This window comes from Amphibalanus amphitrite, unplaced genomic scaffold (genome assembly GCF_019059575.1).
Source record: "Amphibalanus amphitrite isolate SeventyFive unplaced genomic scaffold, NRLGWU_Aamphi_draft 000812F_arrow, whole genome shotgun sequence".
Classification (NCBI taxonomy): Eukaryota; Metazoa; Arthropoda; class Thecostraca; order Balanomorpha; family Balanidae; genus Amphibalanus; species Amphibalanus amphitrite.
This window is the reverse complement of record NW_024882306.1, coordinates 84,705-220,000: the sequence shown is the minus strand read 5'-3', so window position 1 is coordinate 220,000 and position 135,296 is coordinate 84,705. Positions and strand designations below refer to the sequence as shown.

Here is a 135,296-nt window from a genome sequence, read left to right as displayed (position 1 = left end):
AGCGCACGTCCCTGGTCCCACGCATAAAACACCACATACACTGGTACTCCCGCACTTCACTGTCCAGTGCACCGAGTCAGCCACCCGATGTCAGTCTCACCGCGGCGCCTGTCCTGGGCGTGCAGATCAGACGGCGGCAGGCGCGCCCGGAAAGCCAGTCCCAGGCGAAGAGCGGTGACGGCATGGCGAGCCGCGTCGGTCCTTGCTGGCGGTCCCACAATGCGCAGGCCAGGCTATGGCTCGCGGAGCCACAGCTGAACAGTAGCCGGAGCAACGTGATATCCGGAACATCACTACAGTTAACTCGCAACGGCGGGCACTAGTTTGGGCGCAAATAACACAACGGTGAACACAGCACCCACCACAAAGCGTGTCGATACCCTACGACAACAGAAACAGAGGTTTGCCTGGTGCAGGTGCTCTTTATCAAATTATCTCTTCTAACCGGCCTGAGAGGACAGGGCAGTGGTGGCTAACGGAAGAAGGATAAGTGCGTTCTCAGAAGTCGCAAATCGGCAAGTCAATGGTGCTTTGCATTATCCCCGTTCACAGGGAACCAAGCGATGTCGTCGTGGCCACTCGGACAACACATGGGTGCTACACCAATACCAAACTCGACAACTTCCTTCTGTTTCTGCACAGTCCCAATAAGCCTTACAGCACACCAACTACGATTTCACAGACCAACTTACAACTCTTACAGCCACAACACAGCACAATTACATATCTCACAATCAACAATCTCTTTATCTAGCACATCACCCGGGAACAAAACGATCGACAGGCTTGGGAATCCGGGAGCTGTGGCGTGGCGCCGGCACCGGCGCTGAACCAGCGTTGCTGGCGGCCACCGGCTCTACGGCCTCGGTGACGTCTGCGACACCAATCGCCAACCCAGCAGCGACATCGGAAGGAACCGTCACAGCGGAGTCATCACCTGCAACTGCAATGCCTGTTGACCAGTCATCAGTGACATCCGTCACGCCAGCAGGCTCATCAGCGTCTGAAATGCCGAGAGGAGCCGGTGGGACATAATCATCTCCTGTGGGCCACACAGTCTGTGGGTGAGACAGACCAGCTGGCCAGGCGGCCAGCGGAGAGCCTGCAGTCCTCCCATCCGGCTGGAGGTCATCTCTGGAATCAATCGCCTCTCCGACCGCCACGTTCGGGTTAGCAGTCTCTGAAAAGGTAAGGTCACTATCTGGGACTGGAACCACTGAGCCGTCGGGTCTGGGCTTCAACCTGTTATGATGCACAATAACCGATTTTCTGCCACCCAGCATACGAACTCTGTAATTCAAATCCGACAGCTTCGCAGTCACAATAGCTGCCTTCCACGGCCTGACGAACTTGTAGTATTCACCACGTGGTACTACAGCTTTGAACAAATAAACAGGGTCACCAACCTCGAACTGATGCTGTGTCAGCTTCTTCTCGTAAAGCCTCTTGTTGCGCTGATGTCTGCTGTTGGAAGACTGGATAGCGATGTCGTGGGTCAGTTTCAACCGTTGCGTGAGCTTCTCCAGGTACTCTGACACAGTGGCTGTCATAGGTGGGCATCGTTCCCCAAAATTGTAACTTCGTTACTCGTTCCTCCGTTCCTTCAAAACGTGACTTTCGTTACTCGTTCCTCCGTGCCTCTGCATATAAAGTAACGGAAGTTCATTAGTCCGTTACTCCGTTACAGCAAAATAAAAAAAAACGTTAAAATGTTGTGTATTTCACACATTTTTTAGACCATTCTGACACAAACTAAACATACCGAGAAAGCGGAATGCCCACCAAATCTACCAAGACAGCGGGCACTGATTGGGCACTAAACCTTGGAAGTTGGAACGTCTGGTGGTACTGATGCGCATCACTTGTCCCCGGCCAGATGCCGGTTGCCCTTCACGAACACTAGACGTTCCGGGTTGGCATCTGAGAGCATAGGCGGTGGAACGGAGGGACACCGGTGCACCGTGCCTCCCTTTGATTTTGGCATTTTAACATTAGCCCTATGTGCGTTGCATGGAAAGAAATTGAAGATGTTCCGCTGCCACTTTTTGAGAGGGTAGCCCTTTTTGCACGTAGCACATCTTTTCCCATTGAAAACATGCGCTCTACTGAGGCGCTTGAAGGGACGCCCGTGTTGAACTTTGCGAACACAAACTGCAACGCCGGCTCATTTTGGAAGGCCAGTACACTGAGGCCATCTTCCTTCGTCAAGTCAGGGCTGCTCAATAATCCACTATTCCGCTGCTGCATTAATGTCTGTGGGTTACCTGAAAGATCAACCCGCTCGGACAACGAAAAGTAACGGAGGAACGAAGGAACGGACTAAACTGTAAAGTGTAACGGAGGAACGAACAACCAATGTAACGGAAGTTACTTGGTCCGTTACCCTTTTTAAAATGCAACGAGTCCGTTCCTCCGTTCCTAAAAATTGTAACGGCGTTCCGGAACGGAGGAACGGAGGAACGGATCGTGCCCACCTATGGTGGCTGTTTTGGCCTTCGTTGACGGCACCTGAAACTGAAGAGTGGCAGGCATCGTTGGGTTCCTGCCGAAAAGCATGAACTACGGCGAGTAGCCAAGCGACGAATGCACCTTTGCACGGTAGCCCAACATCAATAGCGGCAGATGGACATCCCAGTCATCATGGTTACCGTCCAGATACTTTGAAAGCATTCCCAGAATGGTCCTCATCATGCGCTCACATTTAGCGTTACCCTCCGGATGATAGGGGGAAATCTTAGTTTTCTCAACGCCTAGTAGGCGACAAACCTCTTCGATGAGAGCTCCTGTGAAATTGGCAGCGTTATCAGAATGAATTCGTCTCGGGCAGCCAAAACGAGAAATAAACTGATTCACCAGGACGTCTGCTACTGTTACTGCCTTCATGTCTGGCACTGGGTAAGCCTCACACCACCTGGTGAAATGGTCAACAACCACAAGCAAATGTCGATTGCCCTGTGAAGTAGTCGGCAAACCTGAAAGGAAATCGATTGAAATGGTCTCCAGAGGCTCCTCAGCGTAAAGCTCGCCCATCGACGCTCTCGGTCGGGGCACTGGGGCAGCTCTCGTGTTGCAGCGCTCGCATCGGCTGCAGAAATCCTTCACGGATTCGTCCATATTGGGCCACCAGAACTCGCGTCTGGCAGTCGCGACAAGGGCCTCAGCACTGTAGTGGCCTCCAGCTGGACCTGCGTGCAGAGATGTCAGCACGCCGGGAACAAGTTGCTGCGGTACGACCAGCTGCAACTGCTCCTCTCCACCTGCACGGGCACGATACACACGGAACAGCACACCATCCAGCAGCTTCAGTTGGTGCCACTGTCTCAGCAGCGTCACAGCGCTGGGGGTCACGTTCGTTGATCTCGGCCTCTTTCCTGTGGACATGTGTCTCGCAATGTCAGCTATCGCAGGGTCCTGGTCCTGCTCATGGCGAAGAAAGCCATTTGACCACGAGCCAGGAGATACTCTCATGACCGGGACACTCTCTGGTGCAGTTTGAGTCGCAGCATCCTGGGTCACCGGCGGACGTCGGCTCATCACATCAGCTGGTACGTTCTCAGACCCTGGACGAAAGATAATCTCGAAGTCATATTCGGACAGTATCTCCAGCCATCTCGCCAGCACTCCTGAGGGATTTTTGAAATTGAGAAGCCAGCGAAGGCTCGCATGGTCAGTCCTCAGCTCAAAACGCCTACCAAGCAGGTAGTGTCTGAAATGCTGGACGAAAATAACACAAGCCAGCAACTCCTTTCGTGTGGTGCTGTAGTTGCGTTGCGCCTTCGACAGCCTGTGAGACGCGAACGCGATCACCTTGTCCTCTCCATCCTGCTCCTGGAAGAGAGTAGCACCAATGCCTGTGTCAGAAGCATCGGTATCCAGCCGGAATCGACCAGCACCAGCTGAAAATCTGGGAAATGAGACCACTGGTGCACTCGTAAGCGCACACTTCAGCTGCTCAAACGCACTCTGCTGCATGTCACCCCATTGAAATTTTGCATCTTTGTGCGTCAGCTGAAACAGAGGAGCAGCTATTTCGGCGAAATTGCGCACAAACTTTCTGAAATATGACGCGAGTCCCAAAAAGCTCGACAGTTCCTTGACTGTACGAGGAACAGGCCAGTCTACTACCTTGGCTACTTTTTCGGGATCAGCTCTCACGCCACCCCCTGACACTACATGTCCCAAAAAGTTGACCTCTTTACAAAACAAAGAACATTTCTCCAGATTCAGTGTAAGCCCTGCGGCCTGCAACCTCTGCAGCACCTTATCAAGTTTGGCCAGCACATCCTCCACTCCATTCCCGTGAACCACAATGTCATCAAAATAATGAACACAGTCTTTCGGCGTGATATCTCCCAACACACGATCAAGCAGACGAGCACAGGTAGCAGGTCCTCCTGCCAAACCAAAAATCATCCTTCGAAAGCGGTACGAACCGAAGGGTGTAGTGATGGTGGTCTTATCTCTATCTTTCTCGGACACACCGATCTGAAAATACGCGCTGTTCATGTCAAGTTGGCAAAACGAATCAGAACCAGACAGCGCATCCAGCGTATCATCAATACGCGGGATCTGATACACAGGAATCTTACTGCAAGCATTCAAACGTCTCAAATCAGCAACCAAACGAAACTTTCCATTCTTCTTTCGAACCATAACGATTGGGGACGACCATGTGCCATTCGACTCCTCGAGAATCCCTTGGTCCACCAGCTCACTGATCTGCGCCTTGACCTCGGCTGCAAGGTGTGGGGGAACACGTCTGGGTGCCTGTCGAATGGGCGGGTGGTCGCCGGTGTCTATGTCGTGGGTGACCACATCAGTGAAGCCGATATGGCCGTCAAACATATCTGCATAGCGGGACAACAGCTCGTGGACTCTCTGACGCTGTTCGTCAGTGAGGAGAGACTGATCGAGTTTGGCCAGTTTCTTCACATCAACATCTGTCGACGCCGAGAGCTCCGGTGCCTGCTCTACAAATCCAACCTCGACCGAAGCCAAACTTCGTTTTTTGAAGAGCGTGATCGGCTCTGCTGTCACATTCCGAACGACCACGGGAACACAAGCACGATCAACATTGACAATAGCACGCACTACCTCAACACCAGAGTGGACATCATCTGGCTCAATCAGAGCTGGGCCGACGTAATCGCAATTTGGCACAAGACCTTGTAGGACCATTTCACTGCCAGGAGCAATCACACGGTCACAGCTCAGAGACACATTGCCCAAACTCACAGCCTGTGCAGAAACTGAGCGAACGGACACATTGGGAACCATGACAAGACGTCTCCGACTCAAATCTATCACACACGGACAGTGTTGAAGGAAATCCACTCCCAACAAACAAGGCACGTCAATTGCGTCAGACACAAACAGGGGAAGGGGGTAAGTGACATCACCGATCTGGAATGGCACTACGACCCGACCCAACAAAGGCAAGTCTTCTTTAGACGCAGTCTTGGCAGTTACACTGGTACGTTTCAGGATCACATTTGGAAGGGCATCAAACACTGAGCTATGCAAAATACTGATTGAACTGCCGGTGTCCAACAAACACTCACATTTGACACCAGACACGCTTCCCGTAATGCGCATCGCATCAGTGATTGGGATTGACTTTTCATCGTTACTTACTGGGTCCGACCGGCGACCCCGTGTGAACGACCGGACCCTTGGTCGTTTCCCTGCTGTCGTTCTGGGCACACTTTGGCGACGTGACCTTCACCGCCACACACAAAACATCGACAGCGATTCAGACGGCACCGGTTACGGACATGACCGGCACGGCCACAACAGTGACACGTCACTGAAGCAGCGGCGTCACCTCTCGGACGCTGGACACGGTTGGGACGGTTTGACACATTTGGGTTCATCTGGGCCTGGTGCGTCACTGCAGCCAGGCGGGCCTCAAGCTCAGAGACACGTTTGTTCAGAGCATCAACAACAGACTGTTCCGACTCAAGAACACGGACTGGTTTCACAGCGGACTGAGAGCCTGGAGCACGCTGGTCGGGAGACACAGCGGAAGCAAGCGGGGATGCTGCAGCACCGATTGTTACCCGTGAACATTGAATGTTGCGCACCTTTGTGACGGCAGAGTCAAAGGAAGAAATGCCGTCGGCAATTACGGCAGTGTAATACTCCTGCGGAAGCGTAGCGAGGAAGTGACTGAACAGGAGAGGAGTGAGGTCATCTACAGTAGGGAAGGCCAGCTTCATCAGTTTTTTTGAAACGAATGACAAATGCATCCAGGGGCTCCTCTGCACTGTAGCGCAAGTTCCGAAGCGCCAAATGGTGGTCAGTCACCGACGCCTTGGTAAAGGCCGACTGTAGCCCCTCAACCACACCAGAAAATGAACCAAGCTGGGACGCAGGCAGCCCATCATACGCATCGCGAGCAATGCCAGTCAAAGTCAGTGGCAAAACGTCAAGTTTGCGTCGCTCATCCCACCCCTGAATACGAGCATAGCAGTCATAATCCTCCAAATACCGGCGCAGAGATCCATCCCCATTAAAACGAGGCAAAGAAACAAAAGACGACATCGCAATGTCAACGGGGTCACGCACTGTGGGTCTAACAGCCATCTCAGAACCAGAGTCCAGATCAGGTGGCTTTACATCATCCGGCATCGTAATGAAATGCACAAACACACAGAAAAAAAATACGGAAAATGGGTACGACTGGGAAAGGATAGGATACAGGCAAATGATCGTTTCTCACATATGAAAGGACCAAGAAAAATAAAGGCACCTACACATGAAAGGATATTACACGGAAAGGATGTAACTTTTTAAGTTTTCTTGAGATAAAAAATAGCGTTATAACTTCTCTTCAATAAAAACGACGATCAACGATGAGCCACAGCGGTGAAGAAATCAGTGAAAGTTCAGTTCAGTGAGGCAGTGAACGAGGCCTCAGTCACTCGACGAATTTCACAGAAACTGCACGACTCACAGCCACTCTGCAGTCATTGTCCGGAGCCGAGACAGTTTTTACGAGCGACATTTGGAATATGCGCACACAGGTCATGGAGCAGCGTGTCACCAACCTCAATGGACGAGAGCTCGAAGTTGACCTGTCTCATGGCGCAGTCTCGCAGATGTTGCAGTGCAGACGGTGTTGTAGCTGGCCACCGCAGCTTTGGTAGTTTCATCTGGTTTCATCATAACCAGCAAGCAAGCTAGCTCAGTCTTCACTGTCTCGCCACGCATCAAGCGGGCGAAAAATGTCAGTGCAAAAGGCACAGAAAACAATCGGCTTTACTTATTCGCACTTTGTAGCGGTAACCGGACAAAAAGTCAAAAGGAATAAAGTCAAAAGACAAATAGTCAAAAGACAAAAAGTCAAATGCAAAAAGTCAAACGGGATAAAAGTCAAAGAGATAAAAGTCAAAACGGATAAAAGTCAAAAGACAAAAAGTCAAAAGCAAAAAGTCAAAATGTGCAAAAGTCAAAAACGCAAAAAGTCAAATGACAAAAAGTCAAAAATGCAAAAAGTCAAAAGCAAAAAGTCAAAACGTGTAAAAGTCAAAAGACAAAATGTCAAAAATGCAAAAAGTCAAAAGGATAAAAGTCAAAACGGAAAAAAGTTAAAAGACAAAAAGTCAAAAATGCAAAAAGTCAAAAGGATAAAAGTCAAAACGGAAAAAAGTCAAAAGACAAAAAGTCAAAACGTGTAAAAGTCAAAAGACAAAAAAGTCAAATGGAAAAAAGTCAAAAGACAAAAAGTCAAAAGCAAAAAGTCAAAACGGGTAAAAGTCAAAAGACAAAAAGTCAAAAAATGAAAAAAGTATAAAATAGAAAAGTCGAAGTCAAAGTCTGAAATAAAAAGTCAAAAGGATAAAAGTCGAAGCATCGATCTTTTCATCTTTTGAAAATATTATACAGCGCAACGTACCCTACCCACTGAAGTTGTAAGGAACATGTGAGCACGCGAGGGATTCTGACAGGTACCGGGGTCCGCAGCAGCGGGGCAGGGACGCTGGCTGCGGTGGTGGGACCCACGCTCAAATAATACGCGTTGAGCGCTTCCGGCGTGCACGCTGGCGCAGCAGCAGTGGCACTCTTCCCCGCCCCGATCACCGGCCGCAGCACTGTCCACATCCTCGCCGGTCCTGCCTCACGCAGCTGGTCAGCATAGTATGCCGCGTGGTCACGTCTGATGGCCGCTCGACACTGCCGGTTCACCACCGTATACTCGGCGCGCGGGCCGAGCAGTGCGCGCCGCCGCGCCAGCAGCGCTCGCGTGGCGTCCGTGGTGCGCGGAGCACCGGGCGGCGGCAGCCCCTCCCCCATGGGAGCGAGTGAAAAGCAGTGCCTCCTCTAAGCAGTTTTGACTGGGGGCCCGATCACGGGCAATGACTAAGGTAACCCCTACCAAAAACGTCTAAGACTAAAAAATGACTAAGGTACCCCTCAGTGACCAGTTTGGAGGATGACTGCGCCCTGCGGGGGCTGCAGCTCCCGCAGTTAACATGTTAGAGGAGGCATGGGTGTCGTTTTGTATAGGCATGGTACTTGGTAGGGCCCGAGCCCTACCAATAATTTTGGAAATTTAACATTATGCCTATGGCGTTGCGTGGAAAGAATCGCTTTGAATTGGCAAAAATTTACATTAGAGCCCTACCAATAATTTTTGGAAAGTGTCGCCCCTGAGAGGAGGCCCTGGTGAAAAGCCAAAACCTCAAAATAAAAAAAAATACCATGTGATTAACGCTTAAATGACGTCAATGGACTTAAAGTAAAAAATACAAAAGACGAGATAATTTCAAAATTTTGAGTTGCAATTTTTGTCCCCTCAACTTTCAACCTAGGTACCTCATCAACTTTTCAAACGTTCCCGGGTCACCACTGCCCCATCGTGCAATTCCAGTGCTATGGCAAAGTTTTATCTGACTAAAGTTTAAACGTGCCCGATAGACTGGACGCGGTCCCCTCCGTCCACTCACACTCTCTGGTCTCTGTACGGTCATCGCTGACTGGTCCAGCATCCAACGGGCTGGGTTTATAGAAATTTGGTTAAAAGAAATGAACATATTTTAATGAACGAATCCATTAAGTAATAAAATGAAAATGATTCACAGGTTATTATTACATGTGGGAGCACTGGCGCTGGAACTTTCTCAATGTTGGAGCCGGGCTCGAGGCAGTTTGAACTCATTTCTTTCCATGCAACGCCATAGGGTTAAAGGGACTATCCCACCTTTAACATGGGGTTTGAGTTGAGATAGCCAAGTTTGCGGCGAGGTTCAGAAACCACTATCTAGGTATCTAGGTTGCAACCCCCGCGGCCTCTTGGTGTTGAAGAAATTCGTTCCCTTCATTTGAAAATGGGCCTTGCGCAAGGCCCTATCTTCAACATGGAGCGACCGTTAGTGTGACGTCACCTCGTTTAGTCATTCTGATTTAAATGGGTTTGTTCGTTGAAAAATCGCTTAAAACTTGTTCTGAACTTTGTTGTGGTGCCTACAGAGTAAAAAGAATCAGCTTTATGACAGTAATGTGGCCTGGGGAAGGAGGTAATTTTGGGCTGTGACGTCACATATTTGAAAGTTTGTGTTTTGAATATGGGAAGCCTAAGATGTTTAATGAAAAATAAATGCCAGAACCGTGTTCCTGGTCATCCAATCTATAAAGTCGGGCACAATTTAACTGGTTTTAACAGCATTTTAGAAGGTGGGATAGTCCCTTTAATTACGAGCGAGCGGTGTCTTATGGTTTTTTAGATAGGTACCTATATGACTTTTTACTTTTGACTTTTTCTTATTTGACTTTTTCCATTTGATTTTTATTATTTTGACTTTTTGCCGTTTTTCACTTTTTGTCCTTTGACTTTTCGCGTTTTTTGACTTTTTGCCATTTGACTTTTTGCTTTTGACTTTTTGCGTTTTTGACTTTTCGCCATTTTGACTTTTTGCCATTTGACTTTTTTGCTTTTGACTTTTTTCGTTTTTGACTTTTCGCCATTTTGACTTTTTGCCATTTGACTTTTTGCTTTTGACTTTTTGCGTTTTTGACTTTTTGCCATTTTGACTTTTCGCCATTTGACTTTTTGCTTTTGACTTTTTGCGTTTTTGACTTTTCGCCATTTTGACTTTTTGCCATTTGACTTTTTGCATTTTTGACTTGTGGACGTTTTGACTTTTTGCCATTTGACTTTTTGTCTTTTGACTTTTATCCGTTTTGACTTTTATCCATTTGACTTTTTTCCATTTGACTTTTATCCATTTTGACTTTTTGCATTTGACTTTTTGTCTTTTGACATTTTGTCTTTTGACTTTTTGTCCTGGAATCCTTTGTAGCGGCGCTCAAAAGGCATGGTTTTGCGATTAACACGCACCGCTGCCACCAATGTAAACTGTGGTTGAGTCTAGGGTCCGAAAGCCGATATTTAAAATCACATGTTTGCTATATTGGGTAAACAATAATTCAAAACAGGCACAAGCCCGGCCGGCCCCTGCTCTGCCGACTCCCTCCTCCCTGGTCTCTGGTCAGCTGTCGCGGCCCAAGCGGGAAGCGGAGCGGCGTTGCCCTAGCAACAGTTGCTAGGAGACGGCCGACGGCCTCCTCCCGCGGACGGATGCGGGTGGCGAAACTCAGCCGTCTATATAATAAAAAGGTATATGATATAGTGAATTAATACTGTTAGTCAGTTTTTGTGTGAGTACCAATCATTTTTTCTTCAAAAAATAATGGTCACTTAACCTTCCAGGCGATGGGGGGGGGGGCATTTTCTTGCCCCCCTTTAGTTTTTTCGATATATCTCGAGAACCGCTGCGCCGATCGTCACCAAACCTTCAGTACCCTCCCGGGAGTAGCTAGCGCACATGGTGACCAAAAATGTTTCCAAAGGCTATGATAGATTGGCCGCTAGTGACGTCAGAGTGACGTCACTTTTGCCATTTTCGACCCATAAAAGGTTTCGCGGGAAGAGCTGTCAGGCCTACAGCTTTAGAGATACAGAAAAATGTTCCGACATAAAAGGTGTAGATTTTAAAGGGCTACAAAACTGCTATTTCGGTTTTTCATTTTTTTTTATTTTGACCCCAAAAATCAAAAAATAGATTTTTTGAATGTAATAGCCGAAAAATCAAAACGTTTTTGAATTTCGAAAAAAAAAAAAACGGAATATATGTGATAGTCCCTACCACCTTCTATCTACATACCAAATTTGAGATCAATACCTCTTTTTTGGCCCAGTTATAGCAAGTTATTTTATCTTTGACCTGACCTGTGACGTCATTGGTGACCCCGAGGTCAATGAAATTTGGTTTCCTTCGACAAATTTGACAGGGCTATCGAGCGCCGTTTGAATTTTCCGGATCCGTCCAGTAGTTTCGGAGATACGAGGGGGGGGGGGGCAAAAAAATGCCCCCCCCACCGCGCGGAAGGTGGCTGGGAGGCCCACCGCCTGCCGGGTTAATATCGTTTATTTGTTTAGCCACATTAGCCGTCTGCAGAATATCAGCTGAAACGCCCAATCGATGGTCTTAATTTTAAATACACTCAAACATAGATGCTATATACATTTGACTAACAGTGCTAAAAACGCCGGAAAAATAATTCATTTACGGATAAAGAAGACACAACGCACACACAGATTGACACTTAAAATGAGTCCACAACTTAACACTGAGTACACACAAAAGCAGTTGGCAATAGACACGCCTATGTAGATAATAGACAATGACATTGGTCGGCATGCAAAAGGCGCATTGTGGTGAGATCATTGACTGATAGAGCTGGCTAATGATACAAAAAAAAAATCACGCTGCATTGGAATGGTAATATAAGTTGCACATTATCTTACATTTAAATAAATATATCTTTTTGGTAGATCAATTGGTCAGTTTGTTCAAAAGTGAACTAAAGACCTCCTTCACCTTTCCCCATCTCTCTTGGCGCCTTTGCTTTTTCTCTTCCTCTTCCTTCTGCTCCTGAACTTCCTGTTCGTGCCTACTGATTGCCTCCCATAAGCCCACATTATTTTGTCCCTGCTCTGCTTCTATGCTGCTGGGCCGCTCTTCTTTGTGCTTTAACCACCACTTATTGGCTCTCACGGGCTTAGGTTCAAGCTCGCTTTGCGGACGTTCCAGTAAAAAATAGTGATGCCACCAGTCTTTAGGTTTTGGTTCCGATGTTTTGTCCGACTCGACGGCACTATTTCCATGGCCCTCGCTGTCAACCTTGGGCACTGACGTTTTCGCCTTCACAGCTTCAGGCGCTCTCGGTCCATTTACACGTTTAGCATTAATTTTTGGGACACTGTTAGAGCTGCTTCGAAGGTATGCTCTAAAGCTATCCCAAGGAAAGTCAACATCATCATCGACAGGCTTCTCGGTCACTGTTGGAAAACTGGGCGATGAAGACGGTTCGATGAGCGCTTCCACAGAACCAGCAGGGGGCGTAGTGGATTGAGCATGTGAAACAGGCGGGGTCTGTGTCGCAAGTGACGGATTCCGGATCCAAGGAAATGAAGGAAGGCTCGGAATGTGCTGTGAGGGCAATGACTGTGACCTAGTGGGCTCAGGTGGTGCCGGCGTCGAAGGCTCTGGTACTAATGGAAACAAGAAACTGGGAATCGCTGGCTGTGAACGAGTTGAGTTAATTGGCGCTGGGAAAGGAAATAGAAAAGGTCTTGCAAGTGTCCCAGGTTGTGCTTGGGGAGCCTGTGGCCTTAGAAAGGGTGGAAAGGTAGGAAGGATGTTTGGTTTCGGGGAAACTTGCACCGGTGGAGCTGGCTGTGCGCGTTGCTGTGTTGGTGGATTTAGTGGTAAATGTGTTTGATGAGGTGGAGTCTTTTTAAGTGCATTCAACTTAGCCGCATGTTGCAAAAATTGTTGGTACTGCTGATGCACTGCTGCTGCCGATGGCTGTGATTGGACTGAAAGCTGCGGCTTTTGTTTAAACACCCCAGCTGAACCTTGACCGTTTCCGGATATTTTCCTTAGAATTGAAAACGCATCGCCACTTGGAAGGCTCAAAGGAGGCGAGGCACGAGCTTCTTTCGGATGTTCCACAGGCTCCTCTTCTTCATCGGCGTCAGCCTCCTCCGTGTCGTCGTCCTCGTCACCTTCAGAGTCGGATGGGTCGGGAGACTCGACTTCTTCCGGCTCCTCGACGGTTTCCTCTGGTGGCACGGGAGGGGAAGCAGTGGACTGCTGCGGCTGTACTGAAGGCGAGGCCATCACTCTCTGAGGAGCGGCTGGTGTGGGGAATAGATGTGGCTGAAACTGGAACAGTCCATCCGCAGGAGGTCTGGGCCGAAACACTGTCGGTATTTGTACTGATGCTGTTTTCGGAGGCTGCGCACCATGTGTCTGCTGGGTCGCTACACTCGGCGTCGGTTGGCTGATTACATTCTGCGCTGGTTGGCTTGTCGCTCTCTGAGGGCTTATTGCTTTCTGTGTCTGTTGATTTAAGCTCCTTAGTTGTTGCGCACGCTGAGCAAGCAGGCTCTGTAGATAGAGTTGTCTGTACCGTGACAGCAGAGCCAGCGTTTTCTGCCGGCGCGGATAGTCCAGCTTTTGTATCAGCGACTGCAGAAGAGCTGACATGTTCTGCTGTGGTGCTGGAGGCGATGACGCTGCATTGCTGGATGGTGCCGAGTTCTGAACTACCGTCGGAACCGGTGTAACCGGCAGTGAGGGCGCGGGACGAATCGGAGGCGCTGGTGGCCACTGAGCTGGCCAAATGTTAGGCGGAACATTCTGGGGCAGACTTGCAGTCTGGGCCAGGCTCGCGTGACACACCAGGCAGCCAATGATCTGAAAACGGAAACAGGCATCGGTGAAAAACTAGCCAGACGCTTTTAAACGGACTCCTATCAGAACAGCTGTCCACAAAAGAGCCAGCAGCATTGGAGCTGGTAAATAAGAGCTAGAGTCTCATATAGCTAGTGCCTGAAAATAGCTATCGCATTCTGTGTAATGCAAAAAATATGTTATATGCTATGAAAATTTACCAATGAAGCTGATTGCAAGTCGTCAGCAATTTTCTTACATTTGCTCAAATTCTACATTTACGCAAGCGGTCATCAATCATTCCAGCTAAAGAAAAAAGCGGCCAGTGGGTTTAACACTAGTGACTAGATTGACAAGCATTTTCTGCTATTAAAAGCTCCATTCCACTTACCAGTAGGTGCATGATGGTGACAGACGTCTGCCCGATGTGAAACTAAAGCCGTCTCCCGGCTGGCACGTCGGTTATATGCCCTCACGTGCCTTCACGTGTCTGAAAGGGAACTCTGTGTGCACGCACGCGGTGGGGCGATCTTTTCCCCGATATGCAGGTCAGTATTCCCCAACCACTACCGTATGTTCCATCGCTCGGCATTGAAACTAACCGCTACTTTTCCGGGGGAACTTGTGTGCAGTGTCGTGTCGTTTAACCACAATCCACTTGCGGCTGTGCACGATTAGGGAAGCACGCCGCATGCCCTGCAAGTCATACGTGCATCAAATGATTCCACCCCCGCCGTGGCATGAGTAATGTTAAACGGATTGCCTCCTTTACGGAAAAAGACACAGCTGATTGAAATGCCAAAGGAAAGTGGAATGCAACGCACTTCACTTTCAAAAAGTCATAAAAAGCATTTATCTCAAGGTTTTTGTTGATCATCCTTGACAAGATGGATAAGCTAAATCGACGCATAAAAAATATTTTGAGAGATTTTAAATAGATATGTTTTGTATGCATTGATCGAGTAGAGTTTTAACCCTGGCGTTGTCCTACTAGCGAACGTATAGGGGAGGTGTTGGACCCCTCCCCCTCCCCGCCGCCATTCGACCCTTGATCGAGCTTGCAGCTCCGTGGAAAAAAAAACGACCATGCTACCTGTGACGAACTAAAGTCGACTACTCTTATACCCAAAAGCAAAGTCCTAGGTTATTGGTTGACCTTCCTGGTCATTTAGGTGTCACTTATAGGTGTCAACCACCACTGACAGCGTCGTAACATGTTACGTAGGCATCAAAACCACTTCGTAAATGTTTAAAGTAGGTGCTATGTGAATCTGAAATCAGCTCCAAAACTACCCTAAGCACATGTAAAACTAAAAAATTGAACCAAGACCACCTCTGGTCAATGACCTTAACCTGCTCTTCACGTCATTTTCACACCCCATAATGCATGAGACAAACATCATTTCACATTTGTATTTTGTATTTGTATTTATTCAGTTTATTGCCAACAGGACAGATTCCCAATGATAGGCAAAGTCGAGTAGATAAAACACAAACAATAAATAAATAAGTATGCGTCACAACATTACAGATGGTCACTTGTCTGGCACTTGGCTAGTCGTGCGATAATCGTCGCCTTGCCGTCGCAGAACATATCAACGGTAGGGCAGCGTGCAAGAAAAACATTGGTGAGTCTGGGTAATCTACAAAACATGCCGTTTTTAATAGTATTCACTCTGGCGACAGGCTCGAAAAAAGCAGCACGGTAGCGAGTGCTTCTGGATGGTACACGAATAGAGAAACGGCCCAAAAGATACATCGAGTCACATCTACCCTGGATAATGTTATGTAAAAAGACAATGTCATGTTGCTGTCGACGAGATGCAAGCGTCTGCAGTTTAAACAAGTCCAACAGCGCATCATACGACAAATCCCTCGCTTGTCGTCCGGTCGCTGTGCGATGTGCTAACCATAAAAGGAACTTGTGCTGGACACGTTCTATTCTATCTAGGTGTGTACTCGCTGCTCCGGCCCATATCTGCGATCCATATTCTAAGATAGAGCGCACGTTGGCAGTGTACGCGGCCATAATAGCCTTCTCATTCAGGAGTCCGTTCTGTCTGTGACACAGCTGAAATGATCGCATAAGAACGCCTAACGCACGGCGGGCCTTGGAAACAACACTGTCGACATGTGGGGTAAAAGTTAGCTTACTATCTAACATAACACCGAGATCACGCATCGTGTCCAGCTTTTCTAAGACAGTCCCTCTAACTGTGTATACATATTGCACAGGATTTCGCTTTAGAGTGAGTGACATGGTTTTGCACTTCGATGCATTCAGGGCCAATTTCCATGTTTCTGCCCAATCCGATACGTGGTTCAAATCTTTCTGTAGAAGAACGCTGTCATCTTCTGACCGTACACATCGAAACAGTTTCAAATCGTCCGCGTACATCAAAGAGTGCGACTCCGCGACAGAAGGCAGGTCATTGACGTACAAACAAACGAGCAGCGGCGATAAAATTCCGCCTTCCGGAGTTCCGGAGATGACAGGAGTCCATGCTGACGTTTTGCCATTTAGCACAACGCGCTGGGCCCTGCCATACATACATACATACATACATACATACATACATGCTGATGACACATGCTGATGAAACGTTGACAACAACAAAGACTGGACTAAACGCGCGGATGTTGGGTGCCGACTTACGCCGAATCGCGATTCCAGCCAAATATGGACTCGAGAAACAGGTCATAAGCCAAAGGTCATTTGGGTTAGGGTCATGACATTTTCAGGGTAGGTGTAAAATTGCTTCTCTCGAGGGTACTGAAGTTGAACGTTTCTTCGTGATCGGCTGCTTATGCAATGGTGAAAAATAACTGTCCTTGCACTGACTCTCGAGTTATAAGCGTCTGCTTTTAGGGCCGTTGCGGCCATGGCTAGAATTTATGTGTCCAGCCCATTTTTGTTTGTTTGCTTTGTTGGGTTAGGCCCTTTCGGTCTAACAAGACCATTTTAGAGCCGAAAGGATGATAGGAATTTGAACATCTGTCTGGGCGGGAAAGACATTTGTCCGGGCACGCATGCCCTGTGACCCGTCGGGGCTGAACCCATCACGAAGACACCGGCCACCCCGCCCCCTGGCAGTCATCGCACCCCGCGGCTACGGGCCTGCTCCTGGGGTGGAGCTACCCGCATGGGATAAAGTTACCCGTCCAGCCTGGAACAGGGGGTGGAGGCGTGGAGGAGGCGACCACGGCTTTGACTATCATGGAAACGACGCAACGGAGGTTTCAGTCCAGGTTTACAGAGTTCTATGTCCAGAACCAGAAGAAGTCAAATTTGATGTCAATACATACATGCATACATACATACATGCATACACACACACACATACATACATACATACATACATACATACATACATACATACATACATACATACATACATACATACATACATACATACATACATACATACATACATACATACATACATACATACATACATACATACATACATACATACATACATACATACATACATACATACCTGGCTACTAGGGCGAGTGTCCGCCCGACTGACTGCCCTCCCATCTATTGGCAATCAGAGCTGTTTCCGTGCATCGCCGCCAGGCTGTGCTAGCCTCGCAAGGTAGGTGCACGCACCAGAGGGTGAATCACTGCACTGGTTAGTGGACATTGCGCCACGAAAATGAAATATGACCAATCGCCACCGGGAAAAGGCCTGCCGTAGTGTCCAAGAACCTCTACGTCAGTGTCAGAGCCCCAAGGCCTAAGCATGGATCCTAGGTCTCAGGGTCCTAGGTCTGTGTCGCACACAGTTTTAGTCAAACGGCCTGATCGGATCCTAATAAATGTCTATCTAGTATCTAGGTACCAGCATAGGCTCGGTTCTTCGGAACAAATCTCAATATCTTGTGTCGAGGAACTTCATCAGACATGGATTCTGTAACTTCCCAGCTATGTATATTTTAACAAAAACTTTCTAGTTTGTTTAGGGTTATCGTGCAGGTTGAGGGGAGGGGTACTCAGCAGAATGTGTATGAAATCTGGTGAGATTTAAAAAAAAATGGTTAGGGCCCGCATACCAGCGAGTCCACTTTGAACGCTATGACCTCCCAACCCTGATATGAAATTATAACTTCGCCACTTCCTTGAACACGCATATGACTTTGGATGGTTTCCATTTATTTTCTATCAAAAGGGTGAAAAAGTTCACAACTCATACAGCCAACAATCATCCAATGATTTACATGATACTGCCCCTGCACTACACACGAAAACAACCATACACATGCTGCACATGCAAACCAAAATACACCCGCACCAGCACTGTCACAAAATAAATAAATAAATGAATGAAATTGCACTTCAATGAAAATAATTTCAATGAACGTGAGTTAAGCTCACTTAAATAGATCAGCTAAATCAAGCGCAAGGTAGGCTTTGAATTTAAATTATGAATGCATGAAGGGTATCTACATACACCACACCCCAGCACACGCGTGTGCTCAAATAAACACGTCGTTACCGATTGAAGTGAAGAAAAGTAACACTCAGACTCATTAAAATAAAAATGTTGCATTCATTCTCGTTTTGGGTCTTCTTTTCTTTGACCCGTTCTCTCCATGATTGAGATGGAGCACGGTGCTCCACCCCTGTCTCAGCCGAAGGACCACCGCGTGCTACTGGGCAGTTCCAAAAGTCGCCGGCACTCTCGGCCCGACGAAGGGCCTCGGCGCCAAAGCACGAGTCCAATAGCTTTGTCTTTTGGCCAATTCTTCCTGGTCCTCTGTATCCTGGTCGCTGATATGACTGTGTCGGGTCGCCTGTGGTTTCCGTACATTGGAGCTGGCTGTTGAATGATTCGGCCTTGGCGTAACTTGGTCATCACGGCCCTTGGACATCTGTCGGGTAACGTGATTGCCGCGACTAAGTGAATGCAAGTTGTTCAATGTATGGGTTCTACGTTCACGTTCATCTTTATCCGAGTCATCTTTTCGAAGCCAAAGGCTCCGGCGACCACTAGTATCAGCTGACCTCCAGCGGTTACGGCGAATATTGGTGTCTTCGGGGTCCCAGTGATCGGGGCGATCAGTGGTATCTTCGGGATCCCAGCGGTCACGGTGATCATTGCTATCTTCGGGATCCCAGCGGTCACGATCATTGCTATCTTTGGGATCCCAGCGGTCAGGGCGATCATTGCTATCGTCGGGATCCCAGCGGTCAAAACGGTCGTCAGAATCCTCCGGATCCCAGTGGTCAAAACGGTCGTCAGAATCCTCTGGATCCCAGCGATCGAAATAATCGTCGGAATCCTCCGGATCCCAGCGACTCGAGTGACGGTTTGAGTCTCCCTGGTTGCGGCTGATGTGGAAGTTCCCGTCCTGTCGCTCTCTCCCGCCAGTGCTGTGGGGACTGCCTGGGATAAAGGTGGCTCCGACCCCACCGCTTTGAACACCCCGACCAAAGTTCGTTGGTCTCGGCGGCACACGCCTATTATTCCCCTTCTCCCACCTATCGTCGTTATTTTGACTCACACCGACGCTAGAAGGACGGCCCGCGAAGTTACGCTGACCGAATTCATTCTGCTTCTGAGCTTGACGACTATCGTCCGAAGAGATGCCGTTCTGGAAGTGCCGAGGCTGTAAAGAAGAACCATGGGCGTGGAAGGTACGTGGTCTAGCGGGCAACGGCACTGGCAAAAATCCAAGTCCCGTTCGTTTGTTACCTGGCGTTACAGGTGCTGGTAAAAATCCAAGTCCCGGTCGTTTGTTACCTGGCGTTACAGGTGCTGGTAAAAAGCCAAGTCCCGGCCGCAGCGTTTCTCGCTGAGTCGGCACATCATCCTCGTCGAAGCCACTTTGCGGGGACGAGGCTGGCTGGAAGGTCTGCTGAGCAGTGCCAGGCGATGCTCCTCCCGCCTGCGCCGGGGCGGCAGCCGGCTGAGCCTGCGCCGCCATCCGCGCCTGAGCAGCGAGGTGGGCCTGCAGCAGCAGCAGAGCCCACAGCCTCAGCTGCGGCGAGAGGGCGGGCTGCGGCGGCTGCGACAGCTGCGGTGGCTGCTGCAGCTGTGGCGGGATGACGGGCTGCGACAGCTGCGGCGGCTGCGGCAGCTGCTGTGGCGGCGGCGGCGGCAGCTGCTGGGGCGGCGGCGGTGGGGGCGGAGACGCCCCTCGCTGCTGACCCAGCAGGCCCTGACCAAATAACGCCGGTGGGAGGACCGGCACGAAACTGGTAGTCGGCTGTGCCGGTCCGAACGGGCTTGGACGGGGCATCAGCGGCTGGCGCAGCTCCGGCTGGGGTAGCAGTACCTGCTGCAGCTGCGGCTGCTGCTGCTGTAGCTGCATCTGGGGCTGCGGCAGCTGCGGCTGCGGCTGCGGCTGTGGCTGGGGCTGCGGCGGTGGCTGGAACTGTGGTGGAAAGAGCGGGGCCCAGAGCAGCGGCGATACTCCGGGCATTACGTCCATGGCGAGGACGGGGTGCTGCAGACGCCATGGTCCGGCCCACAGCACTCCGAACAGAACCTGAAACAGAGGGCATACGCTCAACGATTGTTTTTTTTTTCTTTGTACTGTTTAACTTCCTCAGTTATAAGACTTGGCTATCGCATTTATTAGACTGGGCTTTGGTAACATACAATTATTAGATACAATTATACAATTATTATTAGACTAATTAAATCTCCTCTGAAAATGTTTTATCTTACAATATTGAGTATTTTCAGCCTTGTTTCATCTATTATATGACGAGCCTGCCATAAAATTTCAAGTGATTGTTACCAATATCCTTTTTTCCTATTTTCCTTGCACCAATTTCTCAATAATCAGGTCAGTCAAATGATTCAAGACTATTTGAAACCTGATGTTAATCAATTCCCTCATACGCTACGTAGACCCGTAAAAGAATCAACCGACATGAATATGCTTACATGCCGGTGACTAATTAGACCCCCGCTTTTCAATTTCTTGAAAGGTGTTTGAGCACTAAATATTGAACATTGCATGTTGAACACTCCGTTGTTTTGCTCACTAAATGTGAATTTCGGCAATTTCTTTTCAGAAACATGGTAAGAGACAAAAGAAATTGATTGTACTCACCAGAGAAGCCCGCATATCACCGTCTTCTAACACCTTTGCAAGAGAATTGCGCCTAATCGACCGGCGTCGGGCGCTTTTAAGTGGCACGGCGATTTCCTGAGTGGAGATTGGGGAACATGCAGAGCTCCATTTTCCGAGATGAACGCAGTTTTAGTTTAGAGCTTCCCACGATTCAAATGATATGTAATTATATTCTCATCTTTTCCTCCGACCGTCATTGCAACTGGCAAAATCATACTCTTGTGGAAGGAAGTAAACTTGACCTATTTAAATGAGATAATATTATGGATATCAACTTATCAATGGCGGCAAATGTTGCAGAGATAGATGCAGAAATCATGCGAGATGAAGGCTCGAATGTCAGATGGTAGAGCGTTGGACTTCCGGTGGTGCGAGTCCGGGCTCGAATTGCTCCGGCGCTCGATATGCGAGACGGCTCCTGACGGGAACGGTCCACTTCAGGTGATGTTGCTTGTTGGGACCAGCCAGGCCGCAGCCAGTTGAAGGCAGACGGATCTTGATCTCAGATCGTATACGATCATAGACCTTGCTGTTCAATTTTGTCACATTGATGCGCACTAAGTTTATGATACCTACTATAGAGCCAGAATATATTTTGTGCCTGGGATTCAAAAGGCCAAAAGATGGTTATAGGCAGTTTGCAGTTAAATTTAACACTCCCATATTAGTAATCAAGTGATGCATATTTATGGTACAAGACGCCATTGGAGAGTGATATGAGTTTTGAACGGCCCGACACAATTATCGGCATCATGAAGGGCTTCTGATAATAGTGTCACTGTCGGGCCGCTCAGAACTCATATGGCCCGACAAATGTCGCGTTAGTTGTGCTATTGTCGCCTACATATCTCCCGGTGCAGCGTTTTAAAGGGCCGTCAGACAGACTAGAGTTCAATAACCTGAGGCTAAAATTTCCGTTTTGGCAGCGAGCAATGACCCCTGAACACGTGCTCTCAGCACAATGCCGGCCGCAGGGCTGCGGCCGGCACTGCATGTTCGGCTCCGAAAATGACGCAGAGACGCTCCCCGCTCTGCAAGAACAGCTATGTGAGCCAATACACGAAATTTGGAAACAATATATTTGAATACTGTATGGGGTAGCGGGCAATAGTAAAAATTATTGCCCGATGTGACGTCACTGTAGCCCGAGGGTGAAGACCGAACATGCTTTATTGCCCGAGGCAAATTTAAGGTCTCCTTCCAAGGGTTTCAGTGGTGCCACAGAGGGCAATAATGCCGGTCCCGTAGCTTAGTTGGTAGAGCGTTGGACTCCCCGTGGTGAGAGCACGCGTTCCCGGTTACAACAGCCCGGGTTCGAAGCGCGACGGGCGCTTGACGTTTATGGGCCTCCTGACGGGTTGGTTGCGGTTGGTGGCAGGCCGTAGCCAGGCGAAGTCATTGAGGGGACCGGCCGTGCGCGGCTATGTGCGCACGTTAAACTTTGGACTCTAAATTCTGCCATAGAACCGGAATTGCGCGATCGGAGGGTAGAGGGCAGGGCTAACGCAACAAGCTTCGCTTAGCGGGTCCTTGTGAATCCTTTCAAACAAAAGGTTTCGACTAAATTTATAAAAGATAATGTTTTTATTAGTGCACTTACCCATACAGTATTCATTTTATTACATGGCCCACCCCAACCTGCCAATAATTATTATTAACCCTATTAGTGGCAGGCTCCTGGCTACCCCATATTAGTGGCAGGGGGGGCTGTTTACAACCCCCCCTTGATATCTCGAGATCTAACCGGCCGATTTTCAAAATTCAAACGGCATTCGATTTGGCTCAACGAGATCTACATTTCTAAAAAAAAATAAAATTAAAAAATGTCAATAGGGGGGTAGAGGGGGGTAAAAACGGGCAAATTGCAGATACATTTTAGACTGTTTATCACGGCCAGGTTTCTGAACCAATCTTAACGCAACTTTTGTCGATCGATAGAGAATGAACCAGAAATTCACATGGATCCTAAAAATATGCATTATCAAAAATCATAGGCGGATACAGATCATTGAGATTGGGGTACACAAAAAGTATAGTAAATAAGGTTTTTGTTGGTACTGTTTCTAAAAAGGGTGGCAATGGTCTTGTTATGTTACAATTTTCTTATGAGAGAACGACTAAAATTGTATTGGTCTTGCATAGGCGGTGTCAGGGCACCTATGTTGGGAGGTAAAAAATAACCCCCCTTTTTGGACGCCTGGATCCGCCTATTATAGCAAAAACGTGTCAAAAGAGGATGCACAATAACTTTTTATATGTTATCACATGATACCTTTCATTGACTGTTCGTAAAACTGGTGCAGCATCGTGATCTTCGCCCAAATGACTCGCTTCACGAATAGGACCCCCAATTCCCAGTGCTCTGGAGCCGCCCCTGGTAAGGTTATGAACTTGAAATTTTCAGGGAATGTGCCCAATTTAGTTTTAGGAAAAGTCGGAAAATTTCAGCATCGTAGCTTCAGCGGTTTCGGAGATATTCCCGAAAAACCTGAGGGGTGGATAAAAACAACCCCCCCTGCCACTAATAGGGTTAAGCATGTCTCAGTTGGGAAGTCAAATTGCTATTTTGATAGAGTTCTTTCAACAAATTTAGGTACTTATTTTAACACTAGCATTGACATGCGCCTTATCACTACACTGTAAACTCATTTTGACAAGGGGTTGTCGTACAACGACGAGCGTTTGTCAAAAATACTAATAAAGGTTATGTCGAACGACGAATATCTTGTCATAGTTGGTTGAATCAACAGGGCAAATATAAGTATCAGCCCCAACACCTAGTCGACCATTCATAAAATTGACGAGGATTATGGAGGCTATTGTGAAAACTACCAGGGTCTTATTCGTAATATGGAACATAGATTTGCTTATGATTTGTAATGTATATCCTTGTCGAAAGAACCAGCTACACCATTGCAAAAATACTGATACATACTTATGTAATCTATGTCCTTGTCGAAGGTATCAGCTACACCTTTGCAACACGGACTTAGTTACGCTAGTTAGACGTGTCAGTAGTAACATACACAAAGCTGTTACTTGTTATATAGGTGGCGCCAAAAACGTTTCCGGCCGTTTCAATTTGAAAATTTCAGTTGCGCACCAACCGCCGTGCAGTGATGTGGCCTCCTGCTCACTTCCGTGAAAATGGTAGGTGATAACAGTGTTCGGTCGTTTTTGTCATTTTTTAATGAAATGTTTGTCTTCCAACTGATAGTAATGCAGATTTAATCAGAGAAATTTGCTGAATAAGTGCGTGATGTATGGAAGTAAGCACAATGTGTTCTGCTCCAGGCCATATTGTTCTGCATATGCTATAATATAGCGATGCTTTCTTTCATGGCTTTCATCAGTCCGAGCAAAAGCTCCAGCTTGCAAGCAAGGGTCGCACACTGAAGACAGCAAACTGCAGAAACTCAAGAAGTCTAAAAATGAAAAAGCACCTGAATTCCAAGGAGCTAATGAATTTGAATGCCCCTTAGATTCGAATGGGTTTGCCCCTTAAAATTCGTGTTCCGCAGACTTAGAAATAACATATTTCCGAATCAAGGCATTCCTCGATGTTGCGAGTCCCCAAACCAGTTATTGCGAGGCAGGGAACCCAAGATGACTATCTTAACTCAAACCTAATGCATGTAAACGTGTGATTCTACAGTGTACTCGTAAGCAGGGGCCCGGGAACGATTTTCAAGTTGGGGGGGCGAGCCTAAAATACCTAACATGATGCATATGAAACAGTGGCGTGGCTAGGGGTCTAAGGGGACACGTACCCCCCCCCCCCATCGGTTTCAAAGGGACCCTCGGGTCCGAGAGGGCCTGCGGCGCCATTTGACCGCTGAGGGCTAACAATGGTCATATTTCGACTCAGAAGGGCCCCATGGGGCTCGTTAGGGCACCTCATGGGCCCTAAATAACCACACTAAGATAACCATAAGGGCCCCACGCCGGCTTCTGAGGGCCTCTTGCAGATTTTAAGGGCCCCTCGGTGGTCTCCAAAGGCCCGTTACTGGCCTCTGAGAGTTCTTACCGGCCTATGAGGGGCCAGTTCTAGGGGCATTTCCCGCCTGTGATGGTCACACACTTATTTTTCTGAGGGCCCCATAACGGCAACTGTGGGGCCCTCATCGGCGCCTATGAGGGCCCACACCGGTGTCTCTGAGCGTTTCACACCCCAAACGCTGAGTGTCTACACCAGTGCCTATTAAAGCCCTATGTCGGTGGCTCTGAGGACCCAACAGTCAACACCTGCGAATCTAAAGGCCACTCACTGGTGACTTTTGAGGGCCCCACACCGGTGACTCTGAGCCCTGAGGGTCCCACCGGCGTCTGACAGTACCATGCCGGTCTCTAAGGACTCCACAGGACTTCTTCTGTCGGCCTAAGGGCTCCTTGCCGGTCACTGAGAACCCCCTGCCGGCTTGTAGAGGGCTCGCGTCAGCAACTCTGCCTCTAAAGACCCCACACCCGTCTGTAACGGCTCCACACCAGCCTCTGTGAGGGCCCACAGCAACGCCTGTAAGACTAAGGACCCTCACCGGCGCCTCTGAGAGATCACACTAGCACCTCTGAGCGCCCACACCGGCAACTGCATGGCGGCCCCACACCAGTGCCTCTAAAGGCCCCTTACCGCCGGCTCTGAGGGCCCTACGCCGGTGATTCTGAGGGTGCTACCGATCACCGAAAGCACCACATAAGCCCTTAGTGTCACTGAGCTTTAATCCCATACCGGCCTTCCGAGGGCGCCACGTCAGTGTACCCATTGCCCCACACCCCTCCAGCTCACACCCGGAGCGGGTAAACTGTGTTATACCTATAGCAACGAGTTTACCACCGTTTTACGTTACCGTGTATTTCTCAAAGTTGACTCAAAATGGTCCAGTATAAAATCTGGCCTGCCAAACTTATGGCGAACGCCAGGCCCAAACCAAAGCGGGATGACAAAAGCAGATGTTGTCAAATCGATACTGTATCAGCAGAAACCATTCAGATGGCTAGGAAAATGCCGTGTGTTGATGTTTAGATGTATAAAGGAAACAAGAAGGAAAGAAGTCCGGAAAAGGGAGGAAAGATCCTTTCACGCTGCCTCAATGTTGAGGGGGCGCCGCCCCCTCGGCTCTGAAGTTGGGGGGGCAAGCGCCCCCGCTGCCCCCCCTGTTCCCGGGTCTATGCTCGTAAGTGATGACGCTCATTGCCTTTTCGCATGCGTTATTGCCCTTGCCCCTTGGGTCATGAGTGTCATCACCATTGTGTGTGTAATGTGTATGTACCATTTTAAATACATGACCTACTTTCAGTAATGCTGTTTTGCTGTAATAATGAGACTGCAGAGCGGCGACCTGCGATTTGTGGAGAAAACTGACGAATACAAGGGAGGTCTTTGTAAAACGTTACAAACCTGAGACTAGTAGATTGCTTACAAGTACAGGTTTGCTGCACGTAGACATTACTATGCTAACTAAGATTTGCATTGATTTGACTGAACAAGTACACGGCTCAGCCCTGTTAAATGCAAACATGCGCAGGTCTTTACCTAGTAGCCGCATGATTATAACTAGGAAAACAGTCGTTCACACAACAATGACAAAGCAAACTTTAGTAGCTAGTCTAACGAACTACATATGAGTGGGTTGTAAGAAAAACTACCATGACAAACAATAGGGTCGTTCGATGACATGGCAAAGGGTGCGGGGATTTGCGCTAAATAATTTTCCTTGTAAAAGTAACAAACGTTTGTTGAAATGAGTTTACAGTGTACAGTTACTGGTAGGAAAAATTATTCAAGGGCATAGTCACCAGCAAAACGCCTTTTGGGGCGACCAACGCAGCGAGCGAGAGGATGGACCTTGCACGTGCGAAATAGCGAGGGCGAGGTAGCGAATGAGCGAGGTACCTCCAACTAGCTTGTGCACTGCACCCTACTAACCGGTCCCTTGCGATGTGCCAAATTTGAGCGCAATCGGCCTAGCCGTTCTCGAGATCTGGAAGCGGCACCCTGCACGTGCGCACGTGCAGCAGTACCCCAACTGTGGCGCATGGATATGCATTGCCTAGTGGGTGCCTACCTACATGCCAACTTTCAGCGCAATCGGCCCAGTAGTTACCGAGATATTACAATTGTTACAAAACTGACACCTCTTCGTTTTGCACGTGGCACGTGCATAAGCCTAAGGGGTCACCTACATGCACCGGGGATAGTTCAATACTTGGCAGAAGGAATGAAGCTACCCTACAAAAATTATCACATGTAAATCGGTCAAATGTTTGCTGAGATATAAGCCTCGCAAAAGCGTCCGCGCGGTCGCTCGTGCTCAGAAATTTCCGATAATCTACAAAAGACTACGCTCGCTTCGCTCGCTCCGTTATTAGATTGCATCGACGACTTGCTATCGTTTATGTGCACCTAGCCATATGTGTGAACAACCAATCAGCGCCGTGGTATTGTTCCCGCCGAGGGAGAGGCTTTAGTCGCCAATGCCTCTGGCAAGATTCAACAGTTCTGGACGAGTTTAAAATGTTCTGAAGAGCAGCTTCACCTGCTTCGTAGAATTTTGCAGCCACCGGAATTTCATCAAATCTGATTCTCTGATTTCGTACTCCGTATGATGAGGTTTCGAAGCAAAAGACCATTCACCGATAAGAAAGGGGAGGTACGGAACTGATGTTGCAAATATACCACTGACATCTGGAAACAGTTCAATAAAAGTGTATCTTTACTACGGAAGATGTATCCTGTTCAATTTTTGTCTTATGTTAGATCCTATCTAACATTAAATTTTACATAGGAAAAAGTGCGAGCGGGAGCCGAAATGTAATAATAAAATTCATCCGATTCGAAGGAATCTCACTCAGCCCTATAAGTTACATATAGGTACCCCGTCATTTGCGGGTTAGCCGCGGAAGCCGACTAATGGCATCAGAACTTCTATCAAGGAATATATGTGATGAGCACGCCCCCCTCTCTCTCTCTCTCTCACTCTCTCTTTCTCTCTTTCTCTTTCTCTCTTTCTCTCTTTCTCTCTTTCTCTCTTTCTCTCTTTCTCTCTCTTTCTCTCTCTCTCTCTTTCTCTCTCCTCTCTCTCTCTCTCCCTCTCTCTCTCTCTCTCTCTCTCTCTCTCTCTCTCTCTCTCTCTCTCTCTCTCTCTCTCTCTCTCTCTCTCTCTCTCTCTCTCTGTGAATACCTTTCATTCCTGTTTTGATGGCTTTGGGAAGTTGTGTTCTTTTTAAGCCTTAGCTGATGACTTCATCCGTCAACTAAATAAAGTAAAACAGCACAGTCATCAATATATATTATTGTGAATATTCCGCTTTGTCATTGAACAAGGAACCCGGACATAGCCTTGTGTGCATGTCCTGTGAAAAAAAAAACAATTATCACATTACAATTACTGTTTGTGCCTTGTGGAGGAAAATGTGCCTCCAATGACTGCGTGCACGCATCCAGCGCCTTTCCTCGCCATCCGTTCCGCGTGCAACGACCAGGCAAGGTCTGCGTGTGCCTGGACAATGAACAATCGACTAATAGGAACAGCAGAACGTGTGAATGTCAGCCGACCGCTGGTAGTTGGAGTTCCCCGCGCCAGACGGCCGACCTGGAGAGCGGGCTGCAGAGTGCAGATAGTGCCTATCCGATCTCAGAAACGATACTTTTCAGCAAAAAGCTATTGTATGCGCGTTATTAGATGCATATCTCGTCGATAACATTATGCCATTACAATATCATTCACACCATAATCTCATTAGATACCATTAGGCAGAGTAATAACTCAGAGCTACATATATCAGCATCAGCTATCTGGCACATTTCCTTAATGAGGTGGGTGGGCGGAAACACGAAATGTGAGGCGGAGTGACAGTGCAGCTAAGGTTCAGACGAGTACTAGCCAGGCTCTTGAATGCGTAAAATAGAATACGGATATAATGCGTTTGATAAATAACATTCGCACAAGATAAACGAGTGGTCAGGACACTACCCGATACTATCTTGTTACCGATGAACGATACTATATAGTAACTAAGTAGTACGACTTGTCTGCATAATCTGTTATAATGCGGAGTCACTAGTGTATGTACGTGCTGGATTTGATAGATGGATATCAATTGGTCTGGTATAACAGTGACTGTGCATTCACGGCAGCTCAGTGCCGTGCGGTGCGGGCGTGTGTTATCGGTATTCCCGAGTAGTATTCATAGCGGGAGAATACCACGGACTCCTGAGCGGGGGAGAGAGAGGGAAGAAACCCTGGTGATACGTCATAATCGCACCACCGCCCCTTCACAACAGTCACCACAGCACGCGAGCATCAGCCGTTACGAATGCCATTGACAGAGAATCAGTGAACATTCACCGTCGCTGAGCGACAATCCACAGGAAAACCGGTCGGCGGACCGTCTCACACGCAGCTGCACCAAAATATCGGCCAATCACAGACACACACAATTACCGACGCTGCAAACGGACGTCACCCACAATGCCGCAGTTCATCGCCGAGGACATGATACAGGAAAACTTCGAAAGGGCGGACCGAGGAAGTGCCCATCGGAAAAAAAAATAAACCAAGAATCGGCATCGCGTGTCAGGAGTGCACACATATGTGGCATTGAAGCGACGGAGGCTATATAAACGGTGAGAGTGCACTGTGGTCACATTCGACAAACGGCAGCGGCGATGTTGCAGACCGTGGTGAGACGCTCTTCACCGGGCAGACAGGAGTCGGCCACTGTTAATTTAAAGTCGTAATTGTTTCTGCAAGCCAACACCTTAAGGCTGAAGCAGACTCTTTCCGCGTTCAGGAAATCGCATGCGAGAGCCTATTCAAATACATTGTAATTCTTCTCGCATCAATCGCTTGCGGGAGGTGCGTGCGATTGATGCGAGCGTGCTTCCATGTATTTGAATAGGCTCTCGCATGCGATTTCCTGACTGCGGAAAGAGTCTGTTTCAGGCTTTATAGGCTACTGATATTCAACATGTTTGTTGCATCTCTATCCACGTTTTTACATCCTTTGGCATTGTTTTTAATCAGCTATAACTGCTCTTATAGTAATTAGAGAATGACATCATTGTAATGCTTTGTCAATATGCACGTGATTGTAAATGCCAGAAGGTTAGTTCTTCATGTGTTGAATCTCGCCACTGTAGCACGCCTCTGACTCGTTCTAAGCCCCCACTGGCACTGTTTATTCAGGCGATTTCGTTGGCGGTGACGCTGGGCGTGGCGGTGGCGCCGGGGCTGTACCAAAGTCTACAGCGACTAGACGAAGCCATATCAGACCAGGAGGAGCGGGAGGACTCTGAGGAGCAGGAGGTCTCACCAAAACAGGAGTCCCAGGAGCTGGAGGACTTTGAGGATCTCCTGCTCGACTGCTGGGCGTTCCGAGCAGACTGATCGCCTGACGTGGAGCACTTCCAACAAAGCCAGAGGATGCGTCACAGCCCAGTGGCCAGTGGAGGCTCAGTCGCGGCGGGAGGATGCGTCACAGCCCAGTGAGTCAAAAAAGTCGGCCCAGCCATGGACGGGGCAGAGCAGCAGTGAGGACAGAGCCCGAAGGGATAGCAGTGTGCTCGCGCAGTACGGTGAAGTGAATGTGCAATGCGGTGCTTTGGAGTGTTCAGTGTAGATGGCTCCTGAATAGCTTCAGAGCACAACAGGTGTTACAGCCCAGACCCACAACCAGCTGTGAAAAGTGGCATTAGCAGTAGAACGAGTCTAGAGCGTGTAGATCGTAAGAAATCATCAGCATAAAACCATTGTTGATATTTGACAGTTCTGAAAGCATACCATAGAAAAACAGACGAATCTATCTTACCATCCTGTAAGTACAATGAAGATATCTTCCAACGATTACACATGCCATAAATCGATGCAAGTTTTGTCTATCATGAAATGCCGTCTGTTGGCTTCCATCTCTAAAAATGTGCGTTCTACTGCTCATGAGCGGTCCGGAGGTCCGATGCTTTACTGTTGGCTAGCAATGCAACAGTAAAGTCTTGGTATACGTCATTTGTATTCTGCAAAATGAAATCACTAGCTTTATGGCCATCCAATCCCGCTGGTGAGCACGGGAAAGGCGACACAGACGGTTCACAGACTAGTCAATTGGTAAGAGTGTTTGATTGTGTCGTGTGTTTTATAAAATACATGAATACACACAAGCAGGTCTCATTCAAGTCATTTCTGATATACCAGCAGGTGTATGCATTGACTGTAGCCACCTGCTGAGTCTTCATGCGTATTCATTCATCTACCCGAGTCTCCATGGCATTGTGCTATTGTTGTGTGCACTGTTACAGTCTCCACGTATTGGCGTTACTGTTGTATGCACTGTTGCAGTCTCCATATATCAGAGCTACTGTCATGTGCGCTGTTGCAGTCTCCAAGTATTGGTGCTACTGTTGTGTGCACTGATGCAGTTTCACCGTCTTGTTCCTATTGTTGTGTGCACTGATGCAGTCTCTATGCCGTGGTGATACTGTTGTGTGTGTACTGTTGCAGTCTCCATGCTGTGGTGATACTGTTGTGTGTGCACTGTTGCAGTCTCCATATATCAGTGCTGCTGCCATGTGCACTGTTGCAGTCTCCATATATCAGTGCTGCTGTCATGTGCACTGTTGCAGTCTCCAAGTCTTGGTGCCACTGCTGTGTGCACTGTTGCAGTCTCCACGTATTGTTCCTTATGTTGTGTACACTGTTTCAGTCTCCGCGTCTTGCTCCCATTTTTGTGTGCACTGTTGCAGTCTCCAATTCTTGTAGCTACTGTTGTGTGCACTGATGCAGTTTCACCGTCTTGTTCCTATTGTTGTATGCACTGTTGCAGTCTCCATGTCGTGTTGATACTGTTGTGTACCTACACTGTTGCAGTCTCCATGTCGTGGTGATACTGTTGTGTGCACTGATGCAGTCTCCATGTCGTGGTGATACTGTTGTGTGCACTGTTGCAGTCTCCATGTCGTGTTGATACTGTTGTGTACCTACACTGTTGCAGTCTCCATGTCGTGTTGATACTGTTGTGTACCTACACTGTTGCAGTCTCCATGTCGTGGTGATACTGTTGTGTGCACTGCTGCAGTCTCTATGTCGTGGTGATACTGTTGTGTGCACTGTTGCAATCTCCATGTATGGGCGTTACTGTTGTGTGCGCCAGGACAGTCTCCACCACCCGGCGCCAATGCTGTGTCCACTGCTGAGATCTCCGTATCTTGGTGCTTCTGTTAAAGTCTCAAGCCCCGGTGTTACCGCTAAGTGCGCAGATGCACTCTCCATCCCGTAATGCTAGTCGCGCTGTCGCAGTCTCGCAGCTCTCGTTTGCTGCTGCTGTGACTGTGGTTCCCGTGGTGAGTACCCGTGTGCGTATCAAAAGTGCAGAAATACACCTCCATCCGCCATCACCGCGGCATCTGTCACACTCACCCTACAGACAAGCATTAGGAGACGCATTCGAACAGGGCCATGTGCCAGCACAGAAGCGTTAATATCCAGGAAAGTAACCGCATGTGGTTCTCTGCAGATGGCTTTCAGCACGAAAAATTGTTTTGATGCCTCGCAGTTCCCAATGCCTTCGCCCAGGCAAGAGCCACACTGGCACTCGGCGCACCATTGGTTTCTGTCCACCAATGGTTTCTGTCAAGCATTGTTGCTCTCGCAAAATGAGCCCGTGATAAGGAATAGGGGTGGATGAATAGAAACCAAATATAACGCAATGTTCACTAGCGATGCAACCATTTACAAAGATACATAAACGTGTATTTACTCGTGAATCACATTCCATGTTTGGTCCATTATACATCAGCTCTTTCAAAAATAAACAAAGGAATCAATAAAGATCACTCCAGTTAACAACTGTGGAAATACCCTCGCACTTCAATCGAATATCCACAACAGTTGCTTACAAAGTCCATCCTAGCATGCTGATAGACTTGCTGAAGTATCGACAATGCACCCTTCGATGGCGGCAGCTGGTATCGAAATTCGAAGCTATATCCGTATTCCGTATACCGATCCGAATTCACGTCAATCGGGGAATATTCCGCGTCACATGGCACACAGCCGAGGGGAAGGCCGTCTGTGCGCCCCATTTATCATCCTTCGCTAGCCACCGGGAACGTTTGGACCACGGTTTGGCCCGCAGTGATCCTTGAAGGAATGTGAGCGTCCTCCGCCTGAAGCTAGATACTTCGTATGTCCTTCTGGATATTATTATGTTGGTCTGTAGGGTCTCCTGTCTGGCCACTTACCACTGGGAGCCAGTCAGAGCCCGCGAGCCGTACCGAATGACGAACACCAGACTGCGGCAGAACACAGGGTGGAGCAGCATTAGACGAAACACAGGGTGGAGCGGTATCAGACCGAGCACCCCGTGAAACCAGTCAGACAAAACACAGAATGGAACGAAACACAGGGTGGAGCGGTATCAGACGGAACACAGGGTGGAGCAGCATTAGACGAAACACATGGTGCAGCGGTATTATACGGAGCCTTAGATGGGCAAATTACAAGAAAGCCGCGCCGGAAAAAAATGATACAGTATGACATGAAATAAGATGGTTACCACTTTTTGAGTGAGCTCGTCGCATTGAATAAACACCACTCAATTCTTACGGGATATTGATAACTGACGGACAGTCCACCGCAGAATATAACGTGCGGTATCAGTCGTGGTTATGCTTTGCATCTGTACCTTAGGAACGATTTGCCAGACTATAATGAAACTTGGAATGAAGCATACATGTTTCGTCATCCTTGCAGCTGCAAGTTTATTTTTTGCTGTCTACTCCTGGATCACTTCGTATTTCAAATTCGTCAGTGAAAGCCATGTGTTTTGGTAAAACCGCACATTACTTTAGCAGTGGGCTGTACGCATTTCGCTTCAGAATCAAATGAGCTGACGGTTCCAATAAAATGAAACGCTTAAAGGGACTATCCCACCTTTAACATGGGGTTTGATGTGAGATAGCCAAGTTTGCGGCGAGGTTCAGAAACCACTATCTATCTAGGTTGCAACCCCCGCGGCCTCTTGGTGTTGAAGAAATTCGTTCCCTTCATTTGAAAATGGGCCTTGTACAAGGCCCTATCTTCAACATGGAGCGACCGTTAGTGTGACGTCACCTCGTTTAGTCATTCTGATTTAAATGGGTTTGTTCGTTGAAAAATCGCTTAAAACTTGGTCTGAACTTTGTTGTGGTGCCTACAGAGTAAAAAGAATCAGCTTTATGACAGTAATGTGGCCTGGTGAAGGAGGTAATTTTGGGCTGTGACGTCACATATTTGAAAGTTTGTGTTTGGAATACGGGAAGCCTAAGATGTTTAATGAAAAATAAATGCCAGAACCGTGTTCCTGGTCATCCAATCTATAAAGTCGGGCACAAATTAACTGGTTTTAACAACATTTTAGAAGGTGGGATAGTCCCTTTAAAGCCTACACGCAATTTGAACGAATAACCAACGTTCCAGCGACCGCAGGTTAGCGTTCTATCGGGACACTTCGTACCTGATGGCCGCCACGAGTCCGGCCGGCATCATCTTGCCGCTGCGTCTGAAGCGGGCTCCCATCACGGCCAGCAGCACAGAGCTGGCCAGCAGGGAGAGATGGTAGTTGGCAGGGTCGGCGGAGACCTGCTGGGCGCCCACCGCCAGCGCTGCGCCGAAACCCAGGCCGGCCACCAGCGACGGCACGCTGCCTATCAGGGACAGAGACCGTCGACTGTCAGCGACGGTACCGATACCGAACCCCAGGCCGGCCACCAGGGACAGCCCGCTGCCTGTTAGATAAACAATACCGAGTCAGTATACACCACCAGAGCAGCATACTAACTGTCACAGGGATAGTGACCGCCGACCGAGGCAATACAACGAATACAGTACACAGTACACCGCCAGCGCGACACCAACCCCTGGTCACCGTTGGCGAGAAGCTGATCACTGACTGATCACTGGTGGCGAGAAACCCCGTTCGAGTCGTTTCAGCAGTCGCCTTTTTCTCCCAATAGCAAGAGCCTACAGTTACAGAGGTCACATAACAGGCCGAATGAATTCCGTGAGTGGCAACTGGTGAACCATGTCCAGCTCCAGGAGCACGTCCGGCTCCAGCTTCAGGTTCAGCTCCAAATTCGGCAGCATTGACAAAACTTGAAAATTGAATGGTAAAAAATCAGGGCATGTATTGTGAGCAGCATGCCATGCTTAGGGTGAATCTATTGCAGAGAATCTATTACCGACTGAGCTAGCAGCATGCACAGCTGCCGGTCCCGTAGCTCAGTCGGTAGAGCGTTGGACTCCGCGTGTGAGAGCAGGCGTTCCCGGTTACAACAGTCCGGGTTCGAAGCGCGACGGGCGCTTGACGTTTATAGGCCTCCCGACAGGTATGGTGGCGGTTGGTGGCAGGCCGTAGCCAGGCGAAGTCAGTGAGGGGACCGGCCGTGCGTGGCTATGCGTGCACGTTAAACTTTGGACTACAAATTCTGCCATAGAACCGGAATTGCGCGATCGGATGGTAGATGGCAGGGTCAACGCAACAAGCTTCGCTTAGCGGGGGTTCTGTTCTTGTGAATCCTTCCATTCAAATGGTTCGGACTAAATTTATTTTAGAAAAAAATCTGAATATGAAGGAAATGTACCTATTCGAAGTTGGGCAAATAAAGCATGCACAGCTAGAATATATGGTGATTGGCCATGAGGACATATGAATACTGTTGCTGCCAAAAAGTTGCTGATCCCATATCTGTTATGGTGACTGGGTAAAGGAAGTGAAAATTTTATCTGAAATTCTGAGACACAAATTGGCTATTGCCTGTACCCACCAGCTTTGCTGAAGCCTATTATGCCTCCGGCTGCCACCAGAGCTGCATAGCAGTAGGCAGCAATGTCTGCAGGCATCTCTGATATCTGCCGGCACAAGACCAAGGCAAAATATGAGATAGGTTCAAGGTTGGTAGGTATGCATAACAATATATGTTTCAGAAACATCAATTTTATACCTTTTATGTTGTCACTTGCAATTGCCAATTTGAGTGTCATTCAAAATGTTATTCCAAGCTCCCAAAAATCATGGAGATTGTAATTTCAACTTTGAACTTTTTGAAGCTTGAACTATAACTGAAGCTGCTGCTGATCTGAATAATGCCAAATACCATTGTATGTTATAGGTTTGTAGGTTAGGTTGTAGGTTTGTAGGTTGTAGGTAAGGTTAGGTCAGGTCAGGTCAGGTCAGGTTAGGTTGTAGGTTTGTAGGCTGTAGGTTAGGTCAGGTCAGGTCAGGTTAGGTTGGTCTATTATATATCTCCAATGTCTCAATCAGCAATCTGGCATCTTCCTGGGGCTGGGATGGGACACCAGGCTTAGGTACTAATACTGATAGTTAACAAGCCTAAAAGAAAAATTATGTTTTGAATGCCAAGTGCAGGCTCCACTATTTGATTTTTACATGTGATTTTGCAATATTGGGATATCACATCGCAAAGAAGTTCAGAATTCTGTACATTTTTGTGGTAATGCGCGGGCAATGTTGCGTGACATTTCATGTGACAATGCGATGGCCGCAATGTGGCTATCAAATTGCGCGAGCTGATGTAATGTGATGACGTCACACTAATGATGTTTCATGTAATCTGTGAGATTTTTCATAGCTGCATTTGGAACAGAGTTGCTGTCTCGTTGAATGCGTTTCATACATTGGTTGATCGCACGTCCCTGAAGATGTTAGCAGCAATATTTGATGACATTAATCACACAGATTGATGACACCATGGTTAGTTGATGTTTCCATGGAAACCCATTAATTTGACACGTGTAATAGCAGCATGCTGCTATCACCGGTGAAACAAGGCCCATATGAACATTTTCTGGCATCACCGACAGTGAAAACTGACAACTGACACCCGAGGGTGAGGGGCGAGGGCATCCCATCGCATTCTCGCAAAATCTCGCATTGTCGCAAAATCGTACAGAAAACGGCGTAGTGGAGCCTGGGTTATTATTCACAGTTATACAACTTTTATTTACGGTATCTAGGTCCTAGGAAGCTTTGTAAATTTCAAAGAAATTAATTGATCTTCACGTATAACTGCGAGCCGGAGCGACCTTGGGGCGCCGCTTTTGTCACGCTTTTACGAACAGACAAATTGTTTGTTTATGAGAAATTGAGATCAATAATAATATATGACGTCATAGGACTAGTGCACTGGTGACTTATTTCTGTCAGCTTTAGCAAAAAAAAGTGTATCAGACTATAAAAGAAATGAAATGGTGGTTTTTAAGTAATTTGCCTGCTTTTATGCAAAATAAGCAGGAATTTTCAGTAAAATAAATAATTTATTAGCAAACACCACCATAACTAATGACGTCATTCAAAAATGATTGCGAAGAATTTGTATCACTTACCAATCGGCGACTTACGTAGGGGTGAGACTAAATGCTTACTTCGAAATCTAAGCTGCGTTGCGGCATTGGCGGTTATGTGCGGCGTGTATGCCGCATGATTAGTAAGCGGCGACCACTAAATTAAAAACTCTATAGCTTCGACCTGTTTTCAATGGAAAACACTGCATACCAAAAATGTCCATCGCTCTCGTCATAGGATATTTAGATTTAAATAACTAACTTATCTACATCATCGTTTTGAACCAAATTAATGCTTTCAACTTGACCCTCGCCCGTATTGGTGTTTTTCCAGCCGCGAACGTATAAAGTATAACCCCTTGCCGTTTCGCTCCTGATCAAGCTAGAGCTTCGCGGAAAAAACGAGCGTGTTGCCCGTGACGAGAGAAAGCCGATGATACCCAATTTTAAGGTCCCAGGTCATCGGTTGACCTTCCAGGTCAGGTCAATTACCCAAAAGGCGGGAAAATTGGGACCTGTTAGAACGTCGTAGTGTGGCTGCCATGGGGTTTTCCGGGGTGCTGATCACAAATATCGTGTTAGTTTTGATCGGAGATGATGTCTTTAAGCATTTAGACCAGCATCGGGTCAGGTCAGGTCAGGTCAACCGGTAGGGGTCGTGATGGGTATTCGTAATACGTGTCAACCGCTTCTGCAGCTTCGTAACATGTTACGAATGCACCAAAACTGCTTCGTAAATGTTCAAATGGTTGCTAAATTCGAAATCAGCTTTAAAAACTAGACTAAAATCATGTAAAACTCGAAAAAGTGAACCGAGGTCACCAAAGGTCAATGACCTGACCTGACCTTCAGGTGACCTTGACATCCACCCTTATGCATGGGAGCAACATCAAATTACATGTTTGAACGTTTGAAACCACGAAAAGCTTGCAAACGCGCGGCTAATGCGAGCCGACATACGCCGAATCGCGATTCCGGCCAAACATGGTCTCGGAAAGTAGGTCACAGGTCAAAGGTTATTTGGGTCAGGGTCATGAAATTTTCAGGGTGGGTGTTAAATTGATCAATGCGAGGGTACTGAAAGTTTCGTCGCGATCAGCCGCTTTTTAAGCGAGTTATTCGCGAAAAACCTTAGGGGGGTTGCATCAACCCCCCCCCCCCGGCCCCTGTGCGGGCGAGGTCATGTTTTGGTAGCAAGACTGAAACATACTTTTTTGGGTAGCCAGGAAATCGCATGCCAGACTGCCTATTCAAATTCTTATATCGGCCTTTATATGCACCAGTCGCATACAGGTACTGGATTTAGCATACGATTTCCAGACAATCGAAAGACTGTTTGGAGCCAACAAAGGAAGGAATGAGTGAGTTAAGTTGACAGTATTAATTTGGTTCAAAATGATGATGTAGATAACCTAGTTATTTAAAGCTAAATATCTTATGACGAGAGCGGTTGGCATTGTATGCAGTGTTATTCATTGAAAACCGGTCGGAGCCTTTGAGTCTTTAATTTAGTGGTCGCCGCTTACTAATCATGCGGCATACACGCCGCACATAACCGCCAATGCCGCAACGCAGCTTAGATTTCGAAGTAAGCATTTAGTCTCACCCCTTACGGGTGTAGGCATTTGCGGTGCGGCATAAGTTGGCGGCAGTTGGCGGATGGTCGGTGTTGGTCGGTGTGAGCGAGGATTGAGCGCTATTTTTTATCTTCATCGATGATTTTCTGGTGGTATTATTGCCAGAATTATTTCTCGGATGCCTTTTCTGCAATACTTGCATTCCAACTCTGTTTGCTTGCTGTAAGAGTTAAAGGGCAGGGGTAATGTACTGGTACCTACCTCATCCTATCACTATGTCAATTGTCATCACTGCCTTTGTTATGCCTACCTTAGGTACCAGTTACCACCACCACCACCAGTTGTGTGTTTTTATGTTGTGGCATCTTTAATTTACATTGCCATGCCACATACCACGGGGTTCGGTGGTGTTACACCTTGGTTACACCGTCCACGGCCCGCTTTCTTCTTTATTGGTGCGGCGTTTGAGATGAAGTTGGCTTGACGCTTCATTGTTGATTGTCCAATTTCCATAGAAACCCAACCTGCTGCATGTGAATTGCCAATGCATCACAGTGACGAAACGAAACGAAACAGTGCTAAGAAACACTAGGTCAGTTGGGCAAACTAGACTTTTAGAATCAAAATATGGAGGCATCAATAATTTGATTCTGGTGAGAGGAGCCATGACCAAATATGGGCATGGAATCAATTTTTTGATTCATTTGGGTACACTTTTGACTTCAAATGTATCGTTACGGTTGAAAAAAGGCCCATGACGGTGAGATTTTTCTTTAAAAAGGTAAGAAAATGTGGTAGGATTGCAAAAAATGTTACCTCAAAACTAAGAAATTGTCCCTTTGGCCTTGTGAATGGGAAAAAGACAGAGCCACTGTCCATCACGTAAAAGCTGTTTTGAGAAAATCACACTGTATGTTATTTTTGTATCATGAATCGCATAATAAACTGGAGATGATGAGAAGTGCAGTATTTGTGTAAAATGGCAAAATGAAATTTTCAAACCCTTAATTATCATTGTTGTAGTGCTTTTATATTTATTATATGGTTTTACCTGTTGCTTCAGTTTTTGTATTCTTGACATTTAAAAATTGTGAATTGTTATCAAATGTAGTGAAGGTAAAGTACAACAATGCTATAGGTATCTGTTGTGGTGCTGAGGATACCACTAAATGAGAACAATAGCAAGATAAATGCTGTATTCTTGCAAGTCATTGTTGCCTATCTGTTAACATTACCTGTGAATCAAAATAATGATTAGCCAGCTGATGGGGAATCAATATTATGATTATCTGTTTAAAGTGAATCAATTACTTGATTGCCTTTCACTACCTATAGAATTCAAATTGTTATGATAGGAGCAATATGATTTTGCATAGGAGATAGTTCCAGCATTTCTGTTCAAGATCAGGCATGCTCCTTCTTAAAACACTGTTATTTTTATGTGATTGGTAAGTTAGAAATGGTCTGCATTTATACCCAAATATGGTCATAAGGAATCAATATTTTGATGCCTCCATATTTTGATTCCAAAGGTCTAGTTTGCCCAACTGAGGTACCCCTCTATAATTTCAAAGCTGCTTGGCCTGAAAACTGAAAGATCCTAATCTGTGAATAATGAGTATGACGTCCATTGTGACAGACTTTGACTTATTTTGGTCAGGGGTCAGGAAAATGAGGTGCTTCCAGTGCTTATCCATACATTGGTACTGGTTGATGGTTGGTAAGGGGGCTGATGCCCAGGGTGTGTTGGGAGCACTGTGCACTGTGCATGTGCAATAATGCATGGATACCATATTGATTTTGTGATCTTGTTTAATTGTCGGAACGCCTCTTGGATGTAGGACATTGTTTCTACTTGAATATTTGTATGTTGGTGACCTTAAGCCCTAGTGTAAAGACAAAGAAACCAGACTGACCTCCAGATGATGTTGAAGACGATGCTGTGGTCGACGATGATGAGGAGAAGACGACGAACATACATCCCGCGAGAGGAACCGCTCAAGAACCACAAGACCAAAACTCAAACCACCGAACAAGAGCGCCATCGCAACCAGGACGCCGCGGTAACAGTAACGACCGACCCAATGTCCCACCACAAGACCGCCGAGAGACTGTCCCCTTCAGCATAATGCAATTCAACTGCAATGGCATTATGTCGAGGCTCACCGAACTGCGCAAGAGGATCGCTGACGAGAAGCCCCATGTGGTTCTCCTCCAAGAAACTCTGCTGAAACCGACCTCACCCAACCCAACCGTACCGGGCTACAATGTCGCCGCGAGGCAGGATTTCAAGCCGGATCAAGCACCGGACGCTAATGATGGCCCGCAGACCCAGCAGCAGAGCCACCAACGCACGACAGCGACTGGCCAGAATGAAACGGCGACCTGGACCTGTCGAAGAAGGCACAAGGACGCGCGTGATCAGTGGTGCGACAGCTGCAAGGCGAAGAGAGCGTGCCAACGGAGAGCGACCGCGCTGCGGGAAGCCGGCCGAGCGACTGCTGCTGGACCAGATGTCCCAGCCCCGGACGGAACTCGAGACGGCCCACCAAATCCTCAGTCACGGACCACATCATCGAAACAAGGCGGCGTCCTCACACTCGTGAGAGAAGACACGCCCTTCTCAGCTTTAACCGACCCGTACCAGCCAGCGACACCCGATGACAACAGCTACTGCGTGGGCACCATCGTCCACCCTCCCAAGTCTCCTCCAATCTCCATCATCAACGTGTATGCCCCTCCGGCAAGATGGACAGCGGGTCAAGGCACCCAGAGGCAGACGATTCAGCTCTCCGGCATAGCCACCGGCACACGGCATGTAGTGGCTGGAGACTTCAATGCACACGGCGGATCCTGGGACCAGTTCCAACCTGAGGACGAGCTCGGAAGAGAGCTCGAAGACTGGACCACCCAATCCGGCCTTGTCGTTATGAACGACTCCAGCTACACCCGAGTGAATCCGAGCACGGGAGGGAGGTCGGCACCGGATGTCACCCTAATCTCGGGAGACATGGCTAGCGCCGCCACCTGGTCTACTAGACCCAGTATGGGGTCCGATCACCTGCCGATCTGGATTACCATCGAGGTGAACCCACCACAGCACATCCCCAAGAGAGGACGCTTCAACTTCAAGAAGGCCGACTGGACGGGGTTCAGGTCCACGCTGGACAAGGCTATGAAGCTCTGGAGCACCGAAGATGACCTCAGCACACACAAATTGGACACCCGATTCACCCAGACAGTGATGAAAGCGGCAAAAGCAAACATCCCCTTCGGACAAGGAAACAGAAAGGCACACGCCTTCTGGAACGACAGATGTCAAGACGCAGCGAGAGACAGGGACGAAGCTCTGAAGAAGGCTACCGCTCCAGGCCACTCTAGGGAGGACGTAGAGAGGTACAAGCTGAAGAGAGCAGAAGCGGACCGCATCTTCGAGGAGGAGAGACGCAGCTACGCAAGAGAAGAGATCGCGAACATGGGCCCAAACGGCGACATGTGGGGCTTCCTCAAGAGGCTAGACGGGAGGCGAGCCCCCTCCAAACCTGCAGCTACTATCAAGAGGACAGCAGCCCCAGGACGTCTCGCCCCTCAACGCCCGGCTACGACTGACCGCGAAAAAGCAAACCTCTTCGTCCAGACCTACCAGACCGTCTCTAAAATCCCAAAAGACAAAACTGAAGACCGACACATCAAGATCGAAGCCCGGAGAGCCACAAATAACTGCACCTGCGACAACCAGAGGAGTGAGCTGTGCAGCCCATTCTCGGAAGGCGAACTATCGGCAGCGCTCGCAAAACTCAAGAAAGGGCGGGCCCCAGGCGTAGACGGCATCACCAACGACATGTTGCAGCAGCTGTCCGCCACCGCCAAGCGCCACCTCCTTGCGCTATGCAACAAGTGCTGGAAGTCAGCGGAGGTCCCGGCTGCCTGGCGCAGAGCCGAAATCATCGCCATCCCGAAGAAAGGCAAAGATCCAGCAGACCCGAACTCGTACCGGCCCATCTCGCTGCTCAGCTGCACCAGCAAGCTCTTCGAGAGAATGGTCCAGAACAGGCTGCAGTACTGGCTCGAGGACCGACAACTGATAAACACCAACCAAGCGGGATTCCGGCGCCTCCACTCGACCATGGACCAGATCATCAGAGTCACTCAGTCCGTCTTCGACGCCTTCGAGAAGCCGAAGCCGGAGCGTGCGGTCCTTGCCCTGCTAGACTTCCAGAAGGCCTACGATAGGGTGTGGAGAGACGCCCTTCTCGCCAAGCTGGGCCGCCTGGGAGTGCCTGCACACGCGGTCAAGTGGCTCCGCAACTTCTTGAGCGATCGGAGAGCCAGGGTCAGGTGGGGCAACAGCACATCAGACTGGAGGGTCTTTCCAGAGGGCCTACCGCAAGGCTCGGTGCTCGCGCCCATACTATGGCTGGTGTATATCAACGATGTCGACAAGAACGCCCCAAACGACTCTACCTGGTCTCTGTTCGCCGATGACGTCGCCATCCTGGCCACGGGACCGTCTCTGGAGTCATGTGCGGCGAAGATGCAACCAGCGCTGGACACAGTCGCGTCGTGGGCCCGGGACTGGAAGGTGCAGGCGAGCGCATCCAAGTGCTGCTTCACCACCTTCACCCTCGACCCAAAGGAGTGCGGAGGCAAGGTGGTACCGACGTTGAAGTTCTCAGGAGAACCTCTGAGGTACGACCCGAACCCGACCTTCCTGGGCATCACCTTCGACGACCAGCTAACCTTCAGCAGCCACATCTCCTCCCTCAAGGACAGGATGGCGAAGCGCAGACAGTGCCTGCAAGCACTCGCGGGGAAGACCTACGGAGCGCACCGCAGGACTCTCCGAACGGCCTACATCACCTACATCAGATCGGTCTTCGAGTACGGTGCGGCGGTGTACTTCACTCACGCCTCCCCCGCCCTGCGCGTCAAGATCGAAACTGAGCAGAACAGGTGTGCCCGCATAATCACCGGATGCATCCTCCCGACTAACAGAGCGGCTCTGCTGGCGGAGGCGGACCTCCCCGCCCTGACAGTACGGGCCAAGGAACTGGCAGCTACCGAAGCCAGCCGCATCGTCCGCCTGCCAGCGGAAGACCGAGCCAAGCAGCTGCTGGAACGAGACCCCCGACCTCGCCTCAAGTACCGCGCGCACGAGGCCTGGAAACGGGCCTGCGTTCAAGCTGCCGAGGAGGGACGACCGGAGCCAGCCCCGCCGGATGAAGACGCCCTGCTGCCCCACAAGCCATGCATACGCAGAGTGGGCCAGTGGACTCTGAAGGAGGCGGGAGTGTCGGGCTGCCCAGCGGAGCCGTTCCTGAGGGTGTCACCGGAGCCGCCGTGGTCGGCCCATCAGGGGTCAGTGACCTTCATCGTGGACCTACCAACCACCACGCGGCGGACAGACCCACCTGACAAGAGGAGAGAGGCGGCAGAGCGCGCCCTGGCCGCCCTGCCCGCGCCAGACTGCTCCATATGGAGTGACGGCTCGGCGGCCGGAGGCACGTCCAACGGAGGAGGAGGAGCGGCCATCATCCTACACCGGGAGAACGACCGCAGGATCGAGTGCCTGGCAGCTGCAGGCACCCACTGCAGCAGCACCAGGGCGGAGCTGGTGGCAGTCCGGGAGGCACTGAAGTCCCTGGCGAGCCTGCCGGCCGACTCCCTAGACGCCATCAAGGAGATCCGCCTTTGCACCGACTCCAGGGCGTGTCTACAGACGCTCCAGCGCGGGCAGGCAGCCCAACAGGAGGAGCTACCGGCGAGCATCTGGGCCTCTCTCCACGACCTCACGTGCTCCGGGAAGCACGTCACCCTCCAGTGGGTACCGGGGCATGCTGGCATCCCTGGTAATGAGGACGCCGACAGGCTAGCCAACCGAGCCGCGGCAGAGCTAAGCCAGGCAGCGGTCCCGCTGGACATGGCCGGCGCCCGAGCGGCGATACGCCACAGATCCGCCGAGTGGACCGCAGCCCGAGCCAAAGCTCATCCTCACCTACCACCCACGCCCGGACACGAGGACCTGACCAGGTGGGAGCAGGTGACACTGTCTCAACTGAGAGTGGGAAGATCAGTGCTCACAAGGAAGACTCTCCACGAGATCGGTCTTGCGACAAACCCCGACTGCCTGAACTGCGAGGAGGAAGACTCGGTAGCACACTTGCTGACCGAATGCCCAGCGTACGCCCACATGAGGTCCCGCCTGTGGGGCGGACCTCTGCCGAGCCTGGGGCATGTGCTGGGCGGATCAGCGACTCTCATCTTCGAGTACCTGCGGCGGGTGGGCCGTGTCGACCCCCCGGTCGACGCTGCCACGGCCGTGGCCGCCCCGGCGGACACGGCGTGACGTGTAGAAGAAGAAGAAGAAGAAGACGACGAAGAGAAGTGTGCACAAATTTTCGGCCCTAGGCCATCCTCAGGTGATGAGAGGGGAGGTAGAGGTAAGGAGGGGGAGGAAGACCACCTCCGACGGTCGCCGCGGCGAGGCACCAACTGACGCCCGACGGAGGTTTGAAAAGACACCAGTTGGCGCGCGAGGTGACCTGCAGCGCCACCTGTCTCGGTACGCCATCTGTCGGTCACCGTTCGGACTGGCAACTCCTTCAGCCGCCGGTTATAATATCGGCCATGATGTGGTTTGGGTGTTCAGCGATGGTCTGCGGTCTCGAATAAATAGCGATTCTGCGATTTTCCTGTTTGGGCCGTCTTTGCATACCGTCAAGATGTTGATGCGGAAGCAGTTGGTGATGTCTGTTTGTTCGTTTGGGTGGCAGGTAGTCATGTGGTCGCCGAGGGGAGTGTCCGGGTTTCTGTGCCGCGCGTCTCGGAGGTGCTCGTTAAATCTCAGTCGCACGCTTCGTCTTGTCTCTCCGATATAAATATTCCGCGTCTTTACCTTTTCACACAGCTCACAGGCTATCTCATAGACCACATTTTTTGTGTGACACCTGCCACCCAGACCGCTCATACAAGTCGCGCATTTGCGACCCCCTCCAGGGCAGGGGGGCGGTTCCAGAGCCTAGTGCGCTCCGCTCTGGAACCGCCCCCCTGCCCTGGAGGGGGTCGCAAATGCGCGACTTGTATGAGCGGTCTGGGTGGCAGGTGTCACACAAAAAATGTGGTCTATGAGATAGCCTGTGAGCTGTGTGAAAAGGTAAAGACGCGGAATATTTATATCGGAGAGACAAGACGAAGCGTGCGACTGAGATTTAACGAGCACCTCCGAGACGCGCGGCACAGAAACCCGGACACTCCCCTCGGCGACCACATGACTACCTGCCACCCAAACGAACAAACAGACATCACCAACTGCTTCCGCATCAACATCTTGACGGTATGCAAAGACGGCCCAAACAGGAAAATCGCAGAATCGCTATTTATTCGAGACCGCAGACCATCGCTGAACACCCAAACCACATCATGGCCGATATTATAACCGGCGGCTGAAGGAGTTGCCAGTCCGAACGGTGACCGACAGATGGCGTACCGAGACAGGTGGCGCTGCAGGTCACCTCGCGCGCCAACTGGTGTCTTTTCAAACCTCCTTCGGGCGTCAGTTGGTGCCTCGCCGCGGCGACCGTCGGAGGTGGTCTTCCTCCCCCTCCTTACCTCTACCTCCCCTCTCATCACCTGAGGATGGCCTAGGGCCGAAAATTTGTGCACACTTCTCTTCGTCGTCTTCTCCTCATCATCGTCGACCACAGCATCGTCTTCAACATCATCTGGAGGTCAGTCTGGTTTCCTTGTCTTTACACTAGGGCTTAAGGTCACCAACATACAGATACCATATTGAACCTAATGAAAACCAGGCCCATTTTTACTGTATTCTAAGAGGCATTAAAAGACACTCTCAAGTGGAACACCTCAATAAGGGTCTGAGTCTGAGTCTGAGTCAATTCAAAAGGTTCAGCCTTCAGACTGAATGTGTAAATAGGAAATGCTGATCTCTTGCTTCCAGACTGCTTAACCTTCGCCCCAGTGGGGGGGGGGGGCATATGTTACCACCCTGTCGCGTTTTTTGCGTATAAATGAAAAACCGCGGCGCGTAGCGCCGCGCCGCTTGGCATAGCTTTTTGTACATCAATTTTGGACAACGTGTGAAATTTTTGACTCCAGGTCATGTCAGGTCAGGTCACCAGGTCAAGTTGACTGACCAGGCCTAAAAAAATTGCAATCATGTCCAGCCTGCAGTGTTTGTTAGAAAGGTTTTAAACTTGGTGGATTGCATGATGTTATGGGCGCCTACAATTTGTATATCTCGGATTTTTTTATATCCGTGACCTAAGGTCAGGTCAGTGGCGTGACCTTACCATTATAAGTCAATGGAGAAAAATGAAAATGCCTCTAGATACGTGTGTACGCATGGGAACAGTCCAAATATTTCAGAATCACAATGATTTGGACCACCCGTGATGACCAAGGTGTCATTTTTGCTGATAGTCTCTACAAAGGTCATCCGAGGTCATTTGAGGCTACAAACAGATTTTTGCCAATAACTCGCGATTGGAAAGAGATAGAACGCTGGGGATGGCTTCATTGTGTTTGTCTTGTTGAGACGCATCGAATGATATGCAACATGACCTTTTCCGGTCAGGTCATGACCTTGACCTGAGGTCAAATTTTCAAGTTGACCTTTCAAGGTCAAATTATAGTTCATTCGACGCGTCTCGTCAAGAGGAACACGATTCTGGCAATAGAAATGTCGTGGCTTTTCCTAGTCAAAAGTTATTGCCGAAAAACACTTTGCGAAAAAAACAGCTATTTTTGGAGTTTTTGCCCTCTGGAGGCTAAACCGTTGACCTGAGGTCAATTTTGATGATGACCTAATCGAAAGAAGAGTTGAAAAGCTATCGATTGCTTTTCCATGCGTTTTTCTAGCTATCATAGTTCCTGAGATATAAGCATGTTTTCTGAAAAATATAATGACATTTGGCAAATTTTGACCTTTGATGACCTCCAGTGACCCCAATATTGCTCCAAGATGAAAAATGACCGAAATACTTTCAAACGTACGCATTGAGAGCTATCGACTGCTTTTTACCGCGTCTTTCTAGTCCTCTTAGTTTTTGAGTTAGAGGTGGGTGGTAACATATGCCCCCCCTCACTAGGGCGAAGTTGGCTGAGACCGCCACTGGGGCGCGGGTTAATTGAAGCAAGAAGAAGTAAAAACTAAGAACATAACTATGTGAGTTGGCTGGGAAAACACTCAATGACTATGCCTATGGCCTAAATTTACTAGCTTATTCAGTACCTTTTTTAACCCTATTCCTGGCAGGGGGCCTCAGGAGCCCCCCCCCCCCCTGAGGTTTTTTGGTTATTTCTCCAAAACGCGTTGAGCTAGGAAGCTCAAATTTTCTGACTTTTCCTAAAAGGCTTCTACGCAACATGTCTGAAAATTTTGAGTTGATCTGACCTCAGGTCAGGTCACCAGAGGCGGTTTGGTGACCCTACCTCAGAAAAGTTTGCAATCACGCCAGAGCTAGAGTTTTTGACCGATCAATTTCTTCTCTTCAGGCTTTAGTTAGGGTACCAGTATGTGCAATTTGTATATCTCGGAATTTTGATATCGGTGACCTAAGGTCAGGTCAGTTTCGCGACCTCCCCATTATAAGTCAATGGGGGAAAAATCAACTCCCTGTTTTTACCACTAAAACGGGTCGGAATGGCCCCATATAAAATACATGACTTCATATACGATCAACCTTCACTACCTTGAGGTCTGTTTTGCTGTTGGGTAACTGTGAGGTCATGTGATGTCATCAAAGGTCACCAAAGGTTTTTGGCCAATAACTCCGTACAGGAACAAGATACAGACGCGTGGATGGTCTCATTGTGTTCAGCTCGTCAAGACGCATCGAATGATATACATGATGACCTCGAGGTCACGTGACCTGAGGTCAACCTTTGACCTTGACCTTTCGAGGTCAACATATATATCATTCGATGCGGATTGACGAGAGGATCACGATGCTGCCCTTAGTTTGTTCCTATCTTGACTAATTCGAAAGTTATTCGAGAAAAACTCTCTCCATATCCAGCGCCGCCATTTTGACTTTTTCGACCCCTGTGACGTCATCTTTGACCTGACCTGAAAATGACCTTAGTAAAAATTGTAGATCTTGACCGTGCGTATCCGATGCCGTTTACCGCTTGTCGCTATCTTGCTTCGTTCTCGAGATCTCAGGGGGGGGGGGGCGAATCGGCCCCCCCCCCCCGCCAGTTTCTTGTCCCGGCGGAGCCCGCCAGGAATAGGGTTAAGTTGGAATAATTATTTCATGTTGGTGGCTTTCAGTCATTAGGTCTTCACCCTTGCTGGATCTATTGGTTTTCCACATGCAACCCAGATCAGTGCTGAGGGTTGTGGGGTGGTGGTAATGGAACCCCCATCACTGTCTTGCCCTGATTAAGCCAGAGATCTGAGCTAAAACGAAAAACGAGAGAGAGTTTGCGCCATTTTTGGACGCAACGCCTGGTTCCCAATTTTATGGTCAATCGGTGACCTCTGAGTTCAAATCAAATGCCTAAAGGTACAGGGCCACAGGCTCATATTTCTGTGAATAACCTCGCCAAAAATGAAGACGACATGCATGCATACAGAAGATGTCATGCCAGGTGAACATTGCTAACACTGTAATGAGTAATATGGGACCTTGCAAGGTGAAGGAGTGCATGAAATCTTATGTTTCGTATGTGGTGTCACATGATGTCCAGTTGTCTTTAACTTTACTGAAATAAGCTTATTTTTTACAGATACTTAGCTGATCATGCTTGCTGACCTTGAAAGCACGAGGAAGGAGCTGGAAAAGGAAGAGCTGAGTGTAAGTGAAGCGCCCTAAGAAATAACTAACATATTGTTATAACCTGAACCAATTTATTGGTGAATGGTCATTTTGCAAAGCAACATTTTGATTGATTGTGTTTCATTGTTTTCAATTCTTCTAAACCCAGGCAACGTCATTGGTGTTCATCCTTTGAAAGGAAAACTACTCATTCAAGGGAATTGGTGAGCTCCCATAAGTAAAGCTTACATATCCACACGGTATTATTTGATATTTACTTTGTTATGTTATGGAATAATTTTAAACCTTTTGAATTTGATGAGCTAGCTTTCAACTGAGATCACAAAGGCTTCTGCTGGTAACATCTGCGATGATTATGCTTGGTATCAGCGTAATATTAGAAATGATAGTACCGTAAAGTGGGGCTATTTTGAGACAGTGGGGCTATTAGAGACAGTATTTAAAATCGCCATAAAATGAAGATTGTTTTATTGTTGTCAGTTGTGTGATATTTTTGCTCAGGGAGGTGTGGAATCGAGCAGTAAATCGCCTGAACAAAAATTAAGCATAAATTTCAAATGATTTTTATTTCATAACAATTCTAAATACTGTCTCAAATAGCCCCACTGTCTCAAATAGCCCCACCTTACGGTATCTTGTTGATCAAAGTGATGAAGGATGATGTATTTAATAATAAAATAATAATTGAATGATTGTCTTTTCAGGCTCCAGATGGAGTGGCACCCTCAGAAGTGTATTCCAAATTGATGGCCTGCTATCTCCTAGAAAATGACCTGTAAGTACAGTCATGTTAATGCCAAAACAGTCATAACTCATACCATACATGTTTTGTACGGTTATGGCGAACCACCTCTGTTATCTGTAACTGCCCGTTACCTCGAATTTTTGTCGTAATCGTTTTTTTTTTGCGATAGTTTAAAAATTGTAGGCAAACTCAGTGATGTGGATATGGCTGACCATGTCCGAGCTGTTAGGAATTTTCCCCCCTTTTAAAATGAATTCAAAAGTTTAGGCCATACATGCACTATAATATGTCACACCTGTTAGGAATAACCCATTTCTTTTGTTTTTAATTAAGGAAATATGATGTCTAATTTAAATGCGATGTCTATTATTAAAGAATTATGACATCGCAATGATTACGCGAAAATGAATGATTGACATAAAAGAGATCGTTTTTACGGTTCCGCAAAAGGTGGATGTTGGGAAAACGTAAGTGCGGATTGCGGAAGCGTGAACCATTCCCAGATTTCTGCACATACTGAGTTGCAGCCTGTGTAGCCTGTGCTGCACTTCCTTGGTGCTACGACCAGCCCTGCTGATATCTTGTCTGCTCACTGCATGGTCACAATGTCGATGCCGCCTACAGATGCAGTGCCAAGTTTCTCTGGAAGCGGGCCCCGGCGTCAGCCAAAGAAACTGATGGCCCCCTGGGCCGACTCTGGTCGGTTGGACAGAAACTCTGGACCAAAGACTTCCCCGCCACGTATTCGGTATTGCGAGGAGAATGGCCGGACTATCTGCAGAAAGCTGTCAGCGAGCTGGAAGGTATGATAGGTACTAGTGATGTCAATTATAGAAAATATGAATACCAATTCCAAACCAAATACCAACATAAACCGTGAAGAAATACCGATACCGAACCAACTTCATAACATGAGGGAAATACCGACTTTTAACCAATTTCTCAGCCTCTTATACATAAGTGAGGGTTCATGATACCAACAAAATACCAAGTACATTAGGATTGAAATACCAAATACCAAGTTGGTATCGGTTTGGTATCGGTATACCAAAAAATTGGCATCCGATTGACATCTCTAATAGGTACCAGCTTTAGTTGGTTTTACGGTTACGCTTCAGATTTCTGTGGCTGTCATGTCCGATGACAATATCCGACTCTGTTTGTCCTACGTGGCGTGTTTTTTTTCTCGTGTCATTGTTAGGAAGCTGATAAGAAGCACAGACTACACAATACAACCTCGGCAACATGTTACTTATTTCTGGTCAAAGTGGTAACAAAAAAAAAACATCTCTTAGATGAGTTTGATCTTAATGTTAAATAACATAAGTGATTTACTTTGCTTCTAATTTGCTGAAGCCACTCGTCCTTATATCGTGTATGCAGGACGCAAACCGGAAAACAACTTGTACAGTATACACGCTGCTAATAAAGAACGTAACATATCGCGCCTTGCGTAATAATCACACGTCCATAAATTCACACTGAACTGACAGCCGTCTGTACCCGCTCTCCGCAGGTGTGATCCGCGAGCGGGTGCTGACGCTCGTCTCGCGAGCCTACACCTCCATCACACTGACTGACCTGGCAGCCTTCGCCGGCGTGTCCGCCGACCAGGTGGCAGCTCTGGCCCGCGAGCGCGGCTGGAGCGTGGACGGCGCGGTGGTCGGCCCGAAGCCGGCCCCGCCCGTCATCCACGGCGCCACCAACTGTGAGAAGACGCTCGCCGTTCTCACGCAGTATGTCTCCTTCTTGGAGAACTGATGGGTCGTGGACAAAAATGAACCTCGTGGTGTGTGTGAACGAGAGAGGAAAAGCCTGTGAAGTGGGAGATGTGTGTTGAGCGTCGTGGAACACAAGGACACGTGATAATGTTGTGTTACATATTTCGAATTGTCATGTGAACGGCGTGTAAGTATTTGGAAATATTTGGAATGTTTGCACTCTCGACTTTTTTATTCGTACTTGAGGTTCTCGCGTTGCTATGTGTCACGTTGCGTGTTTTGTATGAGTCGTAGACAGTGGTAGACTGCAGGCATACGCAGCAGACATCAGACAAGAGCACGTGGTAGACAACACGAACCATGGACGAGAACACTGCGGGGGCTTCAGTGACTGTGGTGTGGTATATGGCTCCAGACGCGCTTTTTTCATCACTTCGCAGGGAACTGTTCGAGACGCTATATTGGGTTTGTCGTTGAACAGCTCGGAGACGTTTGTCGTTTATGATCGCACTGATGTACCCTGCTCGCTTCTTATCGGTTTGTTGCGTCATAGATCTGGAATGTGAATTTGCATCCAAGAACGTCATTTGCGTGGAATGTTTTTTCATTTGTTTGATCCGATCTTGCTAAAACATCGAGTACGAGCCGCACTAAATGTGTTCCATTAATTGCTGCACACGTCATTCTGTTCTCGATTGCTCAGTTATGTCGGATTATTATTTTTTGTGGGGTGAACGCTCCCAGATAAGACGGTAAACGGTCAACAAATACATAATATGCTTCGGTGAAGCTGATTGAATCGGTTTTTGTCACTTGGCTGTAATAGAGTGTCAACTTCGGAATTCATAACGGGTTAGCACAAATTTTCAACAACTGTGGCCATGTTTTGAAAGATTAATTTTGTGAGCATGAAATGGTACTGTCCGTTCTCGAGACAGTGTGAACTGTGAACTAACAAATCGATGGAACACAATAGTTAGTGGTTATTTGTTGATAAGGCAGAAAGTCGTCAAATCACATCATTGCAAGGATAGGTAACTAAAAGAAAAGGTAAACTTTTGCCGATCATATATATTGCAGATCATTTCATTCAGGAAGACGCGATGTTCCTCAGACAGAAAAGACGTGTCCAGCGTTACGCCTGTCTTTTTCGGTGCGCTACTCGCAATAATATGACAAGAGGCTCCCGATACAAAGAGCTATTCGGTGTTACCCTGTGCTATTCATTTTCGTGACAAGTTGACTGTTGAGTGTTGACACATTGGAGCCCACATTGTTGTTGCTGCTGCCGCTCTACTTGTGGTAGTTCACGCCTGTCGCACTGCCGGGACGTCTCTCAGCCGTCCTGCGCGTTCTGGCCTGTGATGCGGGGGTCGCTTCTGAGTCGCCTCTCCAGGGTCCGGTGTTTGACCGGCGCCATCTGTTTGTGTCTCTGTTTGTGTCTCTGTTTGACCGGCGCCATCTGTTTGTGTCTCTCCAGCAGCAGCTCCAGCACGTGCAGCCGGAACATGGTGTCGTGGCAGAACCTCAGGTACTCCTGCTCCTCCTCCTCCGTCAGACCGACGTAGTTCTGCTGGTACCAGTGCTGGCGGTCCTGCAGCGCCTCAGTCTCCTCCTCGAACTGTTTCTGCAGACGGTTCGCCTTGTCGACCAGCCTCTGGCGGAACGCCTGCATGCACTCATCACGCAGCTTGAAACGCACCGGTGTGCTCATTTCAGACTCGGGTATGTTGAGCCTGGCCAAGAAGGGTCCCAGGGGATCCTTGTCCTTTTCAACGAGGCGTGTGGACTGGGCTGCGATGAAGGCCTCCAGATCTTTGCGGTCGCTGCGAATTTGCGGCACGAGGTCACTGTCAAAGAGCGCCTTCTCCAGGTCGAGCGCCGCCTCCTCCTGGGTGCGAGCGTTCAGCAGCTCGACAATCTCATCCTCGGCCTCGCGGACGGCGGCCACCGCGCGCTCCTCGTCGTCCATCTGCGCCTTCATCATGTAGTAGAGGTCGAGCATACGCGGCGGGAGCTCGTCGACGTCGGCGCTGTACCCGGAGGCGGCGGCCTCCTCGAGGATCGGTACCAGTCGCGCCTTGTCGTCCGGATGGGGTTTGGCGAACTCGCGTCGCTCCGCGGTCACTCGGCCCCTGCGCGCATGGAACACGACACTGATCTTGGCGTCCGCCAGGTCAAACGTTCTCTCGCTGACGCCGTCGTCGCCGTCGCCGCGGGGATTCCTGTGCATCCGCTCGGTGATGCTCACTAGCGGCTTCCGCGTGGTGCCGGCGGGGCCGAACTTCTTCTGGATGGCGCCGACTTCGGTGACACGCCGATACAGCTTGTCGTCGCGGTCTTGGAAGTCCTCCTCGATGAAGCCACCTTCACCGACGGTGCGTGCGATCAGGCAGTCTGTGCGTGTCTTCGGGAAGTAGCGCATCACTCGCCTGTCCTCCGGGTTGTGGCCCAACACCGCGTACTGATGCTCCTGAAGTGCATCGTCCCGGCCTCGCTGGAACTTGTCCTCTATCCAGCCAGTCGCCGGCGTGATTTTACGGCTGATAAGCCGATCAGCGCGGTGCAGATACGACTCCGTTATCGTTTCTACCGTATCGCAGCTGAAGTCGGAGTAGACGGTCAGCCGGCGAACGAGGCCGTCCTTCATCGTGTACGGCGAGAATTGCTCCAGCTTCGAACGGTAGAAGCGCATCACCTTTCTCCCACACGGAAAGCGTTCGTCATACCGCTCCTTGGAGACCTGCAGACGCTCCACCCAGGACAGCGGCATCTCCATGAGCCGGTCGGCGTCCAGCACGGCCTCCTCCAGGTCGGTCTCCAGCTCGTCAGGGTGCGGCGTGCGCAGAGCGTCGCGCAGCAGCAGGAACTCCCAGTGCGCCGGGTTGAATAGGTCGTACTCGAGGTCGCGCACACCGTTGATGCAGTACTGCAGGTTGATCCAGTAATTAGTCTGGTTCCAGAGCGACTCGATGCCCAGGTAGTCGCCACACCGTATTCCCTTCCCCATGCCTGTAGTGGACTCGATGAAGAACGGCTCAGTGACGTCCCGCTCACCAGGCAGCACCAGCACCCAGGCGTGCACGCGCATGCCGAACAGAGGATCGGGCGGCTCCTTCTCCCTCTCGTTTGTCTCCTCCAGTTCGCGCTGCAGCTTCTCCCTTTCCATTTTTCTCGCTGCCTCCCGCACTCGCTCCTCCATCATCTGCTCATACTTACTGGCCAGTTCTTTCTGCGGCTTCAGCTGGTACCTGTTCTCAGGTGCAGACTCTACAGTCGAGTCGTCTTCGTCCTTGTGCATCATGTCCGGGCAGACGACGCGAGTCGTATCGCGGAGACAGACTGCTCGCACTGCGTAGCCGGACACAACGTAGGCGCGGTACCCAGCGCCGACCAGCAGCGAGCATAGCACCGTGCTCATCTCGAAACAGTTGGCCGTCTGATAGCGCAGCGCGGTGGCCGGAGACATCATCCCCTCGGGCGTCTCTGTCGGCTGCTTCAGTGGCCGATAGTCGAGATGGTCGGCGACGAAACTTGCGCAGCCCTGCCAGTCGTAGCAGTCGAGGTACGGCAGCAGGGATGGTCGAATAAAAGTGCTCGCACACTTTGGCATTCGACAGTCGTTGAGCGGGTTGAGGAATGGCGGCTTGCGATCAGGATACAGATGAGTGTACTGCGCGAGAAATCGCTGAGTATGCTGAAAGAGTTTCGTCTCCTTCGGCGTATCTGAAGTGTAGCTCTCAGGGTAGTCATCTCTGGCAAGAATGTGAATGTCCGAAACGCTCGGCGGTTTTTTAATCAAAGCAGTCGAGTCCAACTCCGCCAGCTGCGTCTCTGACTGGTAATTCTCACTCCTCGCACGCTCACGACCCTCGCGTCTCAGGCGGTCTCTGATGCTCTCTTTCCTCGCCGAATCGCGCTCACCAGCAGCGGTTTCTTCCCCTTCGCTAAGCACATCGTCGTGCGACTCTTGGTCAGACTTGTCCGACAAGTTGCTTTGGACGTCCGGCACAACACCGTATTCATCTTCTCCAGCGGGATGTTCGCTATCTTCCTTTGGCCCCTCGCTCTCTGCTGGTCCATTGTGCTCGCCGTTTTCCTGCGGAGCCGGAGCTTCACCATCGGTTTGGTCGGCAGTGGCAGGTTCCTCGGACTCGCCGACAGTGTGTGCCTCCGCGCCACCATCGCTCATGTTCTTGTCCGGCTTCTTATTCAGCGACTATGATTTCCAGTGGTTTGCGAAATAAAACTTGTTCTCGTTACTCGTTAGTCCAGTTCACCCCAACAGCGACTTCTGAAAGTATCTTCCGTTTACGACACTGCGTACTGAAGGCTCTTCTTTGGGCTCTGGGCTGCGCCGGTTGCGCTGCTAAATCGATGCTGTTTTATTGATCAAACGGCACGTGGCGTCTCGCCAATGACCGCTGTTGTTCGGATGTTACGATAAGAGGTGGAATATTTGTTTGCTTATAAGTGTCATGCCAATAGCAATAGCAATGTTTATCTATGAGCTCTACAGACCACAATCCTAATTTTGCGAATTTGAGATAGCTTTCTTATCCAGTTCGTTTCGCATCGTTACGTCTAATATTTGCATCTCTAATTAGAAGAATCATTGAATAAAATACCGCTTAGACGGGACAGAGTGTTAGTACTTTGAGCAAAAACGGTCTGAATTGACATCATTGAGTCGGTTGTAAGGAGTTCTAAAAATTGTTTACCTAAACAAAATCAGACGACAATTTCACGAACAATGTATACGTGGTACAGAAGAACGCACGGAGTTCCACGCCGACCACACAATCAGGTTTCGACTTAGGTAGGGTACCGTAGGGCCCGGGAGGGGGGGAAGGGGCGGTGAACGTCTCCCTCAATCGATGGATAATAAGTGTTCAACATTTATCAGGATTATATTTTCTAAAAAACCTTGTTCTAGCAACAAACCGTCTCTGGCATTGAACTTCCAATGTAGGTACCTACCAAAGATCGACATAGCTCTGCGAACAATGTTAAAAAATTTTGAAGTTAAAAATAATAAAGGCTTGTTAGTTGTTTCACTACTCACCAATTTTGATTAACCCCTGTCCCCTGACGATTTTGGGGGCTGGGGCCAAAATATAACAAACTCAAAGGTACGAGTAGACGACGGCGTAGAGATCCAAAAGACTGCTCGAAGCTGATGTAAGCCCTTCAACAGACCTATACTTACCTCACCTGAAAATAGAGCAACTGGAGCTGGATTTCGAGAACAAGAGATTTCATCAACCAGCATACTTGCTTTCGGCGACATAACTGCACCCATGGTCTTTGAAGCCAAGATTACTATTTACTATATCGCTTGAGGTCTCCCCACTTACGATACCCGGTCATAATCCTTACGGCCTCCAAGTTCCTCGGCCGCTTCGTCGCGTCGCTCCGCCGAAATGCCGAGCGATCGTGCGGCACAGCATGCTGCAGGCGCCGCGTGTGAGAGCCATCTGTTGGTAGGAATTGAAACTACTGGGCCGCGAGTCGTGCGGCACAGCATGCTGCAGGCGCCGAGTGTGAGAGCCATCTTTTGAGAGGAATCGAAACTACTGAGCCGCTAGCCCTGCCCTGCGGTACAGCATGCTTCAGGCGCCGCGTCTGAAAGCCATCTGTTGAGAGGAACTGAAACTACTGAACTGTGCGCCATGCGGCACAGCATGGAGCAGGCGCCGCGCGTCAAGGCCATCTGTTGGTAAAGATGGGAACTACTTTGGGCCATGCGGCACAGCATGCCGCAGGCTCCGCGAGTGAAAGCCATCTGTTGGTAAGAGTGGCAACTACTTGGAGTCATGCGGCACAGCATGCCACAGGCGCCCCGCGTGAAAGCCATCTGTTGAGAAGAATCGAAACTACTGAGCCCTGCGGCACAGCATGCAACAGGCGCCGGCGCCGTATGTCCGATACACCTGTCGACACTCTCGACACCTGTCGATACTGTGTGAGTGTGTGACTGTCCTGCGGCACAGTATGCTGGTAATCTTGAGCACATTTGGGAGTGAGTGATCTGTCGAAAGGATTGATAACTACTGAAATGTGTGCCACTCCATTCCCGAGGCTCAATTACTTAGTCATTTGTCTGGGGCCATCCATAAAATTAATTAAGGTAATATAAAATCAACATATTTTTCTAACTAATGGAATGGTTAGGTCGTGGCTAGTGGCTACCCATCGATGTTTTCACTTTTTTTTGCCATGTGGTACCTATTGTGGTTCATTATACCAATGTCCAGCAGTAACGCAAACATTAAAAAAGTCACCTCATCCTTTGCAGGATTACGTACTGTGGGAGTTGCGTTTGGCAGATAATCATTACGTTGTTTATCGATAAAACGAAGTTCGTCGACCCGACAGCGCCTGCGAGCAGGGCGCGGCAGCCGCCCCTGTCATTCCGTCCAGCTGGCAGCGGTGGGGCCGGCAGTCAGCTGTGTTGCTATGACAACCATTGTACACAAACCAGGGCTTGGCGTTTGGCTTGGCGTTTGGCAGCGTTTGGGACTGGTTTGGGAATGCCTGCGGCAAAACGCCCGAGGCAAATCCAGTTATATGCATTGTGCACACCGATATTTATTTAGCGTGTATGAGAAAATGTGTCAATATTTTATATAGCAAATATGTGACAAGATCAAGAAGCTATATTTTTGAAGCATTTATTCGAGCAGATCCGTGGATAACCGATCATGGTAAGTGTCGACCCATCTTGTTAGTTTGGTTCTCATATTCAATGCACTTATTTGTAGCGAATGTTTACAAGCACCCATCAAAATTGTGTAATGTTTACTTGTTACAAGTAAAATCAGACATATCCAGGATTATTATCAATCCTCATTCCTCTTAGAGCCATTAATACCGATGTTCAGTGATCACCTTACCAATGCAGTACCTACTAGCATGCCTAATGCCTAGGCATTACCTATACCTACCTATTCCCATCTCTGCTACTGTGGTGGAATTGAGAAGGGGAGAAAGGGATCTAGTTTTTTTTTTCGTTACATGGGAATGGGGATATGGATGGGGATGAGGTAAAATTTTTGGTAGGTACTCCATAAACTCCACTTTGTTGAATCAAAGATTCGTAAATGATTGTACAAGAAAATGGCATGAAACGACGGGAAGATTATAAAAAGCGTTTTCCTAGGACTACAACAGAACTTGGCAGTGCTGTATTCTGCCTGGCGAAATCGCAGATCAATCGGGCGATTGAAAAGTAAATCAGAGAAAAAATGAAGGCAAAAAAGTCAGGTATGATACTGGCTGTCCCGCCAATTTATCGGCACCTATGTGTTTCAGGCACCGAAAAAGAAAGGCGGCAAGAAGAAGGGGAAGGGGTCGGCCAAGGGTCCGGCCATCATCGATGGCGTCGCCGTGGCCGACATGACGCGGGAACAGGTGGAGGCGCACCTGGAGCGACTCAGGGAGGAGCTCAACCGGGAGCGCGAGGAGCGCAACTACTTCCAGCTGGAGCGCGACAAGATCAACACCTTCTGGGAGATCGCCAGACAGCAGCTGGATGACGCCAGGGCAGAAATCAGGTCAGTGCAGCTCATGCCTCTACTGATACGGGATACGGATTCCCCGGGGGCGATCCGATTGAATTTCCGATATAAACACGCGATAGACGTTCCAAAAGTCAGTCGTGCGCAGCAATTCGATAGCTTACGACTGTTAGGCACTTTTTGTATCGTCCGCGATGTGATACTGTTTTCAGAAACAACGCCCGCGAGATAGAAGAGGCCGAAGTGGCCCACCGGACAGAGATCAGCATCTACAAGCAGAAGATCAAACACCTGTTGTACGAGCACCAGACGAACCTGACCGAGCTGAAGGCCGAGTACCACGAGGACCTCAAACAGGCGGAGGACGAGCACCTGGTCAGCGAGAACGAGCTCAACAAGGACAAACATAACCTGGACAAACTGATACGGGAGCGCACCATCGCCGAACAACAGCTCATCAGAGACCTGAAACTGGTGAGTAACAGTCCAATAAACTCGTTCCGAAAAATACAGCTTCATGATTTGTGGCCTGTCATCTCGGTTGAACGTCACTATATTGACTAAGACAAAAAACATGCCTTTCTACTCGCTTAATACGAATCCGATACCTATTAATGAAAAATGTTACGCGTAAAAAAAACTAAACACAACTGTAAAACGTACCGATCTCAGGTGGAGTTATTTACCAATTCTCTGCGTTACGTTGCAGAAATACACCGACCAACTGAGCAAGCAGCTGAACGACTTTGAACAGCGACTGAGGGAGATGGAAGCCAAGTACGAGAAGCGCCAGCGCACCCAGCGCATGGAGCTCGAGCTGCAGCGCCGGACCGAACTGCACGAGCTCGAGGAGCGGAAAAACACTCAGATCAACCAGCTGATCAGCAACCACGAGAAGGCGTTCGGCGAAATGAAAAACTACTACAACGACATAACGCTCAACAACTTGGCCCTCATCAACACTCTGAAGGTATGTAGCTGGCAATGACCTGACCTTTCCCACTAAGTACCGAACTAAACCTCGTCAACGAATTATAATCACAAAGCAAACCCTAAAACGTCAAATAAAACAAACGACACACGGACATAGGGAAATCGATACATGATGACCTTTCGTGGTCTTTTTGCGCAGGAACAAGTGGAAGACCTGAAAACGAAAGAAGAACGAACTGACAAACACATGCACGAAGTAATGAGGGAGAACAAAAACTTGGTGCAGCCCCTTCAGAAAGCAAAGGAGAGGGTAAGTCAGTTTACCGCGCGAGGAACATTCACTAGCAGTAGCGGCGGAACACCTTCAATTAAGGGGGGGGACACTGCCGACTTTTGGTCCCATTCTTTCCATGCAACGCCCATAGGGCTAATGTTAAAACGCCAAAATCAAAGGGGGGGGGGCACGGTGCCCCGGTGCCCTCCCCGTTCTGCCGCCTATGTTCACTAGATTAGTCAAAAGCTAATAAAGCGTTCGGTGCATCTAACAGTTAAGCTGACAATGACCGGTCAATGTGTTACGATGGTCCGAATTGCCGCTATGTTATTGAACCGTTGATTTTGACGGTGCCTGTGATTCAGGTCGCCGAGCTGGAGAAGGGCATGGCTCACTACACCAAGGACAAGCAGAGTTTGCAGCAGACCAAGGCTCGGCTCTCTCTTCTGACCAAGAACCACGACGCGCTCACGTGGGAGCACGAGGTGCTCGAGCAGCGCTTCGATCAGGTTCGTAGAGGATAGACACCCGTTATTCTATCAATTAAGTAGGCCTTTACGCTTCCGATGAGCATATGAACCTTCAAACGTTTCATTTGCTTTACTTTTTCCTTTAATCTGAACATTCATCGATAAAGGGCCTTACATTTCAACAGGTTCAGAAGGAACGAGATGAGATCTACGAGAGGTTCGTGGCGGCGATCACTGAAGTCCAACAGAAAGCGAGCATGAAGAGTCTGCTGTTGGAGCGAAAGCTGTCCACGCTGGCCGACAGCCTGGAGAAGAAGGAGGCTCAGCTGAACGAAGTGCTGGCCGCGTCCAACCTAGACCCCAACGCTCTGGGCATTGTCAACAGAAAACTGGAGGTGAGCGATCACAGTAACAGAGATGGTAGAGATTCACGACACGCTGCCTGCACCGGTCATAGTCGTCGCATTCACAATTCTACTGAGGAATGGGAAACGTTCGCTGTACGAGCGAAGTGATGGGAGTGATACTGCTACCCTCCGGCGGCCTTTTTCTGATCTCGATAGCTCGGAACACGATGCGAGGCGATGGATATTGTCATGTGTTATGACTTAATGTAACCTTTCAGTCAAGCATCAGTTCATGAAAATGCTCAAAACCTGATGTCTGCTTACGTTTCTGTAGTAGAATTCAAAATCCATTTCAAATCATGCTCGTACACGAGAAGATGACACTTGAGCTTCAATTTCGTGCGATCTGAAGTGAACTTCAATGCTTAATTTCGTAGAATACCTTATGTGAGCGGGCAGCCCCTTTTCTTTGGCGTACACACACTCGATCAATAATGCATAGAGTAGAGAACCCTTTCCCAGCTACTTTTGTACTGACTGTTGTTCCTATCCGTGTGCTTCGCTTCTAACCCATGTGTGCATTCATATCCCCATGTGTCGGTGCATATCCAATGTTTCGTGTCAGCACATTGTTTTGCTGTTGCAGGAGATGCTGGACGCCAAAAATAACGCCATCAAGGACATGCAGTACGAGCTGGCGCGGATGTGCAAGACGCACGCCGACACTGTGGCCACGTACGCAGCTCGGCTCGAGGAGTACGGGGTGCCACGAGACAACATCGGCTTCGAGCCGCTGCGACCCTGCCAGGGAAAGAAGCTGGGCCGCGGCCCGGCCGGCCTCGTGTCGGGCGGCCACAACAAGTGAAAACGACATCACACGAGATATTATGTGAAACTGGGCAATGCGCGCATGTCGCAGTGAGCGCTTCCAGACGCCAATAGAAAATTGTGTTGATACGTGCACGCGTTGGTGAAATGTCAGTGTCTTTGAAGTAAAAGTCGATGAATAAATAAAAAAAAAAACGACTGTATTGACCAACGTTCTAGGTTACTCGTATGCACGGATATAATGATCACAGCTCTTGGCAACAGCGGGACTCCAGAACGCAAAAACAACTCGCGAACGACAGACGGAGAAGCCATAGACTGAATTCAGATCGGCTACACGTACGATCTACACACCGACCCGCTTTTTCACATCGCTCATATCCTGACCGTCCTCTTCACACCTGCTCACCAGGCCCTGGAGCAGCTTCCTGTCCTGGGAGCTCATGAACATGACGAGCACGTCCACCCGCTGCACTTGACTCAGGCCGCGTAGGTGGGAGCCGATCTCTGCGGCCGGCAGCGTCTCGGCCACCCGCAGGATCTCCACCAGCGTGCTCTCCTCCAGCGCCTGTTTGAAGATGCTCGCGTAGTCGCCGGGCGGGATCTGCCGCAGGTACTGACTCCGCAACTCGCCGTGAGTCCTCAGCAGTTTCCAGTCGCGGACGAACTCGTACGAGGATCGGGGCGCCGCCGGCACGGCCATGGCTGGTGTAGCCACGACCTCGGGAGGAGGGGTTTCCTTCGGGTCTGGCGCCGGCGCCTGGTCCACCTTTGGCACGGACGCCTCTGCACTCGGCTCCTCTGGCGCGGGGCATTGCTTTTCCTCTGGCTCACTCGGTTCAGCGGTCCCATTTGGCGTCTCGTCGCCATTGATCGATGGTGGCTGCTCCGCTTCTCCACCACCAGTTTCGGAAGCACCTTCAGAATTAACACTACTGGAGCCATTGATGTAGTTCTCAAGCTCGGCGTCGTTCCCCACCTGCTCGATGTGTATTTTCTTCAGCTGGGTTTTAGATCGCAAGTGCGCAGGCTTTTCTTTGACTGGTGGGGTTTGATCGAGTGGTCTGGACGTTTTGCTACTCGGATCACTGGAGGTGGGGAGGTCACTTTTCCTTTTAGTTGTTTTAAGTCGCGCCTGCTTGTCCTCCTCCAGTTTGATCCGCTCCATACTTCTTTTGGCCTGAGGGTTGTGTGGCTCCAGCTTTAGAACCTTCTGGTAGTCTTCTTTTGCCAACTGGAGCTTCCCCAGCTCCAAACGAGCAGTCCCTCTCCTGAGGTAGCCTTTGATATATCCGGGGTCAAGCGCAACTGCTTTCCCGCAGTCTTCCTCTGCCTTTTCAAAAGAGTTCAGTTTCAAATAGGCCATGCCACGATTGGCAGGAAGAACATGGTAGTTGGGATCCAGCTTCATGGCAGTGGAATAGTGCGTGATCGCCTTTTCATATTCCTTGTTCTTCAGGCATTCGTTCCCCGCTTCTTTAAGTCTGAGCACCTCCTCCGACGGCTCATTCTCTACTCTCACGGTTCGTTTCTTTCCGCCTCCCTCGGTAGGTGACGGCGCCTTGGGCCTCTTTGAGTCGCCAGAGCCTTTAGATTGTGAGCTCTCTGTCGGCTGGGCCCGCTTAGATTGAGATGTAAGTTCCTTATCCTTCTTCTTTATCTGATCAGTCCAGTTTCGGAGGTCGCGCATGTAGCTCTGTACATCCTCCTGGTTATTTCTAAGATCTTGCTGTAGTTTAATTGGATCCATGGCGTAACTGAAAAAGAAGAAAGACATTAGGAATAAAGCGTGCTAGCACACCTGTTACTGCCCTCAGCTTCTCCGGACCCCGACCAAGTGACGACTGTTACATTGGCGGTTCGTCACTCTGTTACCATCAGGTCCGCTCCAATCCTCAGTTACCTTTGTTTGTCCGAGCGTGTTATAGTAACAATTATCATCCCTCGCCGGAACAGGCCATTTTGCGTCCTTCGACAGCGCAAGGGGGGGGGGGGGGGTCCCCTAGCGTCTGGCCCCTGATCGAGCTAGAGCTTCTCGGAAAAAACGAGCGTGTTGCCCGTGACGAGAGGAAACCGATGATACCTGATTTTAAGGTTCTAGGTCATCGGTTGACCTTCCAGGTCAGGTCAATGACCCAAAAGTTGGAAAAATCGGGACTAGTTAGAAGGTCGTTAAGTGTGGCTGCTGTGGAGTTTTTTTCGGGGTGATCACGAATATCGTGTTAGTTTTGATCACAGATGATGTCTTTATGCATTTAGGCCATGTCGGGTCAGGTCAGGTCAGATCAACCAGTAGGGGTCCTGACTCAGCCTGCTTCATTACGATTAGGAGCTACTCTTGCCGCACACCGGTGACCGTCCAGCCAGAAGTTCTACGTCGCGTAAAGAGAACGACGATAGGTAGAAACAACAGATTGACGCCCCGAGGACAGAAACAACAGGAGAATACGTGAAAGAGAATATTCGGGACACGGAGTTATGTCGCCTGAAAACCCGAAATGTAACGTATTGCTCAGCGGAAAAAAAAACAATGGCATCAGGCTAACAAAATAAACGCGTAAAACAGTCAAAGGTCAGTTAGAGGTGGATCGGGTGCTGAGCTGCCGGTGACGCATGGGGTGGTGCAGGGCAGCATAATGGGCCCAGTGTTGTTCCTGGTGTTCTCCAATGATTTGTCACAACACGTGCCGCGCGGGAGGCTTGTTATGTACGCCGATGATGCCCAGTTTATAGATTCAGACTCGCCAAGAAACCTGTCAGAGCTCAAATGCCGCGTTGAACAAACCCTGTCTGTAGCTCTCTGCTGGTTCACGCAAAATAGGCTAAAGATAAACCCTTCGAAGACCGAACTGCTTGATATCCTCACGCCAAAATGATCACGTCAACTTCACCGTCAAATACGGCGAGTCGGAAGTCGTGCTTGTGCAGTCGGCGAGGGTCCTAGGCGTCAACATCGACTCGTGCCTGACGTGGGAGCAGCATGTGGCTGCGATCACTCGACGATGTTACTGCATTCTGATAGGGCTGGCCAGAATGCAGCGTCGTGTGCCGCGTGAGACAAAGCAGCTGTTGGTCGAGGTACTGGTATTCCCTCATCTGCAGTACTGCATGTGCGTGTGGGGAAGCTGCACAAAGACCCAAAATCACAGACTTCAGAGATGCATGAATTTCGGCGCCTGCATTGTCACTGGTCTTGGCTATCGTGAACACATTTCCGGGACACTGCGAGAGCTTGGATGGCGGGTGATCGAGGACATGATAAGTAACTGAGCGTGACCTGTGCGTCATGTACAACCTGAACCATGTCGCGAGCGCCCCTGAGCTTCTTCGCTCACGCATCACCCACCGCTCTGATGTGTCTGTGCGTGAAACGAGAGCGACACATGACGGCGAGCTGGAGGTGCCGCGGGCCCGCACAGAGTTTGCCCGTCGGTCGTTCTTCAATAGGGCGGTGAGAGCATGGAATAGGCTACCACTGAGTGCGAGAAACGCGTCTTCTCTTCCTGTCTTTAAAAAGTGTATCGCAGATGCCTTTTAAAGGGTGATGCAACTGTGGATTGATAGGAAAATGCTTTTACTTGTGTTACATGACCTGGAATGCTGAAAACCCATTTTATGGATGTATTCCTAAATATATGATATGATATGATGAAAGGTAATTGGGCATATCAATGTGCTCACATTGCATCCATGTTTCGTTTACGCATTTGCTTTTATGTGCCTTGCAGTAAAAATTTGTTTGCCTTTTTGCTTTTGCCGGCCCCCCCAGTAGTGACATTTTTACCCTGACTCAGACTGGGGGGGGGGGGGGGCAGGCCGGTGACTGCGGGGGTTTGGCCCCCCCATGTTAACATGTTGGACGAGGCCCTGTGTTTCAAGCACTTAAAATTAGATATTTCTATGTAATGAAGACCTACTGTTCCTTTATTTCTAAGTACGATTCTGATTCGATCGAAGTCCTCATCCTGGGACCGGTCGACCCACGTAACTTGCTAGTTGCTGGCGACTGGCGAGTACCTCATCTAAACACAAACAGTAGGTACCTTTGTTTGAACGGCTGACTGCATGCACATACTACAGAGAGCTAAGAGCTTACCCAAAGAGGCAGAATAATTTTTTTTTTTAATTATTCGATCAATAAGTCAGGATACTACTAGGTACTAACTACAAGCAAACACTACCACACAGGTATCTTTCCCAAATTGCCGGCCAATTGCCGGAGAATGTTTATGAGCTATGCTACATAAGTGGCGCATCTCTGTTCTTTTGCGATAGGTCGATGCTCTCGAATGCTCATGTTGATTCCTGTGTGTGCTATTGCCTCAAGAATTTGACCCTTTTTGGGTGATTGAGTCTGGTTAGGGTTAGAATTTGAGCCAATGTTTGCGTTGGGGACAATTTCTATTAAAAAATTAATTGATTTACGCCTATTTTTTGTAAGAAATAGCTATCATTTGTTCTTGACGTCATTTGATTAGCTAGGATTTCTTATCACAGATATGTCATTGTGCCCTGCAGAACAGGAAAAATCAAAGGAAGGCAATCATCAAGAGTTAGTGAAAATTACACTGGTTTTGTTTTTGGTGAATAAACTTGTTCCGGACAGTTCCGGCACGCTCGAGTAGGTGCCAAGGGGCCTTGGTAACAACTGGATTTCCATTACGTCATGGGTGATGATGTCACACCACGGGTGACGTTTCACTGCTGCTGCTGCTGTCCACGGAGGGCAGCGTTTGTGAGTGGAAAACAGTAGCAACATTGTAAATGAAGGCAGTATTGGCGCTTATGCTACATATGAAATTTATAACAACATATTGATATTGGTGAATGTTTATTTTTGTTACTTTTCATAAACCCTCCATTTCAGAGGGTCTGCATGCAAAATTTCTGTTATTTTTTAGAGTCAAGCTATTGTACTAAGGGATTTATTTTGGCAATTTAGTCATTTGTTAGGTTATAAGGCTGCAGAAACTTTTAGTTGAGGTTGGTATCCATTATCCAGTTGCAGCTATAATCGTGTCATATTTTGTATCATTTTCTGAACATGTAAACACCTACCTATATGAATTCAAATTTTGTGATTGTAGAAAAGCAGTTACCCTCACATTGCAGCGGGGATTAGAACAATTAACCACACTTGTTATACAAAAAGCCTGTTTGCCATCAATTTTGGGAATCCAAATTGGGTATTGGTAAGGTAGATGTAGCACAAGCTGCCCGATGCACGAGAATGGGTCTTTCTAACCAAACCTTACCTAACCTGACCTACAACCTACAGCCTTAAACCTAAAATTTACAACCTACGACCTAGTCCTACGGTATGGCATATCACAACAGCTTGTGCTACGTCTGCTAGTGCTACCATGACCCAACTTTGTGCCAATTCATACCAACTTGGGATGACAGTCACTGCAGATGACAGATGTGTGCTGACCATGCAGGTCTTTGTTACAATTGCAATTCTATTGTGTTACAGGTTCGGCGTTCTACAGCTGCGACCCGCCATGGCTGGGCCACCGCAGCGGCATCACCTTCAGGGTGGACCTGCCCGTGGCCACCCGCCGGTCGGACCCGCCTGCAGTCCGCAGGGAAGCTGCCCTGCGAGCCATTGCAGAGCTCCCGCACCCGGACGTCACTATCTGGTCGGACGGCTCGGCTCGCGGCGGACGGAACAGGGCGGCGCAGGCGCTGATCCAGTTCCACCACCTCAACAGAGAAGAGACCGTGCGCGCTCCTGCAGGGGCGGTCTGCTCCAGCCTAAGAGCAGAACTGACCGCCATGCGCGAGGCGTTCGCGGCTGTGGCCGGCCTGGAGGACGGGGAGTTGGCATCGACCAAGTCGGTCCGCCTCCTCACCGACTCAAGGTCTGGGCTCCAACTACTTGGCCGCGGCCCAGCTAACCAGACCATGGCCCTGGCCGCCGAGGTGTGGAGGCTGCTGAGTGCTGAGCACCCTCACCGAGAACGGCACCGAGACGGTGCTCCAGTGGGTGCCAGGCCATGCCGGGCTGGACGGCAACGAAACCGCCGACCTCCTGGCTGGCGAGGCCACGGCGGGCGACCAAGACAGCGCACCGATCGACCTGTCGAGTGCGCGGGCCGCCGTCACGCGCCATGTCCGGGAGCTGTCGCGACAGAGGGCAACCGCTGCCCACCCGCACCCGGACCCCACGCCTGGCCACGACTCCCTGGCGCGCTGGGGTCGGTGACGCTGTCCCAGCTGAGGACCGGCACATCACCGCTGACCCGTGACACGCTCCACAAGATTGGCCCGGAAGCCGACGACGAATGCCCCGCGTGCGGGGAGCCCGACCGCGCGGCGCACCTACTGACCGATTGTCCGGCCTATGAGGCGGCCCGCCGCCGCCGCTGGGGTGTCGACCCTCGCCTGGTCGACGTCCTCGGCGGCCCGGCGACGAAGGTCGTCACCTTCATCGAGGATGTTGGGCGGACCGAGCCGCCGCTCGACCCGCCTGCGCCGCCGCCCCCCTGAGCGGGTTGGCAATGGGATGCAGAAGAAGAAGAAGAAGCAACTGCCAGCGCGCCACGGCGGCGAAGCCGAGTTCCGCCGCTGGACCGCCCGCGCAATGGCCAGCACAGACAAGAGACAACCGAATCACAACACCTACAATTACGTTATTATGGTATTGACATTGTTACAATTAACCCTGCTCTTTCGAGCGTGGATGCACGCTGAAATTGTCGCATAATTCCATGCAGCTTCCACCCTTCTGCAATACAAAGTTTGAATACAAAGTAGTCTTACAATAGGTTTAGAACTTATGTGCAGATTGTCGATGCTGGTTGACTTGATGATTGGAATTGTGTTTATCTGTTTATCTGTTTTGACTTAAATATATGGCCATGTACTATGGCCTACCTTGGGAAGTGTCTCTGATTTCAACAAAACATTTTTCATCAGGATACGCTGCAGGGTACATAGTACATACGTAGTGAAAATTTTGAGCATGTATGGGTGCGCATGTGGAGATGTAGACTGCGAATGAGACGGACTACGACGGTTTTTGAACCAATTAAATCTGATTGACAACATAATGTAGGATTAAAAACTGACTGTCAGAAGAATATTCACAGAATATTCACTTCACCCAGTACAACGAAAAGGGAAAGTCAGGAAACAGGCAGGGTACATCTCGAAGATCAATCAAATTGCAGGTGCCGATTGGTTATGGATCATTGTAGCTCAATGTACTGCCTTGTGCTGCTTTATTGATTGAAATTGCTTCCAGCTTGTATTGAAAGAAGTCATTATGGAAGAATTAAAAAGGTTCTTGAAAAATTTAAATACTTTGAATTGATATTTATGCAGAATTATACACCCGTATCATTCTTTACATGTCAATATTTGTATATTATCTAGCATATAAGAAAATAGTGGCCTCAAGTTTCTAGAAAATATCTGATTTTACTCTCAGAGCCACTGCAGATCCCTAAAAAGTTAGGAGCCGTCTTCATTATTGAATGTATAAACCCAAATAAATTATCACTGCTCAAAAGTGGAAGAAATGACAAATGAAATAAAGTTTTCCTACAGCGTTGCAATCCAGATTTCAAGATAGTGATGGGCGCACTAGAAAGCAAGTAAAAGTACTCCACAAGGCAAAAGTAAGGAACAAGAATATCCTTATACTGTTTCAGAATTCGGTAACAAACATTTTTTGTGTGTTTTAAATACCCGAACAAATCGATTCCAGAATCAGTCTTGATAATATTATATGGTTTTTGTATGGTGTTGGTGGTACTTGAATGACAAAAGTCAGTACATGTCCATCACCTTTCGATATTTCCGTGGTGCTCGTTCCCATTTCATAGCTGCTCACGGTGTTTTCTGCTGACGTCATATGGTGCTGCTCCACTAGCGCCACCATACGGCGTCAGCTGGCGAATTATCCAGTTAATACCAGAGCCCGTGCCAAGGGTGCAAAATCTGTATTTCAAGGCAAGGTTTTCAGATTTCTTTGGATTCATATGATGTAATACTAGACAAGTAAGGTGTATTGGCCAATGCGAACTGAAACTTAACGATTCACTTTTCTCGCGGCCATTGGCAGCATCTGTTGAGAAATCAGAATCAGAATAACTTCAGGTTAGTTCAATGCTTTGTTAGTAATCATGCTTTTATTGACACATTGTATGTCATGTATGAGGCTTCAGCTTCTTTCAGTATTTGCTAATCCTGAGTTTGTCCAATGTGCCTATATCATGGAAAACAGCTTTCAGGCTTGCCAATCACATCTCTCAGTTCCTACCTACCTACCACACATTGGAACACATGGCATATTTTCTGATGCCAACACGCTGCTGACTGCCATGCAAAGGCAAAAACTACTATGTGAGGTCAGAGTCTGACCTCACATAGTAGTTTTTGCCTTTGCACGGTGCAGCACAGTGCATTGAGCTGTGTGCTAGGAGCAGAAAATAGGTACCTATGTCATGCAGGTGCTGAGATCAAGATGTGATTTCCATGTGCAAAAGTTTTGCTTTAGCCTTTGTATAATTACCTTCCTTCCATACTTTGACTCTGAAAATCAGGTTAGGTTTCAAAGCATTACCTAGCAGATGCTCTTGGTCCTCATCATGATTTAGCTAATGGACCCTGTTTCACAGCATGTTGGTAGCTGCTTCTGCTAGCATTTACTTAAGCTGCTAGCTAGCACCTAGTAGCAAGTAGCTGCTACTAGCTGCTACATTTCTATTGAAATATCAACAACTTTCATTGCAGGAATCTGAGCTTTTTGAGTGCAAATGCACTAGAAGGTATCCATTAGCAGCACCAGCATGCATTCTGTGAGACAGGGCCCTGATCTCATCAGCTTTGTGTAGTGAATTGGCATGGGCTATGCTGCAGTTGGTAGTTGCCATGGGTCTGTTCCAGTGCCACCAGAAAACACCAGAAAGCTCTAGTAGGCTCCAGAATTACCCAGTCAGCATTCCAGCACCACAAGAAAAGCAAGGCTGGTGACCAGAAACCAGCAGCAACCTCCAGTCATTTCATTTGAGAGGTCTACATTAGCTGGAGGCTCTGTTCTACAAGTATGGTTCACATGAAGTATTTACTCATCTAAACACAGGACTTTCTACAGTTCTTTAAATGCAAGGAGAGTCATTTACAGACATTTGGAAAGCTTTTTAAATAAAACTGACAAGTTATTTTGATTTTGAAGAGCAGATCATCATTCTTTGTGTCCCATACATCAATCACCAGAAATCTCCAGAAATCATTGATTGCAGTATCTCCTGTAAAACTGTCTAAGTAGACTAAGAAGTAGAGCCACAAGTTTTTTTACTGTAGGCTCTGTAACCGGCCCTATGACACTGAAATTTGTGGTAGTATCTACCAGTAAAGTAAGGACCTTGAAAGTGTCAAGAAGAGGGACACAGGTGTGAGCTCACATCTTAACCATTTCACATAGAATGCATTATTGTAATTTCGTGGCTGGCATCCACCCTTAAACCTATTTTTAGCTCAACCAGCCTAGTCATTGCTGCTTGGAGGGTTAAAGTTAAAGTTGGACACCTTTTACTTTCCATTTTGATTGTTGTATATTTATCCATGCAATATCCATGTATTATCTGTGTTTTATTCATGTATTATGTGGTAGATATCATGTATATTTATCAGATTTGTTTTAAAAGTCTTCCAGAGAGGCACAGGCAAGAATGACCTCTCCGGTCAGTAACAGTCAATAGAAAAGTTTGTAACTGGTCCCCCTGCCCGGCAGACGTCAGGACGGCAGCCATGGAGCCTACTGACTGGTCGCAGCGGCTGCGCAAGAGGACGCAGCGTCCGCCGGAGCCGGCCGGGAGGGCGGACGCGGCGCCGGCCGGCCGGTCAGACGCGGCGCCGGGCCCGGCCAAACGGCGGCGCACCAGCGCCGAGCGTCGCCGCCGGGACCGCCACGCGCAGCCGCAGCAGCAGGTGGTGGTGCCGTCAGAGCCGGTGGTGACGCCGCACATCAACGCACTGCCGGAGGAGGTGCTGCTCTACCTGCTGTCCCACCTGAACGTGCCCGAGCGCGTCCGAGTCAGGGCAGGTGAGTTCCGCCGGGAACTAGTCAGGACAGGTGAGCTCTGCCGGGTACTAGTTAGGGCAGGTGAGTATATCGCCCGTCCGATTCAGGGTGGGTGAGTTGGGCCGAGTACTTACCCTGGTCAGGAAGAGTGAGCGGGGCCGAGTAAAGGTCAGGGCGGGTGGGTTCGGCCCGGTGCAAGTCAGGGCAGAATTTTCATTGAATATTTATGTGAACCGTTTCCACAGTGTAACCCGTGTCCGCTGTGTGACTTGTGTGACCCGTAACCGCAGGGCGCAGTGTGACCCCGTGTGACCTATGTCGGCAGTGTGCCGTCGCTGGCGGGAGCTGTGCCAGCTCAGTCTCCGCTCGGTACGACACATCAACCTGAACCGCTACTTCGGGCCGCTGAACGTGCAGTGCCGGCCGGCGCTGACCGACCAGCGCTTCAAGCTGGTGCTGCAGCTGCTGCCCAACCTGCAGAAGCTGGAACTGGGACCTGCCGGCGCGAGGCTCTCCAGGAATGGAATACTCAGCATCGGTGAGACGGGACCGGAGCGCGGAGTGCGGGGCGGGACCGACTCCACTGGGTGGCGTCTGACCGGTGTGGTCCAAGAAAGTGAGGCCATGTAGGGGCTGGTTTGTCGTGTACAAAAACACTTTTGGATAACCAGGCTCGTCGTAAGAATGTTCTAGAATTGTAATGTTTAAATGGTTAAAATCCATTCTGTGGAGACCTCTAAAATATGACGATGTTGTATTTCCCACATACATGTTTCCCAAATCACGGTGTTTGTCAAGCTGCGTGTGTTGGCTGTACGTTACTGCTGGTCTGACCCCTCTGGACCCTGTGCACCGCCAGGGAAGCTGTGTCCACGCCTCATCGACCTGGACATCAGCTGCCTGAGGATGTCGTTCCGGTTTTTGGAGAACCTCTGCCGCAACTGTCCCCGTCTGCAGCGCATCAACGTACCGCAGTTCAACTTCAAGGAGCAGAACCTCGAGGTGCTTCTCAAGTGAGTTGACTGGCCGGTCGGACGGCTGTCACTGAGAAGCCTAACGGGCGCTCAGGGTCGGGCCTCCGTCTGTCGCGCCAGCAGTCCGAGCGCAGTACGCGTCAGGATCGCCTTTTGAGGCCTCCTGCAATGCGAACGGCCGCCGGGCAGCGATCGTTTTTATATCGCGCAACATCACTTTTAAATGAACTGCCTGTGAGTATCGTTGAGCTGGACCCCACTTCTTTCAAACGTGCCGTGAAGATGGTTAAGTGTAATAGGGATATGTAGTGGGAGGGGGAGGGGGCATAGGAGTGCAAGCTTTATGATGTGCACGTGTGCTTGATGTTTGCCTGTTTTACCCATTCCGCCTTTTACCTGTTTTTATATTGGGACTATCGGCACAGAATAGCCACGCCGGTGTATGTGGAGTGCTGGCAAAAGTCAATACATGTCTGGCGCAGCGGTGACCTTCAGGGACCGATAGTTGCGCTGGCTTTTCTAAATCCGCTGGTTTATCTTTGAAGTTGTGTTTTTGTTGTGTGCATTGCATGTTGAATTTAAACGCGATAAAACAGTAGGTACTTTTGATTAGATCAGCACTTTTTATGCGAAAATGATCATGAGCCCTCAAAGAGCTAAGGTGTTCATTGATTGCGGCCTGACCTGCATAAAGCTGCTGATAAATGCGGCCCTATTTGTGCAAAAGTTTTCTCAATGTTTCTAGTTTTTAGCCTGGACCTGCTCTGACCTGACCTTGCGCATTCTTTGTACGCATTTTGTGTTGTGATTTTGACTTGTATGTTACGGTACCGTCCGTCCGCCCGTCGCCAGGTACCTGGGCGAGCTGCGTACCCTGGAGTTGGTCTCCACGGGCGTCACGGGCGACTGCTTCAGCCTGCTGCCGGCCTCGGTGCGCAAGGTGACGCTGCGCTCCTGCCCGCGCATCCGCGAGCACAACTTCTGCCTGGTGGGAGACCGGTGTCCGCAGCTGGAGGAGCTCTGCCTCAGCAAGACGCGCGTCACGTCGCACGACATCAAACACATCGCCACCAGGTGGGGAGCCGGCGCGGCCCGGACGCTGGTTGGTCTGTGGGGAGGGGAGTGAAGGGTAGTACCGACACGCGGCTACAATTTGGTGCCTTAGTATGTGGGAGAGGGGTTGTGTTGTGTGTTCTTTGTTGTGTTTAGACGTTAGCATGATACCTCTGCCACTGAATATCCTCCTAAGATCAAGCTGAAAATGAGTCAAATGACGTACTGGCCTTCACGCCGACTCGTAGTTCGGACATCCATGTCTAACATTTGCCGTTGGTTACCGCCGACCGCGTTGCCGACTACATACTACTGAAGCACTGACCGCTGACTACTGTCCGTTCACGGCCGATTGCTGACCGCTGGCTAGGTATGTACTGACCTCCGACCTCTGATCGCCCCGTTCCGTTCCAGGTGTCCCCAGCTGCGGCACCTGGACATCACCGGCTGTAACCTGGTGCACCCGGAGGAGTTCCTCGAGCTGCTGCCCAACCTCACCTCACTATCGGCCGGCGCGTGCGCCAACGTCAACAAGAACTCGCTGCGCGCCCTGGCCACCTTCTGCACCAAACTGGAGCGACTCAACCTCAGAGGTACCGGCCGGCTTCAAAGGGAAACGGGAAAACGGCGTATTGTGTCGAGAAAAGTGCTGCTTTTGTTGATATTTTGTGTTGTTCGCTCATTTTGAAATCCGAAGGCCACCGTTCGGTCCTGCTGACTCTGACGTCTCATGTTTGTGTGTCTACTGTCTCGTGCTGCAGCGTGCCATCCCATGGCCTAACGGATCCTCATCTGCCGTGCCGTGTATCTTTATTCTTTATCCGTCAGGCGGCGCCTCGTACCTCAGCGTGCCGTCCTACGGGCTGACGGATCCCACTGACGGCCCGTATTTGTGTTTCTATCCGTCAGGCGGCGCCTCGTACCGCAGCGTGCCGTCGTACGGGAGACAGGTTCCCCATCTGACGCTCCGTATCCGTATCTGTCCGTCAGGCGGCGCCTCGTACCGCAGCGTGCCGTCCTACGGGCTGCAGTTGCTGCACCGTCTGCCCCAGCTGCACTGGCTCGACCTCAGCTACCAGAGCGAGGTCTCGGACGAGGTCCTGCGCAGTCTGGCACGCGCGCCGCGCCTGGCCACTGTGCTACTGCGAGAGAACTACAGCAGCTACAGCGCCCGCTCGCCATTCACCGAGAAGGGACTCATTGAGTGAGTACGGAGTGGAATAGTTAGGCAGTGGTGGGGATGTTTGCTTTGGTAGGATGTCCGGGAGGCTACCGGGTGACTTTTCAGCTCAGTGGGAGGGTGCCGACTGTGGATCGCTTCACTGGAAACATTTCGTTGTTGTCTGTTGGTGGGGGTTAGTGAAATGCCGCCTGGCCGCACGTCCAGGCAGCCCGTTCTGGGCGTCCTATCAGGACATTCAGTGGTCATCTCCGAGTCTGACCGGCCGCTGCTGTTCCTGAGAGCCCCGATCAACGGTAGGTACACTTCTTTCGTGTCCATAGCGCAGCTGTTCAGTCCTTTGGTGTGTCGTCAGCTTCAAAAAGCCGCATTTGCCAGAGTGGAAGTTCATGGAAGCTCTTCCATTGTAATCATTTGCGTTCTGGCAAACGACGGGAGTCTCGTCCTCAATGGTTGGTTTCGTACCATTAGCCCTGGGGTGACTCGAACCCGGACTCTTTGGACCGAAAGTCATGCTCAACCAACTGAGCAATAGGACTGCATTTAAGTTTAAGCAATTTTGCATAATTGTAGCGCAAAACTAATTACTAAACATTCCTAGCTTATCATCTGTCAAAAATATTCAATTAGAATGTAATTTGATCAACCCATTTGTATCGTTGGGTGCAAGCTATTTCGGTCTAATGTGACCATTGGAGACTGCTATGGGATAATAGCATATGGTGTAGCCATTGGACTGAACCGACCACCTTGACGGAACCGCTCGATAGCCTAGGTGGGCTGTCGCTCAGTCACCCCCGAAAGGTCCATGGGTGGTATCAGTGGTTAAGCTCGCCGCGTCCGGTTGGGGGTGACCATCACCCCGGACAAAGTAGGGTGTACACTGTACAGTAACGCTGCTGGTCTTGAGCAGGGGTAGGACGGATGATCTACATTCTATACATTGCCTTCACTTTTAGTGCGGCCTAAGAGCGTGTCTAGGGTAGCCACAGTCGTGCACTGTGAGCTCAGACTCTTGGCACGCGTGCTTTGTGTTGTTTTTCGTCCAAGAAGAGCCGGATGGTACGCCGAAAGTGAATCAGCCGTGGTTAGCGATTTGTTACCACATATACCACATACCACATACATAACCTTGTATATGGACGACCCTTAGCTGTCGATTCCGAGTGTTGTGCGTTAATTCACCCGAATTTATTTGTTTTTAATTGTGGGGCCTTCATTACAAGTGATGTTACCGTTAATCAACTCAAGTTGATGTACCTAAATGTAGCTGTTGTGTACCTAAATGAATAAAGTTCAGGTGCTTGTGTTTTAGATCTAATGATCTTTTTTTACAACTTAATATTTTGCAATTGTTATATCGCAATGTCTTGATGTCATTTTCTTTGTGATATAGGTACAACGCTGCTACAATTATTTGCATTTACTATTGGCAGAAAATGTAATGAACTGAAGTGTGAGACTAATGCACAAAGGCAAAGTCTTGGTACAGTCCCCTTCACTGCTTATTCATACCAATAATCGCGGCGAATACTCCGAAGCTTGTTATATTTTTCACTTTCGTCACGTCATATTCTATTTGTCATGACGCCGCCATCCTGTTCGCTACTGTGACCCGTTTCTGACAGCCCTCCTGTTCCTGTACTGTGACCCCGCCGCTGACCCCCCCCCCCCTCCGGCAGACTGGCCGTCTCGTGCCGCTCGCTCACCTCACTGGACGTCAGTCACGTGCAGGGCGTCACGCGCCACCTGTACGACTCGCTGGTTAGCGCCATGCCGGCCACCCGCCGGCTCTCGCTGGTTGTCGGCAACACCGACCTGGAGGGCCTGGTGGGCACCGACCAGGCCGCCGCCGGCACCGTGGTGCTCTGCCAGGGCAGCCCCGCGGCGCTCGACTACCCGCACGTGATGCGTGACGACCCTTGGAGTGACGACTCGGAGTCTGAGGGACCCGACGAGGAGCGCTTTGCCGATGTGTTCATCGACTGGCTGTGGCTGAATAACGCGCTGTGGGCGGTCTGAGCGGGCCGGAGACGGCGCGCGCTGAGGGACTCCTGTGGCGGCCTCTGGGTCAGCGCGGAGGAACCCCACAGAGGCCGCCAGGGCTCAGCGGCTCGGCTCTGTGGTATCCAGCGATGTAGCGGCGCGGGACAGTGCGCCGCGAGTGAGTGAGTCGGCAGGGACTATATATACGGACACAGACACGTGAGAGGACGGCGCACGGCGACCATGGTATCCCACACCGGTGGACAGTTGCGTCAGGGTGCCACTGGCTCACAGGGCAGGCCCGCCCTGGTGCGGAGACAAGCCGTCCTATGAGACCGGCGGCAGGCGCGCCCCGGCCACCACCGGCCGCCGCAGTGGGTAGGTGTGGCGGTCAGTCCTGTGACGGTGGGACCTACTCCACCCCCGGGGTGATCTATCGATGCGCTATGTTCCGAACACGCGGGGCGTGTGAGAGTTTGTTTGCTCGTTGGTGTGCGTTTGTGAAACGCTCTCCGCGCTTCACACGCGATTTTATCTGTGGCTGGTCGGGAGCGCTCATTGGTGTGATGCATTTACGTTCGCATAATGTGCCGGAGTGCGCATAGGCTTTCCTTTTTGTGTGCGTGTGGGCACGTGTATATAGGTGCGGGAGTTTGTTCTGTTGACGGTCAATCCAGATAGTCTTTGTCTATTATAATCGCGCTGGCTGGCGGCTGTGTGTCCCCCGGCGCGGTGAATTGTGTGCGTTGCGCTGTGGCGCCGTGATTGGACAGTCGGTCGCTCTGTCTGGCGCGGGACGCGCCGCCAGTGGCCGGGCCGGGCAGCTGGTGATGAGTGCTCGGCGTGTGTGTGATCAGAGAGTTAGCTCAGCGACAGGCGTCTCCAGCCCAGGAGCGGAACGGCCTCCCTCGGCCGGCACGTATCGCTGTATGAAATACCAGAGCTGCGCATTTATGACCAGTCTTTGTGCTTACAGTGAGGTCTCCCACCGCCACGCTCGCATTAAGACTTCAAAAGAGCATCTGTTGAGTTGTTTTATGACATTTTGTTACGTAAAATAAAGTTTCTGCAGTTCCTCGTTGCTCCTTTTTGCTTTGAGGTCGCGCGAGGGCAGTGCTTTATCGGGGAGCGCAGCGGAATGAAGGTCGGTTGCCTAAATTTAGGAGAGGGTGGGTGATTCTCGCGCTGAGGGTGCGGCTGGAACAGTGAAAATTGGTCTCAGACGCCTTGCAATTTAAGTCCTGTGGTTCCAGCCCAGCATACATAGCATAATACATGCTAGCGAAAACCTAGCATGTATTATGCTAGGTTATTCCTCACAGGCCACGCTGGAGGGGAAGAACACTAGACCACATCCGAACTTGGACGGCGAAAGTTTGCACGTCCTATGTAAGATCATGCTTGCACCAATGACGGATATTTTGACCTCAGGTCACCAGGTCAAGGTAACTCTGACCCTAAACAAGTTAACGGTCGTATCGATCCTACAGCTTAATTCCTATACTTGAAACTTCGTTGACTGCATAACAGTATCATCAGCTTCTACTTTTTCTTCTTCTTTTTTTTTTGTACAATCGTGAATTCGTGACCTTGGGTTATATGAGGTTTGTGGCTTCACCATAATATGATAAAGGTAATGGGAAAATGTAAATGCCCTCAGCTTTTAGCAATTAAGCAAAAAACACGGGTTTCGGGCTACACTGGGTGAAATAATGTTAAAATCAAAATAGTTCGTCTTTATTGAGCTGCCTTGCCCACTAGTTTGGTTTCACTGGTTCACTGGTTTTAACCCTAGTGAACAAGGCAACTTTATAAGTCGTAATATTTGGTTTTTAATATTTTTACTTCAGTGTAAACCAAAACTGAAGCAAACCATAAAACGGATAGTTTGGATGTTTGTCTTGGTGTGGCGCATCGACAATCGACATACCTACATATGTAACGTAGCCCGGTAGGGTCGGTCGGCTCCTGGCCTGCAGATGAGGTCAAGTCAATGTGTGCATTTGACCTCCTAAGTCCTATGTCTTATTTTAACTCATTCGACGCGTTTCCTTCAGTGGAATGCGATGGGTATATTTGTCTCATAGCCACATGTGAAATGGTATAGCTATCGTAGAGGAACAATAACTGCAAAATCAGTGTTCCTTTCTTCGCCTGATGTGTCAGAGTTTTGTCTTTTTTTTCTTTTTTATAACATTTTTTGGCCTCCGGAGGCCAACGATTGTTGAAATATATGTAACAAAATACTGCGAAAATATAGTTCGGTGAAATATCGATTTCTTGCACGAACTATAAAGCATGACTTAGCTAGGGCGTCAGATATAGCATAATCGTCATTGAAGAAATCACAAAATGTGAACTTTGATGACCTACAGTGACCTTAGAGTTGACTTGACCGAAAATCGGTTTAATTTTTGATGATTTTATTAGAGACATTGACTGCGTTTCCCGTTTGCTGTCTTTTCTATGTTTCTATTATATTTGGGCGGGCCAAATACGTCGGCAAATCGAGGGAGCCAAGTGCGTTCACTCACCGGCCCCCAGCATGGCCAAAAAGAGACTCGGTCGCGAGTTAACCCGCGCCGGGCCGGGGGAGTTTAACCCGCGCACCGACGGGGGTTTGCGCCAACTTCGTACCGACGGGGGGGGGGTGGATGACCGCCCCCCCCCCTGAGATCTCGAGAACGAAGCAAGATAGCGGCAAGCGGTAAACGGCATCGGATATGCACGGACAAGGTCTACAATTTCTACTGAGGTCACTTTCAGGTCAGGTCAAAGATGACGTCACAGGGGTCAAAAAAGTCAAAATGGCAGCGCTAGATATGTAGAGAGTTTTTCTCAAATAACTTTCGAATCAGTCAAGATAGGAACAAACTAAGGGCATCATCGTGATCTTCTCGTCAATCCGCATCGAATGATATATAAGTTGACCTCGAAAGGTCAAGGTCAAAGGTTGACCTCAGGTCACGTGACCTCGAGGTCATCATGTATATCATTCGATGAGTCTTGACGAGCTGAACACAATGAGACCATCCGCGCGGCTGTATCTTGTTCCTGTACGGAGTTATTGGCAAAAACCGCTGGTGACCTTTGATGACGTCAAATGACCTTACAGCTGCCCAACAGCACAACAGACCTCAAGGTAGTGAAGGTTGATCGTATATGAAGTCATGTATGGTATATGGTGCCATTCCAACCCGTTTTAGTGGTAAAAACAGGGAGTTGATTTTTCCCCCATTGACTTATAATGGGGAGGTCGAGAAATTGACCTGACCTTAGGTCACGGATATCAAAATTCCGGGATATATAAATTGTAGCTACTAATGACCTCATAACATCCTGCGACTTTCAAAGGCCTCCGACATCTACTGTAGCTCTGGCACGGTGACAAAGTTGCAAAAAAGTGATTTGAGGCTGGGCCATTCAAAGTGACCTGGTGACCTGACCTTAAAACTTAAAAGTTATGAGGTTCAATCTTGCACACCATGTGTAAAATTGATGAGAAAATAGCCGTATTAAATTTCGCGGCGCTACGCGCCGCGGTTTTCCCGCTATTCGCTATTTCCCGAAAAACCTCAGGGGGGCGGATATCCACCCCCCCCCCCCGTCGGTGCGCGTGTTAAGTTAACCCGCGCCCCAGTGGCGGTCTCAGCCAACTTCGCCCTAGTGGGGGGGGGGCATATGTTACCACCCACCTCTAACTCAAAAATTAAGAGGGCTAGAAAGACGCGGTAAAAAGCAGTCGATAGCTCTCAATGCGTACGTTTGAAAGTATATCGGTCATTTTTCACCTTAGAGCAATATTGGGGTCACCACAGGTCATCAAAGGTCAAGGTTTGCCAATTGTCATGATATTTTTCAGAAAACAAGCCGCTATCTCAGGAACTATATGGTAGCTAGAAAAACGCATGGAATTGCAATCGATAGCTTTTGAACTCTTCTTTTGAAAAGGTCATTATCAATATTGACCTCAGGTCAACGGTTTAGCCTCCAGAGGGCAAAAACTCCAAAAATAGCTGTTTTTACGAAAAGTGTTTTTCGACAATAACTTTCAACTACAAAAAGCCACGACATTTCTATTGCCAGAATCGTGTTCCCCTCGCCGAGACGCGTCGAATGAACTATAATTTGACCTTGAAAGGTCAACTTGAAAATTTGACCTCAGGTCAAGGTCATGACCTGACCGGAAAAGGTCATTTTGCATATCAGTCGATGCGTCTCAACAAGACAAACACAATGAGACCATCCCCAGCGTTCTATCTCTTTCCAATCGCGAGTTATTGGCAAAAAACTGTTTGTAGCCTCAAGTGACCTCGGATGACCTGTCTAGAGGCTATCAGCAAAAATGACACCTAGGTCATCACGATTGGACTAAATCATTGTGATTCTGAAATATTTGGACTGTTCCGATGCGTACACAAGGATCTAGAGGCATTTTCATTTTTATCCATTGACTTGTAATGGAAAGGTCACGCCACTGACCTGACCTTAGGTCACGGATATAAAAAAAAAATCCGAGATAAACAAATTGTAGGCGCCCATAACAGCATGCAATCCACCAAGTTTCAAACCTTTCTGACAAACACTGCAGGCTGGACATGATTGCAAACTTTTTTTAGGCTTAGTCAGTTAACTTGACCTGGTGACCTGACCTGACATGACATGGAGTCAAAAATTTCACACATTGTCCAAAATTGATGTACCAAAAGCTACCCCAAGCGGTTTTTTATTCACACGCAAAAAACGCCACAGGGTGGTAACATATGCCCCCCCCCCCCCCACTGGGGCGAAGGTTAAGGTGTTTAAGTACCCCTGCGGTTTTTTGCGGATGTCGTAAAAACGGCGGCCGCTGTTTTTAGCACACCTGTTCCTGCATCTTTTCCGCACGTATTGTGAAAAATTTAGGCCTGGGTCATGCAAGGTCAGGTCACCAGGTCACTTTGAGTGACCTAACCTAAAAAGTTTTAATGTCTATGATAGATACATCGAGTTGCTGATCGCTTTGAACCTTTCCCTTATTGATCAGGCAGTCTGTACAAAATGTATGTCTCGGAATTTCGGTATCGGTGACCTAAGGTCATGCAAATGCGTCTCTTCTGGATGGACGCCATTCTGAACACTTTCGAACACCTAATAACAAGTCAACATGACACACTGAACTGGAAAATGGCACCCGTGACCCCTGCTTATATTCCTGAGGTCATCTCAGGTCACAAATGGGGGTCTAACAGTTTTTCGCTAGTAACTTCTGAAAGGCGCATGCTAGAGTGATGAAAACACCTCATATGTGTTAAGGTCGACTATACGGATCGACTGATCTACAACATGACCTTTTCCGATCAGGTCATGACCTTGACCTGAGGTCAACTTTTCAAAATGCCCTTTTAAGGTCAACTTATAGTTCATTCGACGGTCTCGACGAGAGGAACACGATGCTTGCAAAATCAATGTCGTGACTGTCTTAGGTCAGAGTATTACAGAAAAATTGTTTTTCGCAAAAAACGGTTATTTTTAGTTTTTACCCTCTGGTCAACCTGAGGTCAAATCTTAGAGCAATATTCAGAAAGAGCTTTAAAATTACTATCGAATGCACTTTCCTGCGACGCTGTAGCTCTATTGGTTCCCGAGTTAATCGTTGGCAGTTTCCAAAATTGTTGAAATAGACCTTTGATGACTTCTGGCGACACCTTTGACCTGACCTAAAAAATGAACGAGATGTTTCCGGCATCATTTTTGATGCCTTTTCGAATGCCGCTTACTGCGTGTCGCTACATGGCCCAGGAGTCGAGTTAGACGGGGGTGTTTAGATCCCCCCCCCCCTGCTCGACGCGGAAGTCGCGGAGCACCGGCCCGGCGCGGGTTTAAAGAGTCGATTCGTTGATTCGTATCGCTTTTGTTGTATTACAGAGCACATATTTCGCAATCAGTTACAACAGCGCTATGCATTTACCTTACGTCCCGGGATGAGTATAAATCAACACGTCCTTTTTATGTGCAGGGAAATTATATTTATCCTCGGGAGGATCAACAACGGCATATTAGTTATATCGACGCGCATTACTATTTACCGGCGGGTTCACCCACATTGAATTATAACATACAAAGCAATTGTCACTGGCAGGTCGTGGCGTAACCCTCTCAGGTGCTGTGGGTAGAAAAATAGCAAACACTACCGCTCAAACCACCGTTTTGGCCGCTCCTCCTCTGGAGGTTTTTTCCCCAAATGTATGTTCGGGAGGTGTGACTTCCTTCTTCCCTTATCAGCGCAGTCTGGAGAATCGCTGTATGATGAGGAATCCTCATCGTCATCTTTACCTTTTGAGGCCATCAACCACATCAACTTATTGTCATGCTTCTCCTCCTCTTTCTTCTGCGGTGTGAATATTGACTTTCTTCTTTCGGGTTCCTTTTTATCTTTCACCGGTTTTGGTTTTGGTTTTGTCACCTTCTTGGCCGGCTGCTCTTCCTCAGAACTGCTGGATGAATCTTCGGCAGCAGCTCTTTCCTTCATTAGTTGGACTCTTGTCTTTATTCCCTTTCCTTTAGCATTCTTTCCTTTCTTTGCCTGAGCCTTCCTGGCCTTCTCCTGCATCATTCGTTTCTTTCGTCCGGCGTCGTCGGAGTCCGAGTCCGAGTCCTCGAAGAGTGCGGCGGCCAGTGAGGTCCGCGCGCGCCGATCTGCGCGCGCCTGCTTCACCTCGCTGTCGACATCGACACCCCGCAGCATGACCCAGCCGCTGGCCAGCAGCTGGCTCTCGTTCAGTGCCGCCTGACGGTCTGCCGAGCGCAGGATCTCGCGCAGCTGGAGCTGCTCACTCACGCAGACGCCCAGGAAGAACATGAAGAACAGAGCGCCGACGCCGATCAGGAGCCAGCCGAAGAAGACCAGGCGCGGGTTCTCCTCATGTTGGAAGATCATCGGCAGGGGTATGCCGAGGATGTTTGGCGTGGTCGTCTCGAAGCGCAGCTCCGGCGGGATGGTGGGAGGCAGCCCCGTCGGGCCCATCGTTGTTTCTGGGCCCTCGACGAAATCATCGGCCCGGTACAGCTCTCGCTGCGGAATCGGCTCGAACTTCACTTGCAGCTTTAGCTTCATCGCTGCCTCCAGAAATTCAGTGGCGGGATGCGACCACTGGTACACCACATTGAAGTACATCCAAAGTATGTGCTGCTTCGAACGCAAGGTAAGCATTTTCTCCTTCGTAACTTTGGATCCGACGTTAAAAATAGATGAGAAACATTCGGTTCGTTTGCGATTGTTCGTGTCACTAGTCCAAAACAGCTTGTAAAATAATCGACAGTCAAATAAGTAAAACTGTGGAAGGACGTGGGTCACAAACTCAGTCTGATGTAGTAGGTCGATTAACTTTCGTCTTTTCACCATCAGCTCGCTTGGATCTAACCAAATGATGGGCCTCTGATCTTCTCTCTTAGTATCGACAACTATCGTACAAAACTGCATGTAATTAAATCGCCTATTTGCATAGGAACGCTTTCTAAAATCGAAATCCATATTAGCCATGTCAATAATGCCTGGATAATTCCACTGGATAAAGCATTCTGCCTTTTCCAGTCTGGGAAATATAGGACCGGTGGAATTCTTGCACGTAGAACCAGTATATCCTGTGGGACACTTGCAGGTACAGCTCTTTGTCAGATACCCAAAATTTTCACATTTCGGTACAGTTTGGTTATTTTCTTGACAAGCCTTCTTCCAGGCGTCGATGCATTTATAGGAAGTGTTTATCACAAGATAGTCGTAGTGCGACGGTCCCATTCCCCGATCTCTGTGGTAGTCGAGCATCCATTGGTACAGTTCGTTTTTGGTGACAAACGTCGCTCGAATGTCGTTATCGACGAACGAAAATGACCCGTACTGCATCACGGATAGGTAGTCGAAGGGGGTGGGAATATCCGCCACCTGTCGCTCACTGCACATGGTCCCTTGCATCCATGTATTTCTCAAAGATTTCTCCCATCCTTTTCCGCTTCCACCACTAACCTTGAAATTTTCCCAGTTGATCGATAAAAACGCATCTCGATCCGGTCGACTTTGCTGGTGTTGAAATCCAAGCCCGTGTCCGAACTCATGGATACAGGCGTCAAGTTCACAGTTGTTGTCCACTGAGAGCCGTTGTGCCTTGCCTTTTCCTGTCTTCTCACCTCCCCAACCACTTTTCCCCACGAAAGACCAACACCCTTTAAAGTTTCCGACGCAGAACGACGGATAAAATACTGTATCCGAGCAATTTGTTTGATCTGTCTTCTCAAAACTGATGCAAGTATGCGCGGCCCAAGTACGTGCTGCTTGTTCAAAAAGTTGAACATTTGGGTGGCTTCCCTCGTCATAGAAGTAATGCACAACGGTCTCACCTTTTTTGCTCCTCCATGTGGCATGTATGATATTAGAAGTTCCACGCTCAGTAGGACCCATAAGTTCCGGAAGAATCTGAGAAGCTGACACGGCGATATCTTTACCAAACAGCACCACGGGCATGGAGTCTCCGGGCTCGAACACGTCATAGCCGCGACTGCGAAGCAAGTCAGCAATGCTGCTGTAGTTGCCGAGTCGGTTGTATTCCACGTTCGTGGAAAAGTCGTTGGCCTTCTGAGGTTCGCTACTTTTGTTCCCATATCTGATGATTTGCTGTGAAAATGTTCCATGCTCTGTCTCATCCAAGGCATTTATGACGAACGTAACGAAGAAAACCAGGACGCAATATCTCATGACGTATTGATGTGTGGAATGATAGCTGATTCAGTTGCATCTTGATTTATCAGTTGCGCCCACCGATGTTTATAACTCATGTAAATGGATGTCCCAATGCTTTCGCGTATCAAATTTACAGCTATTGTGCATTGTTCCTGGCCACCGCTCGCATAACTGACAGCTCTCGTTTATCTTTTGACTTATTTTACCAAAGTAAGATTATCATTCAAACCGACTGTAGCCATAGCAAAGAACATAAAACTCTAAATGCTTTACATTTAGGAGAATTGGATACTTTAAAAGTTTGTTATTCTTCGGAATTTCCTATTCTAGGAAGCTAGGTATATCGGCAAATGTTTTGTCGTATTATATAAGTAGGCATTTGGCCTCGAAGTAGGCTACATCTGAGCTACATTCAGTTATTTGTGAATTGCATTCGATTTACAATCATCTGTTTAGTGTGCACGGATTATTTGCTTTTGAGAACTTTCACCATGGACGCACTTTGAATTGATTATAACCCAATTGTTATTCGTGTGATGTATGATGTTTTTTTTTGCAATGATTATCGCCATGATACATTTGGAATTTCTAGCAATAAAGATACACATTTACATCTTTTCTGCACACCTTAAAATTTCGGACCCGATTTGTTCGAGGTCAGGTCATAAGGTCGCGTCAGCCGTCAAGTGACCTTACCTCAGAAAAAGTTCCAGTGCTCGCTATTACTATGTACGTACATCGCTTGAACGATCGCTTTGAAACTTTCAGCGATTGATCAGTAACAGCACGTAACCTTGACATATGTTATCTTGACATTTGCTATATCATAAGTATTTTATTTTTAGGCAACGTAATCACTAACAACAAAGCTGAAACTACACCACAGGATAAACGATACCGTCTAGACCTTCATCTGCAGCATGATGACAAAGTAGGTGAGCACAAAGCTCAGCATTGTCAGCATGGTGGTCTTCTGTATGACAAAGATGCCGTAGCCGTCGAAGTTCAGTGGCTTCCTGGTCTGTTCCACCAGCATCTGGACGCTGAACCGGGCGGCAGCGGTGGTGTGGCGCGGCCAGGGCGCGCCCACCAGCGCCTGGGACAGCCTCTGGCCGCTGGCGACCAGCGCGCTGCCGGTGGCTGACACGGCCGCCAGGCGCAGCACCGTGGTCACCAGGAACATGACGAACGTCAGCACCAGGCTGCGGCTGTAGGCCGACACGAACATGTTGATGGTGACGTACAGACCTACCAGCAGCTGGAACGTGACGCTGGCGTGCTGAGAGAGGGTCGGCACCGAGCAGAAGGACGACGCGTCGTCGGCCAGCGACTGAAGTGCTCGATACATGCTGGCCAGGTGACGGAGTCCGTCTTCTAAACTGTCGTCAGAATAAGACAATCGTGGCATACTGCCACCGTTATCTTCTTTAGATGTCGCTGGCTCAGATGTATTGTCTTTTGGAGACTCACAGCTGCTGAAGTGCATAGAGATCCGGCTATCCAAACCTTTCTCGGCGGCATTTCCTATCTTCGTCATCTTGAACCTTGTAGTAAACGGACGCTTTTGTGTCTTGCCACATTGATAGTCTAAAGTATCAGTAGCAGGGTCAGATATTGTGCTAAGTTTATCGTGGAAACTCATTGGGACATTTGAAACATCTTCACCTCTCTCGATAAAATCTCTATTCCAGGCGACATTCCCTCCCAGCCGTTTCTCAGCGCCTCTGTTCTGGGCGTCACCCTGAGTGGACCGGCCATCCGTCAGCCAGAGTCGGGTGTACCTGGTCAGACGCTCCTGGAACAGGGCGATGGCGTCCATCAGACCGACCTGCAGCAGGTCGAACGCGATCTGGAGCGTGAAGCACATCACCACGATGACCAGCTCCACGCCAATCACCGCCCAGAATGAGGCCGACGAACTCAGTCGCACCGGCAGCCACACCGGGAACAGGTAGTTGGAGTGCGTCCAGAGACCGCTGGTGAAGAAGTCGGACGACCACGCCACGCCGGTGAAGACGGTGAGCGCGGTGATGCCGACGCTGCGCAGTTTGATGGCGTGGTGATCGCTGGCGTCACGACAGAGCGCTGTGGCCTCCTCCATACGATCCAGCCGCCGCAGCAGTCGATGTAGCTGCTGTCGTCGTCGTACCAGGTGCACCAGCGCCACCAGCGTGTGCCACATGACCGACGCAAACACGACGCAGAGCAGCATGAAGGAAACGGTATTCGACAGGGCGATGGCGGCGCCGTTGGCGAGGACGGCTGCCGTGATGAGGGTGAGTGGCACGAGCCGGCCGACCCGCCAGCCGACCGGCAGCCTGTCGTCCGGCACGTGCAGGCCGCCCAGCGTCAGCACGGAGCTGACGAGCAGAACGCGTCGCAGCAGCCGTCCGTGGTGCCACATCGCGGGCCCGCGACCTTCTCTCGTCCTCCAACTACCAAGTTCTCTCTGATTGAAAGGACTAGTGCGTTGTCAATGCTATTTTTTCAAGTCGCACATACAAAGCACGACAAGATGGTTTTGCACTTTTCTTTCAAACACTTTCCCACAAGTTCAGTTTGAATGTCTTAGGCTGAAATGTCTTATGCTGGAGCACAAGCTGTGTGTGGTCCTTCCTCCGCCGCTCTGGGACTACTGACACTGCCTGGAGAGGACACACACAACTGAGCGACGGACGCTGTCTGGGACCGGTCGAACGCTGCCCGTCCTGGTGCCACATCGGGGCTGGGACGGCGAGCAGCGCGCGTCCAGTGTGTGTCCACCCATCGGAAGGCCGCACTGTTTGAACACCTGTCTGCAGGCCCACAAAAACGTCCACTCCTTACAGACAATGCGTAGCAACTGTGTGCTTTCCGCTGATCGGTACCCAACGGCCAGAAACTCTAATAACCATTGATGCATTCGACCGTTGCTGGTTTTCTGAATAGAGCGCTAACAGCTGATATGGCGACACGTTAATCGAAGGAGATAACAGACACTTAACCCGCGAGTTGCTGGGGGGGGGGGGCGTTAAACGCCCCCACTTTTTTCGCCGGGCCATAGCATAAAAACGGCGCGCCAAATTTTGGGTACCTGTAGAGAATTGATTGAAGTTTATTGTGACAAAGTTTCAAAAAAATCGGTCGGAAAATTTTTGAGATATCGACAGTGGCGGCGGAATAGGGGGTGCAGGGGATGCAGCTGCACCCCCATCGAAAAACATGGGGGTGCAAGCATATCTTTTTGCACCCCCAAAATCCGTACAAGGGGCCCGTCACACCATCCAATACATTTTCTCCTGAAAACCAGTGATCGAGAAACGAACACTGATGTGGAATCATCCGGGATGTCCAGTTATGGTCAGGAGCGCCCCATGCTAGTCTTTGGGGCCCCCACACCGACTAGAAGTGTTCCGAGCCGCGTTTGGTGCTCCATGCGGCATCTGAGGGCCCCACGACGGCCTCAGAGGGCCCTTTTATGACGATCTCTGAGGGCTCCCACGACGACCTCTGTCCCCTGGGGCCCTACAACGGCCACTAAGGACCCTCATGACGACCGCTGAGGGTCCCACAGAGACTCTAGGGCCCCAAGGAGACTTCAAAGGCCACGCTGGCCTCTGAGGGCCCTATGACGGCCTCTGAGGGCCCTATGACGGCCTCTGAGGGCCCTTCCGATCTCTGAGGGCCCTTCCGATTTCTGAGGGCTCTCATGACGATCTCTGTCCTCTGGGGCCCTATAACGACCACTAAGGGCCCTCATGACGACCGCTGAGGGTCCCACAGGACTCCAGGGGCCCCGCTGGCCTCTGAGGGCCCTCGTGACGGCCCTAGACCCAACTCAAGTCTGAGGGCCCATTTGGCTTCAGACGGCCCAGCGACGGCCTCTGGTGGCCCCAACATAGCCAGGCTGCAAGGGCTATGCTGGCATCTGAGGGCCCTGCAGCGGTCTATTGAGGGCCCTAACGATGGCCTCTAGCGGTCTTACCAAGGCCTCTGAGAGCCCTGCAAAGGTATCTGGGGGCCCATGAAGACCCTCACTATGGCCAAGGACCCTCATGACGACCTCTGATGATCCTCTTGAAGGCTTCTAAGGGCCATCACAACAACTTCTGAGGACCCAAGGATGGTCCCTGAGGGGCTGAGGGCCCTGACGACGACCTCTCTGGGCCCTCACAATGGTCTCTAAGACCCAGCGCAAGCTCCAAAGGCCCACGCTGGCGTCTGAGGGTTCCATGACGGCCTCTGAGGGCCTCCACGCAGGCAGGCTCCAGGGGCCATGCTGACCTCTGAGGGCCCTCTTGACGGCTTCTAGGGCCTAACGAAGGCTTCAAGGGCCAACGCTGGCCTCTGAAGAACCCTACGACGGCCTCGAAGAATCTCACCTCAACGCAGGCAGGTGCCAGGAGACATGCTGGCCTCTGAGGGCCCCGCAGAGTTCGGATTCAGAGGACCCAACGACCTTTGTGGACCTTACGAAATACGAAGGTCTCCGAGAGCTCACGCAGGCTCCTGGAATTCCATAATGATTCTCAGGCCCCATGTCGGCTTGTTGAGGCACTTTATCTGCTCTTGGTGCCCCGTCGCTGGCCTCTGAGAGTCTCAATGCCGGAACTTATGGGGCCATGGGCCCTACACCGGCTTTTATGGCCCCTACATCGACTCTTGGGACTCATGACCCATGAAATGTGGGACTAAGCCGCTTCTAAGTCCTAACAATCCCCATGCTGGTTCTAGTAGCCGCCAGCCGAATATTTGGGCTCACATGCGCCAGCTCCTGGGACCCCGTGCATATCCCAGGGGTCTACCTGCCTCTAAGATCCCACACATACTTTTGGGGCTCAAACGCTTGCCCCTGAAGGCCCCACTGAGACCCCTTTCCTCTATTCAGTCCTCCATACCGGCTCCTTAGGCTAAGCATCGGCTCCTGTGGCCTCCATCCCGGCTTTGGAGGGCCTCCATACAGGCTTTTTTGGGGTCCGATGCCGGTTTCTGAGAGCCCTCAAAAGACTTTCGAGCCTATACTGCCTTCTGAAACCTTTCAGCAGCTTTCAAGGGACCGACCCTGATCGGAGGGCTCATTCAATCTGGGGAGTCATGTAGGTCTTTGGAGGAGTCTCTATGTGGTCGGTTTCCAAGGGGCTTCTAAACACGGTCTTCTTGGAACGGTCTCGTAGGGCCCTCAATGGTCCACTGCGGATCCAGAAAAGTGGTTTGAGACGCTGCGGGTGGTGGCTAGACTAAAAGATTAGCCGATAAAAACTAGCTGCATTTGCTTCTTTACGCTTTCATTATTTGAGATAGGCCTATGTACACTGCAATTTCAAACCTTTTACAGAACTTGTGTGTATGGGGATAGTTTTCCAAAATCTTCGTTTTTCATAAATCAATAATAATCGCTAAAAAAATGAAGGGGGCCCAAAACTTCCAGAGGGGCCCCTTGAGAAAACTTTGCACCCCCATCCAAAATCACCTTCCGCCGCCACTGGATATCGAGGTTTTAGTGACGTCATGATTTCTGAGTTTTCGACCAAAAACGGCATATGTTCAAAAAATCATATAAAATCACAGAATAGACATACAGACATGCCGTAAACGCCATTAGACTGCCAATACCATGATCAATCAAATGGCTATCTTCGATTATTGATTATCGTTCCGCATTTTTTATAATCTTGAACTGAATCTTGGTAATTTTTCGTGACTACTTCACGACCATGATACATGAATTTCTTAAATTGAACTTTTTGAGCCAAACATGTACACATATGATAAAATAAATGTCACCATCGTGTTCTACGCCCCAAATTACCTATAAAACATGTGTCACAGGCTGCGAATATCAGTTTTGATTTTCGGGGATATGTGCCTACCCGGTTGACCTGGCCTTGACCCTGACCTATGCTTGACTGACCCCTACATGGAGCTGACACTCTCGTAGGCCTTATAAGATGGATTGTGCACCGTTTTGACAGAGTTTATGGCGAGAGGCGCCCATTGCGAAGTCCTGAAGTCCATGCTACTGAATGCCCGATTTCAGGTGTTTGACCTGACCTTGACCCGACCTGTGACCTCAAAATTCAACTTTAAAGTACTCATCTGAAGCGTCTCGTCGCGTTCTTTCGTTTGCCGCCTCGTGCGTTTCGCTGTGCCTATTGGTTCTCGAGTTATCGGCTGGGGGCGTTTAACGCCCCCCCCCCCCCAGCAAACGGTGGGTGGCGAAATACCCCAGCAACTGCCGGGTTAAGGGAGTACAGTTGTTAGAAAAGGTTAATGAATGAATGAATGAATGAATGAATTTGTCCTACTATTAACCCGCGCACCGACGGGGGTCTGCGCCAACTTCGTACCGACGGGGGGAGGCGGATGACCGCCCCCTTGAGATCTCGAGAACGAAGCAAGATAGCGACAAGCGGTAAACGGCATGGGATACGCACGGACAAGGTCTACAGTTTTTACTTAGGTCATTTTCAGGTCAGGTCAAAGATGACGTCACAGGGGTAAAAAAGTCAAAATGGCGGCGCTAGATATGGAGAGTTTTTCTCGAATAACTAACTTTCGAACTAGTCAAGATAGGAACAAACTAAGGTCATCATCGTGATTCGTGATCCTGTCGTCAATCCGCATCGAATCATATATGCTGACCTCGAAAGGTCAAGGTCACAGGTTGACCTCAGGTCACGTGACCTCGAGGTCATCATGCATATCATTCGATGCGCCTTGACCAGCTGAACACAATGAGACCATCCGGGTGGCTGTATCTTGTTCCTGTACGGAGTTATTGGCAAAAAAACCTTTGGTTTAGTTTAGTTTAGTTTATTTAGCATATCATCCACGGGTAAGATGACCCATTTATAGACAAAGTCATCAGAATAAAAACACACAAACGCAGCAAGGTGAATAACAATGCAAAACAGACACAATATCGACACAAACACACCTCTGTTGGTCTACTTCTCGCGCACATAGGTGATCACATGCTTTTTGAAGTTCAGAGCGCTGTGGTTCCATATGTCAATGGCCCGGTTTCGGTCGAGAAACGCGTTACAAAGCTTCGGCAAGCGACAGAATGGACTATTTCTGACCGTGTTGACCCGAGCATACGGCACATGGAACAGCGTCCTATTCCGGAGCGGGCGAGGAGGCACTGCCAGCGGAAACTGTTCCAACAGGTATGACGAGTCCACAGCATGACGGTGAATGTTGCGGATGAACATGATGTCATGCTGTTCACGCCGCGCTGCGAGGGGGGCCATGTGGAAGCGCTTCATCAGGGCGTCGTACTCAAGGGACACGTCTGTGTCTCGACATCTACCGCTCAGCCACATCAAAAACTTATGCTGAACGCGCTCAATGCGTTTCATGTGCGTCTCTGCCGCCCCTCCCCACACCACGCCTGCGAACTCGAGAATGGAACGAACATTTGCGCAGTATGAAGCCAGCACAGCCTTTACATTGCACTCACGGAGTGACCTGCCACGCTTGCCAGTTTGGAATGATCGCATGAGCACGCCTAGCGCCCTGTTAGCCTTACGAACAGTAACCTTTGATTTGGTGACCTTTGATGACGTCACATGACCTTACAGCTGCCCAACAGCAAAATGTACCTCAAGGTAATGAAGGTTGATCGTATATGAAGTCATGTATGGTTTATGGGGTCATTCCGACCCGTTTTAGTCGTAAAACAGGTAGTTGATTTTTCCATGAGGAGGTCGAGAAATTGACCTGACCTTAGGTCATCGACATCAAAATTCCGAGACAAACAAATGTAGCTACTAATGACCTTATAACACCCTGCGACTTTCAAAGGCCTACGACATCTACTGTAGCTCTGGCACGGTGACAAAGTTGCAAAAAAGCGACTTGAGGTTGGGTCATTCAAAGTGACCTGGTGACCTGACCTTAAAAGCTAGTAGGTTCAATCTTGCACACCGTGTGTAAAATTGATGAGAGAATAGTCGTACGAAATTTCGCGGCGCTACGCGCCGCGGTTTCCCCGCTATCTGCGAAAAACCTCAGGGGGGGGCGGATATCCGCCCCCGTCGGTGCGCAGGTTAACCCGCGCCCGGCTGGGGGTCCTGGATTTCCACGCCCTGCTGGGGGGGGGGTGTTTGAACACCCCCCTTGTAACTCGGCTCCTGGGCCACGTAGCGATACGCGGAAGGCGGCGTTCGAAAGAGCGTAAAAAATAATGACGAAATCACTTCGGTCAATTTTTTGGTCAGGTCAAAGGTCAGGTCACCAGAGGTCATTGAAGGCAAAATTTCGCCGATTTCCAGGTCGAATGTCGAAAATTTCCAAGAAGCCAACGCATAACTCGGGAACCAATAGAGCTACAGCGCCGCGGAAAAGCGCATTCGATAGCCCTATTAACGCCCTTTCTGAGTAATTTTCTCAGATTTGACCTAACGTCAACGGTTTTGCCTGCAGGGGGCAAAAACTGCAAAAATAGCCGATTTTTTCGAAAACAGTTTTTCTGCAATAACTTTTGACCCAAGCCTTGTACGAGCTTAGTTTTACCGGCATCGTGTTCCTCTCGTCAAGACGCATCGAATGAACTATAACTTGACCTTGAAAGGTCAACTTGAAAATTTGACCTCAGGTCAAGGTCATGACCTGACCGGAAAGGGTCATGTTGCATATCAGTCGATCCGTATCGTCGAGCTGAACACATCTAAGGCGTTTTCATCGCTCTAGCATGCCTCTATCAAAAGTTATTTGCGAAAAACTGATAGATACCATTCGTGACCTAAGATGACCTTAGGGCATAAACAAGGGTCACGGACACCATTTTCAAGTTCAGTGTGTCTAAACCACTTGTAATTCGGTGTTTGGGAGTGTTTATAATGTCTTTCATCCAAAAGAGGCGCATTTCAATTTTCTCCCATTGACTTATAATGGGGAGGTCGCAAAATTGACCTGACCTTAGGTCATCGATATCAAAATTCTGAGATATACATTTTGTACATGCTATTGCTCTTAGCAATCGCTGAAAGTTTCAAAGTGATCGGTCACTCGGTGTAGCTATGACAGACATTGAAAGTTTTTATGAGGTGAGGTCACTTCAAGTGACCTGGTGACCTGACCTTGAATGGCCTTGGTCTGAAATTTTCACAACATGTGTAGAATTGATGTGTGATAAGGTATACCAAAAACGGCGGCGCGGAGCGCCGCCGTTTTTGAGATATTCGCGAAAAACCACAAGGGGGGGTGTTCAAACACCCCCCCCCCCCCCAGCAGGGCGCGGGTTAACATTAAACCCGTTTTCACGAGGGGAGCATTCATTCTGGCCAGGGTTCATAATGTCCAGGGTACGCTATGCCCAGTGTCAAAATGGCCAGTGCCTTGAATGGGCCAGAGTTAAAAATGTCCAGGGATTGCATGGTCCAAATGTGGCCAACTGGCTGCAGATAGGGTATATTCAAAGAGGCCAGGGTTCATAATGTCCAGGGCACGATGTGTCCAGTGTTCAAAATGGCCAGGGTTCATAATGTCCAGGGCACGATGTGTCCAGTATTCGAAATGGCCAGGGTTCATAATGTCCAGGGCACGATGTGTCCAGTGTTCAAAATGGCCAGTGCCTTGAATGGGCCAGAGTTCATAATGTCCAGGGATTACATAGTCACTGAAAGTGACGTCATTATGTAAAAAACACGGAATCAGCTCAATGCAAAGCAGTGCAGTGCCGAAGGCAATGCCTTAGGAGAGATTACAGGCAATAGTGAATCAAATATTTTTAGGTTAAGTGGTTATGTATCTGGCTTCAGGCCGAAGGCCTGAAGCCTGATGCATAACCACTTAACCTAAAAACATTTGATTTACTATTGCTTGCAATCTATTCATGCGAGAAACTATTTCCTTATCCCTGGTAGGCAAACATCATTACCTTAGGTTAGGTTAGGTTAGGTTAGGTTAGGTTAGGTTAGGTTAGGTTAGGTTAGGTTAGGTTAGGTTAGGCTAGGTTAGGTTAGGTTAGGTTAGGTTTGGTTGGGTTGGGTTGACTACATATGTAATCCCTGGACACTATGAACTCTGGCCCATTCAAGGCACTGGCCATTTTGAACACTGGACACATCGTGCCCTTAAATAATACGCACCCTTTCACGACGGGTTATCTGGCGAATGCATCAGACTTCCGAATGTATCCAAATCATTTTTTACAGCAAATTTCTTCATATCGTAAATTCACTTCAATGTTTTAATCGAAAACAATGTCTGATAATTTGATAAATCAGATACCTATAATCTATAAGTACAAGCGCTACCTAAATTGAAAGCCACTAAGCCTTACCTGGCCCAATCGCGCTAAAAGCAACCAAATGTGTATAAAAAAAACAAATAACCGTCGTGAAAATCGCTCTTATTGAATTGGCTGGAAAAGAGCTACCGTACCTATCAATTTTTTTGACATTTCGGGTAGCTCTTTAAAGTCCCGATATATTATACAATTTAAATTACAACACTAGACCTCTTATTAGGTAGGTACGCGATCTTTCACCTGCACCGAAGAACGACTGAAGTACTTTTTCATGATTTTCGACGCCCTCTCTAGCGCCGTTTATCGCTAATCCCTGCGTGGTCCCCTCAGGACCTAGCTTGTGTTAGGTTTATATCTAACGTCATCTCAAACATTACCATTAAAAACAAATAAGCCGGAAACGGGCTCTAAGGGGCATGTGTTGAAAGGGTCACTCGACGAACTGAACTCATGATACGATGGCATATTCAATACCTACTCAGCCAAAACACCCCTGGCATTTTCACAAATACCACGGCACGGTGGAGCAGCTGGCAGCTCTGCCGGATGTGCCTGTGTCCCGCCCGTCCTGACCCGCCGCGGGGCTGACGGCTCCGGCGGCCGCCGCTGGAGTCGGCGCCTCCAGCCACTCGGAGTAGCGCCGCCGCCACGGGAGGACGCCGCCCGACTCCGCCGTCAGACAACCCCCACGTGCGAGCGGCATGCGACCACAGTGAAAGTGCCAGTGCCGAACATCTCAGCAGCTTCGCCGACGCAAGGTGAGTCGCGCCGCGTGCGACCCCCGCCCGGCATTCACACTGGGATATAGCGAGCCAACCACAGCGCTGGTGCAGCTCTCCGGCCGCAAACCACAGCAAACCACAGCCGATTTTAATAGATGACCTTCCCACTGTATCAGAGAAACCGCATGCCTTGGCAGTGTGATCCATGCTGCAGCTTGTGTTCGGGCGCCTTCACACGATACGCTGTCCGACTGAAGACAGTCCGCAGTTGCCAGGTCATGTTCCCTGTGTCTGACATGAACTCGCCGCGCTAATAGCGTCTCATTTCGGCTGGCCCGAAGCGCTCACGATTGTAGCGACCGGCGCGGCGGCGTGACCGCCAGCTGACCCAGTAATCGGGTGGCCTGCAGGCGTCACCAGTCGCCACCGCCGTATTTATAGCACCTGCCTGAGTGCTAGCGACAAGCTCCATTGCTGATGGACGAGCGCCTGCAGTTCGGACGATATCGCCGACCGGGGGGGGGGGGGACTTGACTGCGTTCGTTGGGGAGGGGAGGGGTGGTGAGAGGTCGGATCCAATGGCATGTGCCGGTGTGTATGGTCCGGTGGTATTTCTGAGCGCACGTTTGTGTCATGTGATACGTGACAGGCTCAGTAGGATGGTGATCGGTTGTGCGATTTTTTCCGCCTGTAGCTCACGGACTCGCGATCCGTCCCATCGCGATAACATCCGAGTGTATGCATCTAAAGTGAGATAAGGATAGAGCTCTGTGATAGGCAAATCGAACCATAACGTACAGCTTTGGAAATAAGCATAAAGACGCAAACCGTAAGCTACGATCAAAAGAATCAACTTCGCAGAAAATCGGAATGACAGAACAATGGCAGGAGAGACGTAAAGGAAAGAAGAGGCTTTTTGCTAGCATGACCAGACCACCCACTGCGGACGATCTGAACCCTTCTTTTGGCATCAGAGCACGAACAACAAAAGTTTAATGGTCAAGCCTGGCGGGCAGGATATCAGTGATCTAACGAAGTCAGGCTGCCCTGGCCTCCACTCTGGTCGGCTGAGTTACCCCGATGTCATTCCCCTGGCCCGGGAACTGACCGGGCCAGCTGGTACTCTGTCGTTCCACGGCCTCAGGAAGTGATCGGGTCGGTTGGCCGGCCGCCCGCACCACCGGAGCTGGCGCACCTGTTCAGTGCTAACAGTCGGCAGCAAAAGACCGGCCAAACGCCAACGTGCCCTCCACGTGGCGGGGCTGGAGAGTGGGCGGAACCGGAGTCTGAGGCCCGTGCCCCGTACTAACCGACGGCACTCGTTATTGGAAAATGGACATTGGACATGACCGGAAGGGCTCTCGTTCTTTGCAAGACGGTGTGCAGATTTCGATAGCTATAAGTTCGTTTTTCTTAAGTTTGCCCCTCACTGTAAATGTCTTTTTGAACACAGCACGAGAATTGCTGGCTGAATTACTGAGAAAACTGGTTGGCGCACATTGATTTCCCCAGATTTCACAGGCGATCAATTTTATCAAATTTGTTTACTATTTCACAGACTCATAGCTCGTATTTACCCATACCTACAGCTCCACAGTGATAGACGACTTCTCAGGAATTATGTCTGAAGTAATTAATAAATTGCACGGCGTTTAACATTAACACGCGCAGTGGAAGGGTTGCGAGTACTACGCCCAGTGGAAGGGGGGGGGCGGATGTCACCCCCCCCCCCTAAGATCTCAGCTCCCACTGGAGCTAGAAAGACGAAATTTGGAGGGTAGGTGGGGGCCATGGGGAACTCTGTTGTGTGTGAATTTCATGACCCTAGGTCAATATCTTCAAGGTCAAATGAGGTCAAATGTGGTCAAATCTGCCATATTAGCGACTTTTTTGCGTTTACACGCCGATAACTCAAAAAGTTACCGGCCGATTTTTTTAAATCTTTCACTATACGAAAGAGCAAACATTTGTGAGTATGTATGGTGAATTTCTAGATAATCCAACAATAAATATGGCAGTTAGAAGCCTGCGAAGGGTAAGATGTCGCCGGCTGAAGCGGCATCGGCCGACGCGGGAAACGCGGCAATCACAATTTTGTGTTTACACACTCATAACTCAAGTTGTTACCGGCCGATTTTCAACATTCTTTGACCATATGATTGCCTGTACATTTCTCAGTCTTCTCACCGAATTTGACGCGAATCTAGTATAATCAGCGGTAAGGAGCCCGATGTAAAGACGGAACCGTCCCGCCCCGGCACAGTCTACAATTCAGGCGGCGCGTAACGGCTAGCGCCGGCCGCCGCGCCGCCGCGGCGGCAGGATGTTTGACTTTACACCGCTATTACTAGAAAAGTTGTGAACCGATTTTCTTACTTCTTGCACGAGAAGATCCGCAATTCAATTCTGGACAGGTAGCCGAAATTTCACATTGATATTATGCTTGCGGCGCGAGTTATTGGCGAAAAACAGGAGGGGTGGGCGAAATCCGCCCCCCCCCCCTTCCACTGCGCGTGTTAACGTTACATCGTCGGTGCTCAAAACTTATTTTGAAAATATTATTCATATCTCCAATACAATGTGCGCCAACCAGTTTTCTCAGTAATTCAGCTAGCAATTCTCGTGCTGTGTTCAAAAAGACGTTTACAGTGAGGGGCAAACTTAAGAAAAACGAACTATACAAAAGCAAATAGCGTTTTACTTGATCGACATTCAGTTCAGTTTCTGGATTCTATGTTATGCTGGCTTGGAAAGGTGGGTTTCGGTAAAGCAATTTGCCTTCATTAGGGATTTAGGTGATTTCATTTTGCACATGTCCAATTGATTTACGACCCAATGCACAATATCAATATTAAAATAAAATTATTCCGACATTTTTACAATTATGGTTAGGACCAACGTTATGAAGTTGTGGCGAAGCGAGGATATCGGCATCGCTTACAGCGCTTACTTTCGACGACAATTCAAATCCTGCTTACTGGACAGTTCTACGCTCTGTTATGCACTGTAAGAGCGTATTAGATCGACAGTGATCTATTTTAATTGCCGGCAGGCCCGTACATCTCGCTAACAAGGTGCCAAAGCTGCGTCAGCTTACTGAGTCATGGCCGGGCCCTACCGTCTGGGTCGGGGCACCGTCTGGGCCGTGGGAGAGAGCAGGGGAGCAACCCCAGCCCTCACTCTGCCCAGACGGTCAGCGCCGCCAGCGCGCCATTAGCGCCGCGGAGCCAACACGCCCCACTCTGCCTGCTCTCTCTCTCTCTCTCTCTCTCTCTCTCTCTCTCTCTCTCTCTCTCTCTCTCTCTCTCTCTCTCTCTCTCTCTCTCTCTCTCTCTCTCTCTCTCTCTCTCTCTCTCTCTCTCTCTCTCTCTCTCTCTCTCTCTCTCTCTCTCCTCTCTCTCTCTCTCTCTCCTCTCTCTCTCTCTCTCTCTCTCTCTCTCTCTCTCTCTCTCTCTCTCTCTCTCTCTCTCTCTCTCTCTCTCTCTCTCTCTCTCTCTCTCTCTCTCTCTCTCTGATCTGTTCTTTATATTCTGCTCTATGATTGGCGGAGACCACGATTGTCACGGGCGCCAGACGGCGGCCTCTTCTCTCCCCTGCCAGTAAACCACAGCGACCACTGCCCTGCGTGCAACATCCCACCTGTCTGCAGCCTCACCCAGCTAACACTCGATCGCCTCGGTACTCGGGTGCAGAACAAGGCCAGCCAACACGGCCCGCCTCCTCTGCAGCGGCGTCACCGTCAGAACAGACGATAAGCTCGCCGTTAAATTGATGATCCCAGAGACTGACGCGCGGTGTTGACGTGTCGATTCAGAACTGCAGACATGCGACTACATCATTCAACGCCCACTCGCTAACATCATAAGGCACTCTTCTCGGCCGCTGAAGTATTTATTTATTTTGCAGACAGGCATTTGAAGGCGGCAGTGCACATAATCATACCTTAACGGCCCCACTATAATGTGACGCACCAGGAATACGATCGTCCCACTCCCTGACTATTGTCCAGCGACCAACTCCGGACGGCTTATGTCATTGTGCGCGACAATCTCCTGCTGGGTTTCATTAGTTTTGCTATGTCGGTAGCCATAAAAACGCCACCCTGAAACTTATTTTGGTTAAAAAGCTGGGTCCCGTGCCGTGCCGTGGCCCGTGGGAACTAATGCCTATTGTTACAATCAGATGATAGAAAATATAGGAATGAACCCCAACGATATCATCCGCTCTCTCTCTCTCTCTCTCTCTCTCTCTCTCTCTCTCTCTCTCTCTCTCTCTCTCTCTCTCTCTCTCTCTCTCTCTCTCTCTCTCTCTCTCTCTCTCTCTCTCTCTCTCTCTCTCTCTCTCTCTCTCTCTCTGTCTCTCTCTCTCTCTCTCTCTCTCTCTCCCTCTCTCTCTCTCTTTCTCTCTCTCTCTTTCTCTCTCTCTCTCTCTCTCTCTCTCTCTCTCTCTCTCTCTCTCTCTCTCTCTCTCTCTCTATCTCCCTCTCTCTCTCCCTGTCTTTCTCTATCTCTTCTTTTTCTGTTTTTTTTTTCTCTCTTTTTCTCTGCCTCTGTCTCTCTCTCCCTATCTATCGAGCTATCTATCTACATATCTATCTACCTATCTTAAAGGTAACTGCTTTAGTTCAATACCATCTACAAATTAATTTGGTTATGTTTCATAGGCATGCTTAATTCAAGCCCGGCTCCGTCAAAAAAAAGCCAAAGGCAGGAAAAATATGCGTTCTAGCTTGTTATAAACTTAATTTGGCGAACAAGTGCATTGTACCGCAGAGCGCCACTTTTAAAGGTCAAGTCGATTCCAGCGCGTCACTTTGCAAAAGACCACACCGGTGTTCCAATCGATTCTTCCCCGAGTTTAGTGCTCCATCCCAGCTGAGTCTTGTGTTCCCTCCCAGCCGGGTACAGAATGCCCTCCCAGCCGTGTCCTGTGCTCCAAACTGGCTCGCCGTCTCGTCGGTCGCAGGCTATCGCTAATGTGTCGGTGAACAGAGTCTGTAAGGCAGACGGGCTGAGGAAGGCCGCGGGTCGACACAAATAACACGCGTCTGGTGTGAAACTGACACAAGTAAATCTTGTCTTATGTAGGAATGACGCAAGTAAACTGAATTGTCCTGACACCGATTTATTGCGCTGGATGTGAGACTGACACTACCTAATTGTGTCCACTGTCAGGGTGACACCGGTGAACTCTTTTCGTGTCAGGGTGACACCTGCACAGGTCGGCTGTCGCGTTGGACGGCGTCTCATTCTTCATCCCCGACGAGCAGAGTGGCCGCGGCTGCTCAGTTGGTCACCGATTAATATCACAGGACCATGGAAAATACATTTAAGGTGGCGTTATAATGTATATGGCTCGTAGCCGGATTCCGATCTTTGTTACCCGTCGCATGCAATCCCTGGCTGTTGGTAGGTGTTTTTGGATACGACGTTTACCAGTCTTTGTGATATAAACGGTAAAATAACCCCGGGGATATTATTGGAACTGTTCACATTTCTGATCTTATAACCACCTGTCAGCACCAGCCGGCTCGCTGACAAATGCGTCCATTTCTGACGGTATTTGCTGCTAAAGGCGACGGTGAGCTGGATCAGGGAGACGTTCGGGTCCGATCGGGCCATTTGCCCTTCATCCGTATGTAGTAAGCCGACCAATCCATCAGTCAAGGCAGGGGTAGGGGGCTGCGAAGGCTTGGATGGCGTTAGGGAAGGGAGGGGCATATCTTTGTGTCTATAATTATATAAATATTTTCAGATATATCTAGTAATTACTGCAACTCAATGCGTGCACATAAAAGCATCACTTCATGAAATATCACATAACAACCAAATTGATGTCCAGTACCTAGGTCATTTCCATATTACAATTCACTTTAGGCTATATAGTTTTTCTCTGATTTTCAGACAACTTGCAGAACAATATTCAGTGGCAAGTTCGGACATCTGATGTCTTCGCCTGTATTGAATGAGAGCTGTCTGCATTATTTGTCCGCATCCAGAGTCCATATTATTGCACAAATGCATTTTACAAAGCATGCATTATTTAAACTAGGTACTCAAAGGTGTTCAAGCATACTCAACACCGACAGTATTTCAGACAAAGATCAGCTTTTGTAGTCTTGCAACGGTAGAAGCTTGCACAAAATTCGTAAATGATCCGGAGTTTTCAACAGGTGCGGTCGTCACACCGCGCCTACAGAACTGGAGCCCCCCATTTACTTCTCCAGTGAGTGCCACAAACCATTCTGCCCGGGGCGTTCCGCTCTTTTCACTGATGACCTGCACCACAAAACTCGGCGGACCCCGTCCAAACGCTGATTGCCGTCGCTCTCCGGCCCAAACTTCGGACCAGTGTCGTCTCCGACTACCCGCCAAAGGAGGGAACTCGACGGTGAGCGATCGGCCGCGGCTCGGAACACCGCACCTGGACCAGACGGTCATAAATCTCTGAGCACTTCATTGAACATTTAGTGCCTGTGTTTATGGCCACGGCTAGCACCCTTATGGAATAAAGTCCTGTTACCTGGTATTGGCGCTTGAATAAGCCGTAGGCGACAATGGGAATGTGCGCATACTTTGGACATGATATTTACACGCGTAATTGCGCTCAATGCGTCTCTGACATGCAACTGATTGATGACTGAAAAGTCAAAGGATGAAAATTTATAGCTTTGCCGCCAAACAAACATGATTCTCTTGATAAGCACTTTATAAGTGGTCGGTTTAGTGAATGTTTGTGCTGATCGTACCACATCATATTTGTGTCTCGTACGCTATCTGAGCATTTACAACAGAGTGAAATAAAGGATATTCAATAGATGAAATTTGGTGGTTTCAACGACAATTATTACCTTGTATATTTGGCGTGTTCTCAGGCTCCACACACACAGGGCTCCTTTCACAGTCTATTCCAGACCCCAACTGACCGCCCCGGACCAGCGAGCACCCGCCAGGTCGGGGTTCGGCCAATCACAACGCACCAGATCCACACGGCCAATCACACACTGCCACACACTGTCCACGTCATGTCACCCCACTCAGGCCGCTGCGCCACTATGGAGGTGCAAACACACCACACCATTCCATTCCTCCAACTCACAACTCACAACACTACCCCCTTCCATTTAAGGTTGTCGTCCCGACAACCAACGAACAGCAAATATCGTGAAACCACAATAGCCTAAATGAGCAATCGACACACGACAATGAGCGCACGATACGCTGGTACTAACACCATCCTAAACCTGGTACTAACAGAAAAGAAAAGAAAACTGAGCAAACACCGCGGTTCTAATATGTAACGACGTTTCCAAAACGCTCGGGCGGTCGGCGCACTCGTCCCGAACGCCGTAATGACTGTTTTTCCTGCAGACCGCCGCCATTTAACAGCGATGCACCCCGTCTCATTGGAGTTTTAACAAAGCAAGTTTGGCTGTGGTCCCCGGTGTCAGCCCTGTCATCCGGTGGTATATGGGTGAAGTTTTCCGTGCGCGCCGCGGAATCTCCCGACCCCGCCCGCCACTCGGGGCGCGGTGGGTTGAACGGTCCCGTGGGAGGAACTGGCGGACGTGGGGATGGCGCACGCCGTGAACGTCCACGGCGCGCCGTGGAATCTCCCAACACCGCCCACCACTCGGGGCGCAGTGGGTTGAGCGGTCCCGCGGGCGGAACTGGTGGACGTGGGGACGGCCGCCCGCGGGCGGGGTGAGAACCACTCTCGAGACTGACGTTCCCCCGCTCCCCAACCCCCAGGGAGTGTCGTCTAGCAGCGCCACGGAGCCGACCAGGGCGCACCTCAGGCACGGAAGTGCACGGCTTGAGGCGATTGTGATGGATCACACTCTGCTTGGATCCACCTTCTCGTTGTACCCGATACGTCCAACTGCGAAGCTTTTCGACAATTTTATATGGACCTTCCCATGCGTGTGCCAACTTTCGACTCTCGCCCTTCTTTAACCCGTCGCGGCGCACCCAAACACGGTCGCCCACTGTGTACACGTGCTCCAGGATATGTGTGTCGTGAGTCGATTTGCTCGCCTGATGGGCCGCGACGCTCGCGTTAAAAATCATGGCATCAGTGGCCTCTAGTGTTTGTTGCAGGCCACACACGTATGCAAGAAGGTCCGCCGGGACGGCAGGACCCGTGTCAGTTTGAGCTCGTGCTCCCCCATACACTGCGTCAATAGGTAGCGTGGGCGGCCTCCCGAACACACACTCATACGGAGAGAGACCAGTGGATCTGTTGATGTTGCTATTGCAGGCCAACACTGCCGCCGAAAGATACTCAGACCAGTGCTTGGGATTATCAGCGCTCAGCTTAGCGACAGCGTCGATAAGAAATTTGTGACCACGCTCGGCGTAAGCATTACCCTGTGGGTGGTAAGGCGTTGTTGTCGACTGACGTATACCCAACGAGCTACAAAACAATTTCATGACATTCCCAGTCAAATTTCTGCCCAGATCACTATGGATGCATTTCGGAATGCCAAAAACACTAATGACGTGGTCCATTAGTGCTCTGACAACCGTCTCCGCTTCCTGATCACGAATTGGAATAGCCCACAGGAATCTGGTGAATGCATCAGTGCAGGTCAATACATATCGGAAACCCTCACGATGTGTCGCCGGCAGCCCACATACGAGATCAATATCAAGTCTGTCAAGAAATGCTGACACTTGAAGCGAACCCAAAGGGGCCCGCGGTGTCGGCTGAGGATTCCGTCGTCGTTCACAGACTGCACATTCTTTGCAGTAGTCCTTCACGTCCTGTTGGAGCCCCGGCCAGTGGAAACGCTCCCTGACCATGCTCTCCAGCCTGGCAACACCCTGATGGCCTCCTCCGAAGCCAGCATGCAGTGTGTGCAGGACCTCCTTCCTCAAGTGATGAGGCAAAACAATCTGCAAGCAGACAGGAGCAGCTCGGTGTGGCTGTATCCGCTTATACAGCACCTTATGCTCGCCTTCCCCGAGCACCAATGACCTCCAATCGCGTAACAAACGGCGAGCGCAGTCAGTTTTCAAATTTTTCACCAGAGGACGGATTTTACTCTCTTTCCAAGCTTTGATCTCCCGTATGCCCTCGTCGCGGTCCTGCTCGCGGCTGATGTCCGGCAGTGACATTTTAGAAACGGAGCAGATCGAGGGGTCAGATGGCTGCACGGCTCCCACGGCACGGACCGTCGCCGGCTCGGTAGATTCCCCCGTCTCCGAGGGTACCAGACCGGTGCTGCCAGCTGCCTCAACATTTGTCTCAGTCACCGGCCGCCCCTCTTCCCCCTCCGAGGAGACGGGGATACAAACCCATTTAAATGCCACCTCGCCACCCGGCTCAGGTGGGTGGGGGTAGCGCGACAGTGCATCTGCATTGCCATGGGAGGTTCCCTTTCTGTGAATGACGCGGAAATCGAGCTCAGATAGCTGTAGCAGCCATCGGGCCATCTGGCCCTCGGGATTTCGAAATCCGAACAGCCACCGAAGGGCGGAATGATCGGTGCGCAGAACAAACTGCCGACCGACCAAGAAGTGTCGAAAGTGCTGTGTGGCCCATACTACCGCCAGAAGTTCCCGCTTTGTTGCCGAATACTGCCGCTCTGATTTTGTCAGTGCCCGGCTGGCGTAGGCGATCACTTTATCCTCCTGCAGGAGGCATGCTCCCAGGCCTGTTCCACTCGCGTCTGTATCACAGACGAACGGAGCGGCTCCAGCCTCCAGCCGGGGATGGGCCAGGACTGGTGGCGACACCATTTTGGCCTTCATCGTTTGGAACGCTGCCTCTGTCTCCGGTGTCCACCGGAAAGGGACCCTTTTCTCGGTCAGTCTCGTGAGCGGCTTGGTGAGGGAAGCAAAATCCTGAATATACTTCCGCAGGTACGAGCATAGCCCAAGGAATGCCCTGACCTCTGTCACAGACGACGGTGTCGGCCAGTCTTTGATCAACTGCGTTTTGGCCGGGTCACAAGAAATACCATCGGGTGTGATAATGTACCCCAGAAACTTAACCTGTTTTTGACACAGCCGAAGCTTGTTCAGCGTCACAGTAAAACCAGCTGCCTGAAGGTGAGTCAACACCTGACGCAAATTTGCGTGCATCTCCGACAAATCTTTTGCCAGAACCAGTATGTCGTCAAAATATTGAATGTACACTCGCGGAGAGATGCCAGACAGTGCCATCGCTAGCGCTCTGTTGAAGGTGTGGGGAATCCCCACTAAACCGAACGGTGCCGATGTGTAACGATGCAAGCCGAGTTCAGTGGTAATTGTTGTTTTGTCCCTGTCAGATTCCTTGATAGGAATTTGATGGTAGGCCTGATTCAGATCAACGGTTGTGAACCAATTCACCCCCGAGAGACGATTCAAGCAATCGTCGATACGGGGAATGACCTGCACGGAGGGGACAGTCACTGAGTTTAGTTTTCGAAAATCACCGCATATACGGATGTCCCCGTTCGACTTTTTGACCAGAACCAAGGGGCTGGCCCACTGGGACTTTTTAGATGAACTGGTGTTCGCCTGTAGGGCTGAGACACCGGCCGGGCTGAGCCCGTCGGAATGCTGTGTTCCACAAGGTCAGTTCTACCCAGCCCTGTGAACACTTCCGAAAATTCCATGAGCAAATGTTTGAACTTATCTTTCTCAGGCTGTGGCAGGTGCGCGACCACTGTGTCAAAATCAAGTTCTCCCTCTTCAGTGGCGTCCCCGAGAGGGAGAACGGTCTGCTCATCAGCTGTGTGTGCGTTGGCAATGTGAGTGCCTTTGTAAAGATGCACGTCTCTTTCACTGGTGTTGGATAATCGCATCGGCACTGAGCAGTCAGGGCCGATGCGAACCGCCAGTCGCGCAACTAGGAGGGGACTGCGCTCCAGAAATCTGTCCTCCCCCTCCAGGAGCGCCGAGGCGGACTCAAGGGTTGCATCGGTCGGGGGACACATTTCTCCCATACAAATCACCTCCGTTCCCGCGCGCACCACCACCGGGTCTTTAACCACCACCCTCGCCGCCTGTACCCGGGGTCCGTGTGGGACACGTGACAATGGTAGTGCATATTCACCCACCCTCAGCAACCCCTGTCCCAAGTCCAAGCAGGCCTCGATTTCAGTCAAGTATTTAGCACCCAGCAAACATTGATCAAACAGCTTTCCCGACACATAGCAATCCACCTTACGAACACAGTCCCCAAGTGTGATTGTCACAGACGTCTTACCGATAATGTGAACGCAAGCCTCCCCATCAGCCAGGCTGATTTTCTTATCCAGCGGTCGGAGACGCGCTCCCGGTGCCAAGCAGTCCTGTCGAATGATGACCTCGTCGGCACCGCTGTCCACCAGGGCGCAGACGGGGCGGCCATCGATGAGGACCTGCGCGAACCGGCCACCCGGCTGAGGACCGCCGGTCACCACGCCGCGTGCCAGCAGCGACTGCTCTTCATCAGACAGAAGTGGCGGCGGCTGCGGCGGCGACGAGCCAGGCTGTGGCGGCGACGGCGAGCCAGGCCGCGGTGGCAGTGAGGCAGGCGGCGGCGGCGACGAGCCAGGTCGTGGCGGCGGCGGCGGCGGCGAGCCAGGCCGCGGCGGCAGCGAGGCAGGCGGCGGCGGCGACGAGCCAGGCCGTGGCGGCGGTGACGGCGGCGAGCCAGGCCGCGGCAGCAGCGAGCCAGGCGGCGGCGGCGGCGGCAACGAGCCAGGCCGCGGCGGCGGCGACGGCGGCGAGCCAGGCGGCGGCGACAGCGAGCCAGGCCGCGGCGACAGCGAGGCAGGCGGCGGCGGCGGCGAGCCAGGCGGCGGCGACGGCGACGGCGAGTCAGGCGGCGGCGACGGCGAGCCAGGCGGCGGCGACGGCGAGCCAGGCCGCGGCGACGGCGAGCCAGGCCGCGGCGACAGCGAGGCAGGCGGCGGCGGCGGCGGCGACGGCGGCAACGAGCCGGGCCGCGGCGGCAGCCACGAGCCAGGCCGCGGCGGCGGCGACGGCGGCGAGCCAGGCAGCGGCGGCGGAGAGCCAGGCCGCGGCGGCAGCCAGGCAGGCGGCGGCAGCGGCGAGCCAGGCGGCGGCGACGGCGAGCCAGGCCGCGGCGACGGCGAACCAGGCCGCGGTGGCGGTGACGACGGCGAGTCAGGCCGCGGCAGCAGCGAGCCAGGCGGCGGCGGCGGCGGCGGCAACGAGCCAGGCCGCGGCGGCGGCGACGGCGGCGAGCCAGGCCGCGGCGACAGCGAGGCAGGCGGCGGCGGCGGCGAGCCAGGCGGCGGCGACGGCGAGCCAGGCCGCGGCGGCGGTGACGGCGGCGAGTCAGGCCGCGGCAGCAGCGAGGCAGGCGGCGGCGGCGGCGGCGGCAACGAGCCAGGCCGCGGCGGCGGCGACGGCGGCGAGCCAGGCCGCGGCGACAGCGAGGCAGGCGGCGGCGGCGGCGAGCCAGGCGGCGGCGACGGCGAGCCAGGCCGCGGCGACAGCGAGGCAGGCGGCGGCGGCAACGAGCCGGGCCGCGGCGGCAGCCACGAGCCAGGCCGCGACGGCAGCGGCAAGACAGGCTGCGTTGATGGGCCAGGCAGATTCGGCGAGCCCAGCTGCAGCGGCGGTGGCGACGACGGCGGCGAGCCGGGCAGAGACGGCCAGCCAGACTGCGACGGCAGCGGCAAGACAGACTGCGTTGATGGGCCAGGCAGATTCGGCGAGCCCAGCCGCAGCGGCGGTGGCGGCGGCGAGGCAGGCGGCGGCGGCGGCGGCGGCAACGAGCCAGACCGCGGCGGCGGCGACGGCGGCGAGCCAGGCGGCGGCGGCAGCAAGCCAGGCCGCGGCGGCGGCGGCGGCAACGGGCCAGGCTGCGGCAGTGGCGGTAACAGCGGCGGCGGGCCGGGCCGAGGTGGTCGCGAGCCAGGCGGTACCCCCAGCACCGCTCGCCTTACTTCTCCTGATCCTTGACTCAGGCAAGGGGCTGACTCGATGCGCCGGTCGACCGGGCGGCCCCACCGCTCGTCGACCGGCCTCCGTTTCCCGAACTGCGGCACACAACTCCCAGGTGTCCGCGTCGGCCGCAGCGCCCGCAGACGTCACCCCGGAACAAACACTCCCGTCTCCAGTGACCGGTCTGGCCACAGACGAAGCAAGCCGAACGGTCCCGTTCCGGGTCAGCTCGCCCGGGACCATCTGCGGTTGTGACGGGCACGCGATGAACAGAAGCCACCGCGGAGCCGTAAAGATGATCAGCGCGTTCTAACGCCTCAACCACGCGGATGGCCTCATCTAGCGTGGCACAGCCCTCTCGGGTTATTTCTCTGCCGTATTCTGCCGGCAGCGCTCGCTGCAGCTGGAGAAGCGTCACACTAGAGCGGCCCTCCTCGCTCAAATGCGGATATGCATGGCGCACTCCAGCCCTGACTCTCAACAAGTAATCTTGGATGTTGCCACGGTATTGTTCCGCGTCAATAGACCTGGCCGCGGATAGCTGATCAGGTGTTCCGCCTAAAACCTTCTTAGCTGTGATATCAACTTCCTCCAGAGTCTCAAAATGTGTCTGACGAAGAGCTTCTTTTACGTTTCCTTCCACAAAGAAACGGATGAAACTAACCTTTTTCTCGGTCGTCCATTTTTTTAGCTCCCCGAACAGTTTGAAGTCGTCAAACCAGTTTTCCCATTCTTGATACGACGTACCAGTAAACTTGTCGAGAGAAATATCTCCAGACATCTTGTGTGAGCCTGTGAGTGCACACCGCTGCCACCACTTTGGCGTGTTCTCAGGCTCCACACACACAGGGCTCCTTTCACAGTCTATTCCAGACCCCAACTGACCGCCCCGGACCAGCGAGCACCCGCCAGGTCGGGGTTCGGCCAATCACAACGCACCAGATCCACACGGCCAATCACACACTGCCACACACTGTCCACGTCATGTCACCCCACTCAGGCCGCTGCGCCACTATGGAGGTGCAAACACACCACACCATTCCATTCCTCCAACTCACAGCTCACAACATATATGATGGGCATCACCAGTGTGGAATCAAAAGTATTAAACTGTAGTGCACCCTTACACCGAGTCAATTTTATCATAACCATTGTGCAGTCGGCTATAATACAGGGTGTAACGAAATTATCCGCACATCTATTTTTTCGCCATATCTGCTCGCACAGTTTCTTTTTTAATGTCAGAAACTGGAAAATTGGATGAATGCATACCTCTGGTATCTGCTCTCAACTCAGCAGTGACCTGACCTTGCGAAATGACTCTTGCTCTGAGTAAGAGTCGAGTCGCCGACGGTTTCATATGATAGTTTTCGTTTAAGGTAGTGGAGAGAAGGGAGTACAGTCTCTCGTTTCGTAGTAAGGCTACGTGTTGGTGGCATGGTGGCATGAGCCAGAAGCTGGTCTGTCAGCAGCTGGACATCAGCAGCAGCCAGTAGCACATCTGCCTGAGGCGTAATAAGCTGCGACTTGGTGGCAGACTCAGCCCGGCCTCGATCGCAAAAGGCGCCCTTTGCCAAGTGGTGACGAGAGTTGTCAAGATAGCGACAAGGAAACGGCACCAATTAATCCGCATACTCACTTGAATTCTTACCAAGGCAGATAATAAGAGGCCCACATCATGATTCACCGTTACCCGCCCTTTAGCTTGGTTTTACTGCCCTTCAAACTGGAAAAGACAATGAAATTGATGGGAAAACAACCAGTTCACCACCTTTGGCCTCAGGCCAGGGCGTGTCCACTGGTCGAAGGAAGACATGAATGAGGTGACCTGGTCGGATGGGAAGCTGTTCGAGCTGCGATATCCGTTGAGCCGTCAAATCGGCAATGTGTGGGCTGCCAGCAGCTCGAATGTGCCGGCCGTCGCCGGCGTCAAACATCCGGCCAAAATCCAGACCTGGAGCATGTTCAGCTGCTGTGTAATATTCAAGCTGTTCATGACGACACAGAAAACCACTATCAGTGACGAGTATTACCGGCGCAACATTCTGGCTAGCGATTGGTTGGAGCCACTCAACCAGACGGCACAGGAGGGCTCGGTTTCTGAACGTGTACCGATGCCTGATTCAAGCCGCGCAGTGTTCATGCGGGGCGGCGCACCACCTTCAAGTCCCTAGCAGAATGAGAAGTGATGCCGAGAGGACCTATTTTTCTTCTGGGATAAAGGGCTATGGTTTGGAAATAGTTCCCATGCAATTCCATCGATATCTTATGGACTATTGTCCATCAGGAGATGAATGAGGGGACACCCGCCACCAGCGCCGCCCAACTGTGGGCACAGGTTAGTAAGGCGCTACTCTATATGAAACCCACTGTGCTGGAAAATCCAGTGGCTGGAATGCTCCAAAAATTTGTACCTGCGCTCTTATGAAAGGTGGCTATATAATAATTCAAAAGGCAAAATATCAGAATGTCTTGCTTCTTAATTACAGCGCAAAGAAAGATGTCCGGATAATTTCGTTACACCCTGTAAGCATCCTTCCAACTCCTATATAACAGACACCGTCTTCGGGACCACAGTCTTACTCCCCTTTGCAGCTCCAGACTTCAAAGGCATCTCTTCCTCCCATTAGGGTTCCACTTCCCCATAGGGGCTCGCTACACCCCTCCCCACAGGTGTTCCACTCCACGGTGGTCCCTCCACCCCTCAACGGTCCCTCCCCCCCCCCCAGCGGCCCCTCCACCCACAGTGGACACCCCACCCTAGGAGCCGCCTGCACCGCTCGCTCGTACCTGCCACCGAGTGCCCCATTGTTCGGGTGACCGGCGGACGTTTGTATCCCCACTTCCTGCGTTGTTTTTCGTGCGGCTCTCTGGTGCGCCGGGAGTGGCGCTCTGGCGGCGAAACAGACGATACCGACCCGGCCACTTTGTCATCTCGGGACAGACGAAACCAGGTGCGGCTCCTCGCAGCCAGCCTGGCCTTCCAGTCCAGCTTTGGTGGTACTGGTGACCCAACAAACAGTGGGCAACAAAAGGTGGGCAACTGGGCAGTTAGTCTTGTGTTGTTCTAGTGACCTAGAAGAGAGAGAGAGAGAGAGAGAGAGAGAGAGAGAGAGAGAGAGAGAGAGAGAGAGAGGGGGGAAATATTGTTTCTACACATTTTTTTCTTCAAGCAAAAGTACACCACACGAAAGGGCGCGCAATGCATCTAAACGAACCCATGCTATATACGAGTAGAATGCATTCCCAGTCCAGGCTGCATTTTGCTAGAGCCACGTAACCAGCCAAGTCCAATCCCTGGCCGCAAAATGAGACCGCACTGACCCGGTCGTCCAGAATTTATCTTGATTGTTACTTCAGGGCGCTGGAGAGATTTATGCCAGCACCGGGATTTAATTTCCTCCCCGGAATCGTGTGCGGGCCGGCCGGGGTAAACTCCAAGCGTAGAGGCTGTGTGTAGCTGGGTTAGCAGCTACAGAATGTTAAATCTAAGGTGGCTGTATGCCGACCGTCTACACCTCTTCGGCCTCCATCCATTCTGCATTATACTACAGGGGAGCGGCCATTTGCCACCTGGCCCACAGACCTGCGGTTATTACTCAGCCGGCTGGTAGCGTGTGTTTGGGTCCACCGGGCACTCATCGGTCAGTCCCGAGTCTCCCTAATTTATCTTACTGCCGAGAACTCCGTGAAACTCTCACCTGGCCGCGCCGGGGGCGTCTCCGGCGCGCTACATTCCCTCCCCCACTCCACAGGGCAGCCGGAGGACCGGACCGCGCCGCCCGCTCCGGTCCACGGCGGGCTGCAGGCCCATTGATTGAGTGCCGGGTGTCAGCGGGTCGGGGGGGGGGAGGGGAGGTCAGTGATGTCAGAGAGCTCGCAGACAGGCACGCAACACGAGGGCCGCTCTTCAGACGAGCAGGCTCTCAGGACGGCATGTCAGCCCTCAGCAGACGGCGTGCCGACCTGGGCCCTGTTAGCCTGCACAAACGATTCCGCATGCAAGTGCCGGCCACGGTGGTGTAGCTTTCATGGTGAGAGTCCGGCATGCAAGGGAATTTCGCCTGCTGAATGAACACATTCCTACCAGTTTAGTATTTCCAGTTGCAGGGATTGATAGCATGTTTAATTAGACAGAGGTATGCAGCTAAGCAGTGCCGCCAACGCGATTACGTACTCAGTCAATAATTTATTATCGCAGGGGCGAAAACTGCCTTAGTTCAGCAATGTTGTAAACGTATCGGAAAATATAATCGCCGTTGATCGTTTCTTAAACGACACTCTTAAGAAAATCACTGCAGAGTACAATTTCCTTAGAGACCACACACAGACAAGAACTGAACTGAGACTGGCACTGAATTTATCAGGGCACCGGTGATTTATGAAATCATAAAAAAGTTATTGGCAAGATATATTTTAGATGTCTTATCTTATCATTACTGAAGGCGTTATATATTATTTTTAAATAATATTGATATGCTGTATAAATGTTGATGCAACAAAATTTTGGCAGAATCGTCCCACATTATCTAAACAATTAAAATTAATAATTAATAATTGAAGTTGATAATTTCAGCAGCGTTATCAGTGCCGCTTTCGAAAAAAGGATATCAGTTCATATAACTTTCTTATTTCTATCTTTTACATGCCTGTTCTCGTGTAAGGGTGCTGGTGAGACGGCGCGGCGGTGAGCTGGCCGCTGCTATCATTTTGCGCTTCCGCGACTAATTTCTGCACGCGACCAAATGGGCCTGTCAGAGGGACTTGTCAGGCGCGAGTCAGCGTCTTGAGCAGACATACAGTAGACTGTGTGCGACTTCATCTATGACGGCTCAAATGGACGCTCATGAACATAAATGATGAGTGTTTGCACAATTCATGGGCTCTCTGTCTGTATTTTCACCGAAAACAAAAGTGTTGTGGGAATGTTAGTGAGATATATGGTGAGGCAGTTTGTAACTGGGAAGAATTGAAGACTGATCTTTGAACATGGTACATACAGATGTTGTTTAGAGGATAATGTCCAGGCTGCCTGTTTATGGTAATTTAAGTTTCTCTGAACTTGATAAGGGGTAGAGATCGAAATACATAATGTTAAGAAAATGAGTGATTGGTTTAAATGACCCGTTACCTCGAAACTATAATAGCTTCAAATGTCCTTATCTTCTCCCACATTCAAACAATTGTGAACTTGTAATATCCTCAAATGGCATGCCATTTTTCCTGTGAACGTATGTCATTTTTTGTCCAGGTCAAGATAAACAAGCAAATAAATGAATAAAGCAAACGGATGAAACGAATCGATACTAAATAAACATCCGTACTCGTCGTTATGCTAACAGCTGTTCACTTATACCGTATCATTCTCATATAACATGAAGCATAGATATCACATATTTGAAATTGATCGGTTATACCTGATATTTTTCTCTGCCTCAGGATGTTTCCGGCTCCGAGTTTACTGCTGATCCTTCTGCTGTCGCGCGCCCAATGCGAGGTTCCCGATGAAGAGAACGACTCCCGGGATCTGGAGGACACCGAGTATCCCGATGTTGGTGGCATTGACGGCCTCAGCCTCAACGGCCTTCTCAACGACCCGGTGGACCAGTTCGCAGGTGAGGCAGAGTATGCGGTGGATTTTTTTCTCGAATAACACAAAAAAGATAGGTGTAATTAATTGAATTGAATGGTGTTGGTTTTAGGACAATTATCTGAGATATGTAGAAGAGGAACGTCATAAGTGATTGCACAATGCGCTCATCAAATTGTGCGAATAGCAGGAATTGAAAGCAATATGCACAGCTACCCTTCACGTCCTCCCAATAAAACTACACAGGAATGGGTCCATAATGCACCATCAGCAGCCACGCACCGGTATCTCAACTCGCGACAGTTTTATTCAGCCTCCGAAAAATGACCCGCCGATTACCGGAAGCAGCTCCTCTGGGCTGTCAGCGGTCCGGCGGTCCATCTGGTCGGCACTGATCACATCGTCGGTAACGTCGCTCCACGTTGATCGCCGCGTCGTAGCCGACGGCGCGAGCTGATGGCCGCGTGCCGCCGTCACCTCTGGACGGCGAACGGGCGCCCATTCAGTGCCGGAGCGGCGCTCAGTGGTAGCCGATATCGAATGGCTGCCATCGGGAGCGGCGCGGCGACTCGTCGCGGCCGTCTCCGCTCGGGGTGAAACGAAGCTCGTTGGGTCGTCGGAGCGGCAGCGAGCGGGCCTGGAGCGGTGCTGAGTGCCCTCGTCACCGGCCGGTCGGCAGCTATATTAATCGGCCGCCGCCCTCCAACAGTCGAGAGTTCGGCATAGACAACGGAGGGGCTGAGGAAGAGAGGACGGGAGTGAGGGGTGAGGAAGAAAAAGAAAAGAACAATAGGAGAGAGAGTGAGAGAGAGAGAGAGAGAAAGAGAAAGAGAGAGGGAGAGAGAGAGAGGGAGGGAGGGAGATAGCGAAGGAGTACCGTACAGGACCGAATTCATTTAAAGCTATTCATTAAATTCATTTAAAACGGTGCGAGATCCCCAAAACCGGCACACTGCTCAATCCATCCCAACCGGGCTTTCGTTTTCAGGGCGAGACTCGAATTGTGTAATTCTTAATGCACTTCCAATAAACAGAAGCCCTATAGGTCAACTAACAAAACGTCTGTCCCAGCTCCATTTCTGTCTTCTGCGCGGAACGGTTAGGCGTAATGGTGGGTCATTTTACCGCGACCACGGCATTGCATCACCCGTCTAAAGCTGGGGAGAAATCCTCCGTTTGCACGGAACGCGGCCCTCGTGTCTGGATGTCGGCGGGAATGTATGACACCGGCGCCGGCCGCCAGTTTGCGCTCGCCCGGTGGCGCCGAGTGTAAATTTGGCGCGGCTGCTGCCGGTGGCGGGTCGATGGACCGGCCTCGGGTCGCGCACCTGGCCGCCTGGGGTCCCACCGGCTGCAACACGGGCCCGCGGCGACAAGGTCAGCGGACCAGGTCGGCCTCAGGGTGACGAAGGTCACCGCTGGATTTATTTGAACAGGTTATACTGATACGGTGACGATAGGTTATACTGCAGAAACCCTAGCGCAAATAAAATTGTTACCTAACCTTTGTAACTTTTTGAATGTCCATACCTTCTATTTCCTTGCCTACAATTTCAATATTGAACAGCTCAATCGTAATTCGTATTTGGGACGTGAGGCGCAGCAATTCCACCGTTTTTGCCTGCCGATGCTGTTTTTCTCTCCCTCGAACTGCGTCTAACGAAAAGCGGAGGAAGTTTCCGGGCCGGGGTTTCGCCCACTGATGATCCATTGACTCGCTGGTGGTCGGTGAATAGGCGGCGTTTGGTGGTAGATTAGCCCCCCCCCCTCTCCGGGAAAGGAAGCTCTGCTCCGTCCTCTGAGCAGACCGATGCAAGGCCCTTTATAGCTGCAGAGTGAGAAGTGAGTTCACCAACTGGGGTTCATCCTTGGGACAGAACTCAGGAACTAAGCAGGACGGGAAGTGACTGTGAGGGTTGGTATGGGAAGTTAAGTCATTCTTAAGCTATGCAATATTATTTACAATATTATATCAATTTGAATAGGGAGGGGAAACACGAGTATGTACGGCAATGCGGAAAGGTAGCTTCACAGACCCAAATGTTATCCTAGGATTACTTCGGGCCGTCGTGTGATCTTTTAACAAACAAAAAAATGTAGTGCAGATAAACCGACAAATACCGAAAAGCTCATTTTCATTGCTGAAAATTGTTTGGCCACTTTGCGCAATAAAACACTTGAAAATGTGTTTTTTGTCTTATGTAGCCAATGCAAATTTAAAAAACACTAGACAATGCACGACGCAGGTGAATAGTTCGTTTTATAACGTTTTATATCTGCTCAAAGCTCATTATCATTGGTGTCTCATATGCGAACGTTCTGTTGAAGCAAACACTGCCAACCAAAGGAATGATATGCATTTGTATGGTCTCATGATCTGCATTTGTATTCTTATTCAAATGCCTGTATGAAATGGTTTTCTGTTTTACGTCCTCCTATAAACAAAAGCACAAAATTTCTGCTAGTAAAATGGACATTTATCATGAAGCCTGGAATGGCAAGCCCGCATTCAACACATTTCGTCCTGCTCATGGGCCTAGATGAGGGCCTGTTCTTACAAGTGCCGAAGTGAAAAGGTATGCTGTTTCCGATAGCGGACCAAATCGGGCACATCTTTGAATCTCGGTACGCGCGCCAGCGGAGACGTGTGACGAATGTGTCCCACCCACGTGGATCACAACGACCAGCTGGCGTCTGTTGGCCATATTTGGACAGGCGGCCGACAGGATTAGCATGCACGCGAAACCAGTTATCCGGCTGAAAATACGGATTCTAGAAGCTGATGTCACTCAAAATATGACAATCAATCTGCTTCATGGCCGGGTCAGAAAACCATGCTTTAGATTTTATCGCACAAGGTATACCATTCATGCACACAACCTTGTTAAAATGTCAGAAACGAATAAAAAGGACCTTACGAGTAGTCGCATTCAAGTCCTTCGACTAATGTGAGAAACCATCCTTGATGGTTTGTCCATAACTACCAGGAAAATAGTCACATTGTTCTATGGCAAGACCCACATTTCATTTTGTTACCCTCTTCGATATGCCCAACTTAATTTGATTTAATCTTGCGTAAATAATTCGCCGTTGTTCAGCACGATGGTAGCACAGCCAAATTATGTAATAGTTGATTAGTATCGTTGTTCTGGCAGCAAAGCTAATGCTGGCGGCTGTCCAGTAAGAAGATCCTCCGAACCTACACAATTACACATACCTAAAGCTGTGGCTGTGCTCATCTCCCCGCCAGTTTGTTCAGTGCTCCTGCTACTGCAGAAGAGGTACGCCTCCAGGCGCTGATACAGCCACCCTGCCCTCCCCACCAGCTGCTGGTTGGTCTGGCTCCTGCCGCTGATATATATGTTACAGACCGTATGAAAACTCAGTCCGTTTGCAAACGGCCTGGCCCAGTCAGGCCGTTTGAAAACGGCCTGAAAAAGCCGGCCGTTTGCAAACCGCCTGAAATATCAGGCCGTGTGAAAACGGCCTAGGCAGTTTGAAACGGCCTAGACAGTTTGAAAACGGTCTAGTCAGTTTTCAAACGGTCTGGCGAAGTACAACAGCCTCTGAAGATGACTTAATGGATACAGGTTGGTCGATGATCAGGTTGTATCCATGAACGCTTGCGCATTCTGCCGAATGACTCGTCTACGTCCAACATTTTCTTACTGTGCAGCTGCTCGGCACGGCCGTTTTCTCGACAATATTACTGCTAATACAATTTCTCGGTCCGTCTGTTAATCGGCCATCCAGTTGATGGAGCCGATGGAGCCTGGTGAAGCCACCACAGGCAGTACGTAGGGCGACGTAAGCGAGTTGTGTTGCTGATGCACTTCTGCTTTTTGTTTGAGGATGCCGTTTCGTATTTATTGGTGTGTGGGGAAGGGGAGGTGGAGGGAAAACTTCAGGCCCGTTTGGAGAGGGAAAAGGGCAGAACCCTGAATTTAAACGATAGAGTGGTTTAGTCGGGGTAGAACCAAGACAAATTAAGCCTCGCCGGCACAGGGTTGATGCACCCCCCCCCCCCCCTAAGGTTTTTTCGCGAATCACTCGCGTAAAAAGCGACCAATCGAGACGAAACTTAAAGTACCCTCGCATTGATCAATTTTACACTTACCCTAAAAATTTCATGACCCTGACCCAAATGACCTTTGACCTGTGACCTCTTTTCCGAGACCATGTTTGGCCGGAATCGCGATTCAGCATATGTCGGCTCGCATTAGCCGCGCGTTTGCAAGCTTCTCGTGGTTTGAAACGTTCAAACATGTGATTGCTCCCATACATTAGGGTGGGTGTCAAGGTCACCTGAAGGTCAGGTCAGGTCATTGACCTTGGGTGATCTCGGTTCACTTTTTCGAGTTTTACATGTTTCTAGGCTAGTTGTTGGAGCTGAATTCGAATTTAGCAACCCTTTGAACATTTACGAAGTAGTTTTGGTGCCTTCGAAGCTGTCAGAGGCGGTTGACACGTATTACGAATACCCGTCACAACCCCTACCGGTTGCCCTGACCTGACCTGACCCGACCTGGTCTAAATGCTTAAAGACATCATCTCTGGTCAAAACTAACACGATATTCGTGATCAGCACCCCGGAAAACCACATAGCAGCCACACTTTACGACTTTCTAACAGGTCCCGACTTTCCCGGTTTTCGGGTCATTGACCTGACCTGGAAGGTCACCCGATGCCCTAGGACCTTAAATTGGGTATCATCGGCTTCCTCTCGTGACGGGCAACACGCTCATTTTTTTCCGCGAAGCTCTAGCTCGATCAGGGGCCAGACGCGATGGGGGGTCGTACCAACCCCCCTTGTGCCGTCGAAGGACGCAAAATGGCCTGTGCCGGCGAGGGTTACAGTAAGGGTTATGGTAGTGTTGACTGTTGTATGAAAACTTCATCATATCCCGGTCCTCACCGCGCCCGGTCGACCGTCGGGGGCTGGCCGGTGGCGTACGCCGGCAATACTTGACCATTGCGGTGGAAGGCGAAACTTTGAAGCCCGGGGGGAAGCCCGGGTCGACCGGGCGCTATACGGGCCGGGCCGCAGTTCTGCTAATCTCTTCCTGACCATGATTTCATGATGCCATGTAATGTCATGGTCGTGCTTCAACAAACTCAACATTGTCCAGCTATCTTCATGCAGACCAGATTGTTTTCAAAGTGCCTAGACCGTTTGCAAACGGCCTGGTGTCTCGAAAGTTGTCATACGGCCTAGACGGTTTCCAAACAGCCTGAAATTTCAGGCGGTTTGCATACCGCCTGGAATTTCAGCCCGTATTCAAACGGCCTGACTTTTCAGTCCGTTTGCATACTGACTGGGCTGTCTAGGCCGTTTGCAAACGGCCTGAATCGGACCAGGCCGTTTGCAAACGGACTGAGTTTTCATACGACCTGTAACATATACATCCAGACCCTACAGCCATCCTTCCTTTCCCACCAGCTGCTCCTACTGCTAAAACAGGCCTCCCGGCTCCAGTCCTTCCCTCCCCAGCGCTAGCGTCTGCCGGCGCACGGCCGACCGAGCCGTGCGGGTCGCATCGGCTGTTCAAATATTGAGCCACCCGCGCAGTGGGCTCTGCTCACAGACCGGGCATAATCCCCGTCCCAGGATGACGCCCGGGCAGAGATTGTCCGAACCCGAGCCCTCCCCGGACCAGTGTCTGAACTGGGATGGTCGTATGAGGAGCCGAGGACACTTTCCCCTTATTCTACACCAACGATCTTCTCTTTTGTGTGCAATTGTTTCCCCTCTATCACTTTCCTTCCCTTTATCTCTCAGACGCTCTTCCCCTCCTCCCACACATCCCTCTCCCTCTCTCTCTCTCTCTCTCTCTCTCTCTCTCTCTCTCTCTCTCTCTCTCTCTCTCTCTCTCTCTCTCTCTCTCTCTCTCTCTCTCTCTCTCTCTCTCTCTCTCTCTCTCTCTCTCTCTATCTGTCCTTTCCCTGCGCCTTCCCTCCACTAATTCTCTCATCTTTCCATTTTCTCTTCACCTCCTGCTCTCTCTTGTCTCATTTCTCCCTCCCTCCCGCCGTTTACGACCAAAGCTCGCCTGCCCGCATCCAGTCTCCGTCGACACTACACGCCCGCGAACCACGGCTGATCGGTATGGGTCGTCTCTGAACCGCCGCTATCTCCACTGCTGGGGCACCGGGTCACACGTCAGAGGCGGGCCGTACGCGTCGAGTGCGTGGGAGAGCCGCTCGCGCCGTATGCGTGTGCGCGACCGATGGCCTCCTGGGGCCACTGACCGGCTGGGTCGGGCCGTGTCGTTCCGTGCTGAGTCTTACCGTGCTGAGTGCTGACCAGACGTGGGGGTGGCTGACAGCTCGGAGTTGTGAGCTGGAATTGAGATGCACAGAGGCTGCTATCTGGCTAATGTCGTGCTCTTAATTTGTGTTTAGATATCTGGACCCAATATGGGAAATAAACACGGCATTCATTTACATCTAGCGATTTAGGAAATTACGAGCTAACGTGGGCAGATTTCGCGTTACACATTCCTCGTGTACCTACAGGGTGTCCCATAAGTTCGTTCTCACCTAAATTTTACGTTTTTAGGCTTTCTTGCTTAAAGGCACGCTGAAATTGGTTCGTAACTGAGCTTACATGGTTGCCATGGCTGGTAGAAATATGCTCCACAGTAGCTAATTTCTGTAGACAAAATAGTTTTTGCTAGAGAGCCCGCTTCCTACAGAGACGGCTAACGCCGCAACATAGAGGTCTCCGATACGGGTACGTCTCAGTATTTAGTCAGCACGTGACCATTCGCGACGATTGAGGGTGATTGAGGCCTACCAGTCTGTAGCCAATATCCATCGCTAACTGGACGCACAGTCAGCAAGTGACGCCGATGATTTGTTGGGAGTCAATCACTGCAAGTTTATCCTCTTTCTAGCCAGCCCTCAGGAATGAGCCAAGTGGCCAAAACTGTGTGGCGCCAAAGTGGCCATCAAAAAGGTCAAAGGGTTAGAAAGTTGGTAAACAGACTTTTCAGGATGGATTACCAGCTGTCTAAGAGTGTTCTTTCGGGGTACATAACTCAAAGTGACTTAAGCTTTGCTTACCGGAGGGCACAAAACAGTCAAAAACGTCTTAAAATGGCCAAACATGAGTTTCGTTATGCCTGAGGCTAAACAAAACTAGAGGGCTGATGACATCAACCAGGTCATCTGGACTAACTAGTCCACGTTCGAGATGAAACACCCGTCCAAACCCGAAAACAACCCCATAAGGGCGAAGGAGGAGGCCTTCATTTCGTCCCGTTATGTTCCTATGCAAAAGGCCAGGGTCACTGTGTTGTGGGGTTATAGGCGTTCTGGAGTTGATCAAGTTACAAGTGGCAACCCAGAAACAGTTTTGGGAAGCAGAATGCTTTTCCAAGAACATCTAGGAGGAATTTCAGCCCTCAAGCTGAACTCGAACCGCGAGTATGAACACATTTATAGAGGAGAAAATGGCATCCGGGAGGTCGTAGGCCCATCTTCAGGCAAGACAGTGCATCAGTGCACAGGTCAAGCAAAGCTTAAAAGCGGTGCAAGGAGACTGTGACAGGCGTTTGTGGCAAGATCACATGCCAGGCACCTCATCGGATCAAAATTTCATAAAAATTTGTTGGTTATGCTGAAGTTGAGGCTCGTCGAAGCGTAGCGCTGTTCCAGCCTCGAGGAGCTCACGGCGCATGTCAAGTCAGTCTGGGTTAACTTTAAGCCTGCTATGCAGCCAAACATGCCGGTTGGCATGCCGCAGCATGCATTCATGTGTTTGCCTATTAAATGGGGAGCACATTGAGGGGTCATAAATATACCAAAACGCAATGTACTCTGTTTCACATGCAAACATAATGTGAGAACGAACTTATGGGACACCCTGTATGTCATCGAGGGTGTATACTAACATTGCCCAGGCCGGCAGAACTACCGAAATAGCGGCATTGGCAGTGGAATTATTGCCGCTATTTATAAATACGGCACAATGCATACACGTCTGTTCAAGACCAGAGCCTGAACTGTGATTGATCCGCTATTTCGAGCTGTCATTCAGCAGCTATTTACCACCGGCATTCATAAGCCGGCGCTATTTGCAGTGGTTTCCGATCGGGGTCCCGCGTGGCCCCATTGGCTTGCTGCGTTAGAGGTTGTGGTTCCCGTGGTAATGGTTCTCCTGGTCCCCGCAGGCGCGAATCAGCTCCGTTACCGATCATTACCGCGCACTTCCGGGCGGCAATCTGCGCCTGATCGGTAAATATTGATGCCGTATACGGAAGACCAGTGGGCTTGGTGCATTACGATTGCACAATATACGGCGTAGAAGCACCCTATGATAACATGCTCGTCACCGACTACCATTGCAAATGCTGATTGAAGTGGCGGCTGGTGGTGGTGACAGCTAACTGACTCATCTGTCGGTGGTGGTGGTCGGGCAGCCGGCCGACGGGGACTGACACCGGAATGTGGCCGTGGTCCTCAGACCGGCGCGGCGGGGCCCCGCAGAACTCACCTGGCTGGGTGGTCTGTACGGCTCTGATCGGCTCAGAGCCGTGTCTTTATCAGATCAGCGTCAGCAGGGCAAGCAGCAGCAACAACATGACAATGTTGCAGGCACTTTAGAAAATCAGTCATTTTGTAAATTGCCTAGGTATTTTGCAAAATGCCTGGTTTTCCAGGCTTTTTGCAAAAAGCCTAGGCATTTTACAAAATGACTGACTCTCCAGTCATTTTGCAAAATGCCTAGGCATTTTACAAAATACCTAGCCATTTTACAAAATGACTGAGCAGCGTGTTGTAGATACGGGTACCTAATTATATACGTTTTGGTAGCGTGTAGGTGGACCGAGGAGTCCAGCATTATGACCAGAGGAGTCCAGCAGTGGGAAGTCCATACCTACCTCTATTTTAAGAAGTGCAGGCCCGAGACATTTCCAACCCCCACGTCAGCGACGCTGCTGGATTTAAAATGATCGATCTGGAGCGTCAACAAACGACTGGCCCTATGCCGGCCTGTATCTGTAAAACTATTAGAGGTCGCGAGGATTCGATCCCACACACTTACTATGGACGTCAAACCCCTTGAGACCCCACTTTTTTGCGATAATTTTTAAATGCGTCAACTCTCGTTGACAATATTCTGGCAATGTGTGTTTCAGAACCTGCCGAAACTTTTATTACAAAGGTATTTTGACGCCAAACGATTATGAAAGGTACTTCTCATTCACTCGTAGGCGTAGGCGTAGTAGGCGTTAGTGCCTTCTGAAACCAACGCTCTCGTCCTACGCCAAGCGACCTGATGATTCCCCCGATGTGGAGCTCCGCGCCGCCGCGGCGGCAGGATGTTTGACTTTACATTGCTATTACAAGAAAAGTTGTGACCCGATTTTCTTATTTCTTGCACGAGAAGATCCGCAGTTCAATTCTGGACAGGTAGCTAAAATGTCACATTAGTATCATGCCTGCGACACGAGTTATTGGCGAAAAACAGGAGGGGTGGGCGGAATCCGCCCCCCCCCCCCCCTTCCACTGCGCGTGTTAAAATGTGAGGATGAGAGAGAAGGAGTGGGAAATTATGTATGATTAAATTCGAACGTGTTTTTAATGTCCAAATACATAATGCAGTTTTGTCCGTAATGGCACAATCAAACAAAGACTACACTCATTCGTTTACTTACATGTAATTGTACATCAACCGGGCCTGCCTAACAAAACTAGCCGGTCTCCGGCTGGTTTTGTCAGGCCTAGTTTCAGGCGGAACATGAACGGCGTTGATGTACTTGGGAGTTTTTACAGCGTTAACTAAACAATGCTTCATGCTACAGCCGAGTCTGCAACTCAACCTGGTCGTTACTCAGCATTGTCGTCATCACTCACAGAGCTTCAAATCGATCAGCTACATGCTGAACACGTACCTATAGGGTATAGGAAGACGTCCAAAAACTGTTGGCCATAGTATCTGTAGTGGGATCTACGTTCCATGCTGGTCAGGCATTTTGCAAAATGCCTAGCCATTTTGTAAAATGGCTAGCCATTTTGAAAAAAGCCTGGTCGCGTTCAGTCATTTTTCAAACAGCCGTCTTTTTGTAAAATGCCTAGGCATTTTACAAAATGGCTGATTTTCTAAAGTGCCTGCAACAACAATACAACGACTGCGGTGGGTGGATTACGAGTATAAAAATGTGCCAAGCCCGCAACCGTCACACGTAGATCTGAAATCGAGACGAAGCACCTTGCCTGTGCTCCTGCCTGAGTCTGCCACGAGAATTCCCTCGGAGTCTGGGTATGCACGACTGTTGTCAGAGTCTGCTCTATGAGTCTGTCAGGAACTGCCCTTCCAGTCTGAGTCTGAGTATGCTGTTAACTGTTTGCCTTGATTTGTTTATTTTCAATTGCTGATGTGGGTGTCTGTCAATGTCTACTGCCCAGTTTCTTCAGAGTCTGACAGGGTAATTTTCCTGTGACCGTTGCCGCAGACTGTTGGTGATTGCTTCCGTCTGATACAGGATTCTACGAACCTAGTTATGTAGTAAGCGTTGACACATGTCAACAGTCTGCTTTCGGCGTACACCAGATCATACTACTGGAGTATATCAGCGGTTACATGGTCTGTTGACGTCTGTGGTCCCACTATCGGTATGGATCCAGCGTCACCGTCTACGACGATCGGTATGTGCCGTCCACGGTCCTGTCGGCGCGCCTGGCCCTCTGAAGCAGCACCGGAAGTCTACCGTCGTCAGTGAGGCTGCGTGGGAGGGTAGCTCACCACTCACCGCCGTCTCGAGAGCCGTGCACCGGTCTGCACCGGCCGCACTGCTGATCCGCGCGGCCGGTCCGTGCAGATATCAGACACCATTACGGCGTGATGGACACGCAAGGTGACTCGACTGTGCTGTGTTGTATGGAAGCCTCTCAGCACTGACAGACTCATAGAGGCTATCAGTTGGGAGCGGAAGGCTGTGAGTGGGAAGCTGTGTACGTGTAAACACTCAGCATTCATACGGGGAGGCCAAAATGAATGGTATCACAGCGCTCGTGCGAACCTTTAAAAGGGTGCCCATTTTTGATTGATACTTGCCGCTTGGCCTCAGGAAGTCGCTAGTCAGCATGTTCTTTTACACTCCTTTCTTATTTCCTGGCATTTAACGTTCCTTTCTTCAAATTAACGGTTAGGAAAAACTTACAGCATCCAGTTTTCACCTTATTCCCGCTCATGGTTGTCACACGCCAGACCCTATAATTCTCTGGCACCTCCTGCTACCGACAGTCGCTACTCCTCGCGAGTTTTGTTTGGCATGGAGCTGAAAGAAGCAAACAATTCATTCCTATACCAAAGTTCAAGGCCTCTAGGACGATTACTCCAAGATGTTACGAAGGAATAAATAAGACATGTTGTTATGTGTATTGGTGTACACATAAGACAACAATCAACAGAAATAGAACAATACGCATAAGCTGCGCGCTGCCTTTGCTCCTGCCGCCCGGTTCCGAACCAAACGGTTCTACGCGCCCCTTCCCCCATCCCCCCTCCCCCGGCAGCGGCCACTCGCCTCAAGCGCTGAGCAGTCGTGCCAGCTGGCCCAGCCAGTCAGCTGGTCAGTCCAAACAGTCAGCTGTTCAGCCCAGCCGGGCAGCTGCTGGCCCAGCCAGTCAGCTGGTCAGCTCAGCCCAGCCCAGGCCCAGTGCAGCCAGCTGACCAGACTCTGGCGGCGGACGCGGCTTGCATAGACAGCACATAAAACAACACTAAATATGTGAGCGCTGCCTGAAAATTAAACGGTTCTTTTATTTTCAGCCTTTTTCCCAGACCAAATAAGATGTTACTAAATAGCAAAATATCAACAGCCCCTTATCCTATGCTGTTAAACAAAAAAGCAAACACGAAAATATTGTCTGGCGACACAGCACAGATGATCAATATCACCTACTCATCTCACGAGCACTGATTTACATTGCAGATTTCTACTAGAGAGACACGCAAGTGGTTGTCCTCTTCAGCATTCGGGGCTTAGCATACCTAGGCATCCAGAAATGAAACCAGACTTCGCTCACGTTTAAAGACAACTGCTGTTTCGGCAGAACGTTTTAGCGGGTGCACTGAATTTGCTTTAGCGGTTTATGAGGTTATATTCGTTGTCACGTTGTCACCCGAAGGTAGGTACCAAGATTACTTTACTTATAAGGTTAGTTCACTAAAGAATTTTTGCCGCCCAGGTGACGTCACATAATATGGTAGGGATTTGGTAGTCGTTTGCAAATACATAAATGACTTGCGTGAGACATTTGTAATGCAAGGTATTGTTCAAGGCCGTATATAGGGTATTGTTTGTGGATTTTGCCTTAAAATAGGTAGTGATAGTGGGCAAATTTGCGGTTTTAGATCGGACTATTGAGGATTCAGACGACTCTAGCTTTATTTATCAGATCGCTTATAATATCACCAGGTTTTCTGTCATTATTTTCCTTTATAGTGTCTGTTCATCTGAGGTTGATTTGTATCGCACAGCCACAATGAAATTGAAATGCTGATGAGTGATTAAATTGTTATTCAGCTATGAATCTTTTTAAATTTTGGGCTGAGCATGGCCATCAGATATGCAATAATTAGCCCTCATAACAATGCTGATGCTGCATAATGTACACCAATTGCCTCTTAAACAGTTTTTTTGACATGTTTCAAATTGTAAAATATAGTAAAATCATGCATTAGAAAAAATGTGGTAGTCGTTAACAAGCCCCACACTTGTTTTTCCAACCAGGGAGAGGCGCTCTACCCAGAGATGCCAGCTAATCAAGTCAAACCAAACCAAACCTAGCCAAACCTGGCCTTACCTTACCTACAACCTACAATCTTAAACCTACAACCTAAAACCTACCACCTTAACCTACCCACCACACTAAATCCGCACTGCACCAAGCAATTAGCCAAATCCGCTCCGCACCATGCCAAATCCGCACCAGCCGAATAAGCCCGCACCAACAAGATCTCGTCGAAGTTACCATATTTGCAGATTGGCTGCTCCAGTACACATTCATTATTCATGGTTTCCATATGACATTCAACATATCTTTTGCTGGATTATATGAAATTGAAATAGCTGTGCAAAATGTGCCAGGCCATGTTTCTAAGTGACTTCAATGATTTAGAAGTTAGAACTTCATCACTCACTGGTCTTCTTATGTAAGGAACTGTGGGCAGTGGGCACAGTCTAACATAGCTAATGAACCTGCAGTTCAGCTTCAGCCTTACATTAAGGTTTCCTGAGTGTGCAATATGCATTCAAAAATAGATGTGTTTGGACTGGACAAAGAAGGTGATGGTTCTTTGTGCTGAAAATGTTTAGCGTTGTATTCATATTTCAGCATAGTTCTTCAACTCAATTACTTGACCCGTCCCGTCCCGGTCACCCATTATCTTAAGAGCACTGTTCAACAAAATGAAAATGATTTTTATGGGTGCTATTAAAGTACGAACATTAAATATCATCAGCTCACCAATATTCTTCTGAATCATCTGATGTTTTGTATCTCTAAATGATTTCCATTTCATAAAAGAACATACTCCACCCTTGTAACATTTATTGTACATGCCACCTTGGAAATACATTCATGATTCATGTCACTGTAGCACTTGTGCTTGCTCATTTGCGCCTTGCGGCAGCACGACAGTTGCTCACAATGTTCTATGTTAAGGTATTAACCACACTGGCGGATCCAGGCTTGCGTTTTGGGGGGGGGCCAACTCATGCAGGAGCCAAACCTAGGGTACCCCCAAATCCTGTTTTCTCATCGGATTTAGGCCACTTATTTTTCGTCACAGCCCTGACACTATGAATTTTTTTTTTAACTAAAAAGAAAAATATATAAATGGTAGCCCACCCGACCCATGCCTTTATATTACTTTGTAAACACTTACCATTGTTTTTATCGACCAGTTAAAGGGACCCTCCCACCTTAACATTAGATTTGAGCTGAGATAGCCAAAATGGGGTCCCTGGCTCACAATTACCTACCGGTTTCGGCACGCACTCACAACATCGAGAAATGCCTTAAATCGGAAATATTGAATTTCAAAATTGCAGCATTTTGATTCAGAGGGGCTAATGCTTTTGGATACCCCTCTGAATGTGTGACGTCAGCGGAGATCTAATGATTTTTTAATATTTTACTAAAACGTTTGGTAGCATGCGGTGGTATAGGCTGCTTTGCGCGCAACAAATGCCGCACTTTCAAATAAAGTCGCTAGGAACAGCAGCGGATATCCCAAAAAGTAAACAAAAATAAAAGTCTAATCTCTTGAAAACCGGTGAATATTTTTCGATAAAATTTGGTAGATATTCGTTTTCGCCCTTTCTGAACCTAGCGACATCACTTTCAAGGTGGGAGGGTCTCTTTAACCCGCTTCGAGTCAGTGCTTGGGTCCCTTTGCGGGCCGGGAGGTGGTAAAACAGCCCTGTCTAACTCGGCTCCTGGGCCACGCCCTGATTGAACTATGTTTCATTATCGTTTGGGGAGGGGGAAAACGGGCCACTTTAGGCCTCTGGGAAGGGGGCATGGCCCTAAATGCCCCCTCCCTGGATCCGCCAGTGTAAGAAGAGACCATTGGAGCTGCAGTTGGGTACCTCAGACATCAGGGTACGCCCTCAGATGTATGTATAGGACTCGCATGGAGACCTCTTATGCTATAGTGTACTGAAAGGACCCAAAGGAGCCTGTCTATATGGGCTCCCGGAGAAAGACGTGGGCCCTCAGGAGCCCGCCAGAGCCCCAATGAGGGATAAGTGAGGGATACCAAGTGCCTGCAATTGCATATTGCATAAGCCATAATGCCTTTACAAATCAATATATTATGCATCAGTGGCAGATCCAAGGGGGGCCACATGGGTCATGACCCCCTTGGTGCCCGGGGGCACCACAGGCCTGTCAGGGGCACCACCGGCCTAGTAGGGGCACCACCAGCCCGCCAGGGGCACCACAGGCCTAGCAAGGGCACCACGGGCCTGTGAGGGGCCCCACAGGCTTGTCAGGGGCACCCCAGGTCTGTCAGGGACACCAGAGACCTGCCAGGGGCGCCGCCGGCCTCGCAGGGGCACCATGGGCCTGTCAGGGACACCAGAGGCCTAGCAGGGGTACCACAGGCCTTACAGGGGCACCACCGGCCTTGCAGGGGCACCTTGGGCCTGTCAGGGGCACCACAGTCCTGTCAGGGCCCAGGGGCACCAGCGGCCTAGCAGGGGCACCACAGCCCTGCCAGGGGCACCACCGGTCTAGCAGGGGCACCATGGGCCTGTCAGGGGCCCCACCGGCCTCGCAGGCATCACGGCATCACGCAGGGGCACCTTGGGCCTGTCGGGGGCATCACGGGCCTGTTGGGGGCACTTTAGGCTTGTCAGGGGCACCACAGTCCTGTCAGGTCCCAGGGGCATCAGCAGCCTAGCAGGGGCACCCTAGGCCCGCCAGAGGTACAGCCCACCGCTAAAGTAATGTAGGGTTTTACCAAACTCAACGGTTGGCTTTGACTGGCGATTGTTTAATGCGAAGTGATTGAAAAGAAGATGTCAATAGCTTAAGTTGCAGCTGCAAGGGTGACGATACATAGATATAAGCTACATTCAAAGTTTCATTGTAGTCTGGCTAATCGTTCCTAAGCTTCAGAAGCAGAACATACCCATGACTGAAACCCCACATTACTTCTGCTGTGGACTGTACCACAGGCCTGCCAGGGTCCAGGGGCACCACAGGCCTAGCAAGGGCACCACGGGCCTGTCAGGGGCACCTCAGGCTCCCGTGCCCCCCTCCCCTCCCCCCTCCCAGATCCGCCAGTGATACCACACCACGCGAAACACCGCCAACTACCAGCTGCCGCGCCATAAACACGTGCCAACAACAGTCTTTTTTTAAGGTCGACTCCGCTCGCGCAACTTTTGACTGACCCTCACTGCTACTATATTGCTTCCATATTATGCTGTGGAAAGCTTTACTTCACCAAGTGGCTAAAAACCTCCATCAAGGTATATTTTCTTAGCAATTTTTCTGGCGTTTTGGGGGGGGGCCAAACAGGCCACTTTAGGCCTTTGGGGGGGGGGGGGGGGGGCCATGGCCCCCGTGGCCCCCCCCCCCTGGATCCGCCAGTGATTAACCACAAATTATAATAGTAGACAATACTCTACTCAATTAACTAGGTACTTATTGGATGAGAGAAATGTAAAAATGGACTCAACAAGACCAGTCAACCAGGTCCCTTGCTTTGGTGATCTGTTGATTGTTCTCGTATTAAGTGAACTTCAACATTTTATGATTTTACACATTATTAATATTCACTAGAAATAAATCTTTGTGCTAAAAAGACCAATACTGGCATATTTTCTTCTCTTGAAAGGCATAACACAGCCTTTTTCACACTTCAGCCCATTATCTTGTATTCAAAGTGGCTCAGATACGAGTCTACAGTTACTTTGGTAGTGCAGTATGAGGCATACCAAATTCCAGTGGTATTTTTGAAGCATACTTTAGATCACTCGCCAAAACAATGCACCTCATAGAAGTCTTGCTATTGGTAAGTGAATGTTTGCCATTCGATTTGGCCAAAATCATAATAAATTTGCATATTATTGATAGAAAATGGCGTTAGTATCTAACTTTTGCAAAAGCGGCGCAAGACGCATTTGGTAGCACTATTTTTTTCCTTCACGAGAAAAAACTTCATCGAAATTTGCAGGCCTCATCTAAAAGGCAAAATTAATGCTTGGTTCATTCGAATTCGACCTATTGAGGCCCGGTTTTGGAAAAATGAAGCCTTACTGAGTCAAATGGTATGCTTTTTTATACTATTTTAGCCCTCAACTTAGGCGTCAGCCCAGCTCAAAAGTCAAAAGTCGGCCTCATTTGTATGGATCGTTATGGGGTGAAGTAGAGTTCTGCACGGCTGCAATTTTCCACAGCCTAGCCGCCCCGCAGCCGTGGCTCCACAGCCACAGCCGCCCACAGCCGTGGCAAACTGTGGGCAGCCAGCCGTCAGCCGGCCGTTGATACTTTCAATGAAATGCAACCAAATAGTATATACTAAGTTGTTTTTAGTTGAAACATATAGCCAAAGGCACATTGCAATGGGCTATAGATTCTCAAGCTCATGAAGCATCATAGGTTAAGTGGTTGTGTATCTGGCTTTAGGCCGAAGGCCTGAAGCCTGATGCGCAATGCATGCCTACACAAGCCCTTGCAAGTTGTTAAGAAAGATGGGTAGGTAGGTACCTACATCAACAGAAAACATAAACAACAAACCAGAATAGAAGCACTAGCAGTGTAGACATCTAATGCCAAATCCTGAAGCATGGTTGTGGGACAGAACAACAGACCCTGATGCTTTTCATTATCAATGTTAGGTATGGAAAATGAAACTGAAGTTGATGGACTGTCAAACAGTGATTGTCTAAGTCAAAACTCTTGCTTCTTTCTTACCTTGCATATTTTCTGGGGTGTGATATGCCAGGCTTGAAGCAGCCTTCCGAGCAAGTCTCAAACTAATTTGATATGCAAGGCATCAAAACACTAGTGAGCATCCAAGAAAGAAAAACATTCATCTAGTTTGATTTTTCCAAATAATGATCTTCGCTCAAATCCCCAAGGACGTGCGAGCCACAATTACCTGTTTCAATCAAAAATTTTACTTGAGTTTTTAATGACGTCAATAGAAAGGAAGTGGCAATAAATTGTTTTGTTTCACTATAAACAGCCATAAAAATTATAATTTTTTAAATAATAACGCTATGCAGTTAAAAACTTGCTCTAAAACAAAGATCAAGTATCAAATTTTTACATTTCTAGAAGAAGACGTCATTTTGTTAGTAAAGTCAACAGCTCGCGTAAGAAATATTGTGTTCAGGGTTTTCACCGTCATGTGAATTACGTGTTCAGGGTTTTCACCATCATGTGAATTAACCGTAAGTAAGGTTCATGCTCACTTATAATCTAATTCCATTGGCTTCATTGATCGGCATTTTCTGTTAGCGGTCACTCACACACCAGTTAGAACATAAAGCGCCAGTTTTATATTTTGTAATTGGACTTGCCGAAAATCCAGAAATTCATCTAAGAGGTATTTTAGATAATATTTTATGAAGCCTTTACCTGCCTTTACCTAGGCATGATTTCTTTTTCTATTACCTGAAAGAATTATTGAACGCTCGTCTTCAATAGCTGTAAGGTGCTCTCCTAATGACCAGGTGAGATTGATTTGAGAGGGATGTGACAATGCAACATGTTGCATTTTCTGAAACTGTCAAGCTCTTGATAATGAAGGAACAATTGGTACCTATTATTAGTATTCTGTACCAGAGTGCAAACTCCCCTACAGCAAATGGTAAAACCATTACAGGTTCTCAAAGGCTTCACCACTTTCAATGTTGCTGGGCATCCTTTGCATGATTTTTACAGGCTATACTGCTTATCAGAATGTAAGATTAAGGATTTAAAATTTTATATTTGAGTACTTAAGATTGAGCTTGAAATCTCACAGCCGTGGCCACAGCCGTAGCCGTGTTCTTGGAGATATTTGCAGCCGCCCCGGCCCACAGCCGTGGGGCTGCAGCCAGCCGCGGCTGCAGCCGGCCGGTGCAGACCTCTAGGGTGAAGGGATTTTTGCCGCCCACGTGACGTCACGGTAAAGGAATTCTGAGGCTCGTGAACGGGGGGAGTAGGTACTGGTAACTTAAATTTTTCACCATTTTCTTAACATATTTTACTTCTCGTTACTTTTTCATTTACGATGCTTAACCTAACCCGTACCGCGCTGATAAATTCATGCTTTCTTGTTGATCTCCAAATTAGCACTTCATTACGTCATATAGCTTGTTTTGAATGCATGAAAAACGATGTTGGTGAATTAGCCAATATTTTGCTCTGTCAGTCATTTTTAACTTTGAATGTGCACGAACTTTAAAAGTAACGTCCTAAGATTTGTTCAAAGAAATCCATGATTAGCGCACTTTTGGATGCTAAACAAAATAAATACGGAGCATCCTTACATAGGAACTATGAATGAATGAAAAAAATGAAGAATGAAATGAAAGAAAGGAAATGAATCAATTGAGGATGAAATAATGGGTAAATATATGAATGAATGAATGAATGAATGAATGAATGAATGAATGAATGAATGAATGAATGAATGAATGAATGAATGAATGAATGAATGAATGAATGAATGAATCTTCCCCCTAATTCCATACCATGTCCGTGTCTTATCTATTCTGCACGTCTGGTCTGCCGCGTGCACACTGCCCTGATTACCGCTTCGCCCCTCTCTTGCTTCCCTGCGCCCTAGCACCCAGCACCCTGCACAACTCCCCTGCGGAGCCAGCCTGGACTGCGTGAGTCCGCTCCTGACCTGTTTTACGACCCTATCACGACTGCCGCCCCCGCGGCCCCGTCCTGCCGCCTCAGAAGTCGCCGGGGTGCCGGACGAATGGCCAGCGCTGGGTGATGGGCGTCTGTTGGAGCCATCTGCCGCCCCGGGCGGAGGGCGTTGAAAGGCGACCTTCACTGACACCCGGCCGGGGC

At 49.8% G+C, this 135,296-nt stretch overlaps 8 protein-coding genes across 25 annotated transcripts; 3 read left to right on the top strand and 5 right to left on the bottom strand.

Annotated features, from left to right (window-relative positions):
* Window positions 1-17,880: 17,880 nt before the first annotated feature.
* LOC122366509 (SR-related and CTD-associated factor 4-like) lies at window positions 17,881-21,706 on the bottom strand. 2 transcript variants are annotated; one of them, XM_043338852.1, is made up of 3 exons: window positions 20,814-21,706; window positions 19,493-20,240; window positions 17,881-19,444 (listed from the first exon to the last, which is right to left on the bottom strand). In XM_043338852.1, the coding sequence occupies exons 1-3, from the start codon at window positions 20,826-20,828 to the stop codon at window positions 18,399-18,401; spliced, it is 1,809 nt and encodes a 602-aa protein (XP_043194787.1). In that variant the 5' UTR covers window positions 20,829-21,706; the 3' UTR covers window positions 17,881-18,398. The 2 variants fall into 2 exon arrangements, with proteins under 2 accessions (XP_043194787.1, XP_043194786.1); XM_043338851.1 differs by having other exon boundaries at window positions 17,881-20,240.
* Window positions 21,707-32,534: 10,828 nt separating this feature from the next.
* On the bottom strand, window positions 32,535-36,943 carry LOC122366504 (transmembrane protein 14C-like). Of its 5 annotated transcripts, none has more exons than XM_043338844.1 (4): window positions 36,908-36,943; window positions 35,629-35,713; window positions 34,320-34,509; window positions 32,535-33,117 (listed from the first exon to the last, which is right to left on the bottom strand). In XM_043338844.1, exons 2-4 carry the CDS (start codon window positions 35,702-35,704, stop codon window positions 33,063-33,065), a joined length of 321 nt encoding a protein of 106 aa, XP_043194779.1. In that variant the 5' UTR covers window positions 35,705-35,713; window positions 36,908-36,943; the 3' UTR covers window positions 32,535-33,062. The 5 variants fall into 5 exon arrangements, with proteins under 5 accessions (XP_043194779.1, XP_043194776.1, XP_043194777.1 ...); XM_043338841.1 differs by having other exon boundaries at window positions 36,830-36,935; XM_043338842.1 differs by having other exon boundaries at window positions 36,885-36,931.
* Window positions 36,944-38,763: 1,820 nt separating this feature from the next.
* Window positions 38,764-52,806, top strand: LOC122366502 (COP9 signalosome complex subunit 8-like). Of its 6 annotated transcripts, none has more exons than XM_043338834.1 (5): window positions 38,764-38,827; window positions 49,492-49,559; window positions 50,246-50,316; window positions 50,911-51,089; window positions 51,803-52,806. In XM_043338834.1, exons 2-5 carry the CDS (start codon window positions 49,506-49,508, stop codon window positions 52,045-52,047), a joined length of 549 nt encoding a protein of 182 aa, XP_043194769.1. In that variant the 5' UTR covers window positions 38,764-38,827; window positions 49,492-49,505; the 3' UTR covers window positions 52,048-52,806. The 6 variants fall into 6 exon arrangements, with proteins under 6 accessions (XP_043194769.1, XP_043194770.1, XP_043194768.1 ...); XM_043338835.1 differs by having other exon boundaries at window positions 38,803-38,837; XM_043338833.1 differs by having other exon boundaries at window positions 38,807-38,843.
* A 256-nt stretch (window positions 52,807-53,062) lies between these two features.
* On the bottom strand, window positions 53,063-56,381 carry LOC122366501 (dynein regulatory complex subunit 7-like). Its single transcript, XM_043338832.1, has 2 exons — window positions 53,470-56,381; window positions 53,063-53,427 (listed from the first exon to the last, which is right to left on the bottom strand). The coding sequence occupies exons 1-2, from the start codon at window positions 56,197-56,199 to the stop codon at window positions 53,344-53,346; spliced, it is 2,814 nt and encodes a 937-aa protein (XP_043194767.1). The 5' UTR covers window positions 56,200-56,381; the 3' UTR covers window positions 53,063-53,343.
* A 2,107-nt stretch (window positions 56,382-58,488) lies between these two features.
* Window positions 58,489-62,586, top strand: LOC122366499 (dynein regulatory complex subunit 4-like). The gene is made up of 8 exons (XM_043338824.1): window positions 58,489-58,714; window positions 59,322-59,563; window positions 59,740-60,001; window positions 60,237-60,497; window positions 60,660-60,770; window positions 61,100-61,243; window positions 61,390-61,599; window positions 62,198-62,586. Exons 1-8 carry the CDS (start codon window positions 58,712-58,714, stop codon window positions 62,414-62,416), a joined length of 1,452 nt encoding a protein of 483 aa, XP_043194759.1. The 5' UTR covers window positions 58,489-58,711; the 3' UTR covers window positions 62,417-62,586.
* On the bottom strand, window positions 62,563-66,636 carry LOC122366500 (RNA polymerase II-associated protein 3-like). Of its 6 annotated transcripts, none has more exons than XM_043338826.1 (2): window positions 66,476-66,636; window positions 62,563-64,136 (listed from the first exon to the last, which is right to left on the bottom strand). In XM_043338826.1, exon 2 carries the CDS (start codon window positions 64,127-64,129, stop codon window positions 62,726-62,728), a length of 1,404 nt encoding a protein of 467 aa, XP_043194761.1. In that variant the 5' UTR covers window positions 64,130-64,136; window positions 66,476-66,636; the 3' UTR covers window positions 62,563-62,725. The 6 variants fall into 6 exon arrangements, with proteins under 6 accessions (XP_043194761.1, XP_043194763.1, XP_043194764.1 ...); XM_043338828.1 differs by having other exon boundaries at window positions 66,566-66,594; XM_043338829.1 differs by having other exon boundaries at window positions 66,545-66,577.
* A 268-nt stretch (window positions 66,637-66,904) lies between these two features.
* On the top strand, window positions 66,905-78,686 carry LOC122366512 (EIN3-binding F-box protein 1-like). 3 transcript variants are annotated; one of them, XM_043338857.1, is made up of 9 exons: window positions 66,905-67,012; window positions 70,317-70,337; window positions 72,129-72,433; window positions 72,738-72,950; window positions 73,272-73,425; window positions 74,239-74,460; window positions 74,854-75,032; window positions 75,430-75,643; window positions 77,302-78,686. In XM_043338857.1, exons 3-9 carry the CDS (start codon window positions 72,139-72,141, stop codon window positions 77,639-77,641), a joined length of 1,617 nt encoding a protein of 538 aa, XP_043194792.1. In that variant the 5' UTR covers window positions 66,905-67,012; window positions 70,317-70,337; window positions 72,129-72,138; the 3' UTR covers window positions 77,642-78,686. The 3 variants fall into 3 exon arrangements, with proteins under 3 accessions (XP_043194792.1, XP_043194790.1, XP_043194789.1); XM_043338855.1 differs by lacking the exon at window positions 66,905-67,012 and having other exon boundaries at window positions 70,278-70,338; window positions 72,122-72,433; XM_043338854.1 differs by lacking the exon at window positions 66,905-67,012 and having other exon boundaries at window positions 70,292-70,485; window positions 72,122-72,433.
* A 4,792-nt stretch (window positions 78,687-83,478) lies between these two features.
* LOC122366505 lies at window positions 83,479-94,100 on the bottom strand. The gene is made up of 3 exons (XM_043338846.1): window positions 94,086-94,100; window positions 91,157-91,161; window positions 83,479-86,721 (listed from the first exon to the last, which is right to left on the bottom strand). Exon 3 carries the CDS (start codon window positions 86,331-86,333, stop codon window positions 83,775-83,777), a length of 2,559 nt encoding a protein of 852 aa, XP_043194781.1. The 5' UTR covers window positions 86,334-86,721; window positions 91,157-91,161; window positions 94,086-94,100; the 3' UTR covers window positions 83,479-83,774.
* Window positions 94,101-135,296: the final 41,196 nt, after the last annotated feature.

Bases quoted from the DNA above. Each gene is read 5' to 3' on its own strand.
- LOC122366499 (XM_043338824.1), top strand. The intron at 61,244-61,389 runs GTTCGTAGAGGA...ACATTTCAACAG, and splicing joins TCGAGCAGCGCTTCGATCAG to GTTCAGAAGGAACGAGATGA. The intron at 61,600-62,197 runs GTGAGCGATCAC...TTGCTGTTGCAG, and splicing joins TTGTCAACAGAAAACTGGAG to GAGATGCTGGACGCCAAAAA.
- LOC122366501 (XM_043338832.1), bottom strand. From the start codon at position 56,199: ATGAGCGATGGTGGCGCGGAGGCACACACTGTCGGCGAGTCCGAGGAA. The intron at 53,428-53,469 runs ATGGCGCCGGTC...AGACACAAACAG, and splicing joins TGCTGGAGAGACACAAACAG to ATGGCGCCGGTCAAACACCG.
- LOC122366502 (XM_043338834.1), top strand. From the start codon at position 49,506: ATGCTTGCTGACCTTGAAAGCACGAGGAAGGAGCTGGAAAAGGAAGAG. The intron at 49,560-50,245 runs GTAAGTGAAGCG...TTGTCTTTTCAG, and splicing joins TGGAAAAGGAAGAGCTGAGT to GCTCCAGATGGAGTGGCACC. The intron at 50,317-50,910 runs GTAAGTACAGTC...TGCCGCCTACAG, and splicing joins TATCTCCTAGAAAATGACCT to ATGCAGTGCCAAGTTTCTCT.
- LOC122366505 (XM_043338846.1), bottom strand. From the start codon at position 86,333: ATGAGATATTGCGTCCTGGTTTTCTTCGTTACGTTCGTCATAAATGCC.
- LOC122366512 (XM_043338857.1), top strand. From the start codon at position 72,139: ATGGAGCCTACTGACTGGTCGCAGCGGCTGCGCAAGAGGACGCAGCGT. The intron at 72,434-72,737 runs GTGAGTTCCGCC...CTATGTCGGCAG, and splicing joins GCGCGTCCGAGTCAGGGCAG to TGTGCCGTCGCTGGCGGGAG. The intron at 75,644-77,301 runs GTGAGTACGGAG...CCCCTCCGGCAG, and splicing joins ACCGAGAAGGGACTCATTGA to ACTGGCCGTCTCGTGCCGCT.
- LOC122366500 (XM_043338826.1), bottom strand. From the start codon at position 64,129: ATGGATCCAATTAAACTACAGCAAGATCTTAGAAATAACCAGGAGGAT.
- LOC122366504 (XM_043338840.1), bottom strand. From the start codon at position 36,549: ATGTCATCAAATATTGCTGCTAACATCTTCAGGGACGTGCGATCAACC. The intron at 35,714-36,498 runs GTATGAAACGCA...TTGTGCCGGCAG, and splicing joins GGGACGTGCGATCAACCAAT to ATATCAGAGATGCCTGCAGA. The intron at 33,118-34,319 runs GTACGAAGTGTC...GTTCTGCCGCAG, and splicing joins GGACTCGTGGCGGCCATCAG to TCTGGTGTTCGTCATTCGGT.